Genomic DNA, 144,179 nt, shown 5'->3' with positions numbered 1-144,179 from the left:
GAGGAACCACTGGGCAGCGGGGCAAATGGCTCAGTGCAAGAGCTCTCATTGTCTTTGATGCTTGGAACTTCAGGGGAGCTCAGCTGGTTACCACCTCTCCAAAAAAGTGACAACTTGGCCTGCAGAACCTCAGCAGGAGCTTGGATGTGGCTGTCTTGACATCTCACCCAGTGGACAATGCCTTTTTGATCCTCAGAAAATACATGGCTGTTACGTGGTGCCTGCAAGATTTCTGTCTGTGCTTTACCAGTATGATGAGCAATGGTTACCAGTGGTTCCTGCATCTTTGTCTGAAATATTGTATGTTAGCATTATACTCCAAATAAAATGTAGCAGTATGAAAAATCATATTATTCCACTTTAGTTACTGACGGGCCCTGTTGATACAGATAGGGTTTGTTTTTGGTTTCTTTTTTGTTAAGCTTAATGCGCTTTCTATCAACCGTAGTCAACAGTCAGTTTGTACAGGAAATCAACTGAGATCTAAAAGAGGTAGGAAAAGCTAGTAAATAAAGCACGTTTTGCTCACGTGCCCAGGAAGCAAAGGTTTCGTCAGCTTCCTGGTTTTGACAAAGGTAAGGCCAATGCATATGACTCATTGTTGCGTTAATCTAATTTATAACTGTATCATCCTAATGAAACTGATGAGTTTACAACAGTGCAGAACTGGAGCATTGCTGTAATGAATCATCCTCTTTATTATAGTAACTCATCAAGAAGCAGCTCCCTGTTATACCAGCCACTGGACAAATGCAGACTAAAAAGGAAGTTTCTGCATTAAAGGCAGTAAAACGAAGTCTCTGCATTAATAATTTTTTTTTTTTTTTTTAGACTCTAATTAATACGTCATCTGAAAAGACAACAAGTTCAAAACGAAAACTAGTGCACAACAGACTGAGGTAGGTCTCTGTCTTAATATTTAAGAAAAATATTTTTTTCTCTTTTAGCTTTATATTTAGTATGTAATTCATAATGGAATAAAACAAGATAAAATGCTAGAGATGATCACTTGGCCCGTATCGTAATGAACACAAAGCTCTGTTCCCTCTCAAGCTGGACTTTCTTTCTCTGCACTTCACCTGACTGCAGCAGAAACATCTGAACTCTTAAGTCGCCGAGATGGGAAGCCATGAAATCTGGTCAGTCTAGGTAGCTTCAGAAGAAAGATTCTTCTAAGCCACTTAAAAGACTGAAGCTGAATTTACAAGTGAAAGTTAAATTTTCCTTGGAACATTTGTGTTGTAAATATCCAAAGAAATGCAATGACATTCAGAAAGCTATTAAATTAAATTTAGCAGAGCAGGTACTGGTTTATTTCCACTATGTTGGTTTGTTATCATATAGTCTTTTATCTGGCCACCATCAGCAGTTAACTTATAAATATTTTAGGCTATTTGAACATAGATATGTAATCATCATTAGTACTGACTTTTTCGATACAGACAGTTGTTGAAACAATGGCTAAAATACGTTTTCAAAGGCACTTATGTAATGTATGCATTGAGATGTCTTCCTGGTTTTTTTCTGCACATATTTAATGAATAAAAAGCAAAGGCATGTCATGTACACAATAGCTTTTACTTGCCCATAGAGAGTCACATGTATTATCAAGAAAAAAAATCAATAATATGTGCTTGAAACCAGCATGAAAGGTCACTTTGAAAGAGATGAACATAATCTACAGAGGTCAAGAAGTATTCTCTACATTAAAAGACGGAAAAATGAGCTTTCTGTGTAAAATTTTAAGAATGCATAAGACAACAATAGCTGCATAGTTAAGAATAGCTCCTAAGAAGAAGTTAAAAGGTGAATAACAGAGATCTTCAGAATCTGCAAGCAGTGTCAGATTGGTGATTTTTTATTTTGGACACACATGATGTGAGCCTTTCCTTTTACAGCAGAAAAGACTGAAAAGCAATGAAGGGTTCTCAGTTTCTCTCCTTCAAGCACAGAATTGCATTGAAATTACTAGCAGATGTATTACTTTTCAGTTTATTCAAGGCAGTCTAAGAACACACCTACAGAAGAAAATGAGAAATGTGTAACTAAATTCCTGCTATTTAAATCTGAGAAATCCAGAGCATGCATATGTAGGTAACTTGACTTATGCTTGTTCACATTGGTTGTATTTAATTATCATTCCTATCATTCTAAATCTTGTTTTCTGTGAAATCATGAAGGGAATTAAAACTGTTATCCCTTTTTAAGGGGATATTTTTAATAATAGCATTATTTTTATATTTTGATGATTAAACAAATTATTGTTCCAATTCCTTATATTGTCCTTTTTCGTATCAGGTAGGCTTTTGGAAAAATTAACTATGGCATAAGATCTTATAATCAAATGGTCAGCAAAATTGAAAATTTACTTTGTGTCACCTAAGACATCATATAACCAAATTCAGGACATATAAAATATTGGATTTGATGATCTTAGAGGTCTTTTCCAGCCTGTGATTCTATGATTCTATGATTTTCTTCCAGACAGCATGAACTATAACATAAATACTGACATTAATAGCAACGTACGTAAATTAAAGCCTCAATAATTTTTAAAAAATACTGCAGTGCAAAAAGCCTCACATTATCAAATAGTCGTTGTCTATCATTTAGATGTATTTAATGGAATAAATTCTAATTAGAAACTTGAATTAAGTCAGCATTGTGAACTGCTACTTCAGTGCATAGGGCTGTGCAAATGAAATCAAGAAAAGTTATTTGTACATCATTCATAGTACCAGGGTGTGTGTATATATACATATATATAACTGAAAGTGGCATAAAGTTTGATTGTAGATTGGGTAGAATGAACAGTAGTTCTGGGCATCACTTTCAGTGACTGGTGTTTAACTGAAGAGTTGCAAAAATTGATTCTAAGAAGCAACTTGTTGAACAGAGATCCTCAGTTTGGTTCACTTAGGTTTGATGTCTCATAATATTTCTGAGTACTCAAATGGCCTGTTAAAATGAATTTTGTTGAGAACAGAGTTCTATTTAAAACATTTCATGAAAAAAACCTGACAACAACATAAAATTTCAACTTGTAATAAAAAAGAATTAGAAAATAATTTTCCATGTTGCAGGGAGTAAAATTTTAAAACCCTTGCTGAAAAAATATCTGACCAGTCCCCCCCAAAATAACAAAGTTAATGTGTATAGCTTAAATTTGTTTCAGGAAAAAAAATATTCTGCTAGTGATCAGATTAAGAATATTCTTATATATAAACTAACAAACCCTATAATTTTCAAAAACGTTACCAGAAACAATCTTTTTTTAGGGAAAAAGAAGTTAAAAATACCCACAAAAAATAACCTATTGTCAACTTCCATTGGTCTTTTCTTCATAGCAAAAATAAGGACCAAAGATAAATTAGTTGATAAAGGAGCATGGAGCTGAAAATTTTCTAAGGGATACATGATTTCAGAACATAAAAAACAGTCAGGAAAAGTAATGAACACTTCAGAAAAAGTATCTCCTGCTTGTGACGTCATACTACTTGTGACGTCATACTTAAGCAAAGAGTCTGTTATTCATTTTCTCACAGAACTGAGTTCTGTTGACAATGTGCATAAAACATTTTCTGTCTCCTCTTTAAATATATTTTTGATTTATCATAATCTGCTATGCAAGTCCTGTATACAAGTCCTGTATAATTCTGTCTTTTTTTATGGAGTATTTCTTGTTAATTATCCTAGCTTATTTTTAGTCTTTTTGTATTGTTCCTTCTTGTTTTGCTTTAATGAATTTTTAATCTCCATTTTTAATACTGATCTTTGGCATATCTCAGGCTATCAGTATTTAATTCTGATGCCACAATGTAGCAAGGATCAGTGTTCAGGTCACATGGTATGATGTTCTTATTCAAATAGGCAGATTAAAGGTCAGCTTCTATTTGCCTTTTGGTCATGTGAAAATGTCATCCAGATAAACAAATTTTTGGCTAAAGGATAGTGCCTCCATCTCAATTTAAAATATTATTGCTTTGATTTTAATTTCTAGTTTTTTTCTTGATTCAATTTTCTATTATTTAAAAGGGAAGAAGTATTTGAATGTTATAAATAGAGTGTTTCTAAGCATTTTCTAGTAACATAGCGGGGTTTGTAATATAAATGTGTGTATTATAGATGTGATTATTAGAAAGTGCTTAGAAGCATCGTTGTATGTATTATCAGAGTCTGTCATATGTAGTATTATATGTACATGTGTGTTCTATATATACACACACGTGCATATAATATTACATATGATGTATATATATAACTGCTCTGCCAACATTTGTTATATATAACCACTCCTAATGAATGGCTCTGTGCCTACGTTTTTAAGTTAGATTAAGGGGTAAAGGGTGCTTTTTGACAAAAATGTGTCAACAGAACTTCTTTTAAATCAAGTATAAATTCTGCTTTCTCATCCTAGTGCTGCCATGTCTATGCTTAATTTTCATCATTGTGAATAGTTAACAAATTTGGGCAAGATTTTCCTCTTTCTTTCCTATATTTGTCTGAAAAAAAAAAAAAAGCCTTTCTGATGAGAAAGATAAGAAAGACTCTTGGTTCTTTCTGACTTGAGGTACATCATGAGCCGCCTAGCAGGGTCAGGGAAAGACAAAGCATTGAAAAGGGATTTTAGTCACAGCAGTGTGGACAGGCATTTAGCGCTCTGCTGCTTGTTGACTGTTTCAAAAGTTTGTCTCAGTTCAGTAAAGGGTTGCAAGGTACCTGTCACACTACTGAAAACCAGAGGTAAAACTATAACCATTTTTCCCAAGTCTCAGACCATTTCTTACTGCTAGAAGCTGTTGCATCCAACAGCACAACAGCCATGGGTTTGTGGCTGGTCTGCCTTGTTCCCAGGTCCAGCCAGGAGCAAGGGAAGGTTGAGAGTGCATTCCCAGCAGCCTCCCACATCCACACCGTGTGCAACGTACACACTGCCAGTACACAGATCAGTGTGGGAAGCAGAGCACTTACAGACACAAAATATGTACACAAGGTGGATCGCTCCAGTAACTAGGCAGGGTAGACGCTCAGTCTATCCAGTCACTGGCTGTGGGACCTCCAGCTCTCTCATGTACAGACACACACGTACAAATGCCTCTCTGTGTAGCTGATCTCAAGTTCCAGCCTTACCAGTAGCCAACTCTCAGACCCTGTGGTGTCTCCAGGAACTGGCTGGAACCTCCTGGTCCCTCCAGTAGGCAACTCAGACTCCTCCAGTCTCTCCATGATCCTAATCAGCCTTCTGGCAGCTTCAAAATTTGGCTCCCAAGCCTTTTGTTCTGCTTGAAAGCTAGCCTGGCTTGATGTTGGCTAGATGTTACTCGCTGATATGCACACCCACTTGGCGGGCACACACTCAGTCTCTCCAGGTGCTGACATCCCAGACCCATGGACATCTGTTCTACTCAAGTTCTGGTGCTTAGACCTCTATACACACACATGCACACAGAATAGCAAGTCCCTCACCCAAGTAAATAGAAAAAGAGTTTAAACGGGACAGACTGCAGTAATTAGGAGCAGGGAACAGTGTTAAAAGTACACTGTCTAGCAATCGGTTTACACACTACCTACTACTTTTACCCCTCTCTTTTCTCTATTCACCATGCTTTTTCCTCCTACTTTTGGTCCTTCTCTCCATAATAAATCATGTATAATCCCAAAATGTTCTTCCCATAAAAGTCCCAATCCCTCCCCACCCCACCCCCCCCCCCCCCCCCGCCTGACTGGAAGGTGATTGAGGGAGTGTTTCTCATTAGTACAGGTTGGTGAGTGTCCCTTCAGAGCCATGGGCTGATGCTCCCCTGGGATCACCTGGGGAGGAGCCTGCTCAGGGGCTTCATTTGCTCTGACGAGGTTGTTGATGTTCCTCTGTCTCTCATTGCTCCTCTGGGCTCCCTTGGGTTCGTGAAGATGGGCACTAAGGCATGTATCCTGACACTCAGACCTCAGACTTTCTGTTTGCAGAGGAACTGTAGAGACACACATATATACACACTTTAAATGGACTTGTATACACAAGTCTGATGTGACATATGACTTTAACTGTTCCTGAGCAATGTTGTGAGGAAGGTTCAGAAAATGATATTGACACTTCTTCATGCTGTGGAATGCATGATTAGTGAAATCCACAGTATTTTGCAAATGTGACTCACCATCTACAACTGTAGGATGGGAGACTAAGGCAGCTGAAGTGGAAAGATTCTGATGCATCTTAGAACAAAGCCATGGGATTAGGTCTGGAGCATGACAACAATGTGATAACCATTCTGCGGCGGTTGACTGATGGACAACAGTGAAAGCCATTTAAATTGAAGTGGCTTTCCGTTTACTTCTTTTCTCTCGTTTTTCTTCTGAGTGGTGAAAATACCAAACAGCATTACAGGAGAGAGATATATTTTGGGCACTGGCACACTTTCTTAAGTTATAAATAAAAAAAATCAGAATGTCTTTTTAAAATTCACTCTCTAGTTGATTCAAATTACAGATATGAACTCCTCCATCATCTCCTCCTTTTATTTCTAGGGAGCCACAAAAGAATCAGCTATACCACCAACTTCCAACCAAGTGAATTACCTGATAACCTGAAGAACATTTTAGTTTAAAAGTCATAGTCTGGTTTATTCTCCTTTGCTGACCCAAGTCTCTTTGCATAAAGCACTTGAGAGCAATGCGGGAACTGTAATGAAATGGAGAAGAGTGAAAGAAGGTAGAATTTGGATGTCCTTCATCCTAAGTGAATGACCTAACTCATGGGATGTGCAATCATCCTTAAGCTTGGTCACCTGATCAGACACACAAAGAATAAAGTCTGATTAGCGCTTGCAGTGTTTCCTGTGTATGCCCTCTGTTGGTGTTTCCAGTCAATTGCATTCCTCTTCTCTTTGCTCACATGTTGCTTGTCATAGAGTGGGCTATCTGATTTACTTTCCTCACTTGACCTTTTTAATTCGGTACATATCTAGACTGACAGTAGTTTTTCTTAAAATATTTCAGATTTTTTTCCCGTGACATCCTCCATTCTTTATGAGTTTTATTCTGGGGTTTGTCAAGTTCCACTTCACCTACATTTAATTTTGTATCACTAAGTAAGGATATCTCATGTCACTCATGTCATGCCTCATCAGACATTTTAATTACTCCTCTTCTTCACTCAGACTAAGTACTTTATTTTACATTCTTCCTGATATTTTAAGGGATCTAAGAATTGCTGTGACTGCAAACTGCTTGAAATAAATCCTCTTCACTGATCACATAACGGAAAAACAGGACATAGATTTCTGATTCTTCTTTGCAGATGTTCTGTCTCCAAGGCAAGTCACCAGAAATGGAGTCTGCAATTCGTATCAGATACACTTTAGTGAAAAACTGGCTGGTAAATATTAAAGGTAGAAGTCATCTGTCCTTACTTAGACATCTAGCATCTGCATACCCCAAACATCTAATTCATTTAAAATGTTCAGATTCCTAAAGTTAAATGAGACTAATATTAACCTAAAGAACCTGAAACCAGAGATCTTTATGAAAATTTGGTCTTAATTACAGAGAATAAACTATCTTCCTATGTTCAAAATTTTGCATTTCTCTTCTGTATCTGTTCTTACTACATAGCTATTCATAAAATTATAATGGCATCCTCCATATTTTCTGAAGTTGTGTCTGCCCTTTCTGACCTGCCTGAACTCAATTCCGGTGCTCTAGTAAAAATGATACTGTTAAAAATGTGTTCGCTTTGAATACATCTCCTTTTAGCCTTCTGTAAAGGGAAAATAACTGATCCTGCAAAGAAAACATTTAGCTAATCAAACATTTTGACCCAAGAAAAAATTTTCGTCAGAAATGTTTACGAAAGGTAAAATTAGTTAAAACACTTTTGTAGTTTAATCAGAGACATTTTCAGGGATATGCAACTCTTCAGGGGAGGAGTGGTAGAAAGAGAGCAATACTCTTCATCACATACCATTTCACAATAAAATACTCTAAAACTAATATAGGCGCAGTAGAAACATATCTTTTTGGAATTACAAAATTATTACTAAATTTACCACAAGAATGACAAATAGTGTCTTGATTTTTTCTTTTTATACATGTTTGTTTACATATTTTTCTATAGTATTCCTATATTACTTTGTGCTATCTCTCAGTATGTCACGAAAAGCATTTTATTCTGGAACAGCTGGAAGCATCTATATAATATCCATTCTTGCTAGGTTGTGTAAATTAATTATTACCCACTGTTGAATAAAGCCTGAGTCAAGTAGTAAGAATGTGTAGGATCAGATCCATAGTCCATGACTGGGGAATTATCACTGAACTAAGAGATACTGGATTTACTCCTAATCAAAAGGCCAGAGAAGACTCAAGTGAATAAAAAGCAGATGTATATATAAATTGACATAAATATTCTCCAAAGTTTTTTCTTTCTCTTTCCCTGTGGACTTAACAGGCAAATAAAATCAAGAAGTCTACACATGTTCCCCAATGATTTGCAAAAGGAAGACGTTTTACCAGAAGAACATTTGAATGCCTACCAAACTAGCCAGCAACTGTTTGTTTTGACATCTGTCACAAAATGTGGTAAGCAGTGCCTTTCAAGGATTTTATCAACAAGTGTCTGCGTCAAATGCATTAGCAACAGCAATAAAATCAACACACTGAGACACACAACACAAGGCATAAGCCAAGCATTTCTAGTTTTTTTAAATGCTCATAGATAAAACTGGTTTTACATAAATAGCTAATTAACTGAAAAAATATATAAAGGTAATGTAAAATTTGAATCTGAGCATTAATTAGACCTGAATGTAATCACTTAACATGAAAGATATTACTGTGATCATCATGCTCTATTCACGTGTTCTAACGGCCACAGAGTAAAACACTAATTTCAATGCAATAGCAGCTATGCCTGTAAAAGATATGACAAATCACAGTGGTCCACATTCAGAAGCCGTAGTTTAATGCATCTTGTTGTACATGTTAAGAATTTGGAGGCAGTTTATTTTTATAATTATCATGAAGGAAAGCTGTATTGTCAAGCAGTCGTCATGTTTGGTGCATGATTTATGAAAAGGCTTGTGAATGTTATTAGTCATCTGAACTTGCTCTGAGACCAGACTTCTTAATTTTCTGCAAAGTGCTGGTCAATCAATATGCCTTGTTTGTCAAGTAAAGACTGACAGGGTCTTCATAGTGACAGTTTTTGTAACAAACTGTTCTATTCCAATTATATTGTGTATTTCCCTGGTGGTAATATCATCAGCAGTAAAAAAAACTCCAGTAGAGATATTTTCCAAAGGAAGGAAAGTCTACCTAAAAGAAGTTCTATGCTAAATCATACTAATCACACAATTCTCAAAAGACCATATAATATCTGTAAATAAACACATATATCCCAGAAAACAGACTTTGTAGGAGTTCATGTCTACCAGGTAAGATCTATCCACTTTCTTCATTCCTGAAATGTTATGAGACTTGAAAAAAAAAAAAATTAGGAGCTAACACTACAGCTAAGAACAAAAATCTTTAAAGACTGAAGCTTCCTTTGTAAAAGAAAACCTTTTCTCATTTACAATCACTTCTCCCTAGTTACACATAAAAGACAGGGCCACATAGTGAAAAACAGTTAAATCCATTTTATAGGCTACTCTTCCAGTGTACTGCTTTACCATTTGGTTAATGAGATCATCAAAATACACTTTGTACACTTCAAAATACACCAACGACTGAATCAAACAGATCATTTAGAGGAACATTCATTCAAATAAGTTTGTAGTGCACCAAAAGTAGATGATTAGAGCACTGCTCTTCATAGAAGACATAAAGGAATGTGACTATCCATATCAGGGAGAAGAAACATCTTTATTTTTTAAATTAAAAAGTTTTATTTTAAAGAGTAAAAAAAAGGTAAACTGTGATTAATCATGACTGTTTTAAACCTCTGCATATGTCAGAGCACTTCTCAGTTACAGCATTAATGTGTTTCCTATAAAATATTCCAATACAATTTTGGAGGGAATGGAGAAATTAGTAACTTATTTTTAGGTCTATAATGTACTTGCACTAGGGGAGGTCTTTTTGAAGCAAACGATATTGTCATTGCCTATAACATTGCAGTGAAAACACTTCCCAAAATATGAGCTGCACCCAAGCAATGTTGAGGAGAGCAGTAAACTCAAACAGGCCAAGAGGAAAAGAACAAGCAGTGCTGTGTTTTTCTAAAGAGCTTTAATTGGCTTCCTATGGTCTTACAAAGATATGCTAACAGGAACTTATACCCCAAGAGCTTTCTTTTACCTCTGTGTATAATAACTGTTTGTCATTAAGGTGTTCACCTTAAAAGGTGGAGCTACTGGGTAACATGAGACTCTTTACTGTCTTGTTTGAACCACGGGATTAGCAAGCAGGGATGGAATTGAACAGGTGCCTCAAATTTCTGATTTTCAGGTCAGCTTTCTTGCAGTTCATCAAATTCTCATTTTGGACTTGAGCTCAGATTCCAAATATTAATGTTTCTTCCTAGTCAAAAAAGGACAGATGAATGGTGGGGTTTTTTTCTCTTTTTTTTCTTCTTTCCTTTAAAAATAGCTGAGCTGTTCATTGTTGTAAGCGAATTATACGAAGCCATTAAAAATCCCATGGCTGAAGATCAAATTCTGTGCCCATATATTGCTGTATTTAATGTATATAAATTTCATTCTTAATTCTGATTTCTCTGGACAAGTAGAGCCTCATTTATTTTTCTTATTCTCATTTTCCTAGGTATAGTAAAAGAACTAGATGAAGATCAGGATCTAGATTCATTTCAGCTTCTCTAACAGCTCTCTGAAAAGAAGTAGAAGAGATATTGTGACTTGTGGTTTAAAAACTTAGCTTGTTTTCCAATTATTATGCTAATTATCCAAGCCACACTACAGAGTTGATGTGTGAAAAATTGACAGCGTTGATGTCAGAAGTCTGGCATGTATGTGTGTGGAGGAGGAAGCAAAAAAAGGAGGCAGACACGCATTTGTTTGGGATGGGGGACCATAGTTTCTTTTTGAGCTCCCTTAGCTGGGGAACCACAATATCATGACATGGATGTACTAGCAGCTGACTAAAGTGTGTTTCCTCTTCTTTCCTCTGTCACTGAAACCTGTCACAAATGAATTATTTCCTCTTCTTGTGAGGGAGGGGATTGGGATTTGAATCAAGATTTTTGTTTGCTTGCATATATATGATTCTTCAGTGAAATGATCTGTTATGGTTTTATTACTAGAAAGCTCATGTAAGTTATACGACATTTATTTATTCTTCCATAAATGTTTTCCCAGAGTGGTTCAGGGAATCCATCCAGGTTGCACTAAGCATTACATAAAAAAGACGGGAGCTTGATGCCTAAGTCTCTCTAGGTTGAAGATATCTATTATTGTGGCAAAGGCTTTCTAGATCAAGATATGTCAAGTGGTGTAGAAACCATTCAGAATGATTTACTGTCATCTGAAAAGCCAGTTTTTGGATCTCATCCACTATGTTATGAGTTCCTTTGAGGGATGAAGGGAAAACGTGTTTCTAAACCTATTTTGCCTACTGAAAGAAAACAAAATCTGCAGCATCATAATCAGCACTGCTCTGTGTTCAGCAATGGTGAGGCCTGCAGTCTATCAGCTCTGCTCACATAGATAAGTATCACTTCAGTCAGTGGGAATTCTTATAAAGGCAGTCTGCAGGTTTGGAGATAAATCAAGCAGCTAGAGGGATTAAAAATGTGCAAGGATGTCAGAAGGACATGAGCAGTTTAGAATATATTTAGCTACCATATAAAAGAACAGAGCTTGAAGATGGCACGGTTTTAATGTAACGAATGCTTATAAGCACCCCTCCTATACCATCATCTCAGTGATATGGACAGGGAGATTTAAAAAATGGTGTTGAAAATAAAAACCTGTAGATTTTTTTAATTTTTTTTTTTGTCTGCTCTTGTCACTTATGAGATAGCAGGTAAAGCACATTACAAATATAAGCAAGCCTCTTGTCCTTTTGAGATGGAGACGGATTTTGACAGCAGTGTCACTGTTGTAAATTAACAAGAACCATAATTTTGTTACAGGCATAAGCAGCAAAAATAAAAACCCCAAAATAAATTCACTGAGTTCCTGTGTATTACAGTGAAAAAGTTTAAAAGGATATTTAATTATAATGTACCACATGAGGATCAAACCTGCACCATTTTTTCTTGCACAGAAATTGATAGATCTCCTCTTACTGTATTTAATATTATAATTTCATTTTTGTTTAGGAAAACAAAGAGCTAATCAAAGGAGTTATTGCTCCTATATTCCCAGTATGTTCTTACAGTTTAACTAGAAAGGAAATACAAATTTTTAAAGAGGAGGGGGATTTTATTTTCCACATTAAATTTCATCTAGTTGGGAACTGTGACCAGAGCCAAAGTGATGGTCGGAGCAGACCCCAGAGAATTTCAGGGATGAGTCTTTATCCAAACCTTGATGGTGGAAATGTCCTAGCTGACTAAAGGCATCAGAGAATGCTAGTGTGAAAAGTAGTTAACAAGTTAACACAAGTTATTGTTTAGTCTTGATTCTTCTGTAGTTGATAGCTTCATATACTGCTCCAGGTAGAACCATTAAAAAAAATTAAAAAAAGATTTCTTGCTATAATGCACACCTTACAGCATTGTTAAATGTCATAGAGCAATAAAAATAGGTTAGTGAGCCAAATAAATTCCCAGTACAGCTGTACAGCCTTTGATAGTTGAACCAGGATTATATTCTCCCAGTTGACATCTAGAAAAAGATTTATTTTATGAAGTAAGCACAAATGAGGCTTAACTTAAGCCAAATATCTAGAGGGATGCTTCTGGAGAGTTAGCTGTGAACTACACTGATAGGCCACGCCTAAAGAAATCCTAGAAGTAAAGTAATAACAAAACAGAGATGCAGAAAAAACACAGCAGTGTAGCTAGGTGAGCAGCTCACTGTGCAAGTACTGAATGTCATTTATTTTGACCTTAGTGAGGCTTTCAATACTGTCTCCCATGACAAACTCATGGACAAACTGATGTAAAAGCTAGGTAAGTGAAAAATGAGTTTGACTGAAAAGTGGTTGAATGGCCAGGCTTAGAGGGCTGTGATCTGTGGTACAAAGTCCAATTATCCATCAGTCACTAGTTGCATAACCGGGGGTTCATACTAGGACCAGTACTGTTTAACATCTTCTTAATGACTTGGATGATGGGACAGGGCGCACCTTCAGCAATTTTGCAGATGATACAAAACTGCAATGAGTGATTAATACATCAGGAGGGTTCAAATGAACCTCAACAGACTGGAGAAATGGTATGACAGGAAACTTATGAAATTTTAACAAGTGTAAAAGCCAAGTCCTGTACCTGAAAAGGAATAATTCCCATGCACCAGTAGAGGCTAGGACTGGAAAACAGTTCTGCAGTGAAGGACCTGCAGGTTCTGGTAGACAACAGGTTGAACATGAGCTAGAATTTTGCTGTTAGGCAAGGGAGGCCAACAATATTCTCAGGTGCACTGGGAAGTGTTGCCAGCAGTTCAAAGGAGGTGATCCTTCTCATCTACTCAGCACTGATGAGGCCACACCTGGACTACTCTTCCCAGTCCTAGGCTCCTCAGTACAAGCAAGAAACACACATACTGGAGAGAGTCATGAATAAAAGACTGGAGCATCCAAGCTACGTGGAGGGGCTGAGAGCTGAGGTTGTTCAATTTGGTGAACAAAAGACTAAGAGTGAGCTTATCCACGAGTATTAACAACTGATGGCAGATATTAAAGAAGACAGAGCCAGACTCTGCTCAGTGGCACCCAGTAACAGGAGAGTAGGCAAAGGGGAGAAATTGAAACGTAGGAAATTCCTTTTAAACATACTGAAAAAATAAATCTGAGGACGGTTGAACACTGCCCAGAGAGTTTGCCCAGAGAAGCTCAGGAGTCTGCATCTTTGGAGCTATTCAAAACTCTACTGGACATGGTCTTGAACAACCTGCTCTAGCTGGCCTTGCTTTTAACAGAGGGTTGAAGCCAAGAATCTCCAGAGGTCCCTGCTGACCTCAACTTTTGTGTGATTCTGTGTCCATTGTCAGAGGAACCCTTTCCTCTAGCGCATTTTTTCTTGTGACCAGCATGCATTTGAATACACTTTACAATGTCCACAGGCCAGTGGTTTTTCTTCAGTTAGCATGGATTTTTTTTAATCTACAATGTCTCAGTCTTTACCAAGACTTTTGAAGAATAATAAACACCATAAAACCAGTCTTATAAGATATGGATGAGTATTTCCTTCTAGTAATACTGATAAGTCTTGTCGAAGAGTTGGAAAGATCACTACTCTACCGCTGTGTGGGAGAACTAGGTGTAACAGATGTATCTGCTGTCTTAGAAGCCCAGGGGCTATTGTTTCACCTGACAAGGGGCAAAACCACATTGAGTAGGATGATAAGGAGGTAAGATTTCTCACTATAGCTGTTTTACAGGCAAATTTCGGAAACAGTAGTTTCTGCCTTTGATGTCCTCTAAGAAATCAGTTCAGATAAGGTTTGCTGAGAGCAAATTCCTGATAAGTGGCAGAAATCAGTGAACACTGAGAAGTCAAGAATCAATGAGCGGATCAAGACATGCTGAGAGGTACATAGGATATACTCCTCTAAGGCAAATGGACTTACTTGAGAAGACGCAAAGTTTTCTGTTTCTACAATCATTACATAAAATCAAGCCTGAAGAATCTATGTGATCCATTTCAACATGTTATGCTACTTTAAATTACTTTTCTCTTTGGTACTTGTGCTGCTTGGGAAAGCAAAATAAATTCGCTCATAAAAAGTAAATTATGAAAAAAGAAATTTAAACACCTTTACAGTTTTAGCTCATTTAGTTTCTCCATGCATGGACAACAGTCAAATAATGTCTACTGATGTGAATATTATCTTGCCATAAAGCCAGTCACAAAGGAAATCAAGATATAAATTATAAATTAATTAAAACCCTACTCTAAACACTTGTTCTTGGACATGTTATTTTTTTGTGTGTGGGCAAATGGGGTGGTTATCAGGTGTTTCTGGCTCATATATGCATTATTTCAGGTTTACAATGCCTACCTGATAGAAAGAGAAATGTATGCTAACACAGACTAAAGCTCCTGAATAAATTGTTGTTGCATTCAAAGATCAATAAAACCCGTTAGAGTGCTATGGTAATTTTATTTTCAAAACATTTCTTCTTTCTTCTCTTTAGAAAACAAAACTATTACAGAATTCTAAAAAAGTACTGCAGAAAATGATCAGTCTCCAGCGAGGTGGAATTCCACACAGTAAACTACAGCATCTTACTAACTTTTGTGTACTCCTAAGTGAATCTATATTTATCCCACTTTTGACCTTTTTCATATTCCTCTGTTATTAAACTTCCTTTTTACAAGTTGCTTACTATAGCAGAAAGATTATTATCATGATGTTTGAAAAACACTGTAAAAAATAATTGGGAAAATTTAAAAACTACTCAAAACGGGAAAACAATGAAAGTTTTTCTTTATGTTAGAAAATGTTTAATTATTAACTTTAAAAATATTATTGGATTTTTTCATACACCATTGTTAATTCTGGGACCTTAGTTTACCTGAAGTGAGAATACATAGATATTCAGATCTTCTGCCAGGATAAAATGAAATAAAAATTCAGTCAGCAATGTGCCTAACCGGAGGGCCTGCTTCAGGAATTTTATGAACAATTAAGATGAACATTAGTTCCCATAGCGTATAAGTTATGTTAAAAATACAAATGAAAGGGCTTATGATACCTTCTTGAAGGGCTGACAGAGAAAGGAAAGCTAAATCTGCTGGTGGAGTTCCTAGAACGTCACAGAGTTTGGATTCAATGGGATTACTAGGCAAGTGGTTGATAAAAGATGAAGCAAGCAGTCAGACCCAAGTGGCAACAAAGCATGTAAATAAGCGCTAGGCTTCTTCTACTTGCATTACATTTTGTTCCTTCTTCCCTGTAAACTGAACTTAGATATGTACTGGGGATATTCTGATATTTAAGGGGGCTGCTAGTCTTGTGTCATGTAGGATGTGGGAAAACAAAATATTTCTCTTTTTTTTCTGCCCCTTATCACTTTAAATTCACCCAGGGACTGTTCAAACAACATGTTTCTACTATCAAGAGAACTGGAACTGATCAGTCCAAAAAGGCACTTTCTGAAGTGCAGCTATTCTTTATCATCTTGCAGCTTCTATCTTGCTTCTTTCTGTTCCAAAAGTTCCTACTCTTCTTCCTTTGTGTTCACAGTTTCACCCTAGTAACTGCAGCCTCTGCCTACTCCCTCAATCATCTTAAACTTCAGCAACAGCATGCACGAGGTATGTGACATCATACGATTAAAAGTAGTGGGATTAAACAGTTGTCTGTGTATACACATTCTGTTCTACTTTGACTCTGCTTCCCTATCCCTTTATATGCTTACTAGCCATTTTTGGTCACTATTTGTATTTCCTTCTCTCAAAGAAGAGATATTAGTGATGACAGTTATTATTTTAAGCCGTCACAATAGCAAGAGGGAGAATCATATTCACAGCCTCTGCAATACTATTAAACTTTTGGTCAGGATGGCTCTGGAGGTCTGAGTAACAGAAACCCTTCCTGTTCCTCAGTGTGTTGTTTTCCCTGGGAAACAGAGATCTTCCCGGGAGATTTTGTTTCATATTGGCGACAATGTCCTAAGCTGATGCCAAAGCTTTCTCTTCCTCCACTGTCATCTTTGGACGCTGCTGTCTTCAAGCTGTGCAAAGTCCCTGTTTACTTCCCTGTCTCTTGGGACACAGTTCAAGATGGGGACTATTGCATGGAGGAATGTTGGGAACTGACAGAGCATACGTACCCTATATTCACATAATCACCAACATTCAGAAATGCCTATACTCCTCTGAGTAAGACGAAGTGCGAGGAATGTCCTCCCCTTTCCTCCTTCCCACAGCTGCTTCTGGCCTTCAGGGAATGGCATGTCAACCTCACCCAGGCTCTTTTCCAGCAACCACTCAGCTGCCGCTTCCCCTGCTCCCTAATGAACGCCTTTCTCAGTTTCTACAGCAGCCAATTCCAACCTCAGCCATGAACAGCTGAGTGAAAGTCACAGCAGGGAAAAGCTGAAGCCAGCTGCTGCTGGCACCAAGGCCATCCAGGCAATGGGACATGGAGAAAGATGGAAAATACTATATCGATTTAGGGCAGCTGCTACTTGCTGGCAGGCAGGGTAGTAAGACCAGGGCATGTTGTACGCTCCATGATGACTCTGGGAAACTGAGTATGTCCTAGCCAAGCTAGCCCTTTTACAGCTGTTAACACTGTTGAAGCTTTTTTTAGTCTGTGAATAAAGCTAGAGGACATTTGTTTTATTCCACCATCCTACACTGTGTTTCACTGTCATCTGGAAGCAAAAAGCCTTGTCCTTTTACACTGAAAACAGAGGTAAGCATTTTTCAACAAACTCCCAACCCTACCACCCCCACTCCCTAATCCCATATTCTAATTTCTTTGTTACATTTATTCCAAGTATTGCGCTAAACATTATAAAAACTCCCTCTTGAACAACTCTTATTTTTTATGTTAGAGCCAGGTTTTCTAACCTGAAAATTTTCTGTGGATGTTGTTATACTCTCGAAGTTTCTGAGTTACTCCTTATCCTGTTTTCATACACTTTTTTAAATCTCTGTGAGAATAAAAAACATTTCCACACAATCACTAGGTCAAAATAGAGAACAATTTGAAAAGGAAAGTAAAATCTTCTTTATATATACAGCTATTCATTATCCAAGCACAGTGTTAAATAAAGTAAAAGAAATACGTAAGAACAGAAAAATAATAAATCTATTTTTTTGATCAAGTCATGAGTGATTTAGAACTTTCTATTTGAGCTAATAATTGCAGAAGGGGGAATTAACATACAGAGCCTAAACTTGAAGTATGTAATATGTTACACTAATTTTTGCTGTTCAATTCCTGTAACGGTAAAAAGTTACAGTACATGTTCCAAATAGCCATTCTTTGATTTTGTGAGTCTAAAGGAGAATAGTACTGAACACAAACAAAATACACTGAAATATTCTTATGATTAAGTTTTGTCTCTTACACTTTGGGATCTTCTTTTAAGTGACATTTAACTCGATGACTTAGCACTAAGCTTCAAAAAATTGAATACCTCCACATCTAAACTGCGAATTTCTGGAGTTTCCACAAATGATAAATATTGGCCATAATTATTCCTACTTCACTTAAAAGCTACTTTGGATGAGCACTGCTGTAGTGATGCATTTTTCATCTGTGTTCTCAAGAATAGGGGAAACAAACAAGTAAGAAAACCTGACTGATTATGAGAGGAAATTATAGTACTTACCAACATAAATATGTAAAACAATTCTAAACATGTGGGTGCTCTACTGTAGCGCATTAGGTAGGTTTCTCTGAAAACAAAATATGTCTTGCAATATTTCAACATTCAAAAAATTGTTTTTAGAAAATGCTAAGTTTTGCATGAGCTTCAGCATGACACATTGTCACATAAAGTCTTAGTTGAAAAGATTTGTTCCTCAGAGGCTGCTGTCCTGTGATCAACCTTGAGAAAGGCTGTAGGGCAACAGCCAACCTGTGGTGGGAGGTTTGTGTGAATTGGAGCAGCTCTGGGGATCAGTCCCAAGCCTTGTTTGACATCTCCATCAATGACTGATGAGAGGGAGTAAATGGAATGTTAAGGAATTAACAGACAGCATTGAATTAGGAGGAGTTTTGAATACCGATGAAAGGAGAAAGGCGTACAACAAAAATATAGAGTTGTTGGTACTGTTGGTACAGTTGTGGATTCTGCTGACTCTGAGACAAAACGTGGCTCACCGGGTCTTGGCATTCACTGCAAGTTGTCCACAGAAGGGCAAAGCGAGGACAAAAAAGCTATGAGAAGAACTAGAAAAAGGGACAGATACAGAGAAAAAAAGTGTAGTACAGATGGGAGGGAAATGGTTTGTGGATACAATCACAATAGGTAAGAAATGCCCTGAAAAACTCTTGTGGAAGAGATCCAGATTGGACATGGCAGGAGGGGGAAAGGGGAAATAACCTCTAGTTCTACACTAATGCGTTTGTGCCCTTTCCCTCTCCCTCTTGACTACTATCCATCAGGTGGAACTGAAAGCAGTGATTATTAAAGTGTCTGCAAAGAAAAGTGAATAGAGAACAACCAGATTTTCCGTATTATTGATTATGGATAAAAGAGAAAGAAGGAGAGTTACAAAGGAATGGCCATGTTGTAACATAAGAGACCTTAGATGGCTACGTCACATGGGAGTGGGAGATGCACTGACAGGAACTTAAATCAATTGTTAAGTACAAAAGCATATAGACTGTGAATCACCAATGTATTCATTGCAATTTAGCACAGCTCCTGCTTCTTTTTGCCCTACTCCAGAGAAACACAATCGGACAACAGCCATCTTACTTGTTCAGGACTTGAACAGTGCCTGTGAAGTCAGAGGGAGCCATCAACTTCCACGATCTTTGGAAGAAGTAATTTAATGAAGTTACAGGTGGAGAAAACTGAGGCTCCAGAAAAAAATTTGTCATCTTTCGAGTGCTGTGCAATCTCTTCTCAGCCAATTTCACTCAGGTTTGTGCTGAGAACTCTGCAGTTTTCGCATGTGTCAGCCAGCACACTGTGCCTTGCCATGGCAATATCATAATCTCTACTCCTCTATCAGTCCATTAGATGATGAAGTTATCTACTTCCAAAGAGATTACACTGAGGCATCTGAGAAATGTGTCAGTTTGTAGTCATATCCGTAGTAATCACTCCTCATTTCTTTTCACATAATAAGTTTTGGAGTTAATTGTAACTTTATTTTGTAATTAAAGATATTACCTCTACAAAAATAAAATCCTAGAATCATATTCATTTCTCAATGCCTAATTTAGTTACTTCTGTTTCTCATTCCCAACTTAAATTTTCTTTTCAAAACTGTTGTGTTAAAGGACTAGTAACTCCTGCAAACTGAATACTAATTGTGAGTAAAATAAAAACTATATCAGGAGCACTTGCTGCTTATGATTTTTGAATATAGAGAGTAGGATACTAGTGAGATCGCAAATGGTTTGAGGATCTCAAGGGATCATGTTTGAGCAAAGTTTGAAAGCTGACTTTTACAAAGATGACCAATCTGATGCTAGTAAAAGCAGTTAATGTTGCATCTCCCAAAGGAGCAAAAATAACTTTCTTCTGAACATCCCCCAAAAAGCTTCATGGCCAACTCAACTACTCATGCAGCCAAGCTTTTCACATCCTCCATTAAGGTGACTTAGACTTTCAGACTTTTGCCTCAGATCAACCCCTGGCTGTAGAACAGGGAATTCTGATCAGCTACGTATGGTTTCACGGCTTATGGTTTCACACATCCGTGGCTGATTCACGGTAACCTGGTTTGTCAGGAAAGGAAAGGAAAATACGTTTCCCGGTATTCCCAGTACAAGATGTTTTAATATGAAGGAAATACAGTGACACCCAGCAGACAAGCTAAAAAAAAAGAAAGAGGAATTTTGTACAGTGCAGAGAAGAGCTGAGATGAGACAAACCTCACTGGATTTTTCACTGGACATCCTCTATCCTACCAAAAAAGTGTCCTTTTTCAAAACTCCAGTTTTCGTGGGGTGGGGAAAGAGAGTGACTTTTCAAGACAGGAAAAAAAATACAAAAATTGATTTTGCAGAGGCAAGGATCAACACAACTGGTCTGACATGACTGTCCTTGCAGGCTGTTAGCTAAAGAAAATCCTACATCCCTAGCAGTTTTTCCCCATTCTAGTAGCTGAAGAATAATCCTGCCTCTGTTTTGAGTCAAGCAGAAGTAGTTGAAGTCTGCAGGATTATTAACAGACCAGAACAGTCTTGCTAAAATCATTATACTTAAAGACAGATATAATTATTATATTTTACATGAAAATCCCTTCCAAGGAAAAAATGTCAAATTGGATATTTTATTTTCCTGATTAATGATGAAAATAATTTTTAAGTGGTTTAGGAAAAGAGATAAAATTTCTCAGTCCCTCAGTTAGTCCTCCATTTAAAAAATTTAAATATTTTTGAATTAAGCTGTGAATTTATTAGGAATTTTTTTCGGTTTAAAGAAGACATAACAAATGCAATGAAAGAGCAAATAACAAAATCAGTATATAGTCTTTCTTTTATTTTGACATGGCTCCAAGATTTTCAGCTGGGCTTTTATGATGTGATGGATTTCTAGCTGAATTTTGCGAAATACTTTTTAGCCTTTTATTGAACAGAAAATCTGTTTCAATAAATTACATTGTTCAGGGCAAGACTAATGTTTCAGACTATGTGAGCCAAATCATAATTAAGTAGGTCCAACTTAAAGTTGTCTTTGATAAAAAAAAGTCACCTGCAAACTTATCGTTGCTGAAATCTAAGTATATTCATATAGCTAAAAATATCCTTCTTCTCTAAGACTATAGGCGGTGAATATAGAAAGGAATACATTCATAGTATCAAATCATTCTATTTATTAAAAATCAAACATGCAGTGCAATCATATGCCAGCTGTCTGCATTTCAAAGTACTAACACAAGCTAGGTAACCATTCTCCACTGAGAGCCTTACACCACAAATGAGTGTGCTTGTCTGTTTGAGCTAATTAAATCAGAAAATGATAAGCTTGTAAATTTACCCTACTAAAAAGACAAGTCTTAAATACCCTAGTGTGAGAGACTGAAAGGGTCATTGTGTGTTAATGCCTCAAACATTGTGGTAAAATAGCCACTTCAGCCCCCGCGGGCAAGATGGTGCCCACCTGCAGTGAGAGGTCAGAAAGGTGACACAGGATGGGGAGGGCAGGTCAGAGGATGCACAGTTCCATGTTCTGATGTGCCTTACCCAAATATGGTAAGCTTTTTTTCATTTGAGGAAGGGGCTTGAGATGACCTGAGAGACCCCTTGTGACACCTGCCCCCTACTGGCGCCTGAGAGGAAGATCATGAACTTTCTAGAAGAACTACCATATAGGCTGCCAGGAGGTATGACTAAGGACGGAGGCTAAGCTATAAAAGACAGACCTACAAACAGCCTGGTGCGTGGCCACCACCAGAGGATGCCATGCCTGTTGTCATCATGGTGGGATCCTAGGGTGATGATACCTTTTTTATTCTCCCTTTTTCTTTCCTTCTTTTTCCTTTGCTCTCCCTCTCACAGACACCTTTTCTTTGAACATATAGAACATAATTTTTTTTTTGGCCACCAGCCAAAATTCTAGAACAAAATTCATCATGTTCAAGTCGTAAAGCAATGAAACTTTATTATTATAGAAAAAAATGTGGGTAGAACAATAATAATAGAACTAGAAAAAAAAGAAACAGTGGACTTCAATTTTATTCTGTCTTAAACTTGCTGTATTGAAGAAAGAAAATAGGGTAGATTCTTACTGCAATAATAATACTCTACTTTTGAACAAGTCTGATTTTAGATGGTTTGGCCAGCTGACGTATAAATTCAATTTATAAACAAATTTTCTTTGAGTTGTGAATAATACAAAATTCAAGAGTAAAAGGAAAGAATTTTTCTCAGACCACATTGGATTAAAGTTCAGCATTTGTCAAAAAGTGAATCATCAACAAACAGCAGACAGCCAGAGCATACATTAAAAGAAAAAAAAACAGAAAAAAGAAGGAATAATAAATCTTGTGCTCTGTGGTTTAAACTAATCTCTAGTTATCAGAGCCAGAGGCTTATGCCTTTTCGCGTGATCTGATAAAGGCTGTTGTCACTGGTAAAATTAGTATTCTGAGCTAGATGGATTTGGGATTTTGTCCTTATAATAATTCCTGTGTTTTACTTTTTCGGTTTCACATGTACGTATTTTTTTTCCCATCTGTAGCCAAGACCTATACAGATAGACGTTAAATAAGACAATTCTTTTCAGAATAGTATTTTAAACCCACAAACAGAGGTTCAAAGTTCTATGGGCAAAATATGAATCCATAATATATATCACTCCACCTTCATTTTTCGTAAAAACTGTACTCTTATTCAGAGCTACAGAACCTTCCTGCCTGTCTTCCATGATGACAGGTGAATGGAGAGAGGATGACATAAGGAAAATGATCAATAAGGACTAATGCTGCTGCTTCTCCATTCTTCACACATATTTGTTCACACAACTGAAGTAACCAACCTAGGAGATTCTTACTCCACACACCTTGCTGCTAACAGCTTTACTATCAACATCTTTACTATAACCCCTTCGTTCCCACTTGACTTCTATATTTCATTGCTGAGATTTGGTGCAAGGGAAGAGCTGAATATTATCAGGTATGGCTGCGTGCTCTGTTATGTACAGAAATGTGGCTTTTGTTTGCATTTGGAAACCTGATACATCTGAGCAGGAATTTGTCTCTGAAAAGGTAAAATTTTTTTAGGGTTTTTATAAGTTTACCTGTGGCCAATTCATGTACTTGCAATGCACCTTTAGCACTGTTTCACAAGACAGTCTATTTCTGACTTGAAGTAGTGTTAGACTAGAAGGTTTGGACATGAACAATATCCATTCAGGCCCTAAGTGACTAACTGAAAAGGTTCACAGAAGCATTTCCTCCATTAGAGAGGAGAACAAGGGGTGTTCTTTGTACTACACAGGAAATAAACCACACTGCTGTGGCACTCTCCATTCTCTTTCCCCATCTCAGAATAGATACAAGAGCACCTGGAGACTGTACCCATGGAAACACTGTCACAACATAAGAGAAGAAAATTTATTTTATTTATTTGATTTTTCTGATCTTGCTTGGTTTTTTGACTTTTAGTTGGATACAGTGATATTTTAGCTGATGTGACAGGTTTTCTTTCTCTCAGAAATACTCAGAGGCCTATAAATGTATTACATTACTGTAAAGGAGTAAGGATTTTTGACATGTTACATGTAAAGTTGAATTTAAGATTACATTTCAGATGATTTATTAAAATACATAAAATTACTCTTTTAATTCAGCTTCTTACTAGAATATATTTTGTTTCATGTTTGGAAGAAAATCATTCAAATAGTTAGAGGTTTACAAATGTTCAAAGTCCACAGAAGCACAATGTTTTTTGCAGCCTTGAAGTTCAGCAGAAATACTTTCTAAATGAAGTCTCAGATTCTCTTCTTTACAAAGTATTTTTCACTTCAATTCCTAAAATTGTTCCAGAAAAAAAAAAAAAGCTAACCTTGGTAGGCCTTAGGCACTTCTCAAGCCAAATAAATTGGATGGAGGAGATTAAAAATGTTTGGCTATTAGAAAGTTCACACGAAACAAGAATTGCTGAAATTAATGTTGCCCAAAGCACTGTTAAACTTTAATGCTTTATGTGTGAATACAGCCTAAGACAAGATTAAAACTCCTGAGACTAACTTTTAGGTAAGCAGCCTTGACAGCTTAGCACAGCAGACCTTGGGTTCAAAGCCAGCTTTACAAGCTGGGAAAATAGCTCCCTGCTGAGATCTGCTGTGTAATGGGAACACAGCTATTAATATTTCACACAACTGGGTTAAACTAGTCTTAGACACACCTAAACAAGATATAATCAAATCTTTAGTATATCATAGATAAACCATTTATCAGAAATAATGTCTCACAGGAGAGGAATAATATTACCTATCTTTAAATGCCTATACTGTAAATACCTGCATTTGAACTAGCTACCTGATTCTGTCTTCTCGTCAAATGTAGAGAAATAGGGTACAATTATTCCAGCTTATTTTTGAAGTCTGCTTTAGAATGAAATGAATCACAATCCTGAGGCACCCATTACTTTGTGTTTGCCAGGGAGACCTGCAGGGTGAACACGAAAGCTGGTTAACATGTTCCCATTGAATAAGTCTGCATGTGGTTACAATATCTAGCAGCTGAGAACAGCCATCCAGTGAGAGACAGAGAATACAGAAAAGTAATAAAATACAGATCTTGACATATTTTTTATTCCTGGAGATGAACAGGTATTTCACGAATACTTTTTAACAGACATATTTTGCTTTCCTTCCTGAAGAAGTATAAAATACAGGGAATTGGCACCGAAATTTATTTATGGTGCTATCTAACATAATTATCTTTTTGGGTAGTATTTGTATATTCATTTGCAAGTTCAATGCCCAATCTGACCTAACCATCTCGATATTTTCATTAATCAAAGAAAAGAAATAAGTGCATTTGGAAGACAGTTATGCTCACAAATATTAGATATGCTTCCAAAGGTCTCTGTTGTCTGTAGAGAGTCTAGTCAAATAACTCACATCCAAGTATCACATTTTAGATACCTAGATTTGGGGAAGATAAATTCCTCCCCTCTATCTTTTAACAATATATATAATTTTATCTTCTGTCTTTCTTTTGGACCAGACAATTTCCTTAAGCACATAGAGTGACAGAGAATAGTGTTTACTTATTCATAGCCTTCCTTCAAGAGCTTCACAAGTTCACTAAAACCATTTTTTTAAATATGTAGACACTGTGATGAACCTGAAAACCTTTTGTTTCTGTTGTTGATAATTCAACGATTACAGCATTCACTCTCCCTTAGAACAGTGTATTAGCAATTGAGCACTGAAAAAAGATGATCTGATCATTCACACTCCAATTTTCAAGGACCTAGAAAACCTGTGGAGAGCTCTGATTATGCTTTTATCATTTTTTTAAAACTGATCAAGACCGATGGTTAAAGATAGAAAGAGGACAAAAGGGCTTCAAGGCATTAAACAAAGAGGATGAAATTATTTATTACTCTGCTTATTTATACCAAATCAATTTCCCACCCAAGAACCAGATAGTGTTTCAACATCAAGAGATTTGATAAGCATATAAATGCATAAGCTTTAGTGAGTCTGAAGAGCAAAGGAAATTAAATAAAAAAAAATTCAGTATCGAAGCTATCATCTTAAACATCCTGTTAAGAATATCGGTGAATAAGAGCCCAGAAGTAACAAAACTAATAGTCAAAACGTATGAGGCGATCTGATTTGGACACTCTACAAGGTCTTTACAAATTGTTATTCATGCCATAAGACACAACAACTAATAAATCAACACTGATTACATTAATTTACAGTATAAGTACATTATTTAGAAGAAAGCGGTTAGAAACAGCATGACTCTGTTTCTAACATTTCTTAAAACATTATGCATATGAAGAATAACCAGACAGGATTGGAAAGATTTTATCAAAATTATTTTCCCCAAAGTTTAGCCAACTAAATCACAGAATCACAGAATCACAGAATAGTAGGGGTTGGAAGGGACCTCTGTGGGTCATCTAGTCCAACCCTCATGCCGAAGCAGGGTCACCTACAGCAGGCTGCACAGGATCTTGTCCAGGCGGGTTTTGAATATCTCCAGAGAAAGACACTCCACAACCTCCCTGAGCAGCCTGTTCCAGTGCTCCGTAACCCTCAGAGGGAAGAAGTTCTTCCTCATGTTCAGATGGAACTTCCTGTGCTTCAGTTTGTGCCCATTGCCCCTTGTCCTGTCACTGGGCACCATTGAAAAGAGCTTGGCCCCATCCTCCTGACACCCACCCTGAAGATATTTGTAGGCATTTATAAGGTCCCCTCGCAGCCTTCTCTTCTTCAGGCTGAACAAGCCCAGCTCCCTCAACCTCTCCTCGTAGGGGAGATGCTCCAGTCCCCTCACCATCCTTGTAGCCCTCCGCTGGACTCTCTCCAGTAGCTCCTCATCTTTCTTGAAGTGGGGAGCCCAGTAGTGGACACAGTACTCCAGATGAGGCCTCACCAGGGCAGGGTAGAGGGGAAAGAGAACCTGCCTCGTCCTGCTGGCCACACTCTTCTTGATGCACCCCAGGATCCCATTGGCTTTCTTGGCAGCCAGGGCACACTGCTGGCTCATGGTTAACCTGTCGTCCACCAGGACACCGAGGTCCCTCTCAGCAGAGCTGCTCTCCAGCAGGTCCACCCCAAGCCTGTACTGGTGCATGAGGTTGTTCCTCCCCAGGTGCAGGACCCTGCACTTGCCCTTGTTCAACCTCATCAGGTTCCTCTCTGCCCAGCTTTCCAGCCTATCCAGGTCACGCTGAATGGCAGCACAGCCTTCTGGTGTATCTACCACACCTCCCAGTTTGGTGTCGTCAGCAAACTTGCTGAGGGTACATTCTAACTCTTCATCCAGGTCGTTGATGAAGAAGTTAAACAAGACTGGGCCCAGTACTGACCCCTTGGGGACACCACTTGTCACCAGCCTCCAACTAGACTCAGCGCCGCTGATGACAACCCTCTGAGTTCTGCCATTCAGCCAGTTCTCTATCCACTTCACCGACCACTCATCCAGCCCACACTTCCTCAGCTTCCCCAGGAGGATATCATGGGAGACTGTGTCGAAAGCCTTGCTGAAGTCAAGGTAGATAACAACCACGGCTCTCCCTTCGTCTACCCAGCCAGTCATGTCATCGTAGAAAGCTATCGGATTGGTCAGGCATGATTTGCCCTTGGTGAATCCATGCTGACTACTCCTGATAACCTTCTTTTCTTCCACTTGCTTCATGATGGCCTCCAGGATAAGCTGCTCCATCACCTTTCCCGGGATGGAGGTGAGGCTGACCGGCCTGTAGTTCTCTGGGTCCTCCTTCTTGCCCTTTTTGAAGATTGGAGTGACATTGGCCTTTCTCCAGTCCTCGGGCACCTCTCCTGTCCTCCAGGACCTCTCAAAGATGATGGAGACTGGCTCAGCAATGACATCTGCCAGCTCCCTCAGCACTCGTGGGTGCATTCCATCGGGGCCCATGGATTTGTGGACATCCAGATCCCTTAAGCAATCCCTCACACAGTCCCCCTCGACCAAGGGAAAGTCGTCCTCTTTGTAGGCTTCTTCTCTTACCTCCGAGGCCTGGGATTCCTGAGGGCCAGTCTTAGCACTGAAGACTGAAGCAAAGAAGGCATTCAGTAGCTCTGCCTTCTCCGCATCCTCCGTCACCAGGATATTTAGATAAATACATTTATTCTGATAAAAACTTCATATGACTAAAAGAACCTGAATGAAATACTATAAAAATGCCCAAATATCCTGCTTTGATAGTTATGGAATGAAATTATTCTATGTGAAGAAGAGAGAACAAGGAACTTTAGGAATCCAGAATTCTTCCGGCTTACATGAAACACCTACTTCAGAAAAAGATGAGTGAAGCCTGAGAGGCCTACCTTTTACCATTGGTTACATAAGCAACGTGGATGAAGAAGTCAAATGTACATGTTTATAGTTAGCTAAATGAATCACTCTCTTATTTTGGGTGTTCTAGGACACGAATTTTTTTTTTTATGTTACCTGGAGTAGTATCCAGGTCTTTGTCTTCAAAAAATCAGAATCTTGAAGAAATTCAATGACAGAAGTTAAAAGTGGAAAGATGGAAAATACAGATTTGGTCGTTTTCGCATTGCTCTTATTCTTAATTTCTGCTTGTGCAGAAAGAAGCCAGATATATTAGGGGAATATTTTTAGTACATTGTCAAACCTGTAGCTAATGTCTCATTCTTTGTACTTTGGAGAAGCAACCTCTTATCCTTTAGTTACAGCTGGAATTTTCTCTAGATTGTCCATGTGTTTCTGACAAATGCTTCTAATGCATGTCCATTGCTCACTGAAATCAGTGTAAAATAGAGTCAGATATTATCTGCAGGTGCGTTAAAAATTCTTGAGATTATTACGCTACAAATTAATGCCCATTTTTAGAAAAAGTAAACGGGAAATTTTGAAAAGCAACAGTAGAATCCTTGAAGAGACTAGTCAATGAAGATTCATAGAAGCATCTGTATAAAGAAAAAGCTGAAAGCGAAAGTACAAAGGTAAGAAATTTCTAAGAGAGTAGGTGATTGCAGCAGAAAGCCACAGCAGGAATGTATTCAAACAAGCAGTTTGAAAAGGTTAAGCTGTATATCAACATAATTTAATCTCATGATTCCCACTTATCCAGGGACATTTGGCACACATCTTGATCTTGAACAGTTATCTCAGATCTTTTCATTTAATATCATCCGCGTGCTTTATTAACATTCTTATCTCTTCCAGTTTATCAATGAACATATTAAATGGAGGTCAGAACTCTGGCCTCTAGAGTCAGTACAAGATACCTCCCATCTACTTATTTCATTGATAATTTTCATTACTCTTTGTTATAGCTTTTTAGTCAGATTTCAGTCCCTTAACTGTGTTCTCTGCAGGATAATTTATACGAATTTTTCAAGTAAAATGTGATAGAGTCAGTGTCTCTTTTATTGCATGAGTTAGTATCTGCGAAAGCTCTTCTAAGCTCAACACGTACTAGGAAATGAAATCTAACTCAGTGTGTCAAACAGTTCATTGGGATGTTAAAGAAAATAATATATATGCATGAGGTGTAAAAAACCATGATGTAATTAAGATAATTCACAAAATAGGATGCCTAATTCTTATGAGTTCATTATTTTCCAGGTATTGGTCCTGCATATACTAAGATTCTTCAGCCTGAATTGACCTCCCTAGAGCTGAAAGTACCAAGTACCATACATTATTGAACTTTCCAAATTTGTCGTGGTTTGGCCATGGCCAGCAACAAAGGGCCACGGGGTCGCTCTGTCACCCCTCTCCCCGCTGGGGTGAGGAGGAGAATGGAAAGAAAAAGGCAAAAACTCGTGGGTCGGGATAAGAACAGTTTAACAGAGCAGCAAACAAAGGGAACAGGAACAACAATACTGATAAGAAGAATATAAAAAACAAACTGTGTAATGCACAGAGCAACTCTCACTGCCCAGTGCCCAGCACACTCCCGAACTGTGACTAGCTTCCTCCTGGCCCACTCCCCCACTCAGAATTGAGCATGATGCCACATGGTATCGAATACCTTGTTTTGTTTGGCCAGTTTGGGTCAGCCCACCTGGCTGTATCCTGTCCCGGCTTCTTGTGAAAATTAACCCTGTCCTGAAAGAACTCAGGACAACATTTAATGGTTTTTCTTTTGTATTTTAATGTAGGAAATCACTTAATGATGTGTGAAATGAAAGAAACATCCAGGAAACGAAAGGACCACCCAAGCAGTCTCACTAAAGCTGAGATTCCCTCTTACAAGTATCAAGTTACACATATGGGTTAAATTCTTGATCTTCACTGAAGGTAAATCAGTGTGGCTTCATTTAATTCACTAGAACTAGGCCAGTTCACCTCATCTAATAATCTGCCAGCTCACACTTTTTTACTAAGGATATGAGCTAGACTTAATAGCTTCTACCTTAAGAATCATTCTATTCTTCTTTTCCAAAAATGGTTCACACATTTGAAAGTTTTTGTCAGTTTTTTTTGATTCTTCCAATTGTGTTTTTTGATCTTTTTTCCTCTTGCAAATACAGTGTCACAAAATAAATATTTACTTACAAAAGAAACCCAAGTAGCCTTATTAGTCATTTTCACAGCATTCTCACTGAGTGTTATGCTTAGTTTGGTACATACACCAGGTAGATTGGATCTGATCATAACACGCAGCAGAAGTCATTTAGGCCATAATGTAGGACTTTGACCTGGATGGACTCCTAACAAACTAGGACACATAGATGTAAGAGTATCATCATCTTGGAAGTAACTCACCATTTAGCTGTCCATTGTGCTTCCAAGACCACACCATCATTTCTCCTCCATGGTCTTTCCCAAAGTGAAGTGAGAGACATTGTTATACCCATGTGAAAATTTAGCTAATAAAAGGTGTTAAACTAAACCATTTAGTTTTGGATGGGAATAGGTTAAGTTTCACAAGCAGTACTGCTTTTGGCATACTAACTAAGATAATGTTTCCCAGAGACTATTTTACCATCTTTTATTGAATCTTTAAGTCAAACAGGTTAGCTTAATACCTGTGGTTTCAGCTAATTTATGGAATCTTTGCATGGAGAGGAGGAGAAACATTCACTGGTTATCACCACGCTCAGCTAGCAGGAAAGGACTGAGAGCATTATCTTTCACACTGTCTTGCTCTGACTTGCCAGTTTTTTCTGATACCTGGTGGCTGTGGTACCTGAGGACCCAAATGAAAATCTGGGGCAAGAATCTTAAATATGTGAATGAACAGTTAACTAAAGTACAAATTCAGGCTGAAATATATGAATGTTGTGGGTTAATGACAACAGCTTGGGAAACCATACTTTATTTGCCTCACTAGCTCTATCAAAACAATAGGAGAAAACACTTCTGTACAATGACATGGAAGAACATTTAAAATATACTGACAAAATTATATAAATCTGCTCTGGATTTACACTGAGGTCTAATAAGATGCAGCTGTCTTCTGCCTGGTAAGCAAAGCTATGTTTGAACAATACACACAAGCTTCAAGGAATTCATAGTCTAGGTCACAAAGCAATACTGACATATGCTGTGATTTACTTATTTATTTATTAGTTTTACTAAATACGCTTCTCATCTTTACAAAGATGTCTGGCCTAGACACTTGGCTAGAGCATATTTACATCAGAAACAAGGAAGAAACACTGTTTAAACAATGAGCTTCAAGGCCACCAAGCCTAAATCATCAAATAGCTGAATTAAATCAAGAAGTGAATTATAATTGGGATGTTTGTCAAATAGTAACAGATTTAAGGACTCAGAGATGCTATAAGTATTTCACAAAATCTCTTCTAGGGCCTGTTCTGTTCATCACATTTATCAATGATTTGGCTACAGGAGTTCAGTGCACCATTAGCTACTTTGTTGATGATGCCAAACTGGGAGGTGCTGTTAACTCTTTTGAAGCATAAGGTGCCTTGCAGAGGGATATAGATAGATTGGAGCTTTGGGCTATGATCAGTGAGCTGGAATGTAACAAGTCCAAATGCTGGATTCTACACCTAGGGTGGAGTAATGCTGGGCACAAGTATAAATCGTGAATATGCCACTGTATTCAGCATTGATGCTGCCTCACCTTGAATATTATGTGCATTTCTAGGTCCTGCAATTTGAGAAGGATGTGAAGGTACTTGAATGTCTCCAGATGTGGGTAACAAAGCTGGTGAAAGGGCTAGAAGGCATGTCCTATGAGGAGCAGTTATGGACTTTAAGTTTGTCTAGATTAGAGAAAAGAAGGCTGAGGGTCAACCCCATTGTTCCCTACAGCTTCCTGAAGAGGGGAAGTGAAGAGGAAGGTGCTGATCTCTTCCCACTGGTATCCAGTGATAGGACACATGGGAACAGTTCAAAGATGTGCCAGGGCAGGTTTAGATTGGACATTAGGAAGCATTTCTTTACAGAATGTTGTCAAAAACTGAACAGGCTTTCTAGAGAGGAGGTCGATGACCCAAGCCTGTCAGTGTTTAAGAGGCGTTTTGACAATGACCTTAATAACATATCTCAACATGGGCAGCCCTGAACTGATCAGGCAGTTGGGCTACATGATCAGTGTAGGTCCCTTCCAACTAGAATAATCTATTCTATTCTATTCTATTCTATTCTATTCTATTCTATTCTATTCTATTCTATTCTATTCTATTCTATTCTATTCTATTAAAGATTAGAAGGGACCTTTAAAGATCATCTAGTTCTAATCCCCGTGCTATGGGCAGAAACATCTTCCACTAGATCAGGTTGCTCGAAGCCCCATCCAACCTGGCCTTGAACACTTTCAGGGAGGGGGCACCCACAACTTCTCTGAGCAACCTGTTCCAGAGTCTCACCACCTTAATTGTAAAGAATTTCTTCCTTATATCCAATCTAAACCTACCATCTTTCTGTTTAAATCCATTACCCCTGTTTGGCTGAATCCGATTTCTGATGAAGGTGTATGGAAAGAGATGGTGCTACTGAAAGACAAAAGGCCTGTTGGAACTTCCTACAGTGTAAGTATCATGAGTCTAACTGTTTTTCAGAGAAAGCAACACATTACTCTTGCATCCTTCCTCATATGTGTGCAAGAGTAGGAACTGAATTGTGAGTCCTTTCTCATTGCAAGTGATGTTCATTTTATTGATTGCAGAGCTTCCTTTGTTCCTGATAAACTTCTGAGGAGGTTATTGGTTGTGAGGACATTGATTTTGGCTGCAAGGAAACTTAAAAAGTAGAATAAGTCCACACATTTTATGTGCATAATAAATAAGAGAAAGTAAATTGTGGTATGTATTTCCTGTCACTTAACCTAAATATATTTAAACAGGTTCTAGGTGGTGAGCTGGCATCTCCGTAAGTGAATACAATGGGCTATCCTGCCTAGGCATGTGAGGACTACACAGGTGTAATGTCTTTTTCAAATCTGGTGACAAAGATAGAGAGTAAGAGAAAAGACCAGAGCCATGTGGTTTTGTATTTTCTGTTGAAGACCTAGTATACATTGATCTAGAAACCAAATTAAGAAATAACACAAATGTCAAAGCTCTACTCGAGAGCAGTGTTATGAGAAGAGTTAAATAAGATATAGTCCTATGGATGGTAATGTGTTTCAGTATTACAGAATCATCTGGGGGGGCTGGACTAGATGACCCACAGAGGTCCCTTCCAACCCTTACCATTTTGTGATTCTGTGATTCTGTGATCTGCTAGGAGACTCACAAAACTGTGTGCCTTTTGGACTTCTTGTGTACTCCCAATGGCATATCAGTCTCACTCCCAGTCATAAAAGGAGGAATATAATTATATAAAACCACACCTTTTCCATTTGGGAAGCTTTTTGTTTGAGTAAACAGTTTAGATTGCAAGTGTTAGTGATTAGTTTCTGCTTGATTTAGACTGCAGAGGGATAGATGGCTTGACCAACTGCCAGACAATGGAGAAGCAAACACCTTTCATTGCAATGTGTAAAGCGCTTTCCTGCTTTTTCCCCTCTGATTCTCCCTTACCTAGTGATCTTTAGACTATTGGTCTCAGACCAATACGGCAAGTTTTTGTAGAAAATGTTTGAAAATTATTTAGAAAAACATTTCCAATTTTTTCCATATATTACTGCAGCCTAGAGAAATGTATAGGTACATTTGCACAAGTACTGAGGACATTCAGCCAAAAACTAGAATGTCAGGAGAAAGAAAGTAAATCTTATGGAATTGTTTTGATTTATTCTATGTCGAGAAGCAAACAAGAAACTTCACAGAACTTGAACTAATTCAAACAAAAGAGTTTCATTTATAGACGAAACTGATGGATGTTGCTCGCTCTGTATGTTGTGATTTATGGATAGCTAGCATACATATATTTTGGATGTTGAATCTATGTTGTTGAAAAATAAGTTTAAACTGTCGTAGCTGGGAAAGGAAAAAAAGTAAGGTTACGATTTAACAAAATGACTGTGAAATAATAATGTCTGTGTTATGTAGCACCCAGAAAATAAAATCTGCAGTGTTACTCTACATATTGTCAGATTTTAAGAGCACCTAGACAAGCAACAATCTCGTGCTTGAGAGGGAGGAGGAAAGGAAGTACTTTCAGTGCTCAGTTTTGACATCAAATACTTATCCTGCCTTCTACACATTGCCATCTTTCATATTTGATTTTTTCTCAGTTTGCATAACAACGAGCGTTTGTGCATATGCAATTCCATGGCACTTTTAGCCATCAACAAGGCTTATTTTGATCCATTTACAGAGAAGTGATACTGCTCTAAGAGCACTAAAGGCACCGTGCAAGAGATTAAATGAAAATTGTACTTCAGAAGCCACAAAAACTGCTCCCAAGTGTCCAGTAGCTTTTATGAGCCCTTGCAAATAGGCAGCAAGACTGTTAACAGACCATGATGACACGAGAAACACGTTGTATAATACTATTACTTTATGTTAAAACAGTGATACTATTCATTTTAGTAATGAAACATAATACACTGCTAATTGATAGTGAATTAGCTTTTATGGGACATGGAATCAGGAAGCAATGAGAACAAATCATCTGTATGCTATTCTGCTGTATGTTAACTTCTGCTTAGTATGTAGGGAAGTATATAAATAAAAGCTCTCCATTACTGTAAAAGTGCCAATACTGCTTTTGCAGAGGCTGTGAAATATAAAATCTCCCTTCAGATCTTCTGGTTTTATTACCTTTAAAAAAAATGTTTTTCAAAATATTTATCATAATTTAAAAAAAACATCTATTCATTCTGATGTTCTTGAAGTATTTCTATAGATGCTACAAATAGCTAGTTCCTCATTTTTGTACTGGGAAAATATATACAATAAACAAGGTCATATTATCAAAAGGAGGACTTCACAGTAAATCAGACTGGTATTACACGCAGCCAAAACCTTTTAAAGTTGAAGTTTATGGCATCAGGTCTCTTGAAGTAGTCTTAAAGCCTAGTAACATGACTCACTGCTTTGAAATAACCCCCTCTGAAATAGCAACTTGTCTGTCATGTTTAAGTTTTAATAACCATATACAACCTTTACATAACAAGTGGGTTAAACAAATACGTAGAAAAACATATCAAATATCACGGAATTAAAATTATAGCTACCATTACGTCTAAATGAACCAGTCTTGCAACTCTTTAAAGGTAATCTTTTTAAAATAAAGTTTTTGATCTCATGTCTTTCCTTTATTCAGGACTGGAAAGAGTGGGAACACTGGGAAATGAATGGTCCCTGGCTCTGCAACAAGTTGTCCTTTTCTTAGGTTATCAGAATTTACATGTTACAGACTCTTTTCAACTTAACGTACCTGTTGAGTTTAGGCACTGTCACTCCTCTCATTTAACCACATAGCCCTTACAACAGTAGAATGTGAACACACTCTGCATTTGAGTACATTTAGGCTGCTGTCTTGTGCAAAGTAGGTGAAGTCCATGAAAGCCCTTTAAAACACAGGGAAATTCAGCTGAGAGAACGGTTAAATTCAGACTTCTAGCATAGCTTTGCCGTGCAGAGGTGACTTGTATAATTCAATCAGTGTCTTTGCACTGCACTCCTCCTAGCTCCTTATTGAGGGACTGTTACGGACAAGACCCACTGGATTGCCTCTGCACCCTTCATTGGAGACATACATGAAAAATGTAAAACGGGAGGGAGCTGGATAAAGTTGTAGGTATGCAACTACATCATGTAATGCAGTAAAGATATTATTCCTCAAGACCATTTAAACTCGAAAGAGTATGGGTTAGGTAGCCTCTCCTTTTGCCTGCTGAGGGATATGGGTTCCTCCTTGCTGTCACTCCACCATACCATCTTCTTTTTTCATGAACTTAGCTTCGTTTGTCCTCTGTCCTTTTCCTATACCCACCGTTAGAAAATATTCCTTGAATTACTGAGTGCAGTGCCAAAGTTTTAGATGTCCAGCCCTGTTGCAGAACCCAGAATCCAGTCTGCGGTGACTGTATTGTACAGGGATTTTTATCTAACCTTAAGGTGCTCTGGTTCATGGGTACTTAGGTCTGTAAAAAGCCAATGGCACATTTCAGCACAGAACAGACTACTATGCAAATCTAAGTATATTAGCTGCATTATCCTGGCAGTAGCATGATATTGCTTTTCAATTCAAAAGCTCTGCATTTCACTTTTATTATCTTGAATGCAGTAAAGCATTAATATGGCTAAACTCCAAGGGTAGCTGAGGTGTTAAAATTTGCACACCACAGTCATGAAGATTACTTGGGAGGTGCTTTCTCCACTTGCATGTCTGCCTTCTGAAAATACAGAAGGAGTTTTATGGGGTGAGAAGGTAAAAATAAAATCCCTATGATAGGGCAACATAGCAGGTAGACTGAGATTTTTGACGTTACGGCTTCTGATTTAAGCTCTTAATATCTGTCTAAGTGCCGGTTCATCAGCTTGAAAAGTTTCCTTTTTTTTTTTTTTTTAATTCTGGTCCTGGGACAGATTATAATGTACAGCTTGCAAAAAGTTAGTGCAATTATTGATGGGAATAAGCTGATAATTTTCCCTGACATAAGCCTGCTGCACAACATCAAAGGCAGCAAATAAATGAAAAAGTTGAAAAAAAGTAAAAAATTAATAAGGATGTCACTGCATCAATCTTGTTTGCAGCCAGCTGAGCTTCACACAGACAGGAAAATTTATTTGAAAATTTGGTTTATGCTACCCATGCATTCATCTGGATCCCAAAGAAGAACGTGCAACTTGCTGCTTCATCTGATCTTGACTTTTTGGGAAATGATTAGATTTTACTGACCCTGCCTGCTAGATCTTAGTTGTATGGTTATTAGATGCAAAAATGTTAATTATGAATGCTGTCTGCAGTCCTCACTTCCCTCTACACCTCCTCCTGTTCTGCTTAATCAAATTTTAACTCTGGTTTAATTATGTTGTCACCCATTTCGGTACTACTTCACTGAAAAAAAAAGACACACTTTTCTTGAATAAGCCATATACTTAAGTCTGCCTTAATAAAGTAATACTATCAATTAAAAATGTAGTCACTTTGAAAATTACATAGATTTTCAGCTTCTGTGTCCATATTGGCTAGTTTTTGAAGTGGTACAGTCACAGTTTCCTATTTTATTTTTCTTTCATCTGTGGCAGAACCTTGAAGCTTACCTTCCCACACTCAATACGCACAGATATCTATGTGTCAGCAAGTGTAGTCAGTCATAAGACTGCTTCACATGAACGGCCTGCAGTACAAAACATTTGTGCCATTGCTGCAACTGAGTCCTTGCAAGTCAAGATGTTAGTATGCAGTAGTTGCAGGGAGTGAATAGAGAACAATAGCATGGATATTGAAAGAGATATACACTCATAATAATAATTATTCTTGTTATTTGTTTAATCAGATATTGTTGCCAAACCCTGTTACAAAATGAAGATACAAATGTCCAACAAAACGTATGTAACACAGTTTGAAGTCTGGCTCAGTCACTACAGATTCAGAAATTACTTATTAATATTTTGAGATTACCGGTCTTCTGACAGTCTTGTAAATCCATTTGCTGCATGTTTTAATGAAGTTAAAAACCAGTGGTGTGATTGTGCAGTTATAGTGGTCATAAGATCTGGTGTCAAGATTAAGGCCATACCATTTGCTGAGTAGAGGAAAAGACTGAGCCAAAGCTCCATCTAGGATGGGAAGACTACAAGTTTTCACATGACCAGCCAAGTAAGAGCTGACAGGCAGCAAGGCACAACTTTCTAAACCACAGCTCAGCAGTAACTGATAACATGAGCATTCCCAAGCAAATGTAGTGGGAAAGTTAAAATCAAATTTATTTATTTGAAGTCTGAATTCACGTGCTTTGCTGGGTTCTAAAATGAAGTCTCTCGTGCTGTCTCCTGTTTAGCAAATCCTTTTTTTCTGCTTCACCTCTGCAATCAGTCAAATGCCAGCTAAGACCCAGTGCCTTCCAGTATCACTGTTGTGTCTCCTCCAGAAAATCATCTGATTTATCTGAGGCAGAGAGCACTACCTGAACTACTATTTGTTGGTGTTACTTCACTTTTTCATACCTGAAACCCGTGAAAAAGAAGACATTTTCCTTCACTGCATTGCGATGTAGACTGTTGGCAGGGTTAAGACAAGCACTTCTCTATGTATGTAATTAATCTTGGCAGGGGTGGCAACACACAGCAGCGGCGACACTTGTCTGACCCTACTGCCTTGTATCTGGGCTTTATGTCTGACTTCATGGTTTATGCTGGAAAAGAACATACATAAATCACTAAGATTTCTGAACTGGTGCCTAAGGCACCAAAACTTTTTTAGAACGTGCTCTCTACCACTCCTCTGCTGTTAGTGACTGCATCACAGCATAGTTATAGGAGAGGCTTGCTGTGTGCTAGCTTGCTGAATGTAGGGGAAAATCTGATGTCTCGGGAACTGCAGAACATCAGCCCAGCATCTCAAGCCCTGAAAAGTCTGTGTTCCCATCCTGGAGAAGGTGTCTTGAATTCTCTTATGTTTTAACAGTGATGTGATTTCTTCTGTCTTGCATATAATAGTTAATAAATAACTTGCAACATTAATCCTCTAAAGGACATTGGTCAGTATAACTTGGTGTATATGGTAAGCATAATTTTACAGGGTAAGGTTTTATATGAGAAAGAAATGGGAAATAAAAATCTGATGCATAGATGTCCTTGAAATAATAGTCAAACAAATTGATCAGATCCATCCTGATATGCAATATATCTTTCAGTCAGCATTTTAAGCACTAGCAAAAATTTACTCACAGGACAATCCCAGCAACCACGTCTAATAGACTTCTCCTTAGATGTTAAAATTTGTTTAAACTCCACAGAGTTTAGTGATTTTGCACTGAAGTTAACATTATACGTAATCTCATGCATCTGCTTGCCGGCATCTCAGTGGCACAAGCTAGATTTCTGTATCCTGTCAAAGACCCCCTAATTAATCTCTCTTCGTTGTAGACTGACATGATGCATGACACTTGGTAACTATTGAGAAGATATGATGAGGTGCTTGACTGTTCCACAGTTCATGATAATAATACTGACTGATGTCAATTTGGCCTGCCTAGAGGTTGTTGTTTCAGTTTACACTGGTGCCAAGGGACTTGTGACCATGAATAAACAACTGTTCTGATGAGATTATGCTACTGGCATAGTTTGGACTGTTTTTGACCAAGCACTCTACACAAGAAAAGAGAGAGTATCGATACGTTCAAATTCTGCAAGTATTTGTGCTTTGGTCTTTCCATGTGGTTCCACAGGTGAAATAGTGAGTGATAATGAGGAACTAATTTTTGAAGAAAGAAGCAAACTACAGATTGTTCAGTCAGAAGAAGTATTTTAAAAGAAATATATATGCATTGAGCAGGATTAATAAATATTTAGTGATCCATTTATGGAATTTTTACCTAGAAAACTGAGAGTTTGTTCTTCCTTGATAGCAGGTAGTATCTAGATTTGAATTTAGATGATCTATTTTATTTCAAATCTTGTCACTGTTCTAATCCTGTAACAGGTTTGAACAATTTTAGTGCATTTCCATGATGTAAACTCAAATTTAAACACCAATGTTGTATGTATGCTATCTTACACTTTTCTACAGTTTTTCTACTTCCTTCTACTTTGACATATTTTATTCAGCTTCCCAATTCAGTGGTTTTTTTTCCTCCTTTATTGATAAATCCTGACTTTTCTGTCCTTGTCAAATGAAACCAGTTCTCTTCCTCCCTTTCTCCAGTATAATTTTCCTTTGTTGTTCCTCTTCTTCCACAGCAAATGGACAGTTGTATAGTACTTCATTACAGGCTAGCAGTACCAAAGTAGGTAAAACATGTTTAGCACAGCAGAATGTCACCTAAATTCTTATATGGTTCTGAAATACTTAAGAGACAAAGTAGTGTTGATGAAATGAAAGCAAACTACTTTTATCTTAAAGTCAACAAAACTTCAGCAGAAACTTCTTCCTTAACTTTTGTCGCACTCTGAAATCTCAGAAATAACAGTTCCATAAGCTGGTACAATTTGATAGGTGTTTTAGCAAACATTAATGAAGATGAAACTTCAAATCTCAATGTGAAATGATAAATGAAAAACAGTGATTACAATTTATAGTTGTAAGACTGAAATCAGATGGACAACCATGTGGTGTATTTCACATTGTTCAGTGTAGCACATTTTCTACCAGCATTTGTTTTGGCAATAGCACAGATGACACACTAATAATATTTGGAATATTTCACAAGATGTGCAGAGGTGTAACTTGACTGTGAGGACAGAACTGTCCTTCACAGATTGTCACAGAGACCTCAACCTTCCTTTCCTAAGTATCTTAAGACATCTAAGAATAGACACCCTTGTTTTCCTTTCACTTATCCTGATGTCTACTCTGCACATAATTAATTTATGAAGTTCTTCAGGCATAGTGTCTAAACCGTGGCTTTGAAGCTTGAAAGAAAAATATTAAGAGAAGCTAGATCTACGCAGCTTGCAGGAGTATTTCTTGCCTTGACCAACTGAATCAGCTGTCTTAGTTATATAAAATACACCTTTTGTTTTGCTCTAAATTCTCTAAATATTTCAAAATTGGTCTAGATATGACAGAATAAATGGGTTCTGTATGCTGCTTACCTAGGAGGGGAAAGCAGAAGTAGGAAATCAAAAGTCAGTGAACTGACAAACTGAGTTGAATTGGGATCTAAGGGTAAGAATTTGTCACTTGTAGTTGTCATGTTCCCTGCTAAAGTGAGATAAAGGGAGAGAAAAAGGTGCTTCTGGGATAGAGATAGAATGCACCACACACTACAATTTGTGTTATCTATAGGTTGATGTATCTAAAGTCTTCAATTTGAAATGTTTTATACATTAAAAAGTCAATAGCCTTGTCACAGGGTGAAAACTACCCATAAGTACAGCTGAGATAAAACAAGGTCTATATCTTCTCAGCTCCAATCCATTTGGTGATTCTAATATGTGCTGGAAAGACAAAGCAGCACAGATAATTATCATGAGAGGCTTACCTGAAAACACTGCTAGATGAGGTCTGAACTACATCTGCCCTCCTGTAACGGTTTAGATGTGCACTGAAAAGAATCAGAGAAAAATTTTTAACCTTATTATGTCCTGGTAACACATTTTGGGCAGGAGATCAGAAGGAAATGCTACCCCAGGCAGCCACAGCTAATAGACTTTACACAGGGCATGAGTCAAAGAGACTGGGGATATGTGACCAACAAAGCTATTGGTGGGTGCTGCTGACTCTTTCAGTTAAAAAATAGTAGTACAAACAGCAGTAGTCCCTCAGTGGGGACACATCCACCACCCTGCAACAGTCTGAGCCCAGGGTGCGGTGGCCACACACAGCAGTGAGACCCCGCGCCATGACTCAGGCACACAGATGGTTGGATTTTGCCCCATTCCCATGCCTCAAGGGTGAAGGGCACACCAGAACCTCATGGCAGGGACCTTGACTGGTGTGTGTCCTGTGTGTGTAGTAGGACAGACCTCTGGACAGAAATCAATACCCACCTGCTACACATATCTTCCTCAGAAAAATAACTTGAGGCTTTATGTCACTATGTGGAGTGGTTCTGCTCTTGCAGCTACCCCCACCCCACTCCCACTGCACCAATGACAAGCCTAAATAATAACAATGTCTCTGCTGATAAACATGATTGGGTGGGAGGGGGGTGTTGTTTTTTTTTACCTTCCCTAATCTTTTACCTGGAGAGGAAAGAGGGTAAAGAAAAGAGAATCCAGGAGGGGTTTTTAATACACTGCTATTCTGACTAAGAGCTCCATACTGGAAGCAGGGCCACCAGTCTCTCTTAACTTAGCATTCAGCATCATATCCTACATATTTCCACCCAGTAGAGAGGATGCAGGGATTAGTGGAGATTCTACAATATCTATATAGTAAAACTTGGAAAAATCTTTCTAACTTCTTCAGAAACGAAAGTTGAAGGGTGGCCAAGCTTTGAGACTTTGACTTGTTTTAGGTCGACGGGGTTCCTGAAGCTTCAGAGATGAGCTATGCCATTTGGGAGTTCACAGAAATGCATGGATAGATACATCCTTCTTATGATGAGTCTGTGGATGTTGGCTCTGTTGCTAACCACAGCTCGGGGAGTAGGTGTGATTTCAAAAATGCAAGCAGAGTACAATAAATTAAGGAGGAGCAAGAATTTGGTTTTAATAAAAATACACACAGGAGAGCAACTAAATCATAAAAAGCTTCAAAAAATAGGAATTAAACAAATAATTAGACATCAATCAAAATATAAAGAGATTCTCACCTGGCACTGTCCAGAAAAAGCTATGCATGACTATCACAATGTTATGTCACCTGAATAGACACAGAAGTAAGCCCAAATCTCCCACTTCAGCTGTGACTAAACAAACACCTAAAACATTACTTTGCAGTCATAAAAAAGAGAAACTTAGATAATGCTGACAGTAGATAATAAAATAACAGTTCTTTTTTAAAGACACTGACTTGGTCCTGTAATAGTCAAAACCCAAGGAGCTTAAATTATTTATGTATTATTTAGTGACCGACAAGAAAAATAAATGGGTATATTCTTGCCTGAAACCCTATAAACAAACAGATATCTGATCCTGTGAGAGCAGTTTTGAATAAGAGTAATGACCCTTAGGTGACTGTGAAAAGAATCTCTTAGCTCCCTGTTGCTTAGTTTTCCCATTCTACAAGCAGCCTCTGATGATAAGAAGGTTGTGAGGGGAGGGGGGGGAAAAAAAGATATGACATTTATAAAGAGCCTTTATTCTTTTATGCCAATACCATGGTGTTGGGCATATTCACCTGGAACTGTGGGATAAACAAGTACCAAGCTATTTTCTGCCATGGTGGATCCCTGATGTTAGAAACCTGGACAATTGGGGTGGTTCTCCTTTCAAACTGTGGACATATCCTCTTCCAGCTTGTCTTGGTTTTGACTAGAATAGATTTAATTTTTCTCTCAGTAGCTGCTGTGTTTTGGATTTAGTATGAGAAGAATGCTGATACACTGATGTTTTTAGTTGTTGCTGAGAAATCAAGGACTTTCTCAGTTTCTCATATTCAGATAATGAGCAGGAGCGCAGGAGCTGGGAGGGAGCACAGCCAGACAGCTAGCCCAAGCTGACCAATGGAAATATTCCACACCATAGACGTCATACTCAGTTTATAAATGGGGGTTGGCCGGGGGAGCAGGAATCCTTTTTTTTTTCTTTTCCTTGAGTTCAAATCCTCTCTTGTCCGGGACTATGAACTTTTTTAGGAGTTTGTTATTTTTGGGGAGTTTTGAGAAACTTACAAAATCCATGAGTTCCACGTTTTGTGATCACCACTCAGGGAATGACTGAAAACTGGTCATCAGGTGGTGAGAAAATTGAACTGTGTTTAGTTTGTTTTGCATGCTAATTATTATTAATAGTAGTAGTATTAGTATTATGAGTATTTGTACTACTATTTCATTTGCTGTCATTAAATGTTCTTTATCTCAGTCCATGAGTTTTATCTTTTGTCTATTTCTCCTCCCTATCCTACTGGAGAGGGAAGGGGAGCACTGAGTGAGTGAGTGGCTGCCTAGTGCTTAGTTGCCAGCTGCCAGGTTAAACCACAGAACAACTGTGAGCGTGCAAAGGAAGAGATTACTGTCCTCAGTCTCCCTTTTGCTTACCTCTGCCTCATTGCCAGCAGCTACTGACTCCTTACATCAGCCCACTGACCCGCTCCTCTGACAAGTTTCCAGCCCATTCCAGTGAAAGTGAACCAGTTAGCTGTCACCCAGCTTAAATACAGCATCATTCCTGACCGCCACCAGCTGAGTGAAATAGGTACAGAGCAAATGGAAACTACTTACCCAGTGGAGGGTCAATCCAGAGAGCTGCTTCACCTACCCCTTTACAAGTGAATATTTCTGAATTCTTATACAGTGGAAGGGATTCACCACCAGAGACTGAAGGACACCATCTTCATAAAATAATAGAGTTCAGTGATTTGGAGACCTGAGTTTGCAGCTAATAGTGTGGGGTGTTACATTCCTTGATGATTTCCACACAGACTATTATTATTGTGCTTCATGCTTCTTAACTCACATTCCTTTCCTGTATTCATGACACAAGCATTTCTTCACCATTATCTGAGCCTCAGAGATCCAAACAAATATAAACTTTCCAGATATGAGAAGAAGACATTGGTGAAGCCGAGATATGGGAAGATATTGATACTCACAGAAGAAGAAAGAAAATCTGAGAATATTTCTATGCTACACAGGAAGAATAACACTGACTTATCTGAAAGCAAATGGTTTGATGCTGTATTTGAGCTAATATTTGTGTACCGTATCATGCTAATACAGACCTATTGCTTGCAGGAGCAAAGGTCTCAATACAGCACTAGCCCATCTCAAACAGAGCTTGAACAGTTCTTTATGTCTTGGTATAGACATATCCTTAGGAGCATTATTGGAACAGGAAACAGAATATTTCACAGAAGAAATATACTATGTAAAAGGCACAGCCCTGCATAACTGTTATCTACAATCTTTTTCACTATATTATAAAAATGTATGAAGGCAAGACATAAAGCTGCATTTAGAGGATGCAATGTGGCACTTATGACAATACTTCACACATTTCCATCTCTAACAACAATCTGTAATCCACCACCAGTTTGGTTCCAGAACACTCAAAAGACGTAATTATATATTACCTCCAACCATAGAAACTCTGGCAAGTGAGTAATTAAAGGATAAACTTTCCTTCCCACCTGCAAATAGACTGCTCTTTGGTTAGAGCAACAGCAGATTCTTTCACTTTCTGCACCACTTACCTGACACACCAGAAAAGTTAGATTTATTCATTTTTCTTCCACCTTGAGAGAAACTCTGATCCCATGGATCCTACTGTCCACTCTCTTCCTTGATACTATAGTCTGACTAAATTAATCTTAATATATGATGTCATAAAGGCAGTCGCAGTCCTGACTGCAGGTCCAGGTTCATCCCCCTCATTTAAGCAGGAAATATGTATGTTACTGGCTCCCATTATAATGAAAGGAGAGAGGCAGGCACTTCAGTAGGCAAGTCATCCTGCCTAAAATCAGAATGACACTCAATAAGTACCAGAACAGGACCTTGGGTGTGTGTGTACATTTCCAGCTTAGGCACTGCAATTGATTGTCTGAAATTAGATTTGATTAGTATCAGTCTTAAAGTCTATATTATGTTTTATGTCATTTGTTGCATTATCAAATTGAGATAACAAATTTCCTGTTATAGAAGGTTTTTCATTTTGTGTTTCAGGAAGCAGATGGTGGACCTGTTAGATTGTCGTTTCTTCTGAATCATTGATGATGTCTCTTTACAGTGGCTACCATTTAAAGAGAGAATTTGCTCCTTACAAGAGGTGTCTTTACTGTGTGGCATTTTCTATTTCTATATTGTGAAAAAGATCAAACAGACAATGGCATAGCAAAAAGTGATTTCTATTTTTTTTTTTCTGGTATCCACTGCAGGAGCAATAATATATGATCCAAATTAAAAGTGTCCAGATATGAGTTTTCAGTTTATCTGAAGTCTGTTTTCTTGCTATTGATCACACTGACACACAGCATGCTGTCTACATACCATTATTCCATGTCTAGTCTCAACCTTGTTGATTATTTGATTTGTTAATTGTTTCAGAAGAAATCTCCCAGTGTCATCTACAAGTCATGGGACCTAGTCAAAAGAATACAATAAGATGATGAAAGTTTCAAAGTAATTATCATCAACACTTCGATCTTACTCCATTACACTGTAAGATATTAGCATATTAAATCTAAATCTAAATTATATGTCAATATAACTCTAAATTTAATAATTGTGAGAGCTTTATTGGATTTCATTAATAGCTTCTTGTTGTACAAGTAGTAATAGCATTCTACTGCTGTTTCTGATTAACCTAAATAAATTAAATTCAGCTTTCAAGAAATATTCTTACCATGCAGATTACAGTGAAAGGGCACAAAAATTGTAATCTAATCATATTGACTTCCAAAATAAAAGAAACAGTTGTTTGAAATTTTAATATTAAAAAATATATTTACATCACCATGCATAGGTATAATATGAGGTAATCATATTTTTAATATAATGTTGCTTTACTTGATTATTGTCTGAGAAAATTTGCCACATTAACATGTGACTTCTGCAAATATATTTGTTTGCTTATGTAAATATTAGTTGGGTTTTTTTTTACTTATAACACAATTTGGTTTTATGATCATGTTTCAAATCAACTACCAATAGGAAGCAATCAATAATATATCACAAGATGTAGCCCATTTAAATGTTTAATGAATGTGTAAAGAGGGAAGGTTTCAAAACATGTATAAAATTCTCAATATTCTCTCCCATTCTCCATTCTCTATGTCTTACAGGATCTTACATGCTGTTTGCTACTTGTTATGTTACAGTTCATCAAATATTAGGAAAAGTTACTTTTCATTCTTCATTAAGAAATATTAAAGGTGCTAGAGCAGATCATCCCAATGTGCCAAAAAAAGCTCCAGCAGGGAAAAAGACTGGCCTGGCAGAACAGAGAGTTTTGCTGGAACTGAGGAAGACAAGGAAAGTTTCTGACCTTTGGAAACAGGGGCAGGAAAATCAACAGGAATACAAAGATGCTATGTGGTTATGTAGGGAGAAAATTAGAAGGGCCAAAGCCCTACTAGAACTGAACCTTTCTACTACCAGCAAAGACAATAAAAATATAAATACATTAACAACAAAAGGAGAGCTAAGGAGTATCTCTGTCCTTATTGAATGCAGGGGGAAACATAGTGACAAAGGATGTGGAAAAGGCTGAGTTAATGCCCTCTTTATCTCAGCCTTTAACAAAAGACCAATTGTTCTATGGGTACCCAGCCCCCTGAGCTGGAGGACAGGGATGAGGCGCAGAGGAAGCCCCCATAATCCAAGGGGAAATGGTAAGTGACCTGCTATACCACTTAGACACACACAAGTCAATGGAGTCAGATGGGATCCACCCAAGTGTACTGAGGGGGCTGTCAGAGGTGCTCACCAAGCCACTTTCAATCATTAATCAGCAGCCCTGGCTAAACGGTGAGGTCCCAGTTGACTGGGAGTTATCAAATGTGATCCCCATCTACAAGAAGTGCTGGAAGGAGAATCCAGGAAGCTACAGGCCTGACAGCCTTACCTCTGTACCAGGGAAGGCTATGGAGCAGTTCATTCTGAGTGCGCTCACTGGACTTGTGAAGGACAACTGGGAGATCAGGCCCAGACAGCACAGCACCAGCTGTATTGTGGCCAGTTCTGTTTAAACTTGTTATTAATGATCTGGATGAGGGGACTGAGTGCTCCCTCAGTAAGTTTGCAGATGATACCAAGCTGGGTGGGAGTGGTGATCCACTGGAGGGTAGAAAGCTTCTACAGAGGCATCTGGAGCAGCTGGATCAATGGGTCAAAGCCATTTGCATGAGGCTCAACAAGGCCAAGTGCCAGGTCCTGCACTTGGGCCATGACAACCCCATGCAATGCTACAGGCTTGGGGAAGAGTGACTGGAAAGCTGTCTGACAGAAAAAGACCTTGGGGTGCTCGTTGACAGCCAGCTGAACATGAGCCAGCAGTGTGCCCAGGTGGCCAAGAAGGCCAACAGCATCCTGGCTTCTATCCAGGAATAGTGTGGCCAGCAGCAGTAGGGAGGCAATCGTGCCCCTGTACTCAGCACTGGTAAGAACACACCTGGAGTGCTGTGTTCAGTTTTGGGCACCTCACTACAAGAAGTACATGGAGTTGCTGGAGTGTGTCCAGAGAAGTACAACGAGGCTGGTGAAGGGTCTAGAACACAAGTCTTATGAGGAGTGACTGAGGGAACTGGGGTTGTTTAGTGTGGAGAAGAGGAGGCTGAGGGAAGACCTTATCGCTCTCTGCCACTACCTGCAAGGCAGTTGAAGTGAGCCGGATATTGGTCTCTTCTCCCAAGTAACTAGTGACAGGATGAGAGGAAACAGCCTCAAGTTGTGTCAGGGGAGGTTTAGATTGGACATTAGGAAAAACCTCTTCACAGAAATGTTTGTGAAGCATTGGAACAGGCTGCCCAGAGAAGTGGTTGAGTCACGATCCCTGGAGGTATTTAAAAGACACATAGACATGATGCTTAGGGACATGGTTTAGTGGTAGACTTGGCAGTGTTAAGTTTATGGTGGGACTCGATGGTCTTAGAGGCCATTTCCAACCCAAATGATGCTATGAATCTCTGGTTTTTTGTAACTGTTCAAAATATGAGAAAATGGCACTTATTCTGCCTGTTCTTTAAGAACTTTCACAAGTTTCAAAATGAAGTTTGCATGAACAAGGTTTGACCATAAGGTCTCAGTTTTTCCTTTTATTAAATAAAAACAAATAACCCCCAGGCTGTAGGAGCAGGATAATTAAAGGAAGGAACAATGCTTCTCTCTAGATTTCAATCTTGAAAATGTAATAGGATACATTATCTTTAAAAAGACAAGTAGTAAGGTAGTGGTGCTGATGGGGAAACTTCAAAGAAACATATATTTATCTGAATTTAAATTCAGTTCCTCACTAGTCAGTTCTATAAATAAGGAGACCTTGAGTAATTTTCTTTGCTAAGATTCAAATTTAGCACACTGATCTGCTTTAATATGCAAGGCACCAAAGCCCAGTGAGGCATTTCTGTAGTAATGAAAGAAATCTCCTGCTTGTGAAAGTTTCTGTTTAGGGCTGGACCAGCTGGAGGAAACAGGTAGGACAGAAGTAATGCAAGATAAAACACAAAACCCTCGAGGTCGCTTTAAGCTTGACATCTTATTAATTATATTAAAGTCACTCAGCTGTGGATAAGACCTATCCTTCTATCAGAACTCACTAAGTCATTTTGTAGTAGAGGGTGACTCTTGTGAGTCAGCGGAACACATCTGCCTGGAGAACTGTAGTGGACTCAAAGCCTCTAATTTAACAACCAAAAAGCAACAGACCCTCGTAAATGAATCTGGATTGCACAGATAAGAAAGTTGCACAGTGAGAAGAACAGGTATTGGACAGGTAGAGCAGATTTTGCAAAATACAACAACAGATTGTTGCTGTTTTCTGAGGTTTCTTTAAAGAAGAAACTTTCAAGCTTTGATCCTAATTTTGAAACCTTTGTTCTTAATAAATAAAAATAACAATCTTCCACAACACCATCAACCCAATCTGCCACAGTAGCTGTGTTTCTACATCTGTCTAGCATAAAATTGTGTATGTCTCCATGTCAGCTATCTGCCTTCTAAAAAGTACCAAAGCAGTAATTCTGTGATGCAATATATTAAAAAAAAATTTTGTCTTCGGTCCTCAGTTAACCTAGACATATGACAACCATGTATGGTCAGATTTCTTACTCAGTTTGCCCAGATATCACTAGTAGGGCATATAATATACAAAAAAAATATCAGCTACATAGATACATTCACCTGAGAAAGCCACTAAGGAGTCTGCTTGCTATGAATATATTCAATATCTTTTCTGAATTTTGGGCCTTCTAAACATGTTGTGGTCCTAAATGCCCTTTGGTAATGAATATGTATTGCGGAGATATGCATCTGAACTAGCTATCCAGACTGCTGCTATAGCCATATAATTTAGGATGAAATTTGCCTGAGTCTGAACCAGATTTCTAAAACACAAATTCTTGTTTCTCTCCACTGGTAATGGAGGATGGTAAAGGAAGACTAGGAGATATCCATAAATCCACGGTCATTTTGTGAGATCCTGAGGCATCTCAGCTGGTACAAAATGCTCTTGAGGCTCCTGTCATCATGTGATAGAGAGGATTGCAGCGCTGAGCAGTTTGTCTTCAAGATGGGCATAAAAGAACCCATTGTGCATGAATGTACGTCATCGCTTTCTGATCTTTTTGTTTCCACAGCAGTCTGCAACACTGTAGTCCACAAATTACATAGGAAAAAAATCCAGACAATAAAATGAACAGAACCAAAAGTTCCCCACTTGAAATGTATTTCCCTTTTTGTAAGAGCTTATGACCTAATTATTTTCCTTGGTGCCCTCACTGCCTGTATAGGGAGTTAGAACATACATATGTATTCTAATTATTTTTAGACAGAATGACCAGAACTGCACACCATTTTGTTAGCTGTAGGTGCATCAGAGATTTATGCAGTAAAATAAAACTAGATGCTCCCTCTCCATTTCTTTTCTAGTAATATGAAATATCTCTGCCATTTTCAACTGCTAATGTTCAGAGAACAGATGTTTTCAGAGAAGCATTCACAGTGGCTCAAAGACCTTGTTCCCAAGAGGTAATATTTGATTTAGAGCCTGCCGATGTGTAAACATAGTTAAGGTTGGTTTTCCCCCTGCACATTACTTTGCATTGTTGACAGTGTTACATCCATCATTTTATTGCTAGTCATTCTGTATTGCTAGTTTTAAATCGTAGTGTCTTGAATATTTTGTATCATCTGCAGACTCTTTAGAGTTCACTGCTGTTTTCAAGCTGATTAAGGAGAAAAGGAAGATAATGAATAAAAGCACTGTCTCTTCCTACAACTTTTAAATAGCAGCTGGCTCACTGGCAATAATCATTTCAAAAAAAGCAATTATTCAACCTCTTCATTATTTTCTTAAGAAGTTTCTGCAAACCTTGCCACACAGACACTTTTTATGGACTGTTTTTCCCTCATCTCCCAAAGAGGAGGTATTTCTCTGGCAGTCAAAGAGTGTCCACACAAGAATTACTTCACCATGTAGCATAGATGTAGCCTTATTTCAATTACTTATTTCCGTATCTCTAGAATTCTGAGAGTAATTTAACTGTTCTTGGACTCCTGTAAGCAGTTATTTACAGCTCAGTGAGGTAATATATAACATTACTCCTTGTATACACTTTTTTATCTGCTTCTTTTTCTTAGCATGCATGGTTCCATTAAAAATATTCTAGGGATTCCAAATCAATGCTGCTTTAGTATTGACTTGACTTGGTTTTGTGTAAATTTATACATATACAGGTGGAGAGGATACACCACAGCTAAATTTCAAGAGCATATTAGAGGTGTCTCATTCTTATGTACAATTTATAATATTAATAATTAATATTAAAGGAAAGTGACATATTGATGCCTATGAACATACACTTCTTCCTATTGGTACTACTGAGGTAGCTAAATCCAAAACAAAGCACATGCTTTTTCCCCAAAAGGAATAAAACACATAAAGCTCCGTATAATATATGTTATAAAGTACCAGTTGCATTATGTTTTGAGTTATTGTTAGAAAAAGATGAAGCACATAAGTACTCACTAAACATAAAAGGTTAAAGCACAACAGAAAAAAAATATTTTTAGAGATAAATGTGTGGCCCCTGAGGTTAGATACAGAGGATCTGCAAAATTAAAATTACTTACATCAACCTTGGAATAAATACTGTTGCTACCTAGACTCAACTATAAAAATTGTTGTGTGCTCAGAGAATGGTTTTAAGAAAAAGCCAATCACATTCCATGTTGTCAGAAGCACAGTTTGAGCAATCAAGAGAGAAAAAAAATTTGTTTGTTCACAGTTTTTGTGAAAATTCAATAGTAAAATGTCCTCTCCTGCTAGTGAGCTTGTAATACAATTTTTCCTGGGAGTCAATAAAATGCTACCACGAAAAGGAGATTTTCCATTATCGGATATCTTTAGCTTTCCAGAGGATCAAGGATTTTAGATGATTTTCATTCAGAAACTTAAGAGATTCTGAAATGTCTTTGAAATCAAAATTAAGAGATGATATGAGTCATCACAGGATGTTATGCTTGATTTTATTCATGGGAATCATCAAATTGCTAATAATGAGGCATGCAGAAGGAAAAAATCTTTTTAAAAGAAGTACACTCTGTATTTCAAAAAAGGCTTTATGTACTTACACCGTGTAAAAATCATGAAACACCTTCTATAACTAAGAAGGATATTATACAGCATTTACTAAGGGAAAATATTTTAAAATCAGTAGGCCCAGATAACTTATACCTACTTCTGCAAAATATGTATTTTTAAAAGCTGGGGTGTTTTTAGAAGTTTTAGATGTTTAAAAATCAATCCCATTTGTCTTCTTTCTGGCCAAAGAATCATTTTAGACCATTCTGGAACACTTCAGGGCTTAAGGCCTTCCCTCAGACACTTTGCTTTATCGTCTCAAAATATCCTGAAATGTTCCTTCAGGCAGCCAGTGATGCAAAGCATATGTCTCTGAGAGTGGTTCTTGAAATCCAAAATATTATTCATCTTCCTAGACATATCATATGTATTACTTGACTTCTGTTTCATCCCAGACATGAGTCAATCACTGTTCAGTCTCTGTTTCTTTAGGGATTAAAGAAAAACATAAGAAACAATTCTGCTGCTGCAGTTTAATGTTACATTTTTCCTTCCTAGTATCTTAAAACAGTCTTCCCATAAGATACTGACTCATGGGATTTTCTCACATTCACCCACAGAAGCTAATCCTCCTTTAAGCTGCTTCCACGTATTCTTACACCTACTACCTGTCAGACCTGTCCCTTCCTAAGCCTCCCATCCTCTGCTTCTTTCTCCTCCCCAGCTTTCCTGCTTCCTTCAGCTACTTGCTTTGATGTGGTATCTTTGGTGATCCTATTGTCTTCATGACCTCCCGTAGCATACTTTTTCAATTATCTTTTGAAACCTGATAATTTCCCCACTCCAGTGTCTCTCCAGAGTCTGCCTTTTGTTTGGGAGGTGTATGCCTTTAAAGAATCATGGAGGGAATATTCCTTCACTCCAAAATTGAATTTAACACCCTTCTCCCCATGAAGAAACTAGTTTATGTGCCTGTACTTTCAGAGATTTTGAAACTAGAGAAGAACATATATGAAAAGAGAGATATGAAGTAAAACAAAATTTATTTTCTGTGTTTGAGCTGCAACCACAAAGACCATTTAGCCCATTTAGACCCCTGCTCATGATCAGAATACAGCATTTTGAAGGTGTTACCTGAAAAGATAACCATCCCTATTGAATATTTATTTTAACCTTCTCTATTACCTGCAAATGCACCTTCTGACGTGTTAATAACAATAGATACTGATGCTGAAGCCACTCCCTATTCACTGCCTCCAAAATCAATGCTCATGGAGAGATGTAAATTTTTTCTAAACAGTACCGATTAATACTGTACTGTTATCTATATGGTGTCTATTATCAAGAGCCAGATTATGCCTGAACTGGAAAACAGATTGCTTTCAGTTCCTTTCCCTTCACTGAATGCTTTTAATGGATTGAAAATTCTCTTCAAATAAAGGAAAAAAAGCTTCAGGGATGCATTAATCTGTTTCCACAGAAAATAGCTGACATGAAATTGCTGTGCCAGATGGTATTACAGTTGTAAATTTACAGGCAGTCAAAAAATATCCCAAGGAATTCAAGACAGCACATTATCAGAATATAAACAGCACAAATGAGGTAAACATACTATTTCCGGGTCTCCAAAAACCTGCTCTTCTTAGTACTGTCATATTTAAAATTTTGTAGTGAAACAAGAAGATCATCTTTACTTCTAGATTATTATTGTTGTTGCTACCGCAATGCAAAATATATGGGAACTTTAACCACTGAAAAATGAAGTATTTTCAAGTGCTTTCATGTAGAAATGGACTGGGCTTTCTGGGTGCATGCAATATGCAATGTTCCTAAATTTATTGCATATGTCAAACTGTAGCAATAAGCTATTAAGTTAGGAAAAAACTCAGACTTCATTTCAAAAGGTGGATGAAACTTTTAGCAGTGGGTTCAGTTCAGAAGTCCAGCAAGTAAAAGACACCACTTCAGTACAGCATTCACAGGAAGGTCATTGGAACATCCATTCCTTGGCAAATTTTTCTTCAGAGATGATAAAGAGAATGTTTTATGAAGCCAGAAAGAATAAACACCAAAGGTTCCTGGGAAGGCCAAGCCTACCGCCTTTTCACTCCTAAAGGAGAAATCTAAAGCTAATTGAATCTTAAATTAGAAGAAAAATAGCTGGTACTTGATTTGAGTTACTTGGTTTGAGGTCAATAGATTCAACTGTCACTGAGTACAACTGCATGTGTGATATATTATAGAGAGGTTAGGGAATGGATTAGGTATTATACATTGTTCTTTTCTTCTGTCTATACTCCACACATACTCTCATGTGTCTAGATCTGACTCTTCCCCTTGGCAGATCTGACAGAAATGAATCTGCTTTTACAAACGACATTAGTAAGATAAACTCTACTCAGCTGCCTCCAGAGTTTTCTCAGCGTTGCATAACAGCATATTTCCCCGTGTCACAAAATGCTTTCTGCATTCTAAGCCCTGGAGTGAGCACATGAAATCAATAATTGCTTAAGCATATGCTTAATTAGGCTCAAAAGCATATGCATTTTGAAACTGCTACATGTTTTTTTAGAGCATTACCTCCCTCCTGTCTCTCCCCTACACTGTGTTCTGAAGCACAAAAAATGTTCATCTTACAATTAACCCATGCAGTTAAAATGGGTCTAAACACATTCATTGTTTGGATCTCAGCATATTTTTCTCTGTTGGAAGGATAGGGGGTTTTTTTGTTCTATTATTATATAGCTCCTGATATAAGGAATGGATTAAAAGTTCTGTGTTCTGGCCTTCAAATCCATCACAGTAAGTTGTAAAAGAGATGAAGAGAGTGTATAGGGATTATCTACTTGGCACCTTTTCCAGTACAATAAAAGGCTGTCAAATGAAGTCACCAGATTCTGAACAGCAAAAGAAAGTAGATCCTCACACAAAGGTTTCCATGGAATGGTTCTGATCTGACTTCTGATTTTTTCAGGCATTTCTAAATGTTAAGGGAAAAAAAAAAAAATCAGTTATTCATATCTACAAACTTATACCAGAATTTACTTAAAAGAAGTTACCACAGAATCATTATTCCTAAAACATGACCTGAATTACACAGGTTGAATGTTTTTTCTTCTTTTGTCCCAGGGTTTGAAAACCATAGAAACTAAGCTGTTTCTCTCTACCTCTGTATTATATTGTTATGTAAGGGAGACTTCAGATTCCTATGACCTTCTTCGTCTTGTCACTTCAGATTTTCTCTAGGCTGTACATCTTATATTTGAGGGTTCCAAAAGTAACAATCAGGTATTTTTTCTTCTGGCTCCTATTGTTTTAAGGTTGTTACTGTAACTTACTTGCTCTTGGTCTGTGGTCTAAAGCTTATGGTTATCACAACTTTATTGACCAGGCTTTCACTGTTAGCAAACAGGAAAGGTCTAGGGATTATTGAGTGGAATAGTCTGTGTGCTACTTATCAGCTTGAATCAATCTTCATGATTTTTAAAAAAATTGATGGTTTCTAACTTGTGACCATTGTGTCATGTTGACTCAAACATCTACGTGAAATGACTAAAGCAATTCATAATTTTACTTTTGCTCTCTCACTCTGGCTTGTGGGCTGCCCGCAATGCTGGATTTGCTGCACCTTCTCAGTGTCTTTGCAGTAACTATTTTTTTCCTCAGATCATTCCTCAAGTAATTATATTGCATCTAGTAACAAAATAGATTTATATTGATAAAGCAAACTGTTGATTCTTTCAGTTGCTCTGAAATCCATTATTAATTAACTTTTCATTAGAGACAATTTAACAAAAGACAATCATCTTATATCTGGAAATTGTACTCTGAGAGGAAAGAGGAATATTCTGATTATATGTATTCCATATTTAGGTCTTCCTGTTTATGCTTATACTTGAACTTTGAAATATGCGTGTTGAGAAGTATGAGGTTGTATACTAAGCCAGTCTCAGGTGGAGATTCTAGAAGTAAGGATTCCTGGTTTTGACCTTCATATCATTCTTCTGGATCTACTTTGAAGCTCGTACTGGTTTGAACAGGGAATTGGGCCAGATGTCCTCTAGAGCTCTTTTCCATCTTAAATTATTCTTTGATTCTGTGTTGTCTTTATAGAGGTTCTGGACAAAAGTATCGTGAATCACCTTTCTAAATAAAATGTCACATAAAACATAGGCTATCTTCCACTGTTCATGGTAGAGAGGTGAAAGTGGAAAAAAATACCTCCAGTAAAAAACTCATGATAATAAATGTCAACACCATCAACAGCCTGAATCTTGGCATTTTTCAGGGTATTACACAGGCTTTTTTATTTCCTTTTTAAAGCTTTCTCATCAGATGCAAAATGGTCCTGGTTGTGTCTTGTGAATGTGCTTGCTGACTTGTTTCTTCATGTTAAAACATATTCTAACACCTGAGGAAAAAGTCTAGCCCAGTATTTTGTGCCTCACAGGAATCAAATAGTAACAGCCCTTAAGAAAGGATAGAGTGCCTTTGAAGAAGATATAACAATAATTTATAATCATAATTGACATTCCACTCTCCGCTGACTAGAAGAAGTGGAACACAAGGAATTTCACAGGATGTGCTGCATCTCAAACCAGGAAATTTGATTAATGCAACAGCACACTAGTTAGAACTGGACAAAATGTTTTTCATCTGAAAATGCCAATTCATCAAGTATGAAGTACTTCTAGAAACTTATTAGTTTTTTGAAGAAACTTTATTTGAGAAAGGCAAATCCCTTTTTCTGAAATCCTAACAGTATGATAAAATAATATAGATCTCTCCTTCTTCCTTCTTATATAAACTCAGAATTTCTGAAAATTTTCTAGTATGCACTAGGTATCAGTTTGAACATGACTTCAATTATGAATACAGGATGAATTAAAATGAAAACTTTTTCCATTAACTAAGGAAAACAAATTCAGTGCAGCAATTCATTTTACCTAATCCCCACTCATAAAGACTACATATAAAACTGTCAGATGTGACTGTCACACAATCTATTTAACCATTCATTCAGATATATTAAGTCCAAAAGTTACTTCCTTTTTTCCCCTTGATAAGAAGCAAAGCCTAAATTTTATCTTCTCCAAACCCAGCTGTCTCTAGTCCTGAGAGATATCAGGCTTGGCTTGCATATGCAGAGAAACACCACACATGCTGCAGAAGCAATCGCAGTGTGCTGACACTACAATTAGGATTTTTTTTGTAATATCATTATAGCATATGAACAAAACATTGGAACTTCTACTGGTCAGATATTTTGTTTTAACTAAAATGAGGGAAAGATGTAAACCACATAAAAACATTTTAAAGTGTCTAGCAATATGTTTTTCCTCTATTTCAGACGTCGGGGGGGGGAGCGACTTCTGTTATCTGAGGCATTAATTACCTTACTGCTGATTAGTCATGACATCTTCTTTGCTGTCAGACTTTCTATATACAATAAACTAGAAACATATTGACAACAAACCTGAAAGGAATCTCCTTCTATTTCCTGATTGATGAAAAGACCTGTTCGTTGCCTTAAAAAATATTTATATATTATATATACCTTAAACTTTAAAATTAAAAAAAACAATTATAGAAAAGACAACATTAATGAAACATATTCCTGGACAGTTTCAATTCTTCTTTTCTTCTTCACTATGACAAGAAAAATTCACTTTCATACAGGGAGCTAAGCCAAGTGCTGTTCTTCTCTTCACAAGAAAGGTAAATCAATACAGAGCCCTTCTACTTCACTAAAATTATATTAACTTCTACCATTTGTGGTTCTAGATCAGCGAAATTATGTGTGGATTGCTAGCAGTCCTCAGAGCTCTCCGTATCATGACCTCTTTTTCGAATTTGGGTATAGCTGATCTTTTCTGTAATTCAGTAACACAATAAGTACAGCTTAATCCGTGTATGTTGACTTTCATTTACAGCCCAAAAGTTAAATTTAGGTGTCATAAATATTTGTAGTCATGAGAAGAGTCAGGCCTTAGATTACTTCAAAGATCTTTTGGTCTTAGTAGAAAGATCACAAGCTAACTTTAACAAAACTAGACATTCACCTGACATGTAAATCTTAAGTTGATGAAAATTTCTACCTCGTTATTCTTTTTAATTGTGCTTTTAAACATAGTAAGTGATTAAAAAAAAAAAACATTTTTACATTTATAAATATTGCCATGTGTGTCTAACTCTGTACTCAAGAAAAAAGATCTCCATTTTCTATAATAAAGTACTTAATATTAAAGAAAAATAGATTGAAATTGACTCATTTTGGAAATGTTTTTTTCCTTTGACTTGGAAAATCTATTATCCCTGACAAATGTTATTTATATCTTTTAACTGATCTACTAGAAACATCAATTCTCAAGCTTACGGTCTACTACAACAATTCATACATTTCTGTAAATTGGGAAAAAATGCTGAACTGTTCATGCAGCAGGAAACTGCATGGGAAATACAATGCCTCCCAGGTGAAAGACGATACATTTTTTACTCTTTCTACACTTTGATACAACTGAAATTGGTATAGCAGACGGCAACTTCCCTTACAAAATTCAAGTACTTATCTCACTGTTTTAGTATCAAACATTATATTTCATTGTTTTAGTGATAAAGCAGTGATCACCACTGAAACTAGAACAGTCCAAGAAGTCATGACTTCTTCAGAAAACAATTTCCAACTTGTTTGGGTTCCTGATTTTAATGTAAAAATAAAGCCTTTGTGTCTTTGGAATAATGTGCCATGTAAGTGTGCTGGATTGACCTTGGCTGGCTGCCAGGTGCCCACCCAGCCACTCTATCACTCTCTCTCATCGGCAGGAGAAGGGGAGAAAGTACAATGGAAAAGCTCATGGGTCAAGACAAGTACGGCCACTGGCAAACCAGACTTGATTTGGGGAAATTAATTGAATTTATTGCCAATTAATAACAGACTGCTAGAGTCACAGATAAAAAGGACAAGAGTTTCTCCATCTCCATCAAAAAGTTTGTCCTCAAACTTACTAAAACCTTTTTGGATGTATCTTTATTTCTCTATTCCTTTCTCTATGAATAACCATGTAGCTGTATTCTCTTTCTGTCACCAAATCCCATGCCTTAGACCCTACTAGTAGAAATCTTGTTTTATGAATTGGAGGTGATTAAAAAAAGACATGGTTTGTGATTTTATTTCTTCTTTTTGTTGTAACCCTCAGACATTCAGCATATCAGAACACATTATTCTCCCTTACCATGCAAAAAAATTCTTTGTTTATTTTCCTGCTTCATTCTGCTTGAAAAAAACAACTACTATATCAGTGTTCTGGTTACATGAATACATCAACCACAAGTAATTTAAGAAATATAGTAAATTGTTGTAATCATATACTAAAACTTATTCCTATTCATTTAATGCCTTTTTGCTTTAGAATTCATACATCTGAAATCTTCTATCAGTTTGATTCACCATTTCTCTATGGAGCTTGGTTTATGAGCTGAGTATAAGTACCCACTGACACCCTCCAGGCTATCTAAAACTGCCATGATTTATACATCTCTGTGGGCTACATGATGGCCCCTGCCTATCCTAGTGTAAGGCTCTCCTGAAGATTATCAGTGAGAGTTTCAGTGACCAGGACCACTCCTTTTTTGCTTCTATTCTGGGGCTCCAAACCTGCACGAGAATCTTTCTTCATTTTTCCCCAAAATCATTCTGGAGACATGCATTCATTTTTTCTGTATGTGTTTCTACTTCCATCTTTAAAATAGTATTTTATATGGTTTATATGGAGGAAGTGTTTTCTCTCCTAAAAAACTTATACTCTTTCTCTGAAATTTGAATAAGAACATTAACATCTACACATCAGGGTTTTAAATACAATAGGTTTAAGATCAAATGTTCTATAATCTAGTTTGAGAAAAACAGATTCTTGACTCGTGTTTCAACATAGAATTTAGTTAAAATGTATGAAGTCTAAAAAGCTCAACTTTTGACATTTCCATATACTTTAAACATACAAAGGAATTTTTGTTTCCCGCAGAGCACTTGACTATCTTTCAGTGTATCATTCAAGTACAATCATGACTTTATGTAGAAGTTTTATCATGTCAATACAGCAATTATTCTATACCAGTGAAAAAAAGAGCAAGTAAGTAAGAGCTATTAAGAAATACATAAAATAAATGTAAGTGTATGCAAATACCAGAAAATTGTAGGTTTTAAACTTAAAGGAATTCTGAGTGCAGAAATAAATTAAATACTACCATCAAGTATATTGGAAAAACTTTACATATATCAGCTAATATACTCACATGTCTGTCAACTCCTAACTTGTTTTAAGAAATTAATGGGAGGACGCAGTATCCTGGACAGCAGACTGTGATCAACAAATTGTGATAGTTCGGATGGTATTAGGACAAGGCTGCCTGAAATCACTCATTAGGAATATGAATTTCCAAAGTAAGCTTTTCCAAAGTGTCAGCAAATAAATGGAAAGCCTTGATAATTTATGAAATATTAGACATTGACATAAATTTGATTAGAGGATTCAAGACAGTTAATAACTCCTTTGATATTAAAAACTTTTCAAGTATGAACAGACTTTTTTACAGCACATGTTGATTAAATTATAATGTTTTTCATTACACATTTTTTCATTCTCTTCAGCTCTCCAAGAAATTTAAACAGATTAGGAAATTAATACATGATGCAAACCTCTTTAAAGATCATATAATGAATCTGAGGTTAAGTTGAGAAGACAAGCTGCGTCTATGTTATCATGTCGTGATAGAATAGCTCTAAAAACCTCAGAGAAAAACCTGAATTAGAGAACTGAGGAAATACTTGTGAGTTAAAATTGTTTTTTGTACTTTCTTCTAAAGGAAACCACCTATATATCTAAAAGCGTTGTTCGTTTTGTCTGGAGTCTGGTGAATGAAAGGAAGTTGTTTAAAAAATTTGGCTTAACCATGAATATATAGTAATAATTTAAAATTAGTCCTTTGATGTTTTAATATGAATCCATTAGAAAGAAAAATAGTATTGCAGTTGAAAAGGCTGATGACAGGAAATATTTGACCACATGTTCTGAAAGCTGACACAATTACTCACAGGTATTGAATAGTAGCAAGCTCTTCAAAAACAGAGAGACAATATTTCTGAAATAATAGTTTTTATTATTTCTTAGAGAACTAAAATATCTCATTTCACGCTTTCAACTGAGTTTCTGAAGATACCTTCTATAAAGCTCTGTAAGGCATCCATAGGAAATCATTAACTTTAAAAAATCTAAATGTGTTAGGGTAATTCCTACAGAATTATAATTTATTGCACTTCTGTTGCATTTTATATTTTTTAAAGAAAGTATTTGCTTTATTGCAGTCATTGTGATTATAGAAATGAAACATTTAGTGAAGTAGATATTGTGGAATACATTTTCTGAATCTCTTGATATCTGATTTTTTCCTTCCTTCTGGATTTTTTAATCCATAATTCTGTTGCTTCCCTGAAAAGATGTAAAAAACAGGGAAGATTTTTTTCTCTTCCTAATTTATTTCTTTCTTAATTTTATCTTTCTTTTGCGTCTGTTTGCAGGAGAGTTCTGAAAAAATACTATCAAATCAATAAAGACTTGCCACAAGCAGAGAATATTTGGCTACTGAGTAAAGGACAAAGAAGAAAATGGACCCTGTTTGTAGGTAAGGATTTTCACAGATCAGAGATGTCTTATAAGGGAATGAATCTTAAACATCTGGATACCTTGACTTTTCTACAATGCTTAGAAAAATCCTAACTGGCTTGTTTAGACTAAATCTAATTTTTAACAGTCTGAAGTTAAATGACATAACCCACACTAAATGCAGTGTTTAAAGTGATACACAGAAAAGACAAAAAAACTTGAGGAGACACCCAAGGACCTTTTCTGGAACGTTCAAATCATTTTAATGATGAATCCCTAAAAAGGGAGACTGCTTTTTTACTTGCAGGACACAGAAAACTATGGAAACCTGCAAGTCTAACAGGGAAAAAGGTTTTAATTAAAATAATAGTGTAAACCAGATAAATGTCTGGGGAACAACTGTTCAGTTCGGTAAGAGCAAATGCAGATTTCTCCTAACTGTGCAGGAAAAATCAACAAATATGAGATACACAATGGTGAGCAAGCTATGTGATGCAGAATAATGCCTAAGGGGCATAGGTTGTGAACCACACAACAGTCAATAACATCACGCAGCTTTGAGAAAGACAGACACTGTTCTGGGACATATAAATGGTGTGCTTTCTGGAAAATATGTGCAATAATTCTTTTTTGCTGCTTGACCTGATAAGGTCTCCAACATCCAGTTTTTGAGCAGGGTAGCACACAGCATTTGGAGTAAATCTTCTGAAGAAAGTCCGTGGAAATTAGGACTAATAATAGCATGAGTTATGGGGAAATGTTGAGATAATTCAGCTCGCTTAAACTGGAGAAGAAATATCTCAGGGATGATATTGTAATAAACTACAAATTTGCAAAAGGTAATTTTGTAGTATAAACAGAAAAAAAAGAGATTCCTCTCTGTATCAATGGTAGGAATTAAAAAGAGTAACTGACAGAAAGACTATTAAAGCAGTAGAGCTTTACACTAAACTCCTCAAAGCAAAACCTATGTAGCACTAGGACACATTACTTTGGGAAAAAAAGATATTTTCATCATCACAGATTTTCAAGAACAGATTGGGCAAATGAGATTGGTCCTATTATTCCTGGTTTTGCATACTAGGAGTGGATCACAGGGCTTCCTGATGCCCCTTCCAGGTCTGCACACTTGGACTGAATCCCTATGCTTTTTAGGTGGCATCAAAAGTTATGGCTGGAAATTTTTTCATTCTGGCATGACTACATCACATCAAGCCTTGGTTGAAAACCATGGGACAGATTCGTAGCTGGAATAAATTAAAGCACTACCCCAGGAGTAACCAAAAACTGAAGTATTCTCTGATGAATACAGTGTAGCTGAAGAGATTTCGACGTTCAATATTTAGCTGTGTAAAATAAGGTGAGATAAATCTCTGTGTTGTGTCTGCATCACAAAAACAGTACTATCCTGGAAAATAATTTGATCTACAGTGTTGGCTTTAATTAAGAAACAATTTTAAAAAATCTGAACCTGGAAAAAATAACTATTTTAGGGTAGGACAGTCTCTCCGTATAAGGCTGAAGCAAACTATTACCCAAGAATGCTGTGTTATTTCAGCTGTAATTGTGACACATGCATAGAAGAACAGTCATTCTCTCCATCCATCAATTCATACATACTTTCTCGATAATTTTGGCTCTACCACTTGCAGCCATTTGGATAAAGGTTTTCATTTCATATAAGCTGATGAACTTTTTGAATTAATACTTATTCTGCCCACTGATACAATAGAGATGCAGTTTCTGTACTGACTCAAATTTATTGGAGTTTGAAAGCTGGAATCCTTAAAGTCATTCAGTTTAGATCATGGCTGGGGAAGATAAAAAAAGTCTAAATATGTAGTTCTTTCTAAGGAATGTAAATAACAGAGGTATGGAAAGATAGAGAACAAGGATGAAAATGTGTTTCAGAGAGGGCCTAATCTGTTCTTCTGCCTGAGGTCACCAACTCTTTTATCACCACCTCTTTTAGCATGATGCTGTCTACATAGTTCCTTCCATTGCTCCTATGTCAGACTTCTTTAGAAGACTTCACTGTTTACTGAAGTGATTAAATGGGAGCTTAAGTAGTTTTGAAATACAGATCTGGAGTTTTACATAATTATCAGAACTTTCTTATTAGTAAAGAGGAGAAAGAAAAATGAAACAAAACAAAACAAAACAAAAAGAGGAAACATTCATTACTTAAGCAAGTAGCTGGATTTTAATTACTAATAATTATAATATATAGCGATAGTAATAATATTGTTAGGTCCCATTAACAAAGGCATATGACATCAGTCCAAAATTTTCTGAGCTTTCATTCGTGCTCTGTCCAAGAATCTACTCTGTGCAAAACTTATTTACTGCATGCATGATATATAACAAAAATCCTCATCATGCTTGGAAAGAAAAGTGTGCTGTAATTTTTCCTACACCTATCACATATGTATCACATCAACAAATGTGGTAACAATATGGGATTTTAAGCTAACTTTAAGGCAAAAAGTAAATCAAGTGCCACACTGAAGTTAGTAGAATGAGTCTGGATTAATGTAGGTGAAATCAGAATCTGTTCTGTCATGTAGTGTCTTTCCCAAATATGAAAATATGATTTTGACCATAAACTGAAACTGGAGACAAAGGATGAGCAGAGTGGAATAACTGTTTATTTTAAATCCTCACAGTGCCAAGAAGTCACATCACTAAAGCATGTTCAAATATCTTGCTGCTTTTATACCAAAACAAAATTGTTGATATTTTTCTGTCTGAAAATCTAGAATGCAAATGAGCACAAGAAGTATCACAGAATGACAGATTCTCATTCCTAAGCAGAACAGTTGGCTTCTGTGAGAAGCTGCTAGAAGCTTACCCTATGTCCGACAGAGCCAATGCCAGTCAGCTCCGAGATGGACCTGCCACTGGCCAAGGCCGAGCCCATCAGCGATGGTGGTAGCACCTCTGTGATAACATATTTAAGAAGGGGAAAAACTTCTGTGCAACACCAGCCAGAGGAGAGGAGTGAGAATATGTGACAGAAACAACTCTGCAGACAGCAAGGTCAGTGAAGAAGAAGGAGGAGGTCCTCCAGGCGCTGGAGCAGAGATTCCCCTGCAGCCCATGTTGAGGACCATGGTGAGGCAGGCTGTCCTCCTGTAGCCCATGAAGGTCTATGGTGGCGCAGATATCCACCTGCAGCCTGTGGAGGATCCCACACTGGAGCAGTCTGTTCCTGAAGGACTGCACCCTGTCAAAAGGACCCATGCTGGAGCTGTTCATGAAGTCCAGCCAGTAGGAAGGACTCACTTCGAAGAAGTTCATGGAGAACTGGCTCCCATGAGTGGGACCCCATGCTGGAGCAGGAGAGCGTTAGGTGGAAGGAGCAGCAGAGACAAAGGGTAGTGAACTGACCACTTCCCCCACTCCCCATTGCCCTCTGCCACTCGGGGGAAGCAGGTGGAGAAAAATGGGAGTAAAGTTAAGCCTGTGAAAAAGGGAAGATAGGTGAAGGTGTTTTAAGATTTGATTTTATTTCTCTTTACCCTACTCTAATTTGATTTGTAATACACTAAATTAATTTCCCCAAGTCAAGTCTGTTTTGCCCACGACAACAATTGGTGAGTGATTTATCTGTCTTTATCTCAGCCCACAAGGCTTTCATTGTATTTTTCTCCCCCTTGTCCAGCTGCGGAGGAGGAGTGATAGACTGGCTTGATGGGCACCTGGTGTCCAGCTAGGGTCAAAGCACCAAATGTTCATTTTTTGTGTGTTGAACCGTATTAAGAAGAGCCTAGCCTCCTGCTGTCTTTTTTAATTTCTCAGAGTGTCTTCATACTTAGGGGCGATAAAGAAGGGAGAAAGTTTTTAAATTCAGAAAATCAGAAAGTATTTTATCTTCTGGAATAGAATAAGGGAAAAAGATAAGCTAGCTACAGTATGGGAATTACATTCCATTGCAGGTTTGCAATGAAAATTGAGAACAAATGCTGTATTTCTTACAAGTGGTGGGTGGGAGCATCTTTGTACATTTAGCTACGATTTTTTTTACCATAAAAATCTCCTGAACATCATTTTAATCCTTTCCATTTAAAGAAATGCAGTAGGGGTATATTTTAGGTGTTTTTTGTTCTCCTTTACTATATGTTATTTCAATAATGAATATCAGACTATTAAACTAGAAAGATATAAAATATCTGCTATTTTCTGTTCAAAGTTACTACCAGCTGAAAGGAGACTTTTGTGTCAAACAAATAATGTAGTCCTTTACTGCTCATTTTCCCAGAGTTTTTTTCCTTTGTGAATATAGTAGCCTTTTGTGTCAAGTAGGATGTCCTGAGACTTTTTTGAACACTACTATCTTTATCATGCTATTATGCTTTCATACTCTTGTTTTTCACTTTTGACAGTATCACCTGCTCTGCCTTTTCACCGTCTTTGTGACTATCCTTGAGAGATGATTAGTAAGATCAGATTATTTCTTGATTCTCCTTCATAAAGTTAGTTTCATTGTTCTTTGGGTTATCAGCTGCTCTCTGCTTGATATTTTAGCATCTGTATGGGAAATTTCACAACAATGGATAGCAATAAGCAAAATTAATATTTGCACCTGCCTTCACTGGTAACTAAACCATTTTCTTTCTCTCCAAATGATATTCAATTTTATAATATAGAATAGAGCAAATAGAGCCTAGGCTCTATTTTTTTTTCTAATTAATCTGTCTTCATCATGTTTTTGACCGTCTCCAAGCCAGTCAATGATGACATATTTATTTACAAACATCCATTACTTCACTGGTCTGGGTTTTCTAAATAATGGTCAAATTCTGTGGAACTAATCTACTTTCAGTCACTTGTTTCAGTAGCTCTGAAACTGATGTCTCAAGGTCTCTATTAAAATTTTATTATCACTCTAACAAGTTTTGGGATCTCTTTCATTTAATATGATTTGTACGATTTAAAATACCCCTCAGTATTGATCCCTTTGTCTTTTTGACTGCAACATATAGTATTTTCGGTTGGATAAGTTTTCATTATCTTGTCCTACTGATAATATTCCTTTTGACCATGTTCCTGAGTGATAAGCCTATTTCTGCAATTCTCATTCATGGAATACATCCAAAGACTTCCTAGGGAATTGCATCTGGAGAAAACAAAGTACGCAAACAATGTTAGTAATGCAACTAGTTCTGAAAGTTCAACAAACAAAAAAGGCAGGATCATTCAGAAAATATAGACTCCTACTCGAATGATTGCAGCAAATGAATGATTTGGACCTATTTTTATCATTCTGTTAGAAGTAAGTCCTTTGTGAAACCTGTGGGATGAGTAATCAACAAGGCCAATGACTTTCAGAGTGAAGACTGGAATCGTAAGTTTCTTTGTAGTTCGTACTTTTTGCTATAGACATATTTTGAAAGTAGCAAGGCATCTGATATTTTTACCCATTCACAAATTACATGAAAACAAATCAGAGAAAAATATCAGTGAGAAACAAAAACTGCCTCATGCTAGACCAATAATTCCTGTGTGATTTCTAAGACTAGAAAAGAAGTGTTATTCTCTGGAGATAGGGTCTTGGAACGTAGATTATTTGATATTCTTATTACTGATCTAGGTGGCATAAAAAGTCAATGTTGATTACATTTGTTAATGACACCTGAATAATAACATGAGAAACACATCAGCACACACATAAATCCACCAATGTAAAATAAGACAGATCCACACTGCAAGTGATCTTGAGATATCAAAGTAACAATTAATTGAATTTAAGAAAATGTAGTGTACTACCATCGCTTGTTAAATCCTAGTCCTGAAGATGGGAGAAAAGATATAATAAAATTAACAAAAAGGAGTGGGAGACTTTGGAAAATAGTAGGTTACAATAAGGAGTCCATCAATGACAACAAACTAAAGATGTAGTTTGTAACATGACATCATGATAGAGGGGGCAATGGTATTGAAAACACAGTTATAGTCTAAATATGGATCTAATATTAATCCATGATATATTATTTCATTTTATACAACCGTGCTTGAAGGTTATCTGAAAAATTATATGGAATTGTTATTCCTTTATCTTAAAGTCTAAGACTAAACCAAACCCAGAAAAACAAAAGCTACATCAAAGAACAGACAAAGTTATGTAAGGAAGGTGCTATCAGATATAACAGTAAAGGCTAAGGAAAACTAAATTATAATCCAGAAAAAAAAACTCACAGAGGTTTAATTATCCTTCTGTCTCTTCCTTCTGTCTTCTGATGATCCAATTGTTATAGTATCCAAGGAACCGCCTTTATCATAATGCGTCAGTGCTTTTGAAGAAATTATAAATGAAATTAAAAGATGCTGGGAAGACTTTCCAGTTTTGTAAATCTAGGAAAGCCTATTTTGAATAGTGTCAGCAGAGCTGATATCTCTCCCATTACAAACCCTGTCAGAGCTGCTTCGGAGTCACACCACAAACTCAGCTACATTTCCTGTCCTTCCTTGGTTACTTAAATTATGTATTTGGAATTCTTACCCTTAGAAACTGACTGTTGTTTAGGGCCCAACCACATTTTAATACAGTCCATGGTTTACCACATGCTTTACAGGATGCTCTATCAAATACTTAGCAAGCAAACTATCAGCAAACCGTTTCTGGATTTATTGCACTGTATTAATAATTCAGTAACTAATTTTCTCCCCATCGAATCTGGTAGCTAGTTGTTGTTGTTGTTCACCATATGTGATTCATCACGGGATTTCATATTACTCTTTAATTGTAGCATTGCAGAATTCACAGATTCCCATCAGGTCAGAATCAATTTGCACTGTATAATGTAAAACACAGAAGAAAGACTACCTCTGCCCTGATCATCCTATTAACTGTGAAAAAGTCAAACACAGAAAGATGATTGAAAAGTTAAAGTTTTGGAAATTAAACATCAGCAACAACTAAGAAAATCACGAGTTCCATTAGCATTATTTTTTGTCAATATCTTCTCTTAATTATGAGATTGATTACATCTAGCCTGGGTATAAACTCTCCATATTAACTATTACAGTCCACAGCTACACATTCCTGTATTACTACTGGCTGACACAAAGGTGCCTGTGACTTGTTCATGCTGCCAAAAGCACTTCAGAGGCCTGCCTAAACTTTAGCAATAAAAAGAAAACTTTTTTCATCTTTGTTGTACATTATGGTCTATCAGTCATTATGCACATGTCCAACACTTACTTCTTCCTAATAGTCTGTTTCTTGTATTATCTTCCTTTGTTCTTTTGGGACTTTTTTATGGGCTGTAAAATTTTATCTGAAATCTGATGTTTTTATTTCTGCTCGTGTTTTCCTTGGAATGTAAGTCCTTATAACAGCAGTGATTCACACTCCATCTGTTCCTGCAGCTAATTTGCTAGCTTTTGTTTCTGACATTTGTCTATGTCACCTCTTTCATCTGCTTGCTCATTTTGGCACCTCTTGTGTCTCTTGATAACATACTTAACACTACTGAAATTTCATGTGGTTGGATAATGGGATTCAGTTATATATTTGTACAACAATCAATCTGCTTGAGATCTATTAGCACCTAGTCACGTTCTTAGAATCATAGAATCATAGAATCATAGAAAGTTTTGGGTCGGAAGGGACCCCTAGAGGTCATCTAGCCCAACCCCCCCGCAGCGAGCAGGGACACCGCTAACTAGATCAGGTTGCTCAGAGCCCTGTCCAACCTGGTCTTGAATGTTTCCAGGGATGGGGCCTCCACTATCTCTCTGGGCAAGCACTTTCCAGTGTTTCACCACCCTCATTGTAAAGAATTTCTTCCTTATATCTAGCCTAAACCTTCCCTGTTTTAGTTTAAAACCATTACCCCTCGTCCTGTCACTGCTGTCTCTACTAAAAAGATTGTCTCCATCTTTCCTATAGGCTCCTTGTAAGTACTGAAAGGCTGCAATCAGGTCTCCCCGCAGCCTTCTCTTCTCCAGGCTGAACAAGCCCAACTCTCTCAGCCTGTCCTCATAGGAGAGGTGCTCCAGCCCTCGGATCATTTTTGTAGCCCTCCTTTGGACCCGCTCCAATAGCTCCATGTCCTTCTTGTGCTGAGGGCTCCAGAGCTGAACGCAGTACTCCAGGTGAGGTCTCACCAGAGCAGAGTAGAGGGGCAGAATCACCTCTCTCGACCTGCTGGCCACGCTTCTCTTGATGCAGCCCAGGACATGGTTGGCCCTCTGGGCTGCCAGCGCACATTGCCAGCTCATGTCCAGCCTTTCGTCTATCAGTACCCCCAAGTCCCTCTCAGCAGGGCTGCTCTCGATCCTTTCATCCCCCAGCCTGTATTGGTACTGGGGATTACCCCAAACCAGGTGCAGGACCTTGCACTTGGCCTTGTTGAACCTCATGAGGTTCACACAGGCCCACCTCTCCAGCTTTTCCAGGTCCCTCTGGATGGCATCCCATCCTTCTGGTATCTCAACCATACCACTCAGCTTGGTGTCATCTGCAAACTTGCTAAGGGTACACTCGATGTCGCTGTCCATGTCATTGATAAATATATTGAACAGCACCGGTCCCAGTACGGACCCCTGAGGGACTTCACTCGTCACTGGTCTCCATCTGGACATTGAGCCGTTGACCACTACACTTTGGCTGCAAACATCCAACCAATTCCTTATCCACCGAACGGTCCACCCATCAAATCCATGGCTCTCCAATTTAGAGAGAAGGATGTTGTGGGGGACCGTGTCCAAGGCTTTACAAAAATCCAGATAGATGACATCCATTGGTTTTCCCTTGTCCACCCTTGTTGTTACACCATCATAGAAAGCCAATAGGTTGGTGAGGCAGGACTTGCCCTTGGTGAAGCCCTGCTGGCTGTCTCGAATCACCTCCCTGGCCTCCATGTGCCTTAGCATATCTTCTAGGAGGACCTGTTCCATGATCTTCTCAGGCTCAGAGGTGAGGCTGACAGGTCGGTAGTTCCCAGGGTCTTCCTTTCTACCCTTTTTGAAAAGGGGTACAATGTTTCCCTTTTTCCAGTCACTGAGGACTTCCCCTGACTGCCATGACTTTTCAGATATCATTGAGAGTGGCTTGGCAACTACATCAGCCAGTTCCCTCAGGACTTTGGGATGCATCTTATCAGGTCCCATGGACTTCTGTACATTTAGGTTCTTCAGGAAGTCCTGAACCTGGTCTTCACTTACAGCTGGAGGGATTTTACCCTCCTGGTCTCCTTTATGCCATTCATTGACTTGGGAGCGGTGAGGAGAGAGGTTGCCAGTGAAGACCAAGGCAAAAAAGTTCAGTACCTCAGCTTTCTCCTCATCTGCTGTTGCCAGTTTGCTGGTCTTGATTTGTTAAAACTAGGTTTCCATCCTGTTTCTATACAACAATGTCAGCAATGTGATTCAAGTGAGGCTGATCTAAATGACCCAAATCTACTTTCTCATGCTGTGGTATTAAAACACACTGGTTTCAAGGACAAACTGAACTAAATTGAATGAGTTCATTGATCTTTCTCAAATTATGTCTCTCTATTCTAGTCAGTAACCTATTTTCCCAATTTAGTACTGTAATCTGTAAAATACATGTTTTTAACACAGCTTTACTTGGTTCTTTCTGTTGCAGTCAGCACGTTTCAATGTCATCATTCATGACTGTAGAACATTGACACAACTGGGTGATCCTGAGGTGGATTGAAACAAACAGCAATGGCTGGATTTCTTTTTTGTCAAAAGGAGTTCAGATCACAACTTGCCTGACGAAATGTTTGTCTTTTTTTTGATACAGGATTTTTTTTTTCCTGGAGATCGGGTAGTCAGGCAGTCAGTATGAAAAAAACAGTTCATCTTTTACTCACTCACAACATAACATCCTTCTATTAAATAACAGGTGATAATTTCTTTCCCATGTTAGCACATTTGCTTGTCATTACCCAACATGAGCATAAATCACAAAGTAAGTGTGGTGTGATAATGATACCTCACTAGTTGCACCTAAACTATTTTAACTACTGAAGGAAGAATGATTTGAAATATGTATTTTCAGTGCTGAGACAGACTATAAAAGTTTGTGTAGTTTATTGAAGAACTGATTGGTTATTGATGGAATTGCGCATGTGGAAATAAAGACTCAACCTATTCAATAATCAGTGAGTATAGCATTGAATGATGTGGAGGTAACTATCCATAACAGGTATGTTAGTGAACAGACCCATCTCGTTTATACAGTATTTAAAGAAGAGGAGAGAATGTTATCTGAAACACTTTAATGTCTTTGTCTGACTGAGAGTTATTATAACCAGTTGCTTTTTTAGGATCAGAAGGAAGATATGCATCTTAATTTCAGCATTCTGCATATTGCATCAACCTACAAACTCAGGTTGAGTGGTGCGCTTAATATTCTTTTCTCTCAGACTTATTCTTCAATCCTTCACAAAGCAACTAATCTTTTATTATCCTGGATTTTTAAAAATGTAGTACACTTCTGTGTAGTTTTCCAACATCATGAACCATAAACATGTATATTTGCATGTATACAGAATGTAGAATCATAGAATCATAGAATCATAGAATGGTAAGGGTTGGAAGGGACCTTAAAGATCATCTGGTTCCAAACCCCTGCCTTGAGCAGGGACACCTTCCACTACACCAGGTGGCTCAGAGCCCCATCCGACCTGGCCTTGAACACTTTCAGGGAGGAGGCATCCACAGCTTCTCTGGGCCACCTGTTCCTGTGCCTCACCACCCTCATGGTGAAGAATTACTTCCTCATATCTAATGTAAATCTCTTTTAGTTTACAGCCATTCTCCCTTGTCCTATCACTACATGCCCTTGTAAATAGTCCCTCTCCAGCTTTCTTGTAGGCCCTCTTCAGGTGCTGGAAGGCTGCTATAAGGTCACCCCACAGCCTTCTCTTCTCCAGGCTGAACAGCACCAACCCTCTTAGCCTGTCCTCCTAGAAGAGGTAACCCAGCCCTCTGATTATCTTCTTGGCCCTCCTGTGGATGCACTCCAACACATCCATGTCCTTCTTATGTTGGGGGCTCCCAGCTGGACGCAGTAGTGCAGGTGGTATCTCAAGAGAGCGGAGTAAAGGGGCAGAATCCCCTCCCTCAACCTGCTGGCCAAGCTTCTCTTGATGCAGCCCAGGATACAGTTGGCTTTCTGGACTGCAAGCACACACTGCCGACTCATGCTGAGCTTCTCATCCACCAGTACCACCAAGTCCTTCTCCTCAGGGCTGCTCTCGAGCCACTCCCCGCCTACCCTGTACTTGTGTTTCGGATTGCCCTGACCCAGATGCAGGACCTTGCACTTGGCCTTGTTGAACTTCGTGCGGTTCATGCAGGCCCATCTCTCTAGCCTGTCAATACCTGTACATACCTGTTTATATATCTAATGTTTAATTGACTTATGGGGATTATAAAGTGTAAATATATGTTACTTATACCTATATCCAGATCCATTTGCTGACTGTTCTGATTTCTACTTTTTGTCCTAGTTATGCATGTCTTCAAATAAATATATTAAAAATAATAAGAAAACGCAACAACTATGGCTAAACTGCTCATTTATGTGACAACCTAAATGTATATATACAATAGGAAACAACTGGGAAAATTATGAAATATGTAAAGTACTTTAAAAAGCAGACAATTAGATGCAACTGATCTATTTTCAACAAATAAGAAGTAAGAAAAATTTCCTCATAACAGAATTCACCAAATTGACTGTTATTACCCCAGTCTGACTTTTTAGGAAGACAGGACAAGTAGGTTTCTATTTAATCACAAAATCCAAACACCTACTACACCAGTTAGTTGTAGAAGTCTGTTTATGAATTTATGAAGTTAGGATGGTTGCTAGATCTTAGAAATACACCAGATTTATGTGGCAAATGTTTACCAGTGAAACCTAAAAATCCAGATATTTCTTGGGGGAGACTTTATGTTAAATTTGTACTTCTTACACTACTGTTTTCTTCTTAAACTGTTGCTGACTATTCCAGGCTGGAAAGTGTTTTGAGGCAGGAAGTATCAACAGTAGACAGACTTGCCAGAGTGCACTTGTAGTATCCACACATTTGCTGACAGTGAGTATTTTTCAGATGAGCAGAAACTGCAGAATATGATCAAAACAAATCCAAGGACCCCAGAAGGGTGTCTGAGCTTGGTCATAACAGTGAAATCCAGAATCCCAAGTAAAGCGCTCGCAGTAGCATACAGTCTGAAATCACGTTAGCTTCAGAATTGAATCTGTAAGTCTAGAAGTATGTAAGAAAATGTGTTTCCTGAACCCACTGTACAGAATTACATATCCATTTTATATCAATAACACAGATAAAGGAGTGGAGAATAAAGGTAATGTCTACATCTGCATGCAAGACTGCGAATAGATATGTTTGATCAGGTAGCACTCCAACACAAAATAAATGCCTCTCTTTTATGCTCAGAGACACATTCTTCCTTGTTTAATGTCTCTCTCAGCCTTACACTCTGAGTTGCATAGCAGCCCATATCAAATAAGAGTGACAAAAAGGTCTCTCATATCCCCATCTAGTTTACCTTTTGGGCTTTAGAACATTTTGCTGGGAGGCAAGAATGTGTTCTAGACCATTCTGCTGTTGAAGACATATGCCAGGCTTCCATTTTTTTAAACAGTGAAACCAGTAAACTTAACTGATGATAAAATCAGTGGACATGGCAACCACCGCTTTCCTTCTCTGATTTAATTCAATGTATTTGCACATATGTATGTAAACATTTGGAGGGGATCCGTGCCTGAAGCCATAGGGGTTTTCAAAGTCCGATCAGTTTAAACGTGGTATAATTTTGTTTGTTTCATCTAGTTTATCAAAAGAAAGTGAGTTAAAAAATAGATCACATTCTGATTCATGGATATAGATGAGAAGGAGGATTATGAGTTCTGTTTTCATTAAATACTTTTTCATGTGGTTGATGTCTAACTGGAAAAAATTTTGTCCATTGACAAGAATATTTTGTGCATCTTGGGGCACTATTTAGCCCATTATCTTTAAGTACTCGTGCTGAATTTATGCATGGATCCTGTTTTAAGTAATTTTTGTCTGAGTACAAAGTTTTTCAAAGAACAAAATCTGGCAATGTAATAATAAAAAATCAATCTTTTATTCCCCAGACACTGAAAAAAGGCACGTTAAAGAAATATTAATAGTATTCTTGAGAGTTTAAATTGATTTTTTCTGCTGTGAGTTAATATCTAAAGTGCTGGAGAATGGAATATATGGTGAACGTTTCCACTTACTTTTTAATATTTAACATGCAGTCCATTTTACCAGCTTTCTGCACGCATAATAACAAGGCCGTTTGCTTCTAAAGGCACAATATATTATAGACTTTCTCCTTCTCTTTTTTTTCCTTTAACGTAAATCATTCTTATAAGCAAGCATACAGACTTGCTCATCAAAAGTCCTATGGACCTATCTAGAAGACCAGTTTGAACTTCAGTGATATAGATTTATGTCAATAGTTTGATTTCAAGGCCTAGTCAGTGACATGGCATTACAATAGAAACACTGGACAAGTATCCAGCAGTTCTGGAAAGTGTCACATTGAGCAGGAAGACCCGAAAGGTACTACCTGATTTTCCCTACCCTTATTTATCATAAAGACACAGCTTGTATAGTTGCAATCACTTCTAATATGTTGCAGAATCTTGAGGTAGATAAGAGATGAACTTCCATTGTTCACAAGACTGAAATCGTTTAGCCTGAATGCAAAGACAGCAGCCATGTGCTCCTTGCACAGGTGCAAAGAGACTGAAGAAGATGAAAGTTAGTTATTGTCACCCGGTCAGTACTCTTCCTCCAGGATCTGTCACAAGTTCCTTTATACTGAAATAGTTCAACCTGCATTAGCTACCTTCTCTGCTTTCAATCCATGAAGTTGTTACTCCCGGTTAGAATCACTGGGCATTTCAGGAGGGACCTGAAGATGTCTCTAGGCTAACTGCCTGCTCTAAGCACTATCAGCTGTGAAGTCAGGCCGGTTGCTCAGGGGTATGCAGCTGAGTCTTGAAAACCCTGGAGGATGAAAAGAGACTGCACAAATTCTCTGGGCAACCTGTTCCACTGCTTGACTGTCCTTATGGGGAAAAATTTTCCCCTTGTATCAGACTGAACTTACCTTGTTTCAGGCCATTGTCTCTCACTCTGCTGCTGTGCACAACTGTGAGGAGCCTGCTCCTGTTTCCTTGAAAACCTACACATAGTTAGGGGAGGATGCTGGGCTCTTGTCTGAGCTGAACAAGCCCGGTTCCTTCAACCTGTCTTCATAGGTGAAAGTACTGTGGCCCCTGACTCTCCTGTCCTGGTGACCCTACAGTGAACTTGCTCCAGTTTATCAATGTCTTTCTTGTACTGTGGCGGGGAGGGGAGGGCAAAACTCTAGATGTAGTCTAACAGATGTTGCTTAGAGAGGATAATCAGTTCCCTTGACCTTCTGTCTGTGCTCCTATTAATACAGTCCGTGACTGACCTTCCTTGCTGTCAGATGAAGTGTGTATGCAGGCATGTTGTCTGCTGTCTTACTCCCAGCTTGACATCAACCAGGACCCTTGGGGCCTTTTCTGCAAAGCTGCTCCCCAGCCAGTCAGTTCCCAGCCTGTATTTTTGCAAGGGATTGCCCAAAGTCATGGTACAGACTGAAGAGCTTCTCAAGTTCTGTAGGTATTAAAGCAGTATTTCTGTACTGTGCATATGAATTAGTTGCATAAGAGATGAGATGGCTACTCAGCTGGCTGTTGACAATGGAACAAATAATCCAATAGAAGGCATATGGTAACAAAGTTGAGTAAGAAAGTAAGATTCTATAGTGAAAAAGTATGAGACTTCTGTAAGCAGACAGTAGCTGGATGAGCAAAGTAGATGACGTAGCTGTGTTCTTCAAGACCCACCACAAGCTCACAGTAAAAGGAACATTCTATTGAGTTCTTCAAACACAAAAAAAAGCTAAGATCTGTGAGAATGTCCAGGGACTTACTTGTTTGCTTGGCTTTTGTTTATTGCTTTGTAATATATACCTGCTAATTCTTACAAAGTTTGCAGAAGTTCAATGTCAGTCACTCAAACAGATATCACACAGTTAACTGATACCACTCATGTAGAAACATATTCTCTTTCCAGACTGTTACTGAATAGGCATATTATCCATCAAATGATGATCTGTGAAGCTAGAATCATTATATTTCAAACCTGGAATAAAAAAGGCAATAATTATACCTGGTGAAAAAGAGAGCTGTGCATAAAAACAAAAAACACAAGGTCATTCACATCTACAAACAATACTGTGTGTCCTGAAAGATGAATAAAGATTAGTTAATTGGCTTTGAAGAAAAAGCGTAATAGTTTGACAGAATTATTTCTTCCACCAAGATGGTAGAAAGCAAGTCTTTCAGATTATATCCTTTACATCTCTAAAAAAAGAATAAAACCAGGAACTGACTTGTGTTAGATCTAGATGGAAAGTTATCATAGCAACCCACAGGTTGCATTTTAGCTTTGAAAGTGCAGCACTGTTCCACACACATAGCATAGTTAATTGTTCAAGGTTGTTAAACTAATAATTATGATGATAATAGATACTATATATGTAACTATCTGTGAAAAAAAATCAAACTAAATTTGCTGCCTTCCAGAAGACAAAATGCAACAGGGGTATATTTAAAAAGTCAGAATGATATTTCAGTAAATACAATAGACTGAAATCTGAGAAAGTTAGGAAAACTACTGACTTCATGACAGACAGCCCTTGTGGTTTCATCTTTATTTTGGTTCTAGTGAATCACAGAATCACAGAATCACAGAATAGTAGGGGTTGGAAGGGACCTCTGTGGGTCATCTAGTCCAACCCTCCTGCCGAAGCAGGGTCACCTACAGCAGGCCGCACAGGACCTTGTCCAGGCGGGTCTTGAATATCTCCAGAGAAGAGACTCCACAACCTCCTTGGGCAGCCTGTTCCAGTGTTCCGTCACCCTCAGAGGGAAGAAGTTCTTCCTCATGTTCAGACGGAACTTCCTGTGCTTCAGTTTGTGCCCATTGCCCCTTGTCCTGTCACTGGGCACCACTGAAAAGAGCTTGGCCCCATCCTCCTGACACCCACCCTTCAGATATTTGTAGGCATTTATTAGGTCCCCTCGCAGCCTTCTCTTCTTCAGGCTGAACAAGCCCAGCTCCCTCAACCTCTCCTCGTAGGGGAGATGCTCCAGTCCCCTCACCATTCTCGTAGCCCTCCGCTGGACTCTCTCCAGTAGCTCCTCATCTTTCTTGAAGTGGGGAACCCAGAACTGGACACAGTACTCTAGAGGAGGCCTCACCAGGGCAGTGTAGAGGGGAAGGAGAACCCCCCTCGTCCTGCTGGCCACACTCTTCTTGATGCACCCCAGGATCCCATTGGCTTTCTTGGCAACCAGGGCACACTGCTGGCTCATGGTTAACCTGTTGTCCACCAGGACACCCAGGTCCCTCTCCACAGAGCTGCTCTCCAGCAGGTCCACCCCAAGCCCGTACTGGTGCATGAGGTTGTTCCTCCCCAGGTGCAGGACCCTGCATTTGGCTTTGTTGAACCTCATCAGGTTCCTCTCTGCCCAGCTTTGCAGCCTATCCAGGTCACGCTGAACGGCAGCACAGCCTTCTGGTGTATCTACCACACCTCCCAGTTTGGTGTCGTCAGCAAACTTGCTGAGGGTACATTCTAACTCTTCATCCAGGTCATTGATGAAGAAGTTAAACAAGACTGGGCCCAGTACTGACCCCTGGGGGACACCACTTGTTACCAGCCTCCAACTAGACTCAGCGCCGCTGATGACAACCCTCTGAGTTCTGCCATTCAGCCAGTTCTCTATCCACTTCAACGACCACTCATCCAGCCCACACTTCCTCAGCTTCCCTAGGAGGATATCATGGGAGACTGTGTCGAAAGCCTTGCTGAAGTCGAGGTAGACAACATCCACGGCTCTCCCTTCGTCTACCCAGCCAGTCATGTGTTCGTAGAAAGCTATCAGATTGGTCAGGCATGATTTCCCCTTGGTGAATCCATGCTGACTACTCCTGATAACCTTCTTTTCTTCCACTTGCTTCATGATGGCCTCCAGGATAAGCTGCTCCATCACCTTTCCCGGGATGGAGGTGAGGCTGACCGGCCTGTAGTTCCCTGGGTCCTCCTTCTTGCCCTTTTTGAAGATTGGAGTGACATTGGCCTTTCTCCAGTCCTCGGGCACCTCTCCTGTCCTCCAGGACCTCTCAAAGATGATGGAGAGTGGCTCAGCAATGACATCCGCCAGCTCCCTCAGCACTCGTGGGTGCATTCCATCGGGGCCCATGGATTTGTGGACATCCACATCACTTAAGCGATCCCTCACACAGTCCTCCTCGAGCAAGGGAAAGTCGTCCTCTTTGTAGGCTTCTTCTCTTACCTCCGGGGCCTGGGATTCCTGAGGGCCAGTCTTAGCACTGAAGACTGAAGCAAAGAAGGCATTCAGTAGCTCTGCCTTCTCCGCATCCTCCGTCACCAGGACACCCGCCTCACTCAGCAGCGGCCCCACATTGTCCGTAGTCTTCCTTTTGCTGCTGATGTAGTTGAAGAAGCCCTTCTTGTTGTTTTTGACATCCCTTGCCAGCTTCAATTCCAGGTGAGCCTTGGCCTTCCTTGTCGCATCTCTGCATGCTCTCACTACGTTTCTGTACTCTTCCCAAGTGGCCTGTCCCTCTTTCCACATTCCATGGACCTTTCTCTTCTGCCTGATCTCCACTAGAAGCTCCTTGTTTAACCATGCAGGTCTCCTGCCTCCTTTGCTAAATTTCTTTCTCAGGGGGATCTATATAATCTTATAATATTTAGTTTCCTCTTCAGTAAAAATTAAAATAATAGGTCCATCCTGTTTATTTGGATGTTGATACTCAAAGTGGTAAAGGGTTTGTCTTATACCACACTTGAATAATGTGTCTAACAACATATGGCTAATGATATTGTAACTGTGATGTGCATAATGAGATATTAATTACTAATAATAATCATCATCATCATCTCTTAGAAAGGAAAAAATTTCTGTATAGCCTCAGAGAAGTAAGGAGTTGAGGCATATGGCTTGATAAACTCCTTACAGCTCCCTTTGAGCGGGGGTAAAACAAGTTAAAGGAGCACAGGTTCCAGGGATTCTGATCCAAGATTTCCTTGTCATAAGGTGTGCACAGATATATATCTGGTATTAAAACACTGGTTTAAGTTTGCTGTTCTGGAATTGTCCCTCTGCATAAAATCTGCTTTCAGTTCTTTTGTACCTTATATAATGATGTTAGGTTCGATTTCCTGCCCTGCCTTATACTCATGATTTCAGGTTTCATTAAAGGGATTCAGTTTCTGCTCTATTGAGTAATCTAAGATAAGAAAAACTGAGATAAAATATTTTGTACAAGAGAGAAAAAGACATGAATGTGAAATTAACAAGCATTTAAGTGTTGACATTGGGAAGACTGTTAAAAAAATCCCTAAATTCTTTAAGCCACAATAAAACTTGAGCTATGACATAGGATTTTAAGTCTTTTTCAGATTTAAAATATTAAATCTTTTGTCCTATTACAAACACAGCAAGAAATAAAATGATACTGCCCAGATTAAGAGTGCACCATTACTCCTTTCATTACAAATACCTTTTACAAGTGGTCTAGAATTGATCAGACCAAACTGATGTCATCTGAGAGCTTAACTTCCACAGTCAGTGCTGGGATAGAATGACAATGAAGACAGATTGAGCTAAAACAAAGAAACTACTCTAATTTATGATCTTCCATCAACACAACATTGGAGTTCCTCCACATATTAATGCACATATTAAAACAATACTAGTTGGCTGTTGAGCAAGTTTTATTATATATAAATTGTTAGCTAGAAAACTGAGGCCAGAACATATGAAGTGATTTGCTACAGCCACACAAAAGGTCTATGACGAGGGAGAATTGTAGTTCTTCAAAGAAACTAGTAAGAATTGTAATCATTATACTGTCCTTTCTCTCTGCTGTAAATGCTGGTGAGAAAGACCAGCTACTGTTGTTGAGAGAGGGCAGTAGCTACAAAAATACATAGCTTGCACGTCTCAGAGGACTGTCTTTATGACCCATCTCCTTATTTCATGGGTTACATTCTGGAGATGAATCAGGAACTGAGAGAATATCTGTATTGTACTGTGGTGAGCAGACCTGAGAGCACCTTCAGTAAAAAATGTCATTTGCATTGCACCGCTCCTCTACAGATATTGCAGACTAGGTCCTCTCCATCGTGTATTTGATTCAGAAAATTACTATTGAAATAAACAGCTGCTTCGTGGCAGCCAGATAAATCTGACAGATAAGGCTAAGTAAGCATAATATTTTCTGAGCTTCTGTAAAATTCACAACTCTGGCTACTCTTGGTAGGTGAGTGGTACTAAATTCTTTCATTTCCAAGGAGCATTGTGTTTGTCCAGGCATCATGTTAACATGAATTCAGACTACGAAAAGCTACAAGTAATCAGACTTTACCAGACTGCATTTTATTGAAAAGGTTTGGAAAAGAATATCACCCTAGAGAGGAAAACATTGGAACACAAAAAGGTTAACTGCATTGTTGGAGGGATACCTCCCTTCTGCTGAATGCGTGCTTACACGTAGCTTTGACTTGCTCCATCCTACATTTAGTCAACAATGTCAAGAAGCAGCATTCCTGCTGGCATGCTTTTAACTAGTTGGGCATGAATCCTGGGAAAATGCTAGCAGTCCCATAGTGTTATTGTACAGCCCCCTGTATTGCAGCACATTCATGTGATCCCCCTTGCCACTACATTGGTTCAGGCACCTAAGGACAGAAAGAAAGCATTTCCTTTTGCCTCACCTCATCAAGGACCGGATGTCCCAGCACTGCTAGGGACTGAAGACAAAGTAAAAAGGTAGAAAACTACATATAACGGCAAAGACAGTAGAAACTGATAGGTGTATTTGAGTGCCAACTTACTTGATACTGTTTTCTACAGGATTGATCATGGTAGCTGCAGAATCCTGTAACTGCATGGGTATAATGAAAATCTGTAGGACAAAGAGAAGTTTGAGGAAGAGTTTGCACCATGATACCTTTACTCACCTCCAGAAGGTTCTGCTACTACCAAAACTGAAATGTTAAATTTAACAGGAACACTGAGGTTATGGAGTCTCTCTGAGCAGCTACATCTGCTGAATATATTTTTTACCAAATTGAACAGGTAGTGAGGAGAATTTTCGTCTAATAGTTTACTTCAGTAAATCTTTCCATAGTGGCATTTCTTATACAGAATATTAATCCATTAATTTTCATCTGAAGGAGCAAATGTTAGTAAAGATTACTATTGTAATAGCTACATTTTATTTTTCTGTGTGTTCTACAGTCATAATGATGTGATTTCAAAATGGTAAGATTGGAATAATTTTATAATGAAGAAGAAATCTCATTAGGCGTATTTTCCCATCTGTAATTCTTTTAGAAATGTCTTTTTTGCAACAAAACCACTTATAAAACATGCTTTAAGTTGTTAACGACTGGCTGTATTTCTATAAAGCAGTAAGCCAAGAAAGCAAAGTGATGAAGTAAAATCAAACTGTGCACCAAAAAAAGCTTATACCTTACTCCAGCTGCCTTTAGCATACAAAAGAAATGAGTCTAGATTTCAGGAACTCAGGTTGTCTAATTATTTATCTGTATCGACATCTGGTCTTCTGTCTGCTTATCAAAATCAGAAATGGCTGTGTTTATTTTCTCGTTCAGTTATTGCCTTCAAGTGATGATCTTGTTTCAGTGTTGTTAATTTAAATGTATATAGTTTCTTTGAATTTGTAAACCCAGGAACATTTTTAAACAAATAAACCTTTATGATTTAAATATAATGGGATTTAACTTGCTGTCTTCTGTTTTGTAACAGCTTTATGAACCTAAGAAATTTTTCTTCAGCACTGATGTTAAATAGAGGGTTTTTTTCAAATTAATATAATTAAAATATAATTAAGACTTATAAAAAGAAATAACTAGGAATTGCAGTCTGGAATTCATTAATGAGCCACAGTCAAGCCAGAATGGATTCTCTGCCCCTCAAAATGCAAAATTTCAGTCAAAGTTAGTATAAATCCAAAGTGATTTTTAACTTTTCTTCATTTTAAAGTATTAAAGACAAGCAAAAGGCAAAAGGCTTGAAGTAGTGTTATACATGTTAATAACTACCAAAGGTATTATGAAATAACTCCCTATCTGAAAAATCCCTGTTTCTTTAAATATTCAAAAAGTAAAAACTATCTTAATACTGGCTATTATGACTAACATTAGAAAAAAAAAAAGTAGTATATTTGGTTTAAAATTAAATATGAAAAGGAAGTTATGATTTACAAATTCAGTCAACTTGGTTAAAGTAAAATTACACATACTACTTTCTGGTCTCTTAGTGTCAGGCAGTAATATTTACTTTCCCCTTGAGAAGTGATGCATAGCCATGGCTCTGAAGGAATGCTATACATCACATTATAGTTTTTCTAACCCTCAAAGAGTTCTTTGTTGATAATGTAGAACATTTGTACTCAATGATAAATGTAAGACCCATTCTGTATTCAGGATATCTTACTTTGCCTTTTCGAATATTCATTTCTCAGAGTTCTAAGAACAAAAAGTTATTCTTGTCTCTATGGACCATGAAAATGCATCTACAGACAAGTGAAACTGGTGATTCTACAAGAGCTAAAGGGAGCAGTATAGGAAGGGGTCAAAAGACACACATAGTCTGTGCAGGTTATAAACAGGATCATATGATATGGTTGCCTGTAACAGAATGGATCTAAACCTTAAGGTCTCAGGATCATTTTCCATCCTTTATTGCGAGGACATCTAGGTGGTTTACATTTATATTGATACTATCAGGACTGGGCTCAATGAAAGCCAGTAGACTCAGTTTCAAAAATATTGTTCTACTCCTTGCAGGTGTCTATTGACGACACCTACATCTGGTCACCTGAATACCTCTTTTGACTTCATTGGTTGTGTTGGTGGTGTATTGAATCTAATGGCTCATCTGGCTCCCACACAGACACCTGTCTGTGAACACCTACACATCAGTATTTTAAGATGCAATTAGAATTTCAGCCCTATTGTCATAGAGTGATGTTGTGACTAAGGAGCTACGGGACAGACTGTGCGTATATCAAGTGCATCTTGTTTAACAAGTTGGCTAGTCTGTTTAGGATTAGAGTAGATGCAGTGCAAAGTGTGAATGCAGCTCATACTGAAGAATTTTGAACTAGCTGAATCTGATTGCAGGAGCTATGTTACTAAAGAGTGAAAAACCTGGCTACTCTCCTGGCTTGGCCTGAGTAGCCTCTCTGAAGTTCACTGTTTCACAGCTACCTTACTTTACATGAGAGAAGGGAAAAAAAGGTGAGGAGACACAGAAAGGGTATTTCCCATATTACTCTGTTACCAGCTGACTCAGATGTTTCCAGTATTTAACTAGAAATACTAGAAATATAGTAGGTGCACCTTTGTCAATTTTGACAAGACACTTCTCTTAATTTCTTCTCAAAATTGGTTTACTTTTAGCTACATTTGACTAGAAGTTATTTAGGATGATTTCATACAGTATATTGGAGAAGTTTGGAGACATTTTTATTGTTCATCAGAAAATGTTCCTAGTTTTTTACATCCTTCTGACCTCTCTTTTTGATTTTGTAACGTTAATTCTCTCTCTTCTGTTGTCAGCTAAATTAGAATACTTTTTTCCCCCTACTTTTCTTCCCACACACATAAATACGCTTGACCACAAACAAAAGTATGCCTGCGCAAACTTACTAAGGCTCTTAAAAAATTGATTTCTTTAAATTAACCTTAGAACTTCTATTAAATCTTACCCTCACATAATATGACCCAGTTCTGTATTTCAGTGATTTTAATGATGATAACAAGAGCCTTTGTTTAATTTTGACTATTCTCACAGCAATGACAAAATAACCCATCTATACAATCCTTAAATCCATCTCTAGGGATGTCAGCACCGAACGTGTTCTCCTAAAGCTCCTGTTTCTTTGTGGATATTTTTATTCCTGAAACCTTCATATATTCTTTAATCTTTTTTTTTTTTTTGGTTCTGTTGTTGTTTATACTCATTTTTATCTACCTGATTTTATCTGATGTTCAGGAAAACATTCTGTTTTCAGATTTAAACTGACTGGAAACTCTTTTCCTACTATTACTTTCTTCAGTAGATGCAACTAGATTATTATACAGTCAAAAATTCTCAGTATGATAACTCTGTAACAATGTTCATATTAATATTTTGAGATAAAATACCTCAAGGCTGAAATAATAAATATTTTACAGAGCAGCTTAAGCAAAGATATACAGTTCAGCATATACTGTATTTGTATCTGTTTCTGTGAAGAAGTTAGCAGCAGCAGCTTCACATTGATCTATTGGATTTTGCAGATTCAGAGAATCAACTTCTAAAAAAACCCAAACACAACAACAGCAGAACTTGTTCTTTTCTAACCTACTCTGTTTGTATTCTGTGTGTTTGAAGAAATTCACCACTATGTTGTTTTTTTTTCTAAACTAAGTTACCTAGATTCTTTAGACCATAAAATCTTCTTCTTGGTCTAATAATAATGGAATTGATCACATATTTATTCAATCTGAATGCGTATCCCTGAGACATTCTTGTCATTAATTATAAATGCTGAGTACACAGCAACGTACACATCCAAAAGTGGTTGATTCAGTCCAGTTAGGAATTTCCTTTATTTGATGTCAGTAAACTTTTACTAAAAGCAATCACTGTTAATAGTCACCTCTGTTAGTATCTTCTTAATTTTCCAGCTAGACTGCACTGATGAAATATGTTTGGGCATGAAGTATTTAGAATGGGAAAAATTCAGTTAGGAGGGACCACTGAGGCATATATTCTTGCTAATACGTATAATTACTGAAATATTTAATTAGTCTTCCATTGTTTGTAATGGCTTCACAAATGTTCAGTATAGATTAAGATCTTAGTTCTTTTCCTCAGAGCATTTGATAACCTGGAGCTCACTCAAAAAAAGAAACAGAAATCAAGAATTTTACTTATTTAGTAGTATGAAACTGTATGCAGTAAAGGAAAATTAATCTGTTCCGACAACAGGACCTATGAGTCAGTCTGAGACTGTGGAGAAGCAAAGATGGACCATTAGAAATGAGATTTCCTTCTGATCCTGGACAAAATAAATAATTATTCATGGGATCATAGGACAATTCAGGTTGGAAGAGACATCAGAAGATTTCTAGTCCAACCTCCTGTTCAAAGTAGGGTCAGCTATGAGATCAGAACAGGTTTCTCAGTTTGATTCAATCTTGAAAACTTCCAAGAATCGAGAGACTGCACCACTTCTCTGAACAGCTGTCGGAGTGGGAACTCATAAACGGTAGAAACGATACCATCCCAGTGTGAGTAAGATCGTTCTGCTTTATTAGTCACCAAAACAGGGTATATATAGCAAAGTAATTACGGCTTCTAATTGGTTAGTTACTCTTAACCATATCCAGTCAAAACTGTTGCAATTGGTGCAAAGCTTCATCTCTCGATGCGGAAGCAGCACTGTGACAGAAAACATCACTGTGGCAGGAAGCGGCAACGTGGCTGGAATCGGCTAAGGCAGGAAGCAACAACGTGGTAGTCCCCCTGCTCCAGCGTTCTGTGTTCACCACTCTACTCTATAGCAGTGTTCCGTGTTCGCTACTTTCAAGGTCGATCTCCTTTACCAAGCCTGGGTTGCTCAACAGCACCAAACTATGTCCCCTCTCGTCCAGCCAGGACTCCACAAACAGCCTGCTGCATTGCCGGACTGTCCTTATTAGGAAGTTTCTAGTTTTATCAGTCTGAATGTCTCTTGTTTCAATTTATGTCTGTTGTGTCTCTTTCTTCTGCCATGCCTGACTGTGATGATGCTGGCTCCAACTTCTTTACAACCTTCCCATAGGTTCTGGTGGGCTGCTGTTTGGTCCACCAGAAGCTGTCTCTACTCCAGGCTGGACAAAGTCAACTATCTCAGCCACCCCTCACAGGCCAAGTGCTTCATCCCCCAAACACCATTGTAGCCCTGTGCTGAACATGCTCCTGTTTATCACAGAATCACAGAATCATAGAATAGTTTGGGTTGGAAGGGACCTTCAAAGATCATCTTGTTCCAGCCTCCTGCTGTGGGCAGACATCGCTCACTAGATCAGGTTGCTAAAAGTCCCATTTAAGCTGACCTTGGATGATTCCAGAGATGGGACACACACAGTTTTTCTGGGCAACACATTCCAGTGTCTCACCACCCTCACAGCAGAGAATTTCTTCCTTATGTCCAGTCTAAATTTCCCCTCTTTTAGTTTAAAGCCCTTATCCCTTGTCCTGTCACTACAGGCCCTGGTAAAAGGTCTTCCTCTGTCTTTTGTATAAGCCCCCTTTAAGTACTAAATGGCCACAGTGAAGTTTCCCCAGAGCCTTCCCTTCTCCATGCTAAACAACCCCAACTTTCTCTTCATTTCTGCATAGAGGAATGTCTATCTTTTACAAAGAGGCACAAAACTGAATGCAGTCATCAAGCTGTGGTCATCTGGCAGTTGTTTAGAGGAGGCAATTACTTTTGCCTATTCAGCTTAGCTAATATTCTTTGAGCAGGTATTATTTACTCTGTGCACTATATCCCCTAAACTTTCTCGCATAGAAATAAATGTATTTTACGTTCCCTACTTTTTTAACTAATGAAATGGTAACACATGCTGTAGTTAGTTTGGAGACACACTTAAAGTAATTGACCATATTCTAAACAATTGTCGGTTTGATCTATAGTATTTCATTCTCAGCACACTCTAGAACACACTCAGATGTGATATGATCACCTGTAACAAATTTAACGAAATCAGATATGCGTAGCTGCTGAAAGAGCAGAAGCAGAATGTAACAAGATAAGCAGCAGGGAATAAGAAAAAGAAATCTCAGCTGTATAAGCATTGGTTCTAAAAAAGTACGTAATTCACCTTTCCACAACAAAGAAAGAAGCCTATTGTGATCTCCCTGTCCATTGTCAGAGCTGATCATGAGAAACATCTTATTCCTAACTGAGAAAATCGCTGAGACATTTATAAAAGCAGAAGCTACTGTTAAGACATAAGATCTCTTACCTTTTGGTTACTGTATAATGTACGGATAGACCAGTTCTTGTCAAAAGCTGTATTTGTTCATCAGATAAAATAGTAGGATATCTAAACCAGCAAAAACCTTGCTTCTCTTCAGTGTCTCCACCAAGCACATTATAGATAAATAACACACTCAGCTACATGGGGAGGGGCAGAGGCGGGGAGGACGTGTAAACAAACAACTCTTATTTTCTGCTATTTTCATAGCAGCAAAAAATCATTGGTTTAAGTTGTATAAAATTTCTTAAGAAAATATGTTACCCTTTTTTAATACAGAGAATTTATTTTAATAATGAACAATTGTTTATCACCAATAAACAAAACGCTTTGTTTAACCCGAAATTCCATACTTTCTTTAATTTTCAAGCTTTTAAAAAAAGTTAAAATAAAAAGCCCATTTAGAAACTTTAATATTCTCCAAATTCTGTAGAAGGCAATGTGTATTTTGCTCAAGTCCTTGCCACTTCCTTGGGATATGCCAAACCGTTTAGTTAATTCCTAAATCCAGAGTGAAAACAAATGTATAGTATCGACACTTAGAAGCATTCTTCAGTTTCTGATTGATATTAATTTTTTTCCTTTGTCAATTCTGAATCTTCTAATAAAAGAGACAGTCATGTTGTGATAGATGATTAATTCTATGTAATTTACAAGCAAAAAATGCAGTAGTGTTCACCCTGAAAAAAACTGACTTCTAGACATAGGCTGTGGTTGACAGACAGACTGTCTTCATACAAAATGGAAGAGTTAAAGAGTAATGGTGGGACATAACACTTTTTCTGTTCTTGATTGAAGATTGTAAAGATCTAAGGACATGAGTAACAAAAATACATAGAAAAGCAGACGTAAAACATGAATTTGAACTGAAAACGTATATTTTAACATTTATTTATATTATTATGAATTATATTTTAATTAATATTAAATTATTATTTATATTTTTAACATTATATTTTAACACTAACAATTTTCCTTTTGACAGAAGGGTGAGAGAAGATTCAGGCATGATAGTATGCTTAATGTATTTAAGAAAGTACACAGAAAACTTTTTGTACAAAACCTGAACTAGAACAGAATGGTATAGCTGATTTCGAGAAATGTTAGAGAATTTCTCATACTACATGCTGTTAATTCTACACCACACAAACAGATTTTAACAGATTTTTATCCTGGATCAGTTTCTTTTCCTCTCTCCAAATTTCTCTAATTTCTTTCAAGTAGTGTGAATTAACTCCCACTGCTCAAGACTGCAGTAAAAACAGGTCATTCCAAACTACAGTATGTCTCTTCCGAGAGACATATTTTTATGAACCTGTAGCTGATGGGCTGTAACAGGCAATAATTAATACACTTTTATGTAGTTTTACATTTAGAACATAGGACATAGAATTTAATTGACCTTCTGCGTTGCTCTTCATAGATATCTATTACGAGAGAAAACCACATTATAGATGTACCTACATTTACGAAGCTAAGTACTGCAGAGAGTTCTACATTTTCTTCCTGTTTGTTAGACTGATATGGTGAAGCTGTACTGCGATAGTATTAATACTAACCAATACTGCTGTCTAGAATTTCTGTTTTCTTTGTATTTACCCTCATGGTTTTGGAGAGAATATTCATTTGGATAGGCTAGATAGCCAAAGTTTTTTTGGGGCTTTTTTTCCTTTGATAAGTTTTCCAGTGCTGATAATATAGTAATTTCCCTTGCAATTGATGTCATTTTTGTTATGTTCAAAGGCATATGTATTCCAACTGAAGCCTGCACAATCACAATTCAATCACATTCCCTTTTGCCTACTGGAAATAGCTTAAATGATACAGCCTAGGATTGCATCTGCTTTTTCAGACATTTTTCTTTGCCAAATTGCCTTTATAATTTCAATATTTCCATCCCGTCTTTCATGATAAGACAGAAAAATCAACAACTCATTATTCTTCTACTGAAGATGAGAAATGAAAAATGAAGTTACTTTCTAACACTGCTGTCCAGTTACAAAGGTATATATAATTCTGTGCATATACATATAACTACATATAATGTCTGTTAAATTATTCACAGGAGAAAAATAAGTAACGATAGTATTCACTTATACTTTCCTGCTTTAAACAAGTTGCCACATTCTGATTTATGTTACAGAATGTAAAGCTAGTGCTAACGCCAAAGAATAAGAGATTCTAAGTTTATTATGATTCCATAATCCGGTTTTAGGAATGTAGCAGAATGTGTATATATATTTATGTATGTATAGCTTGATTCATAGTATTATCCAAAACAAAATAATTTTAACTATTGCATAGCAGTTATACAAAACACAAAATAAAGGCCCAACTTGGATTTGCACTTTGTTGTTTTTGAAAGCATCAAAGGGACTGTAATATAGCATATATGCAGTCCTGAAGAGCAAAACACTCCAGGAAGGCTGGACATTCTTCAAGAAGGAAATATTAAAGATGCAGGAGTAGGCTGTCCCTATGTGCTGAAAGATGAGCTGGCAGGCAAGAAGACCAGCCTGGCTGAACAGCGAGCTTTGGCTGGAACTCAGCAAAAAAAGGAGATTTTAAGAACTTTGGAAGAAGGGGCAGGTGACTCAATAGGAATCACAGAATTACAGAATGGTAGGGGTTGCAAAGGACCTCTGTGGGTCATCTAGTCCAACCCTCCTGCCGAAGCAGGGTCACCTACAGCAGGCTGCACAGGATCTTGTCCAGGTGGGTCTTGAATATCTCCAGAGAAAGACACTCCACAACCTCCCTGGGCAGCCTGTTCCAGTGCTCCGTCACCCTCAGAGGGAAGAAGTCCTTCCTCGTGTTCAGACAGAACTTCCTGTGCCTCAGTTTGTGCCCATTGCCCCTTGTCCTGTCACTGGGCACCACTGAAAAGAGCTTGGCCCCATCCTCCTGACACCCACCCTTCAGATATTTGTAGGCATTTATTAGGTCCCCTCGCAGCCTTCTCTTCTTCAGGCTGAACAAGCCCAGCTCCCTCAATCTTTCCTCGTAGGGGAGATTTTCCAGTCCCCTCACCATCCTTTTAGCCCTCTGCTGGACTCTCTCCAGTAGCTCCTCATCTTTCTCGAAGTGGGGAGCCAAGAACTGGACACAGTACTCCAGATGAGGCCTCACTAGGGCAGTGTAGAAGGGAAGGAGAACCTCCCTCGACCTACTGGCCACACTCCTCCTAATGCACCTCAGGATCCCATTGGCCTTCTTGGCAGCCAGGGCACACTGCTGGCTCATGGTTAACCTGTCGTCCACCAGAACACCCAAGTCCCTCTCCGCAGAGCTGCCTTCCAGCAGGTCCACCCCAAGCCTGTACTGATGCATGGGGTGGTTCCTCCCCAGGTGCAGGACCCTGCATTTGCCTTTGTTGAACCTCATCATGTTCCTCTCTGCCCAACTTTCCAGCCTATCCAGGTCACGCTGCATGGCAGCACAGTCTTCTGGTGTATCTACCACACCTCCCAGCTCTGTGTCATCAGCAAACTTGCTGAGGGTACATTCTAACTCTTCATCCAGGTCGTTGATGAAGAAGTTAAACAAGACTGGGCCCAGTACTGACCCTTGGGGGACACCTCTAGTTACCGGCCTCCAACTAGACTCAGCCCCGCTGATGACAACTCTCTGAGTTCTGCCATTCAGCCAGTTCTCAATCCACTTCACCGACCAAATACAAAGATGCTGTGAGATTATACAGGGAGAAGACTAGAAGAGCAAAAGCCCAGCTAGAACTGAACCTCGCTACTGCCATAAAAGACAATAAAAAATGTTTCTATAAATACATAAAGAACAAAAGGAGGGCTAAGGATCATCTCCATCATTTATTGGATGTGGGGGAAAATATAGCGATTTAGGATGAGGAAAAGTCTGAGTTACTTAATATCTTCTATGCCTCAGTCTTTAACATAAGACCAGTTGTTCTATGGGTACCCAGCCCTCTGAGCTGGAAGACAGGGAAGAGGCACAGATGAAGCCCCCATAATCTAAGGGGAAATGATAAGTGACCTGCTATACCACTTAGACACACACAAGTCTATGGGGCCAGATGGGATCCAATAAAGGCTACTGAGAGAGCTGGTGGAAGTGCTCACCAAGATACTTTCAATAATTTATCAGCAGCCCTGGCTAACCGGTGAGGTCCCAGCTGACTGGAAGTCATCAGATGTGATCCCCATCTACAAGGGCTGGATGGAGGATCCAGGGAACTACAGGTCTGTCAGCCCAACCTCAGACCTGGGGAAGGTTATGGAGTGATTCATCCTGGGTGTCATCAGACATCACATACAGGACAACGAGGCAATCAGGCCCAGTTAGCATGGTTTTATGAAAGGCAGGTCCTGCTTGACTAACTGGACCTGCTTCCATGACCAGGTGACCGGCCTAGTGGATGAGGGAAAGGCTGTGAGTGTTGTTTACCCAGATTTCAGTAAAGCTTTTGACACTGTTTCCAATAGCATCCTCGTGGAGAAACTGGCTGATCGTGGCTTGGACAGACGCATTCTTTGCTGAGTAAAAAACTGCCTGGATGACTGGGCCCAAAGAATAGGGGTGAATGGAGCTAAATCCACTTAGTGGCTGGTCACAAGAGGTGTTCCCCAGGGCTCAGTTTTGAGGCCAGCTCTGTTTAAGCTCTTTATCAATGATCTGGATGAGGGGATCGAGTGCTTCCTCAGTAAGATTGTAGACGACACCAAGTTATCACAGAATCACAGAATCACAGAATCACAGAATGGTAGGGGTTGGAAGGGACCTCTGTGGGTCATCTAGTCCAATCCCCTGCCAAAGCAGGGTCACCTACAGCAGGCTGCACAGGACCTTGTCCGGGCAGGTCTTGAATATCTCCAGAGAAGAGACTCCACAACATCCCTGGGCAGCCTGTTCCAGTGCTCCGTCACCCTCAGAGGGAAGAAGTTCTTCCTCGTGTTCAGACGGAACTTCCTGTGCCTCAGTTTGTGCCCATTGCCCCTTGTCCTGTCACTGGGCACCACTGAAAAGAGTATGGCCTCATCCTCCTGACACCCACCCTTCAGATATTTGTAAGCATATATTAGGTCCCCTCGCAGCCTTCTCTTCTTCAGGCTGAACAAGCCCAGCTCCCTCAGCCTCTCCTCATAGGAGAGATGCTCCAGTCCCCTCACCATCCTCGTAGCCCTCCGCTGGACTCTCTCCAGTAGCTCCTCATCTTTCTTGAAGTGGGGAGCCAAGAACTAGACACAGTACTCCAGATGAGGCCTCACTAGGGCAGCATATCGCCCTGCTTCCTCCACGCAGGATCCTGAACTCGACCATTTCATGGTCACTGCAGCCGAGTCTACCTCCAACCTTCACATCCTCCAACCAGTCCCTCCTTGTTTGTTAATACAAGGTCCAGCAGAGCGCCTTTCCTTGTTGGTTCCTCCACCACTTGCATCAGAAAGTTATCATCGGTGCTCTGTAGGAACCTCCTGGATTGTGCCTGCCTAGCTGTATGGTCTTCCCAGCTGATGTCAGGGTGGTTGAAGTCCCCCATGAGAACCAGGGCTGTGAGGCTGTTTGTAGCTGCCTGTAGGTCTCATCAATTTCCTCCTCCTGGTCAGGTGGCCTGTAGTACACACCCACCGTAATGTCACCCTTTTGAGCCTGTCCCTTAATTCTAACCCACAAGCTCTCAACTCATTCCTCATTTGCCCCCAGGCCAAGCTCAATGCATTCCAGTTGCTCCCTCACATATAGAGCAACTCCCCCACCTCTCCTTGTTGGTCTGTCTTTCCTAAAGAGTCTGTAACCATCCATGACAGCATGCCAGTCATGCGAGTTGTCCCACCACATTTCTGTGATGGCGACCAAGTCGTAGCCATCCTGCTGTATAATGGCTTCCAGCTCCTCCTGTTTATTGCCCATGCTAAGTGCGTTGGTATAGACACACTTGAGCTGGGCTGTGAATCTCACCACTGACCCTGGCACACCAAGCCTAGGCTCATCCCTAGTGAGCTGGGTGATGTCCCCTTCCCCCTTCGAACCTAGTTTAAAGCCCTCTCAATAAGCCCTGCCAGCTCGTGGCCAAGAATTCTTTTCCCCCCTTTGTGATAGCTGAGCTCCACTTGTTGCCAGCAGGCCCGGTGCTGTGTATACCTCCCCATGATCAAAGAAGCCAAAATTTGACTGATGGCACCAGTCCCTGAGCCACCTGTTAACCAGGTGAGTTTTCCTGCCCCTTTCAGTGCTGTTCCCTGCCACCAATGGGATGGAGGAAAATAACACCTGCGCCCCTGATCCCTCAACCAATCGCCCCAGTGCCCTGAAGTCCCTTTTGATGGACTTGGGACTTCTCTCCGCTATCTCATCCCCACCAACCTGCATTACCAAGAGGGGGTAATAAGCAGAGGGCCGCACCAGACCGGGGAGCTTCTTCGCAACATCCCTAACCCAGGCCCCAGGGAGGCAGCAGACTTCCCTGTGGGATGGGTCCGGTCAGCAGATCGGGCCCTCTGTTCCCTTCAGAAGGGAATCACCTATGACAATGACCCTCCTTTTTTTCTTAGCCAAGGCAGTCCTAATACGTGGGGCTGACTGACTCGTCCTGGGCAACCCCCTGGATGGAGCTTCACCTTCACCCACTTCCTCTGTGGCCAGTCCCTCACATTCCAGAGCCCCGTATCTGTTGCTTAAGGGCAACCTGGCAGGTGAGGGAGGCCAGGAGGGAATTCTCTTGCGCCCCTGAGCAGGTACCCTTTTCCATTCCCCCCCATCTCTTAGGCCCCCTCTTTCTGCTCGGTGGCAAGAGGGTAGGGGGTTCTCTGCTTCTCGTGGAGCTGCCTCCTGCTGCCTCTGCCTCAGGGAGGGCAGGGTGCGGCTCCACCTGTTGATCTCTCACACTCCCGGATGCTCCTCAGCCTCTCCACTTCCTCTTTCAGCTCTGCCACCAGGCTGAGCAGGTCATTCACCTGCTCTCACCGAACACAGCCGTTGTCTCTGCTGTCCTCCGGTAGGAGCGCCAGGCTCAGGCACTCCCTGCAGCCAGAGACCTGGACACCTGCATTCTTGCGTGGGACCTCTGTCTGGGTCCCCACACTCCTTCTAGCAACAGCTTTACCACGGGTGGTAACCATGGCTAGAATATCTCCTGGAAGAGCGATGCCCACTACTTGAGTTGCCAGAAGGGGCGGCTGCACCCTGCCTGTCGCCTTCCCCGCTCCCCCTGCCTGCACGAACTGCCGCGCAAACTGCTGCGCCGCTCCCGGGCTGCTGCGCCGCCTCTGTTTGCCGGCTCTGTTCGCCCGCGCTCCCTGGGAGCTGCTCTTATCCGTGAGGGGGTTTGGCCGCTGTCACACTCAACTCCGCCTCCGCAGAGTCAGAGCTGCCGCTCGTTGTCACCTCTCATTTTCCCGCTCTGGGGGGAGGCTGGGATCTCTCTCGACACTTTTTGCCGTCTCGCCGCTACGGTTTTGCCACCGGAGAAAGGGTCCCTTGGCGCGAGCCTCTGCTCCAGAGCCCTTCACCTTCAGTAGCTTCCAAGTTATGTGGGAGTGTTGATCTGCTTGAAGGTAGAAAACTTCTACAGAGACATGTGGAGAGGCTGTATCCATTGGCCTAGGCCATTTGCAAGAGGCTCAACAAGGCCAAGTGGCCTGTACTTGGGCCACGACAACCCCATGCAATGCTACAGGCTTGGGGAAGAGTGGCTGGAAAGCTGCCCGGTGGAAAAGGACCTTGAGGTGCAGGTTGACAGCCAGCTGAACATGCGCCAGCAGTGTGCCCAGGTGGCCAAGAAGGCCAACGGCATCCTGGCTTGTATCAGGAATAGTGTGGCCAGCAGGAGCAGGGAGGAGATCGTGCACCTGTACTCAGCACTAGTGAGGCCGCACCTTGAATACTGTGTTCAGGTTTGGTCCCCTCACTACAAGAAGGACATAGAGGTGCTGGAGCATGTCCAGAGAAGGGCAAGGAACCTGGTGAAGGGTCTGGAGAACAAGTCTTATGAGAAGCAGCTGAGGGAACTGGGGTTGTTTAGGCTGGAGAAAACGAGGCTCACTCTCCACAATCTCCTGGAAGGGGGTCGCAAGGTGGGTGTTAGTCTCTTTTTCCAAGTAGCAAGTGATAGGGGGAGACAGGAATAGCAAGCTGCACAAGGGGAGGTTTAGATTGGATATTAGGAAAAATTTCTTCACCAAAATGTTTATCAAGCACTGGAATAGGCTGCCCAGGGAAGTGATGGAGTCACCAGTCCTGGAGAGATTTAAGTACACATGGTGCATAAGGACATGGTTTAGCGTGACACATTTGTATAAGGTTAATGGCTGGACTCGAGTTTAAGACTCTTTTCTAACCTAAATTTTTCTATGACGTGACACTGATCTATTGTGGGATTCTTCTGTGAAATTTTCACCTAGCATTTCCACAGAAGTATGTCTGCACCAGGCAGGAGGAATTTAAAAACAAGCCTTGGAAGAAAATTTGCTACCAGGTTAAAAAAATATTTTGTTTTGGAAGATTCCAGAAACCAAGTCATATACTTTGGCTGTACGACTTTAATCCATTTCCTATCCTGAAAAGAAGAAAATGCAGCAGAAGTCTACAAGACACTAATAGTGAATCACAGAAAAAAAAATTCTGGAGGAGCCTATACTAATAGTTGTATGAGCTTTGGGGAAAATACAGAATACTTCTCCAGTTATGCTGATCACAGCAATGTTGTTTTCAGGTTTGCGCTATAGCAAGTCTATTACTTTCATAAGTGTGTTTGTCTGGAATATGATACTTTAAAAAGAATTTGTTGTTTTTATTTGAACAAAAAATAAATGCCAGTATGGGAAAATTAATCAGAACTGATTTCATAGAATCATAGAATAGTTTGGGTTGGAAGCAATCTTATAGATCACATAGTTCAAACCCCCTTACTGTGGGCAGAGACACCATCCACTACACCGGGTTGCTCAAAGCCCCATCCCACCTGGCCTTGAAACACTTCCAGGGAGAGGTCATCCACAGCTTCTCTGGGCAACCTGTTCCAGTGCCTCACCACCCTCATAGTAAAGAATTTCTTTCATATATGTAATCTAAAACTACGCTTTTTTCAATTAAAACCATTACACCTTGTCCTGTTGCAACAGACCTTGTTAAAACATTTATCCCCACCTTTCTTGTAAGTCCCCTTAAGGTACTGGAAGGTTGCTATAAGGTCTTGTCAGAGCCTTCTCTTCTCCAGGCTGAACAACCCCATCTCTCTCAGCCTCTCCTCCTAGGAGAGGTGTTCCAGCCCTCTGATCAATTTTTGTCACCCTCCTCTGGTCCCACTCCAACAGCTCCATGTCTTTCCTGTGCTGAGGACTCCAGAGCTGGACACAATACTCCAGGTGGGCTCTCACCAGAGCAGAGCAGAGGAGCAGAATCCCCTCCCCTGCCCTGCTGGCCAAGCTTCCCTTAATGCAGCCCAGGACACGGCTGGCCTTCTGGGTAGCGAGCGCACATTGCTGGCTCATGTTGAGCTTCTGATCAACCAGCACCCCCAAGTCCTTCTCCTCAGGGCTGCTCTCAATCCATTTTCTGCCCAGCCTATATTTGTGCTTGAGATTGCCCTGACACGTGTGCAGGACCTTTTACTTGGCCTTGTTGAATGTCATGAGGATGGCACGGGCAAACCTCTGAAGCCTGTCAATGTCCCTCTGGGTGGCATCCCTTCCCTCCAACATGTCAACCACACCACACAGCTTGATGTCGTCAGTAAACTTGCTGAGGGTGCATTTGATCCCACTGACCATGTCACCAACAAAGTCCCAATACCTACCCCGAAGGAACACCACTCTTCACTGGTCTCCACTTGGACATCGAGCCGTTGACCACAACTCTTTGAGTGTGACTATCCAGCATCCATCCAATTTTTTATCCGCAGATTGATCCATCCCTCATATCCATGTCTCTCCAATTTAGAGGCAAGGATGTCATGAGGGACAGTGTCAAATGGTTTGCTTGAGTTCAGGTAGATGTTCTTCCCTTATTCACCAATGCAGTAACCCCGTTACTGCAAGCACTGGAACATTCATTTTCCCCAGCAGAGTAGTAGGAATCAAATACTACTTAGGAAATTTCTTTCTCACAGTACCTCTTGCTCTGGTTCTTCAAATCCACAATAGCAACCCATCCCAACATGTCATGCAGAGAAAACAGTGAAGAGAAATGGAGTATCCTAAGAAAAACCAAGCACAAATAAAAGGATTTCTGTGCATTTGCTGACAGGGATGTTAATTACAGCCACAACCGAGATCCTGGCAAGCATTATGTGTCTGTTCTTGCAGTTAGCAGCTATTCCTTACGGTGGAAATGCTTTAATGCTAATAAAATTTCCTCTGAAGAAATTTTGTTTCCATGAACTTCTTGACTCAAATTTAAAAAGGGAAAATTTGAAAAACATGCTTTATTGATATCTTTTAAACAAATATCTATGTGTACTAAAGGACTTTTTGTGGTTGGAATAAACTTTTCCCTGAATGTGAGGTGAGTTCAGGCTTTCTAAATATTCCAGAGAAACAGTATCATTATTTTCATTTGAGCTATATTTATGGAAAGTCATAATTGTAGTCATTATTTCTTATTCTGAGAACAAAACATTCTGAAGTCTTGAAAATTTCCTAAATTTGGAAAAAATCTTCTCCTATTTTACTAAGCAGAAACATGTTCTGTGAGATATAATGAAACATTATCTCTACGTCTATAAAATCCTCTTCTCATTTCCCAGTCATTTTGGCATTTTTTCTTTGAATTCTATGGGAAATTTGTCCATATATTCTCAACAAAGAGACCCTTTATTTTATTGTTATACTGTAAGATATGCTTCATAGCTATAATGACTGTAAAATAATATTTATTATATGCATGACAATTCTTCTCCACTTAAAATTCTGAGAGGTTTCCAACTCAATATAAAGCCCAGTGTTTATATGTGGATGGGGCAAATAATTCTGTAAGAAAAGCATAGTTCCAAAATACCCAATTTTTAGAAAAAGACATATAGTTTTCTGCCCACAGTAAATCTGTGAAATCTTCTGTTAAGATCAGAAATTATGTACTTTTAACCAATTTTTGTTAGACAGTACAATTTTTTCTCTTTAGAACATTTCGTCAATTTATTATTTCTGTAGTTTCTCTCTTCAACATTTTGTTATAAGTAAGCCAGCAGTAGCTACTAATATACGATTGGATTTCCAAATGGATCTCAGTCCGCTTTTTACCAATATTATGGAAAGGCACAGAATACCTGTGTTATAGAAAAAGTTCTTCCCTTGGAAAGCAGGGGTATGGTTTGTGTTTAACAGCATCTCTTTGATCAAGTAGTGCATTACTAGAATTATGTTAATGTTTAACCTAAGCTTAGAGACAGAATCTCTTGGCCATCTACACTATCCTTTTAACCAAAGACAAATTGTCTTTCTTGAAGGAACAAAGGAAAGTTGGCAGAAGAAAGTAGCCTTAAGTTGTCCTTAGGTGACATGTGACCATATACGGATAAAAGGAGTTAGGGTACTTCATCCAGAAGACCATTGAGGACCTCTAGAAACCCTCAAAAAGGAGGAAGACATGTGCAGAGGGGTCTGAACAGGAGCCAAGAAGAATGATACCACGTAGTTGCACAACACATGTAGATTAGAATGAATATGTATTAGATAGGTAGAATATACATGAATTTAATGTGTCAGTGTAAGGAAGAAGCTGGCAATGGGTGTGCTTGATTTGTGGAAAATCCACTGAGCACCGAGACCTGAATAAAACAGTATCTCTCATGAGTGTGTGAGGATTGACTTACTGCACACCGGGTAATGAATCTGTTTTTCAGACAACACCTGGACACGGAGAGATTAGATGACAGAGCAGTCTCTGAACAAAATATAAGTGTCCTAATCCAATGTCGGGGAGGTTTCTATACAATCCCAAGGACGAGACTAAGACGCATACGGAGTCAGATGCTGTGCAACCTTGTAAACTTTATTTTGGTGAACTGGGTACCGGAGGTTGAGTGGGGAGGCAGCAGGGGGAGGACAAGAGGAGAAAAGAAGAAAGGGAGAGAGAAAGGAAGAAAGGAGTAAAGTCAGACAACCCAAGCAGGCAAGGAAGGGAGTGCAGGGGAGATCAGTTACCACCACCATGGATCCAGCGATGTCCAGTCAGCTCAGTCTCTATGCAGGCGCTGAGGTTCTAGCAAGGACAGGTACCAGGAGAAAAGCAGTGAGAAGGAAAAAAAAGCCAAAAAACGTGCCCCCAGGGGAGCACGTGCTATCCCTTTATAGGGGCTTTTGCCCATGCGCAGAGTGCATGTTAGTACGTGCAGTTCGTGCCAGGCGTGCTACCGGCTTAGGCAGCCATTTGCGCGCTAGTCCGTGCACAAGCACAGTATGGTACTTTCCTGCAGGTTGTTGTGGCGGTTTCTTCAGAGGTCTAGAAGAGATCATGGTACAAACAGTAATGTGGAGACAAAACTAGTTCGTAGCGGTCTTCTACTATAAGGTAATTATATTCTTTAAAATGTGATGAAACCTTACTTCACTGACTATTGAAAGCTAGTTAATCCATTTCAGCTGCGGATGAAAAAGATGTGCACACACTGTGGAATATAGAAAGGAAATGACATGCAGAATCCAATACCAGCTTCTTACTTAGCGAAGAAGAAAGAAAGTTGCTCTCATTCAGATTTTGTTCTCATTCCTCCAGCAACTTCATTGTAGCAAATGAAGTTGAACAAAGCTTGAACAGAAAATGAGCACACTCTAAAACCGCAGAGAAAAACAATTGAAAATGAAACCAATGAGACTTATAGTCATGAACTGAGACTGCTCAAGGCTACTCAGATGTGTAGACAAAGATGACTTTCTTTCCACTAAATGAGAAGCTTGAGGTAGACTATAAGGGGAGGGACAAAGAACAAAGATGGAGTGGGAAGACAAGTAAATGGAGGAAGGCAGTAGCGGCAGATAATTGCAATTGATACCACCTTGTCCCGACTCCAGTACTCACTGCTTCATCACTCTCCAGAGTATCAGCTGCTTCTCCAGGATGCAAGCATAGGCAAAGTAGTCTGCAGGGGTGTAGTGTTTTGCCTCTCAGTAATATGATATTCTAGACAAGTGTTTATTTTGCCTGTGCCTAAAGTTGCATTAGTCTTGAAGACAGTGATGTTTAAATAAAGAATTGTTTAGAATGCCTCTCTAGTAGCTGCATGTGAGAAAATGCAAGAATCATCAAACAAAAGGCTTCATCTGTGAATGGTCCACAGAGTGAAAGGTGGTCATCAAAATTACTATATAAAAGGATCGAAAAACTACCTTCCTTCTTTAGCTTTAACTGGTCTAAAAGAATGTTTATAGCTATATTATCCGAAATGTTATATTTTCATATTTTGGGAAGTCGCAAGTCATATCTCTCAAGTTGCAGATAAAATCAGAGTGTGAATTTTTTAACAAAACCCTAAGAAATGCTAAAGCTTACACAAATTTTCGCAGTACTGTACTTCCAAGGACTGTGTAAGGATAGATTGGTAAAAAGGCAATCACATGTTCAGTAAAGCCTTGAATCTGATGGCAGCAGCTATAGGTGAACTAGCTGACCTCAGATGTTAGATCACTGTTTCTTTTTCTTTTCTTTGCATATTCTTCAAGAGAAAAGCAGTCAGCCTAGACAAACGGAATTTTTAATACAATTCCTTAGCTTTTTATTCAATTTTTGACATGAAACCTTTGCAAACTACTGGAAAGACTGAGAAGGATACTCCAATGAAAAAGGGAACAGCCCACACACACTGCACTTTTGCCAAGTGCCCTAGAAGGGAAACCATCAACAATGATATGGGGTTTTTTTCCCCTCTCTGTAGACCAAGACAACAGTAGTGCAATCCCATACTCACTTAGGAGGAGAAAAAGAATGAAGATACTAGAGAGGAGCACATATGGAAATACTGTCTTTGATGGCAGTCGAAAAAACAGCAATGAATTCTCTACTATAACTGCAAGGATTCAGCCTTCTCCAGAAGAAAGCCTTTCAAAAAGATGGTAAGGGTCACAGACGAGACAAAAGTAGTTTCCATGCAGAAATTCAGCCATAGCGTCTTGCTCTGAAAATGCTCTTAAATATTCAGCCAAAAAGTGGTGTCCAAACACATATGGAATATGACCCTACTGAAACTGGCCTAGAGCTTTTATTCCACAAGAGTCTTAACAGTAATCAAATCTGTTCAGAGGTATATTCCAGTGTCAGAGGACTGCGACACGAAACACACATTTGAATTTGGAACTGGTATAACAAAAAAACCAAGATACTATGTGTACCTAACACATGCTTGTTTGGAGTTTAGTTTCAGCTTTTAGTACCAAGTATGTTTGTCACCCGCTAGAAAACGCCATTCATCAAAAACGCTTGGCTTTGAACAAAGCCAGATTGCCCTGGAAATGCCATAAGAAAACATAAGCAAACACCTACACTGTTTTTCCTTTGCTCTGTTTCTCTTTTATTTTTATTCAAGAAACAACCATGAGATAAGAAAAAAAATGATCCTACTGATCACAGCTACAATATAAGTTTGTTCCTTCTGAAGTACCTCTTAAGCCTTCTGTTTCTTTCCCAGTGCAATATTTATTTTTCTCTCACAGCCCAAAAGCTTTCACAGACTTGTGAAACATTTCAATATACTCCAAGTTTTGGTTTTCTGGACTGAAATTATGTTTGTGTACGTTTTAGAACTTTATTTTGGCCTCCTTTGTAACACAGAAATCCATTTGCTAGTCCTTTCTAAAAGATCAATTCCAATGCCTCTTCTTTAAACAACTATGCAAAATTAAAACAGGTAAGTGACAGAAATGCCATCTTGCTTTTTCTGAAGAATCATGTGATTCCTTCTTTGTAACATATAGCATAGGTGACTCTTAATTCCACCTTTAATACCTTTGTCAAACTTTGTAAAGTTCACCAAACCTCGCCAAAGGCTGCTACAGCAAAGATTTCCATATATGAGACACACTATAGGTTCACTTCATAGGTGTAGAAAAGTAGAAAGAGATAATAAAATATTGCGGCACAATGAATCTACTTTAGGTTGAAATTACTTATACTTTAAAAGGGTCTATTTCTCTCTTTCTACAATTATGGCTACCTAAAAAACTATGTAACTTGTACAATAAAGGCACCAATTAAACTGCAAGATCAGTGAGGTCTGTTATGATATCACAAAATAGAATGAAATAATATTAAATATCGATAAAAACTCCTGATGTTTTGCTCCTCTCAGTTATTCTGGATCAGACAGTGATATACATATTTTTTTTCCCTGTGGATCCAGATCCAAACTCTAAATAATCTCTACCATATGTAGGGGAAAGTCAGGCCTTAATGAAACCTACAGTAAAACTTGCCTAATTATCTATATAATTAGGGGATAGGTATATATGACCTCATGTTTCACAGAACCACAGAATCACAGAATCACAGAATAGTAGGGGTTGGAAGGGACCTCTGTGGGTCATCTAGTCCAACCCCCCCGCCGAAGCAGGGTCACCTACAGCAGGCTGCACAGGATCTTGTCCAGGCGGGTCTTGAATATCTCCAGAGAAGGAGACTCCACAACCTCCCTGGGCAGCCTGTTCCAGTGCTCCGTCACCCTCAGAGAGAAGAAGTTCCTCCTCATGTTCAGACGGAACTTCCTGTGCTTCAGTTTGTGCCCATTACCCCTTGTCCTGTCACTGGGCACCACTGAAAAGAGCTTGGCCCCATCCTCCTGACACCCACCCTTCAGATATTTGTAGGCATTTATAAGGTCCCCTCGCAGCCTTCTCTTCTTCAGGCTGAACAAGCCCAGTTCCCTCAACCTCTCCTCGTAGTGGAGATGCTCCAGTCCCCTCACCATCCTTTTAGCCCTCCGCTGGACTCTCTCCAGTAGCTCTTCATCCTTCTTGAACTGGGGAGCCCAGAACTGGACACAGTACTCCAGATGAGGCCTCACCAGGGTAGTGTAGAGGGGAAGGAGAACCTGCCTTGTCCTGCTGGCCACACTCTTCTTGATGCACCCCAGGATCCCATTGGCCTTCTTGGCAGCCAGGGCACACTGCTGGCTCATAGTTAACCTGTCATCCACCAGGACACCGAGGTCCCTCTCCGCAGAGCTGCTCTCCAGCAGGTCCACCCCAAGCCTGTACTGGTGCATGAGGTTGTTCCTCCCCAGGTGCAGGACCCTGCACTTGCCCTTGTTGAACCTCATCAGGTTCCTCTCTGCCCAGCTCTCCAGCCTATCCAGGTCACGCTGAATGGCAGCACAGCCTTCTGGTGTATCTACCACACCTCCCAGTTTGGTGTCGTCAGCAAACTTGCTGAGGGTACATTCTAACTCTTCATCCAGGTCGTTGATGAAGAAGTTAAACAAGACTGGGCCCAGTACTGACCCCTGAGGGACACCACTTGTCACCAGCCTCCAACTAGACTCAGCGCTGCTGATGACAACCCTCTGAGTTCTGCCATTCAGCCAGTTCTCTATCCACTTCACCGACCAGAAAAAGATTTCAAAGAATCTTTTTCAATCATGGAATAGAAACAGACATTTTAAAGTTACAATTAGTCTGCTCTATATAGCAAAGCATGGCTGGGTGATTTTTTCTTTTTCCCTGCCTTTTGAGCCTGGTTCTAGTATAACCTGCTCCTAACTGAAATAAAAAGGATGTCATTAGTTTCAGCTTCAGACTGAGACTTCTTCATGGATAAATTTTGCTCCAAAATGCAGTCTTCTATTTGTCATCTAACAGGTTTTTTTGTATTTTACCATGCATTTTCTGTCTCCTTTTTCTTCTCCTGACCCTTACTTTGTATCTGAATGACATATTTGTAAGTCTGATACACATTTTTAAAAGCCATCTGAGGTTTTATGCTCCAATATTTTTACCTGCCTCATTTAATATAGTCATCTTTTATTCACTGTATCTTGTCCTTGAGGGAAATCAAAACAGAGGTACCATTCAGGTGCTATTGGGCCCTCCTCATTCTCAAATATCTTTGTGAACAGCACAAAGCCATTAATGATTTTTGCAATTCTGTAGAAATATAATGGGTCAGTCAGGCTGCACATAACATCTGCTCACTGGAGTGTTATAAACACTTGTGATCCATCCTGAGACAATTTTAGATGGCTGTGCAAGGGGCTAGATATGACTTAGCTGTTCTCAAGTAGCTTATTCCCACTGGTACCAAAAAAAACCACCTCAAAAACAATTTGCATAAATCTGCATCTGCAGTTTGATCACTCTGATCTAATATGGATTTTTTCAACCTGCTGCATAAAAATTAGCTTTTTAAGAAATTTTCCAAAAGGCACAGTGTTTACTGACTTTATTCTCTTTGGAGATACAGTGTGACAAGGAAAGAAAAAACTTCACCTCTTCTTCTCTCAGGTGTTTTTTGAGATAGGTATATTCTCAATATTGTGAATAACTGACATTGGCTGAATTCTGATAGGAAATCAGATTTATAAAAAAAAAAGATCTTAAGAAAATTTCAAGTGAAACTTGAAGCATACATAGAGTTTTGGAAATAGACAATTTTCAGATACAAAACAGAGAGCTGTTTTGCATCTGCACAATAGCCTGAGTCTCTTCTACTTCATAGTGGTATTCTTATGCTATTATGCTATTAAGTCATACAAAGTGAATGAAGTTAATAAGTCAGATGCTGTGTATGTGGCCACGGAGTCTCAGTGATCAATGCAGTTATTTCCTTGCATGAAGAATAACTTCAAATAGTGATGATTCCGAAGTTGGTCTCTATCTTTCTTTTCCATCAATAGTTCCATGCCTGACCTGAAAAATCCTTCTAGTTTATCACAAATATTTTTGACTTAAGAAGAAGTCATCAGGTCATAGAATCATAGAATCATGGAGTCATAGAATCACAGAATCTTTTAGGTTGGAGGAGACCGTCAAGATCATTGAGTCCACCATTAACCTAATACTGTCAATTCTACCACTAAACCAAGTCCCTAAGCTCCACATCTATAAGTCTCTTAAATACCTCCAGGGATGGTGTCTCAACCACTTCCCTGGGAAGCCTGTTCCAATTCTTGACAACCCTTTCAATGAAGAAATTTTTCCTAATATGCAATGTAAATCTCCCTGGCACAACTTGAAGCCATTTCCTCTTGTCCTATTGCCTGTTACTTTGGAGACCAGCATCCACCTCACCACAACCTCCTTTAGGTAGCTGTAGAGACCAACAAAGTCTCCCCTCAGCCTCCTTTTCTCCAGACTGAACAAGCCCAGTTTCCTCAGCCAGTCTTCACAAGACTCATATTCCAGCCCCTTCACCAGCCTCATAGCCGTTCTTTGGACATGCTCCATCAATTCAACGTCTTTCTTGTAGTGACGGGCAAGAGATGAAGCCGTTGTTGGTTTGTTTCATTTTACCAGCTCCTTCATTAGAAGATTTCTGTTCGGTTCTGCATTTAAATGTTAAGGCAAGTAGGAACAATTTCCCACTGGTTTCTGCTTTTATCAAGATGGTTCATCTGAAAGATATTCATATGAAGAAAGAGATGCTGGGTTGTTGCTAAAATATTTTGACTCAGAAGAGGAAATTGAAAACTATTTAATTTAAAATTCTTTGTGCTATGAAGCTAGTAATGGCTCAATAATGAATTGTTACAGAATCATGGTTTTCCAAGGGCCATAGTTCAGATTTTCTTCCTTCTCAAATCCTTATTCCTACAGCACTTTAAAGGATAATTTCTTATTACTGGTCTAGTTACAATACTGCAATATTCAGAGGCAGTATATTTTCAAATGCCTGATCACTTAGATCAAGTAAAAATAATTTAGACCAAAATTCTGCTTAAGATATAGCCTATCAATACACCTGCACAGGAACTTTCTTGTTATTGACATCTCTCATTTTAGTGAGGTGCACTCACACAAATCATTTACTAGAGCAAAAAGTTGTGTCTTTGCTTGAATCCCTAAGGATTCATTCCTCCACTTAACCTCAGCTTTCTAATAAGGAAAACAAAAATAATGCATTTATCTGCTTTTTCAAAACACCTACACATGTTAATAATATATTCTACATACATAGAAAGTGTGCTTCCTTTTAAAAAACATTTATAGTGCATTTATACTACTTGCTATATCATTGTTATACTATTTTGTTGATACAAAACAAGGAAATAAAACAACAAATCAAATTGCCAGCTCCTGCTTGATGCTACAGCTGTGTCACAAGGTGGCTTGGGACTCTTTTTCAGGTAGGAGTTGTTCTTTTGGAACCCCATCTATTCCAGCAACTGCAGAACAGGAAAAAATACTACTTTTATTATTGAAATCTTTCTGTGGTAAGTTCTTCACTGTGTTCTATCTGCCCTACCATAATGCATTCACCTGTTGTCATAGTTTAACCTGGCAGCTGGCAAATATACACTAAACAGCTGCTCGCTCACCCCTCCGCTTACCCCAAGTGGTAAGGGGAGGATAAACTGACAAAAGGGAAAACTCATGGGCTGAGATAAAGACTGTTTAATAAGGCAACAAAGTAAATACTAATAGTACTAATAATACTAATAATAGTAATGATAACAACAATGATAATAATGAATATGCAAAACAAAGTATACACAATACATTTTTTCTCACCACCCAATGACCAATTAATGGCAGTTCCCGAGCAGCAATTGCAGAACCCTAAAATCCTGAATTTCCTGAAAAAGTTCAAACTCATGGACAAGAGAGGGTTTGATCGCACAAAAATAAGAGCAGAGAGTCTCCTGCCCCCCAGCCAACCCTCATTCCTAAACTGAGCAGGACATCTACGGTATGGAATGCTTCCATTGGCCAGCTTGGGGATCTGTCTGGCTGTGCTCCCTCCCAACTCCTGCACTCCTGCACTCCTGCTCTTTAGCTGAATATGAGAAACTGGAAAAAGTCCTTGATTACATAGCAACAACTGAAAACATCAATGTTATGAACATTCTTCCTGTACTAAATGCAAAACACGGCAGCTGCTGGGAGGAAAATTAACTCTATCCCAGCTGAAACGAGGGCATCTGTACAGTACTAATTGACTCAAGAAATAAGCGATAATTTGTCTTCTTTTTTTTTGCTGACTGTTGTTTATTTTGCCTGTGAACTCAATCTTGCCTTATTTATGTAAGACATTACTGGGAAGTCAAAATAACTTCTCCATAAATAAACCAAACTACATTCTGACCACTCTTTCCTGGCCTATTTCCTTTTTTTCCCTTCATATTGGAAAAACCACAAAATTTCTTCTGAAGTTCACGCTGAAATTAAACAAATAAAGCAGCAAGTGCTACTGCAATGAGACATGGAAGTACAGCAATTACTATTTCTTTTATTTCAGTAGAAATAGGCTATTTTTTGTTGTTTTGCTATAGAAGTAGTTGGGAAGAAATGTGGACAAGTATTGGCTTAAACTGTCTAAGAATCAACCTGGCAAACCTGTTTGTGTGGCCTTCAAACAATTAAAATCAGTAAAATGGAGTAAGGTATCAGAATCAGACACACTGCATGTGAATTCACAAATTATGCTTGTGATAAGAGAAAGACTCAAATCACAAACACGGTGACTTCACTGATGTTTTAGTGTACCTTTTATAGCAGCAGTTCCGGTCTTATACTGAAATCAAACTACCCATCCAAGATAGGAAAGATCAAGCCAAGTTTCCCTGTGCTACTTAAATTCAGCTTATTTATTCTTAATTTTTATGGCTTATTTTTAATTAAATATATAGCATATAGTATATATTTATATTATATTATATTACATTATATGCTATATTATATATACTTTTTTCATAAAATTTCTGCCTTCATACAAAATGGTTGATGCTCACAGAATAAGCAGAGAATGAGCAACTGCATAATACCTTGTTTTATTTTTTTACAATCAACTATTTATAACTTGTTCTTAGAACAGATTTATCCACTTTTTGTAACCTTTTGATATTTATCACTATATTATGTGAATGGTCATCACTGATTTCATCCGTCACCTGTGGTGTAAGGTGATGGTATTATAACCACCGAAGCATACAATCATTACTGTAACTAGCATTAGTTATGCAATTTAAGACACCTATGTCATGATAGTTCAGAGAACTCACAGTTTTGTGCCTACTCCTAAAATACACATAATCTTACACTGCAACAAAAGAATGCACTTTTAATGAACACACAGTAACAAAATACCACACTTGTTGAGATTACAAAAAGATTTCATATAACAGGCAGGGACAGAACTGCTTTTACTAGGGGCATTAGAATCTCCAAGTCATCACATCTTTCTTCTTTATCAGATAAGTTTTCTTGCTTTCCTGATTTTTTTTCACTCTGGCTCCTCCCATCTTAAGTTAAGAAAGAGTCTGGGCCCCTGTCCTGTACAACGTTGTTTCATTCTCGGACTGTGTAATGAATGAGGCACAGATTCCATAGGAAAAAGAACTAATTTAAATCATTAGAGATTTCTACACAGGGTCTATATATGCAGGATTATTGAAGTGCTTGATGAACAAAGCCAAATTGTTAATTTTGAACATAGCTTCCAGGCTATTTTAAAAAGAGAAAAGTGACTTCCTCTCTCTGCAAATATGTCATTGTACACCACCATGTTGATTTCCCTGTTGTTTGTCATTTGAGTTTCTTGAATACGGCACAGAACTAATTGAGTAATTAGTAGATGCAACAGCTGAATAACTTGCTCTCTTTAGAGCTAGACAATAAAGGAAGAAAGGGATGGCTGGAGAATTTCCCATTTGCTTCCTTAAAAAAGATGTTCTAAGCACCCTGAGCTCTGATCCAAGCTTTTATCACAGTATTACACAAGGAAGCACTACAAACATTTGTGTCCCTCTCCCCTTACAAATGATGCCTTTTAGATCTTGAAGCAAACTGACTGAGAATGAATCAAAACTCAGTGAAAGACAGATTTTACATTGGACTAAGTCAGACTCCGAATACAGCCTTTCTCACTTTATAATCAGGTGAAAACTGTGTGTCACCATGAGAAGCATCAGACTGCCTTTAAGTACAGGAGGTCATGACAATGCTGATAATAAAGGTCAATTCTAATAGTTTCTTCCACCTGCTTCATCTGTGTGTTAAAATAATGGGGGAAAACTCGTTTATTGAAAACTACACACAACTAAGACAATAAACCGGTAGTCTATTGCTTGTTAGTAGCCTCCAAATGAGAAATCCAGTTCAGGTAAAATCTGCAGTGCCTTCAGTTTTTGGTTCTCATATAACATGAGACTGCTCATATAATGTTCTACCACTTTACTCTGATGCATAGCTGTTTTTCCTGACGTAAAACAGTTTTGCCTATCTATCTGTTCATTTTTATTTTTCTTATTGTACAGTTCTACTAATTTGTCAGACGGCAAAATCAAAAAGTTCTTCTTACATGAAACTTTGATGTAGGGATTCATCTGTCACAAATGTTTTTCACTATTAATCAAAACTGAAGACCCACTTATTTTTGCTTTGCTTTCAAACTTATAGAAATAGACACTGGAGACTATGTCACAAAATGATTTTTTAAAATGTTCTTTCAAATGTCTTACCATGAGACTAAATGATATCAAGTCAAGAGGATGGGACAGGAATTTAATAAACACAGCAAATTCCCATGTGTGATTTAAAATTAAAATTCAAACACTACCAAAAGTTATACTGATCAAAACTATTAAAATTGTCTGTGGGTCCAAGCATAAAACCTGCTTTTATTTATTTTTATTCTTTAAAATATTGTTGACATACTTTTGTTGCCAACATCTTCAGACTTTTCAGAAGCAAGAATACATTGTATGCCTTAAAAATTAAAATGAATTTTCAGATATATTTTCCACAGAAACTTTTTTAGTAAACCTATATTTCTACTCTGTGCTTTGGATAGCAGTAGCAGAGACTTGCTATCACTTATTTTCTCTCTCTGTTTTTTGAGGTAAGTTAGTTTTCATGTAAGGTCGTTTTAAACAAAATATGTTAGTGAAGGGCTGCTATTCTTTTGCTCCTTATGTTCTGCCCTTGACTTCTCAGTTCCACTTCTGCCTCAGAAGAAGAACATCTTCTCAATCTCCATGAAGAATCAGTGTCCTGTTGCATTGCTCACAGTCTCCAGCTTCTTGAATTAACCCTTAAACAACTCTCACGGCCATAAGGAACTTTGTATGTACTATGAATCTCAGAAGACATGCTAAACACACATCTTTTTGCAACTGCAGAAGACATGACAAAGTTTTAATGAATTATCATTTAAATTTAAACAAGTACCTACATGTTTTTACTGTATTTACCTTTTTTGCTTTCAACTGAATAAATCATTAGAATTTGTTCCATATAACAAATTGACAGATTGCCTTAACATGGAGATTGCAGGATGAAATTTTCATCCTGCAGTAAAATACAGCACATCCATAAAACATGTTTTAAAACCATGTGTCCATTCTGTCTTTAGCCTGCTGTTTAATGCTGTTTAGAGAATAATACCTAAGTCGGTCATCATGTGCACAGATTTGAAGTTTTATTTCTCTAGAACATTATGAGTTATAAGATACGCATGTGGGCTGGAAGCAATCTACTAGTATGTCTGCAAGACCAAGAGTGCTGCATGTTTTTATACAAACTGTGTGTTGGCTTATGTCCTTTGAAGTATGGCTCTACTGGGTTTGAATGGCAAAGTTTTTGTAAAGGGGGACTGGGGAGCTTCAGCGGTGGCTTCTGTGAGAAACAGCTAGAAGCTTACCCTGTGTTCGACAGAGCCAATGCCAGCCGGCTCCAAGATTGACCTGACGCTGGCCAAGGCCAAGCCCATCAGTGACGACGGTAGCACCTCTGTGATAGCGTATTTAAGAAGGGGGAAAACTTCTGTGGAACATCAGCCCAAGGAGTGAGAATACATGAGAGAAACCACTCTGCAGACACCAAGGTCAGTGAATAAGGAGCAGGAGGAGGTGTTCCAGGCACCAGAGCAGAGATTCCCCTGCAACCTGTGCAGAAGACCATGTCCCCCTACAGCCTGTGGAGGTCCACGGTGGAGCAGACATCCACCTGCAGCCCATGGAGGACCCTATACCGGAGCAAGTGGATGTGCCTGAAGGAGGTTGTGAGCCTGTGGGAAACCCGCGCTGGAGCAGGCTCCTGGCAGGATCTGTGGACCCATGGAGAAAAGAACCCATGCTGGAACAGGTTTTCTGGCAGGACTTGTGATGCTATGGTGGACCAATGTTGGAGCAGCTGGTTCCTGAAGGAATGCACCCCGTGGAAAGGACCCATGCTGGAGCAGTTTGTGAAGAAGTGCAGTCCATGGACTTATGCTGGAGAAGTTCATGAAGAATTGTCTCCTGCAAGAGGGAACCCGCTCTGGAGCAAGAGAAGACTGTGAGGAGTCCTTCTCCTGAGGAAGAAGGAGCAGCACATACAACATGTGATGAACCGACTGCAGCCTCCATTCCCCATTCTCCTGTGCTGCTTGCAGGGAGGAGGTAGAGAATTTGGGAGTAAAGTTAAGCTTGGGAAGAATGGAGTGGTGGGGGTAGAATGGAAGATGTTTTAAAGATTTGGTTTTAGTTCTCATTACCCTACTCTGATTTGATTGGTAATAAATTAATTTCCCCAAGTCAAGTCTGTTTTGCCTGTGATGGTAATTGGTGAGTGATCTCTCCCTGTCTTTATCTTGACCTATAAGCCTTTCATTATATTTCTTCTTCCCTTTCCAGCTAAGGAGGAGCAGTGATAAAGCAGCTTTGGTGGGCACCTGATGTCCAGCCAGGGTCAACCCACCAGAATGGCAAATGACAAAGTCATGTTACCATGGTGGACTACTTGTCTTTGTGGTCATCCAATGAGGACCACCACAATCTGCAGCTCTCCAAGTAAAGGACTCTGAAAAATGATGCAACCATGTACAGTAAACACAAATGATGAAGTAGAACAGCATAGAATTAATTTAGTACTTTTAACATTTAGAAAGAAACTACTCTTTACAGTCATGCCTATAAAAGGAAAATTAGCAGAAGTAATCAGCTTGCAATGAGAAGTTCAAAAGCTGTGAACTAATAACGCTTCAGTGTGTGAGGAAAGTAACATATAATTGCTATGTACCTTGCACAAGGTACTGAATGGTAAAAAAATAGAAATAAAAACATCTAGTAGAACATTCTGGAGACTGCTTGACTAATTTTTTATTAGACTTGTGGAAACAATTTTACAATTGATAACACATTTCATTCTAGGTAAAACAGCATCATAATATTGAAATACAGTCTATATTTGACACAGTCTATCAGTTCCTAAATCAAAACAGTTAGACATATTGTATTGTAAATGGAAGGAAATTCTTCCAATTTTTGCACTAGCTAACAAGAGGATACAATGATGTCCTGCTTGTCTTGCTTCTTTTATTAGAAATTTCATTAGTATGTCCAGAATGATTCTGACTGGCTTAGGTAGGCATTTAAGAAGACTCATTCTTTAAAAACTGTAAGCATCAGTAAAGCAGTAGTACACTTGCTTTGCAAATGAGATTCTCCATTCAACAACTGAACAACTGCAACAGCTTGATAGGTTCTTTTCTTTTAAAGAAATTGCTTGTAAGGGCTCCAACTGTGTTCAGCATTTAACCAAAACCACCTTTCACAGGATTTCAAAAACCAAGCAAAAGACAAAAAGAAAACTTTATTTAGGAGCCAAAAGACATGTTTATGGCCTTAAAGTTCTGTCTGAGGTCTTTTGAGATCTTCGTTTCACCTCTTCATTTTTATCTAAGGTTATGTGGAGTTCCCTTTTCAAGATCTATTTATCATTTTTTTTTCTTTTTTTTTCTTTTTAACAAAGAGAGAAGAATTGTGTAATGACAGTGTATGCCTAACTACCTGAAGACTAAACAAGAACAATATGCTCCACATTTAGGGGATTCATTTTACTTCTCTGGAAAAATCCTATCAAAATACATGGGTTTGGAACTTACAGACATACTACAAAGATATTACCTTACTGATCTTATACATATACATAATTATGTATTTTCAATATGTCATTGTTATGCATCTGATAATTGTGTAATCTGAAATAATTTCATCAATTATAACTGCAAAAGATATACAACAATTTGTGAAATCTGTGATAGTATTCTATCTCTTACATAGAAGCTTTTATTACTTCTTTCCTGAGTATGGTATTCTCAATCTATAGTAGTGTAACTGAGAACTGAACCTATTGCATTCTGCTAGCATTCAAAAACAGAGAAAAAACAGAAAAATATGCAATCTCTGAACAACATTAAGAACATCTATATATGCTCCTTACATACTCTTTGTATCTGGGATGTTAGTGTGAAAATAAAAACTTTTTTGTTTTCTCTTCTTCAAGAAATTAGTTCATTAATTCTGACTAGCTTGATGACTAAGGAAAAAAATGCACATATTTTAGAATTCAGAACTTCTAAAATGTTTTATTTTCATTAATCAGTAACATTACAGAAACGGTTTAAAGACTAACTTTGAATGGATCAAAACCATACAATTATTAACATCAAGATGGAAAACACTTTAGCGAACTCCTGAAGAAATCATCTTACTGCAGATATTTTATTTTTTATTTAATCTAATATAATTTCTATTACTCTCTTTACACTTCTGCCTTCATATTTTGTTCATTTTATTTAAATTCTTCTTCACAAATATCTGGTAATGTAGAAATCCCTGCTTTTAAACTTACCAGTTAGTACTGTTAATCCATTGCTACCTTAGATGAAGAGGAGGGAATCTGTATCCCGGCTGAAAACAGGTGGTTGCTACCCTATATACGGCAATATACTTGGGTTTGTGTGATGACGTGTAGGCGGATCCTGTCCAGTTACATCATCTTAGAAAGTAAAAGGGACTGACTTTATCAATTCTAGGAGACTAGCATCATCTGAAGTAATACAATCCTGCATACTCGTAATCATACAGACAAGCTTATAACTTCTGTTTATTTTGCATGTGGATTACATTATTTTACTTAGATATTGTTACTTGTTTATGGAAGTGAGACTTTACTGAAAATCCTTCAGAAGTCATCTTTCAAATCATAGAGGTTGTAAAATGAAGAATATGAAGATGAAGAAATGTGTGAGGAGATAAATTAATCCACGCCGCACTTTATTTCATGGCTACATATTTTGCAGTAGAAAGTACTTCTCACAGCCAGCAGGGACTCTAGCATCTCAGTTTTCATTAAAAACAGAAATAAAACACAACTTTATTTCTAGCCTTCCTTGTTATAACCCTGAAAGCACAAGCAGCACCTGTAAGCAATGGAAGGTAACAGAGTGTAACGAAATGTCTTCCTAAGATGCAGAAAATTCGATGTTATATCTCGGAGAGCTGTGAACTTCCCGATTTATCTCACCCAGGGCTTTGTGGACTCCGTGATCGCATATACACAGATCACGTAATTTTCTCATAATATTATAGAATACAAAATTTTATTGTAGCTGGTCACCTAGCATTTTGTTTTTCTGAGATTTTTCTTCCCATTTGGGAGATTCTGTTCAGTTGTTTCTTACTTTGTAAATTCCCCAGATAGGGGAGTTAATCAGATTTTGTTCATGCTCACTGTTATGTTTTATCGTATATTTCTCTTTTACTTTGTTCTTATGCCATCATGTTTTTTTTTTAAACAAGCTAATTCTGATGATACAGGCTTCTAGCGAATTTCAGTTTTTCCACTCATAAGACATCAAGGATTTTCTCCACTCTTCAATGATCAAGACATAAGACAGTCTCCAAATATCACTCAGAAAGCTTTATTACTACCCAGAAAGCAGTCCTGAACCCTCAGCCCACAAGCATCTGGGACTCATTAGAATAGCCTAGTTAAGAACTTACTGCGTAGTGTAAACTGATTATGAGCTGCATCACTGACCAAGAAGCCAACTTACCCTCAGCTAAATATCAAGTCCTCACAAGCTCTGAGAAGAGTTTTTAAAAGGAATACTATTGTACAGCAATTACTATAGTCCTTCTTTACAAGGAGAATAAGAAATTCAGTCAGGATAATAAAATCTTCCACAATCATTGATTGAAAATAAAAGCTATATAGCTATTTTTTCCTCTCCTCATATTACTGACTAGACAAAATATCTGACTTCTTAGAGTCTTCCAAATCTTCAGTCTATTATAATATACAGGTATTTTTCACTTTTAATTTCCTTGTACATTCCTGTACTTCTGAACAGCTAGAATTGATTCATTAGTAAAGGGCATTTTTGACAACTCACTCTGTGAATACCAATATGACCATGTGTCTAAACTTTATCACTGTATTAGCAGTGTAAGAATGATGTTCCAGTCTGTCCTGTACTCCTGATTCCCTGAGTACACTTGATTAGTATGTGTATGATATGAAGAAATGATTTTTCAATTAGTTGAACTACTTTTACTTTGTTGATAAATTCTTCTGAATTTTTTTAACTTTAAGGTTTATTTTTTCAAACAAATGTTTTTATTGAACATTTAAAGTAATAAATTATATGATAGCATCACTTATAAAGACAGCAGAGTATACAAATTCAGCTGATGACTAAAAATTTGCATCAAAGAAAATACAAACTGCCATGTACCTGCGAACATTGCTACCTAATATACAGTAGACTGAACATTCAGAGGCTTTGGCCCATATAATTTTATTCTACTTCTCTTCACAGGAACATTGGTTAGGTTGATGTTTCAAAGCACTGTAAAGAAAAACAAAGATGTAATTCAAACCACTAGATATCAAACAGCTCAAATTAGCTCTTTTTCCCAACAGTGGGGTGCATGTTTTTCTCTCCAACTATCTCATCATTTATGGAAGAATATTTTGCATGGGAATTCAAACAGATTATACATTACAAATAGGACTGCTAGCCACATAAATTTTGCAAAACTCATTCAGAAAATAAAAAAACAAATAGGCACAACATATAGATCAGATACATAAAGGAAAAATTAAAAAAACTTATCTATACTTCAGCTGAAAAGTTGAAGAGACAAAACTCTGTCAAACCCATGTTCCACCTTGTGAAAAAAGTTGTGGTGAAAGCTCTGTGGGAATCTCCCTCACAGACCACCTTCTGAGGTCTTGCACAGTACACTGCCTTTGCTGTCACCCATCCTTGTGAAGCACTATAGGTGCACAACATAAAGCTTGTCGTAGCCACTAGTAAGGCAAGACCATTTAGCTTTGAAGCTTCACAAGCTCATATCAAATTCCATTGCCTTTCTTATAACCTGATCCATGACAGTGTAAAAACATAACAGCTCTGCTGTTTCAGCATCCCATATCTGCAACAACAGCCAAAAAGGGAGGTTCTGTAGAATAGAAACCTTTTGTGCCGGAATAATGCATAATAATGTCCTGAGATGTTGTCTTCTGTCTCTGAAGTATGATCTGTCCCAGAACCACAAGATTTGCCTTATTCTGGTAGTCATTGTAAAATGACAACAGTTTTCAAGATACTGTCAGCACACCCTTAAATAACAACTGTATCAGCAGTATACCGTTCAGAGAGTTTATGTGAAATTCATCTTCATGTAGGTCTAAGACAGAATGAACAGTACTATGACTAGAAAACTCATTTAAAAAAAAAATAAACCTTCTATTTCTCTCCATTTGACAAAATAATGTACTGTAGATATTTTTTCAAGAAAATATGTATCTTTTCATACTGAAATATTGCAATTTTGTCAGTAGTCATACACTTCTTAGACAGAAGACGAGAGATATTTTAGTAAAAGATGTTAAGAAGTTGTCAAGTTTTTTTCCAAAACTAGCATGATTGTTTTCCTTTTGGGTGGATTTTTCTGAGCTGCTCAGTCTAAGCTAGATCATCAGTACAGCAGCACTTTGAAAAGCAGAAAATGTTGCAGCCACAATGTAAATCTTAAGAATAGTTCTAAAAATTTCACCTTTTTTTATTCTTCTACTATTTAATTGCACAATTTCCTTTTTTTAATCAGGGATTATATTTACTTTGTTTTGTTAATTCGCCTTTACAAAAATCCACTACAAAAAAGTTAGCATAGGTTTATTTTTAAAGTTCACTATAATGAATTTGGTAGAAACTTATTCTTAAATGATAGATATACTTTACAGGCATATAATATTTACCTTATTGATAATGTTAGCTACACAGATAAGTGATAAGAGAAAGGAATATCAAAAAGTATTTATTTGAGAATTAACTTCCTAGAAATGCAGAAAAAAATAAAATTTTTCTTCTTTCTGACCTTTCCAGAACCTTTGAACTTCAAATATCTAACAGATCTTTCACTGAAAAAATTATGGCAGCATAACAAAACAATTTGTGTCCATTGTGCTTGTGATTCTGTTATAAAACCACACAGAACAAAGGTCTTAATCTTATTCTGGAAATTAATTTGGGATTTAAGTTGAATCCATTCTGGTCTGGTTAGGGAACTGAACTATTGTTGATCCTTCTGGCAAAAAAACCCCAAAGTAAAATAAAAATAAAATCCTATTTAATCGTTTCGCTACTTACACCTGAAACTTTTTGGATGAAGAGCAGGTAATTTATTCTCAAGTAAAAAAAACAAACTCAGTATCCCAGTCCACCACAGCTGTCTGATCAAAGCATCAATGATCAGCACGTGGAAACTTAGGAGGTTAGCCTCAGAGCACATACAATGCAGAGGCTTATATTCGGGCATCAAATTGCACCATTAAAAGCTTTCTATTTCTGTTCCATTCCCACAAGGCAAAACCAGTTACTACACCCATAACCATGAGAACAGAACTCCTTTAACTTTCTTAGTCTTACTCCTCTGATTTCAGCCTGATGTGTTTGAATCTTGTTTGATCTAAACCTGATCCTGTTTTCATGAAACAGGCAGAAAAACTTGATGCAAGCAAAAAGCACTTACGTTTCTACCCCCCAGGCCATTCAATTACATTATTCCATTTTTGAAATCATCCAACACATAATCATTTCCTAAATGTGCAGGAGGGGTGAAGCTCAGCTTAAGACGGGGGATATAGAAATAAACTCCTGAATTTTCATCTTCGTCCTGAGGCCTCCTGAATTGCCGTCTGGATTCTGTAAACCCTCCCAGCTCCCACATTTCCTCCCAACCACAGAGCACCTCTCATTCATTTTCATCCTATTTCTCATTTCACTTTGCACTACACCCTCGTATTCAAGCCACACAGTTACTGGGTGAAATTTCCTTAGAGCAGGAATAGAAAAATATACAGCATTTGTAGGGCTAAATCTCTTCCGCCTTGACACTTTACTCCCAAAGTATTGGAGAAGCATAAGGAAAGGGAGACTGACACAAAGAAGGGAGTAAATTATAAAGGAGACATCTGCTTGAGGGCGATAGAAGCAGAATGGAGGCAATCCTTTAAAACAGGGAGGGTTTCTCTGAGCCTGGTGAACCATGCAGTGACGTCTGTGAGGAGTGGGCTTCATCCAACTACGGATGAGATAACTCATGTGGAGATTTTCATCGCATTCCTCTGCAGCTTCCATCTCATGACAGCTGCCTTATGGGACTCATCTTACTGTCTATAGAGTATTTTGCTCTTCAGGCCTTACTTAGAAGAGCATTAGTTAACTTTTTATCAGCGTTCACTGAGAATATGTGTTGGCAGTTGCTTACCTTAGGAATAAAAGCAACTGATGGTTAGTATTCTTGACATTATTAGATGTAAATTGTGCAAGAAAGTATCACTCTTACCTGTGTAGGTAAGCAACTTAAAAGTATAACTGCTAGTGTTACCCTGCCCATGCCATTCAACTTCAAAGAACACTAAATAACACCAGGTTGCCAAAGGAGGTCATAATTTAACATAACAAGCACAGAATGTAAGCAATTGAGGTTGCGATGATTGACCAGCTTTCCTGGGGTCCTTTGTTAGGTTTAACTGTTTGTGCCTTGGTGTCCCTGGTTCCGTTCTTGCAGTTGTTCAGGGTAATCTACAGCTGCCAGTTTATCTTTCTTTACCTGGCGTGTTTTTAACTCAGGTGGGAGGATGTGCTGACTGCTACTTAGATATTTTAACTATTTACTTACTGACCTATCAATGTTGTAATTTTTCTGAATATATTAACATAAAATAAAATCAGAGAATACAAGCAAACAAAAAATATATAGAGCAATATTCCCTTATCAAGCAAAACAGTACCGATACCACTTCCTCCTCTTCCAGGGATCACTTACTTGCAAGTTTTCTCAGCCTCATAATTCATTAATGTGAGATCAGCCACTTATAATAGACAAAGTTTAGGTTTAAGAAGACACTGTCTATCTGTGATAGATTTTCAGTTTTGTACCACCTCTTTCTACTATCAGAATTACTGTATTCAAATGAGGTCTTTAAATGTATTAAGAGATTTTCTGAAAGGATAATAATCCCCTTTCAAATGAATATGGAAATGAATATAAAGTGGCTTAGACTATGCAAATTAGAATGCAATTTATAGCAAATTATATGTTATTTTAAACAGAGTTTGATAACCAAAATAAACTACAGTGAAAGTGATAGCATAGAATTATGTGATTTAAATTAATATATATAAACATACCTGAATCATAACTTCCAAGGTGATAACGATTTTAAAGCTTTTAAAAAAGCAATTATCACAGAACCACTTTTCAAGAAAGTTCATTACTAAGCATTATAATACAGACATACTCCTGACAAGTAGTAAATTGAAAAAAAAAAAGAATATTCTTGTACTAGACTGGTATTTAAGAGATATTAAGAATAGGGCCCTGTGCATTCACAAAATGTCACATTGAATGTATTCTTAAAAGGCATCCATGTTTTCCAGAGATGCACTTTTTTTCTCATTTCATTCCCATGTGAACTTATACGGCAGGTATGAACTATGTATTTCAGCACAGGCTTTTATTATCTGGAAATCAGAAACAGAATTTTACGGAGATTATATATTGATATTCTGTTGACTGCTGTAATTGCTGATGGAAAAATAGATACAAATATATCCACTTTATGGCTAGTGTACAGAGAAATAACATTAGCACAAAGAAATAAATGTGGGCAGCAGTTTCTCATAACTGCACTAGGATTGCTGTGGAGTAACATATCTTGGTAAGCAATGTAATTTGAGGAAAGGCTTATGCAAAATGTAAAAATATGGCTTTTTATTATTCAGTATTGGTAAAATTATGGGCAAACTCATGTTCCCAGACCCATTTTATATTAAATTTTCAAATGTTTCATTATATGTATATATATGTAAGGCTGGGGATATGGGGAAGAATTGTTCTTTTTTTCACTAGTACCTTTTATATGTCACTCAAATTCAGCAAAGACAATACTTTTTCCTGGGTTAGCTTTTATACAAATCCAGGGAAGAGCATGTTGCTATACTCTGCATACTGCAAACTCCACCATGAGTTTTGCTTCCGCTCCTTAACAATACTTAATACTGTATCCATTGACTATCTAACATCAACTACATAAACAGTCCAACAAGGCAAAAATTTAGTTAGCAATCATCTAGAAGGACTAGGATACAACAGGATATAATTTCAAGCACTGAATTCCATTTCACTGAGGTGTGTGACTGTATGTAGCGGAAATGTGAACTCGCCAAGTGACAGAGACTCCTCTCTAGATCTTTTGGCTGGTCTATGTGTTCCTATGCTGAGCATACCAGATGCTACGAAAATCAGCATCTGTACAGACAGACATCAGAATAGCTGAAATATTTCAGTATAGGGTTGTGTCCATCGAGTTTCCTGGTCCTGAAAATAGCCATAAACTGATACTCAGACAAAAACAGGGAAACCATATAGGACTTTTCCCGCCAGCACTCTTCCAGTTACTGATTATGTTCAGCTCAGGGAATTTCCGGACCTTCATGTGATCTCTTCAGCAAAACTCAGTGGATATCCCATCGAAGTACTTGTTCATTCTCCTTTAAATATGATAAAAGATTCTGGCCACCTAAAATATTTTTAGCTGCTACCAGCAAAGGATTTCCATTAGGAGAACAACAAAAAAAAAAAGTAGTTTTTCTTTCTTTCTTCTTTCTATGTTCTTTTTTTTTTACTTGTCATTTACTAGCTTTGATCTATGTATTTCATTCTTGTGCTGGAATACTTGGCGAACAGTCAGTCTTTATCCATCTTCCCTATGTCATTTACCGTTCTGTGGATCTCCATTACAGCTTTTTACTCCCCACAGTCCACTCTGGTCCAGGCTGATGAGTATTATTCTATTCAGTCATTCAGAAAGTTCTGCTGAAAAATTAAGAGTCCATCTTTTATCACAAGTTCCATGTGAATATCACTCATCAGGGTCCGGTTTTACAGTGATTCCTTGAAAAATCCCACCTTGGTATTTCATAGTTCTGAAAATTTTAATTTAAAGCATACTGTTTAAAATTATTCACCCAACTATTCAAGTCAGATTAGCCAGCAAGTACAGCCAGAAGTGTGACAGCCACCTACAGGAGGGACTATAGATCTTGGCCAGCTCCTGGAGAGATCTGCAGGTGTGTTTGCGTGTGAGAGATTAGGCAGCAACCTTTGAGCCTCATTAGCTGGCACCCTCACTAACAGGATGAGGCTGGTTGCATCGTTCATATTTACGAGCGCTCTGTGTGTATTTGTGATGCCCATGTTGGTCTCTTAATTGAGAATATCTGCATAGTGTATGTATGCATGTACACACATTTCTGAATGTCTGTAGCTTGACATACTTAGCTTCACTACTGGCTGGACCTGGGAAGAGAACCATAGCATCATAGAATCATGGAATCATAAAATAGTTTGGGTTGAAAGGGATCTTTAAAGGTCATCTAGTCCAACCCCCCTGCAGGGGGACGTCTTCAACTAGATCAGGTTGCTCAGAGTCCCGTCCAACCCAACCTTGAATGTTTCCAGGCATGGGGCATCTACCACCTCTCTGGGCAATCACTGATGTTACTTATTCTCATAACCAAGAACCACATTTTGGGCATTTGTTTTCAGAAATTTTGCTGTCTGAAAGCAAAGAAACATTTATGGTGAATTCATGTATTTGAAAAAAAGAAAAGTAGTGTATTTGAAAGTTTAGAATAGAATAGAATAGAATAGAATAGAATAGAATAGAATAGAATAGAATAGAATAGAATAGAATAGAATAGAATAGAATAGAATAGAATAGACTATTTCAGTTGGAAGCGACCTACAACAATCATCTACTTCAACTGCCTGAACAATCCAGGGCTGACCAAAAGTTAAAGCATGTTATTAACCATGTTGTGCAAACGTGTTTTAAACACTGACAGGCTTGATGCATCAACCACCTCTCTAGAAAGCCAATTCCAGTATTTGCCACCCTCTCGGTAAAGAAATGCTTCGTAATGTCCAGTCTAAACCTCTTCTGGTGCAGCTTTGAACCATTCCCACGTATCCTATCACTGGATACCAGGGAAAAGAGATCAGCAACGCCTTCTCCACTTCCACTCCTCAGGAAGCTGTAGTGAGCAATAAAGTCACCCTTCAGCCTCCTTTTCTCCAAAGCAGACAAGCCCCAAGGTTCTTCAAAATTGTTCTAACACCAGGCCAATAACATAACCTAAAATCTTTACAAGTGAAAAAATGGCTCTATAGATTGATTCCGCAGCTCTGTCCATCTCCCAGATGATAATGTTTCTCTGCATTTCAATCAATTTTCCGCTTAACTCCAATAACCTTTTTAACTAAACACAAAATTTGAAAAAGAGGTAGAGTATGGACAGTGGGTCTATTTGGAGTCTGTAAAGCAAGTACAAATCAGTTACAATTTTTCTGTTCAAATATCACAAAACATAGTTTGATTAATGGTATATTTAACTAAAGAACCAAAAACATTTGGTTTAGCTCAGAAAAAATGGACAGAGAAAGCCGTCATTTTGGGAAAGACCTCTGTATCCTCCCTGCACGGACAAAGAATGGGAGTATGAACAACTGAAGAAACTGAAACAGATATTCAGCTCAAGCATTGTTCTTTTGCCCAGGTCTGTTTACACAAAAGGATAGCAAAAACTTTTCAGTTGGGTTGCTGAAAATATGTAAAATGTAGAATACATGAAACCATAGTTGCACCACACAAAGATTTCTTTTTAAAAAAGAGCAGGTTAGATGTAGACACTTGGCCAATTAGATTGCTTTCACACCTGAGTCAAGTAAAAACAAGTTACTGGCAGGAAAAGAAGAGCTTAGGCAGAGCAGACCTGACAAGCCTCAACCCCGAGACCTCGCAAACTCAGTACAAAGCTCATGGCCTGTTAGGAGCAATGACATATTATAGGGCCTGGGGTTACAATTTCTGGTGCAAAATGATATTGAAAAGTGAAGTAAAGAGGTGTTAATTCATTTTAAATATCTTCAGGAAATTTATCAAGGCAAAATATAACTACTGCTTTGAATTTGGTCTTACATTCCTGCTTTTATAGAAATTATTTATCATTCTCAAAATTAATACACAAAAGCACAACTGCTTGTTCTTGACCCACAGCCTATGTCTCTACAGTCTCCATAGATGTTTTTTCAATCACACTATCATAATCTATGCAGAAAGAATGTACTCTTCTAGTGTAAAAATATGGCAAAGCAGCAGAACATCTGTTCAGAGAGGCATTTCTTATTTGGGCAGAAAATATATCTTTTTTTAGAAACACTTTTATGTTTTAGAATATTTAGCAATTCACTGAAACTAATCCTAGAAGTACATTAGAAACACTAGACATTATAGAGGGAAAAAGAAAAATATTTCTTATTTCATATCTTAGGTCATTTCCCACTGTGGGGTAGTAGATCAGAACTAACCTCTGTGAAAAGCACACACAAAATATGATATTCTCCACTCTAGAGCTGCATGTGACTCATATAATTAGCGAGTCAAATTCCAATGTAACTGTCAATGGACTCCCCCCCTGTAATCAGATATCCCTATGCTACAGAAACCTGCAATTTATTCTGCTTATGTTATCGCCTTTAAATTCTAATTAATATTTAGCTTCACATTTAATTGAATTCAGTAATGGCTGTCTATATGCTAATTTAGTTGCAGTTGCAGGCCATCTGTTGTGGTGTAGGATCTTTCCATCTGTATTTAATCATTTACAGACAAGTGGACTTTCTTTTACCTTTAATTTCCCTCCTTTCCATTTCTTTGTATTAGCTCATAAAATCTGAACTAAAATGAAATGACTGAGGTACAAGTTTACTTTCTTACAGATTAAATACATAGTGCCGTAATATTCAAATAAGAAGAATTTTCATAAAAAATTCAATCTCCATGTTATTTTTCAAATTATTAAATTATAAATACTCTATTTGCATTGTACAATTTACTGCCAATTTTGTGATCTAGATTACATGAGCTCCATAGGCTTTTATAGCTTTAACAAATGTTTTAACGACAACATTTCAAACAAATTAAAAAGACCTATTCTAATTTCTGGATGAGGAGGTGCATTTCATTATTTTGGTTACCACCAGTAATAGATCTTTGCATCTTTACTTACATAAGTTATACAGAGTTCACTCGTACTTTACACACATTCTCTGCTCCTTTACTTTTCTGTAGTTTTATCTCTTAAATGAAGAAACTTTGGGGTGACAAGGCAACCATGGGAAAAATAAATCCAGCTTCAGCTTCAGGTTCACTGACACAGTACTAGCTACGGTGCAGATATTATGCAAAGTGTTTTATAAAGAATTAGAGGAAAACATAACTCAAAATCTATTTTTATTTGCATAGGACTTAAGTTCTAATTTATTCTACGTTGCTTCTATTCCACTTTGCTCTATTACCCACCACCTCTGGGTGCACACACAGTCTGCCCAGTTAGATATCCATGGACCAGAAGAAATGGGAACAGAAAATTCTCTACCAGATGCCCTGGTTCTTTTACATAAAAGAAATTTAGATGCGTGGTTGGGCAGGAATTACCAAATACTGTGAATAGATGTTGGTCCAGAAGATCAAGAAACCAAGACCTGAGGGTATGCTAAATATCGGGTAGGTGCATCCTAAGGAAAGAACTCTTCTCTCCTTTTCAAAGAACCTGAACTTGAAGAGTTCCTCTTTCTTTCTCTGGAGTATAAAGGTAAAAAAAGGTAAATAAAGACGCTAACCTAATTAAACACCTAAAGTGAGAGGGGAGTAATTTTGGTCTAAAATGGTTCTTTACTTGTTTCCCGTTTTCTCTTGCCTTCATTCATTTAAAATATCCAGTTTGAACTGAACCGCAAGGACTAATTTAAACGCTGAGGATTGCTTTTCCGTGGTTTATATACTGCCCTTTTACAATTGATCCCAGATTTAATTTGAGGCTTCCAGACAATGTTGTCATGCAAATGAAGAATCGTGATAATGACTATGACTCAAGGATTTGTCCAGTTACTAGAACACCACCACAAGAAGCTCAAAATGACCAAATGGTCAGGAGCATCCATCTGGCTACCAGATCTTCTGCCTTCATCCATGGAGCAGTGTGGTCTTTCTTCAGAAGAGAATTTGGCTCTTTATTTTGGATATTTATATGTCTCTACCAGAAAATATATTTTAAGAAAAGTGTTGGAAAAGGTGAGAATACATGTTTTTCCTGAGATGATGTTCTCTTATTTTCTATCATCTGTTTAATGCTGGATCACCCATGGTCCCTTCAAAGTCAATGCAGAAGAACAAAACCATCTACAAAAAAGCCCACAAAACTGCATGTCCATGTTCTCTACCTTGTATTTGCAGGATTAAAATGTTTAATCAACTTCTTATTTTCTCTCCCTACATTTAAGGTAGGATAAAACCTCTTTTTAATTAGATATCTCACCTCTGTCTTTATTTTAATGTATGTCTTCAAGTTAGTTAAAAGGATGAAGTGACTTGATAATTGTACTTTACCTCATTTTAATTTATTGTCACTTCATGATATTTTATTTGTGGGTTTTAATTGTTCTGTCTTTTTTGTGATACACCTTGATCATCAGTAGAGGCTAGGCACCACAGAAATGAAATTTATTCTTATTAATACCTATTCTTGCACACTACAGTGGCACTGCATGGGCTGTAGGAGATGGTGGCAAAGAAAATTAATCTTCAAGAAGATATCACAGCAAGAATGAGAAGGATTAAAACATTGTGTGGGATTCTGCTCACCTAACACATCCACTGACCTTGCACCTATATCTCAGTCACTGCTGCAGACTTGGTTTTGAGTTAATGCACTGGTTTTCTTTCTAGTTAATGGAAATGTGTGGGTGATTTTGACATCTCCGAATACCTGCCCTTCAAATATAAAGCACCCTAGAAACCTTTATAGTTTTCTGCCTCTTCCTGTTGGGTAAAGTCTCACGACATGCTGCATTGTTCTGCACTTCAGCTGCAACAGACCAGAATAGGTATTTGGCCTAAAAGTGAGCTTTCTGTTACCCATCTCCTCCACATCCCCACTGGTCAGAGAAAGTACTCTGTCCATGGACAAGTCCAGCTGGTGAATGGCAGCAGCCCTTAAGCGCTGTAGAACTGGAAAGGCTACTTCAGCATCATCTAAACTACAAATAAATGTTCACTGTCTACAGTGGTAAAATAAACAATGCTAAGATGCACTAAGAGATTACAGCATAATAAGAGACAGAAAAGACTTCATTATTAGCTTAGATGAGGAACTTGACAGAATGAAGAAAACAGTGCATATTGTAGATAAGATATATTCTGGCATCAACCTTTCTCATCGTATTACGTCCAGTGAAGCTGACAGACAAGGTTCTTAAATCTGTTTACAGGAAGTATTATTTTATACTCCATAAGATTAAGTTTTGTAATTTGCTTCCAAAATCTATCATGGAAGGAAAATCCTAATGAAAGGAAAGGTAAATGGATGTTTGTACAAATCAGAAAAACACCTACAATGACATTAGATGGAAGCCCACACAATACTTGGTCATTACTTACTTGTTCTGTGCCGTTACATAGGGTTTGTGTCTGTCTCAGTGGTCTTCCCTATCACAAAAGTTAGTTATATTACTGTTAATATTTCCATTAATTGAATACATTATTTTACCTGTATCTAAATTTCTTCTATATCTGCTTTAAGTTTTTGGTGAAATTATATCTCTTCAGGTTGCTGGGCATCAGGTAATATTAATTGGAAAAGATTAGGAATTACTATTGAAGTTATAAAAATTACTCAAGAAAGGATATTTTTGTTTTACTATGGTGCTCAGTCATTCTCTGGGACAGGTTGAAGACAGAAATACAGCAGCACTATTGTGAACTTACTTTGAATTCCATACGCTCAACCTTTCAGCACTGAAAACAATAAGAAAGTTTTCCAAAGACCTTACAGGAGAATATGATCATGTCGTGTAAATGCTGTATATGTTCACTATTCATAAAGCACAAATTGAAACACTTGAATGAACCTTAAAGCTTAATTAAATTTTAGCTGAGTGGTAAAACTGTCTTTGAAAAAATTAAAGGTAAATTTTTGAAAAGTGGCAATAAAGAGTCAGAAATAAATTTGTTTTCTTTGAGTTTTTCCAGAACAATCATCTTTCAGAGCACTAATTAATTCTTCCATGGGACTGAAATATGAGATTTAAACTTCATCTAGTAACAAATATCAGCTATAAACTTGCCAAATATTTCTATTCTGAAGATCACATGCACTACTGAGAACAGCTTCTCATTTAATTGATGCTTCTGATGGTTTCAAGCTATGCTTATGTTCATGCTAACTTTTACAACCACTTCCCTTACCAAAAAAGGAGAAAGGGGGGAAAATCAGTTACTGATTATTGTTTTATTTTATTTCTTCAGGGAATGCAAACTGCTCATTCTGATTAGCCCAGTATCTTAACCCACTTTCTCTGCTTTAGCGGTAGTCTCTTTCTTGGCTGACTAGCACAGTTAAACCCTTTAGCAAGTGCTTCCTTACTGCTACTCTGAGCCTCAGCAATAGCTTCTGTGTAGCTGACAGGAGCAGGAAATGATGACAGTATTTTAATGCTTTATGTTAATAGGACAAACAACATGCTCATCTTCAAAGTGCTATTAGATTAACCCTAGTGTAGCAGCTTCAATAAGATATATTAATGTCTTTGCATGACCAGCTGTACCTAGTAAATACTAAGTTATCTCCATTTTTTTCCATTTCCACCCAGATGAATTTTGATTGGTATACAGACAGAAATCAGATGTGAAAATAAATGATGCCCAATATTATTTTTCCCCACAAAAATTAGATGATAATTAAAAATAAATAGATCAATTGAAGTAGTAATTAAACCTCAGACCCAGGAAGCCTCACATGTACAGAGATCATTTTGGGTTCTTTGGCAATGCCATGCATAGGAGGTTTTCCAGAATTGTGCTCTAGCTGCAAAATATACATTAAGAAGTCCCATTAGTAATGTCTATGTGAGCTTCAGCTGGTGTAAGTAGTGAGGATGGCAGTAAATTCTTTTCCACTGGTTTACATCAGCAAAGAGTCTGACCTGATGGGCTTCAAAGTCTTTGTGAAAACAACTTCCACTAAAAAGTTCTGCTGTGATACAGTTTTTGTGTACTTCAACGCTAGAATAATTTCACCAAGGTTTAACATTACTTATTAGCCACTAAGTTTCTAGCCTAAATGAATCAGGGTGTCTGATTAGAACCCGGCCTAATACAGTGTTTGGTCATATAGGTATGCAGAATAAACTAGGCTTTAATCTCGGTCAATAGAGAGATAGGCACCATTTGTCTCTGTGTATATTAAAATGGAATATATCGTTTTATAAAAATATCTATTTCCTAACCTCTACTGAATTTGGAGTATTACACCAAAAGTCTAATTTTTGATGCCTCAAATTATATTATGTGAATTCTGTAAACATGGCAAAATACTAATGCCATACAGTGTACATATGTAGTACTTTGTATGACAGATGAATCTACATATACTTAACCACTGATGTGTACATGCTGTTAAGTACATTGCTGAAGGCTGATATTCAGTAGATTGCAAGGCAGTTGCTAGAGTAATTGGAAATATATTCAGGAAGGGACAATATTTATGCACGTTCCAATATCTGAATAACAAATCTGTTATTTTGGTATTATTTTTATTTCTTTTGATCCTTGTATTCAAACTACTGAGAAACCAATCCCTATAGATTAATGTTTTTATCTGTGTGCCTAGATTGGCACCCAAATACTGAGTTGTTGAAAATCATTATTTGCACATTTCAAACTATCTCCAGTCTATTCTTACATCACTGTTACCTCTTCAGAGGTCTCTTCCGGCACAAAATCAGCATTTCCACAGACGGACAATGAAATTTATGTCCTGTAAAAGTTGCTTTTTATTAAAGAGCAACAGTACATTATGTGCCAGGCAGCACCAGGAAGTCCCAGCCTGGCCTCAGCAGTAGACAGGAACTGGACTCAGGAATGCACGGATGGGAATCTGAATAAGGATCGCAGGCAGGACAACAAGCAGGGTCCTCTTCAGAAGCTGGCCATGGATGAAGAGTGCCGAGTTTCAGCATCTGTGAAAGGATGGGAACAACTCTCACACATATTGATACGATGCACAGTTGAATTCTTTATTCTCCCGCTTGTGCGGTTATATGCATTTTCCATATCTGTATACGTAATTACGCTTATTCGGATAGGCTACAGACATAAATCACACGCTGTTCACACGCCCCACATTCCCTTATGATCGGTAACTGTGCACTAACGCCAATAGCAACAGACTGCCTCCACGTCCTTGAACACATCTTGTTTTTGCTAACCCACACCATGTGCACTATCAGAACTTTCTCGATGGCTATTCTTAGCTGTCTTTTCCAGCAGCCTGTTCAGTTACGCTGTTTTGCTTAAGCGGCCTAGTCGTGCTAATTCTCAAGCTACATCGTCCCAAACATCTCCCCCTTTTTCTTTTCAAAAAAGCTAAGTTGTCTTATCATTGCCTTAAAAACATTTGCTCAATTTGTGTTAGTTGCATCACAAAAATTTTCTTCACAGTTACCTCTAGTGCCTTTTGTGTTATGCGTATTATACATGGGACCAACATAGTCACTGCCATAATCATTACAACAATAAGCAATAACATTTTGAGTAGTGACATTAACCAGTCAGAAATTCCCCATCTGTTTCCTGCTGCATCAAATACTTCTGCAGCCCCAATAAATCAGAATGCAGATACAATAATCTAAAGTCAAAAAACGGAAAACTTACCAAACCAGAAGATACAAAGGCAGTTACTTAGTCCAGACAAATCCATTAGATCACAAAAACCAAATCAGTCCATCAGGTCACATAAATACAAACACCATAACATAAAATCACACATTTATGGTCACGACCACACGCACACACACACACACACAGGCACACCAAGTTTTCAACATAAATCCAAATATTACAAAGACTTATGAACAGACAGCAGGCAGGCAACAAAAGTAATACTGGAAGAATGCCTTTGTCTTATTAATAGTCCCTGCTCAGAACTTTTTGGTCCAGTGATCAGAGGTTCTCCCCGAGAATCCCTCGGTGCCGGCTGGAGGTCCTGTGATCCCTGGGACCATTGACGTTCAAGAGCAGGGTCCTACCTGGGTACCCAAACTCTACTACCAGAAAGGAGCACAATAATTCACTCTCCAAAACTTGACCCCAGAGCCCTAGAAAGCAGGCACTCATATTGACACTCATCAGATAGTACAGATAACAGCTATATATCGTTAGGATGTAGCATCTTTGTTAACTGAGCCCACTGTCTTTTTATCACCTCCCCTTCTTCTTTCGTGTTCATTCAAGATGGGTTTGATCCATTTTGCCGGCACCCACTCCATCTGTCCATTAGGGGACCTAATATATACTTACAAATATCTGAAGGGTGGATGTCAGGAGGATGGGACCAAGCTCTTTTCAGTAGTGCCCAGTGACAGGACAAGGGGCAACGGACACAAACTGAGGCACAGGAAGTTCCTTCTGAACATGAGGAAGAATTTCTTCCCTCTGAGGGTGACGGAGCACTGGAACAGGCTGCCCAGGGATGTTGTGGAGTCTCCTTCTCTGGAGATATTCAAGACCCGTCTAGACAAGGTCCTGTGCAGCCTGCTGTAGGTGACCCTGCTTTGGCAGGGGGGGTTGGACTAGATGACCCACAGAGGTCCCTTCCAACCCCTACCATTCTGTGATTCTGTGATTCTGTGATTATCTGTAGAAATACAAGCATATCCCCTCCTCCAAGGGAGTAGTTGTACTGAACCTTCCCAAATCCCTTTATCCGGGTGGAATACCATTACTAACACCACATAATTGTCGTAGACATTTTTGTTTGTTCCCTTGTGCCGAACAGCTAGGGGGTCACTGTGACCTCCTCTAACATTCAACCAATTCAGGACAAAAAGTGTTTTGTGTAGACAGTCTATCGGGGACTGCTCTCCCCCCTTTTTTAAAATATTTGAATGATCTTTTAGTAAGCGATGGGAATGCTCAACAATAGCTTGATCGGTGGAGTTGTATGGGATGCCCCGTACATGCTTAACACCCCACCACTGAAGGAAACAGTCCACCACCTGAGACTTGTAGGCTGGGCCATTATCAGTTTTAATTTGTTCAGGTACTCCCAACACAGCAAAGGCTTGCGCCCAGTGTCATTGGGTTGCTTTGGCATTGGTAGAAGTAGCTGCTGTTGCCCAGATGGCAGCTGAACACGTATCGACAGAGACATGGATGTGCTTCAAACACCCAAACTGGGGGAACTCGGTCACATGGGTTTGCCAAAGTTGTCTGGGCTGTAGACCTCGAGGATTTACACCACCATCCTGTATAGGAGTGAGTCTCGCACAGTCAGGGCAGGCTGCAACAATAGCACACGCATCTGCTTTAGATAATTAAAACTGTCTTTGCAGCGCCGCCGCAGACTGATGGAAAAAATCATGCACTGCTCGTGCAGCATCAAATCTTGTGGACAGTTGTACACTAGTGTCTGTCACTAGTTGGTCCGCACGGTGGTTACCTTCTATTAGGACCCCAGGAATGGAAGTATGACTTCTAATATGAGCTACAAATAGTGGTTCTTGTCGCTGTTGAAGCATGTGCCATAACTGAGTTATGGCGCTGAACAGCAATGGGTTTTGTATCTTACCAATACATGCAAAATGTAACCTTTGTACGATACCAATGACATACAGTGAGTCAATCACAATATTAAGAGGTTGTTGAGGCCGCCGTTTCAATACTTCCACTACTGCTAAAAGTTCTAAAATTTGAGCAGATCCTTCCGCCACAAGGGTGTGCGAGTACCAGTAGCCATGTCGTTGTCACACAAACCCAGCACGCTTCGATTTGCTGCTCGCATCCGTAAACACTGTCAATGCGTCTAGCGGGCAATCAGTCACAATATTCCACGGCAACAACCGTAAACATGTCTTAAACAATGGATGATGTAGGTAGTGATTATCTATTACAAACTGTTGGTTCAATACAGCCACCGCAAATTCATCATTGGTTTGACAAAACTGTGTGACCAATTGGGATGTAAGTGGCATTATTACCAGGTGTGGTACAGCTCCAGCAATAATTTTTGCTTGTTGGCATCCTTTATGGATCATAGCCGCAATAGCCTCAATCCTTGTGGTCACAGTTCATTTGAAATGGCTAGGACCGAAAATCCATTCCAGGATGCATAATGGGTCTGACTGTTGCTCCTGCCATTGAGCCAATATCACAATGATCTCTTCCCAAGAGTCATAGATATATAACTGGATCGGGGAGTCTTCAAGTATCCGGGAGATAGAACCGTGTGAAATCTTCTGCGCAATAATTTGAAGTGCTGCCTCTGCTGGTTGTGTTAATTGGTGTGGTTCGTGAGGATCCTTTCCGTCCTGCAATAGTTCATACAGGGGCTGTAAATCCGTGTTGGTTATTCCACAAACGTTCCAAATCCATTGAAGGTCTCCCACCAACTTTTGGGCATCATTAAGGGTTTTGACGTTGTCAGCACGTATAGTCAACTTTTGCGGCCTAATCACGGTTTCAGTTAAAGTCATGCCCAAATATTTCCATGGAGGTTGTCATTAAATCTTTTCAGGAGCCACCACTAAACCCCAGTCTTCCAACATCCCCTTTAATTCAAGAACAATGTCATCTTGGATTGGACATCGTGAGGCCAATAATAAGTCATCCATGTAATGATACAAAATTAGTTCCTGATGAGATCGTCAGAAAGGTTGCAGCGCCAAATCCACATACCATTGGCACATTGTTGGTGAGTTTTTCATACCTTGTGGCAGCACTACCCATTGGTATCTGTCCTGGGTTTGGCCAGAACAGGGTTAATTTTCACCAGAATCCAGGAAGGGGCACAGCCGGGGGGTGGGGGCTGACCCCACCTGGCCAAACAGAGCCCGGTATTCCATACCATATGACGTCATGCGGGGTTCCGGTGGGGGGGGGCGGCGCGGCGGGAACGCACTCGCGGCTTGGGGGGGCGCAGCGCCGGTCCTGTTTCGGGAGAGCGGCTGTCTGGGTCGTTATGGTTCGTGGTTGTGTTTTCTCCTTATTTGTATCGTTGTTGTTCCTGTTTTCCCTCTGTTTGCTGTTCTGTTAAACTGCCCTTATCCCGACCCACCAGTTTCTGCCTCTTTCGTTCCATTCTCCTCCGCACGCCGGAGGGGGGAGGGGCGGCCACGTGGAGCTTTTGTTGCCGGCGGCAGCCGAAACCGAAACAGTATCGCTTCGTGGGTGATGCTCTGTTAATGGTGGGTACTGTAAATGCAAACTTTTCACAATCATCCGGATGTAACGGGATGATAAAAAAACAATCCTTCAAATCTAGGATCAGGATATCCCATTGTTCAGGTATCATAGCTGGTGACGGTAGTCCGGGTTGTAGTGGCCCCATATCCTGCATTACTGCATTAAGTGCTCTTAGGTCTTGTAAGAATCTCCATTTTCCGGACTTTTTCTGAATGGTAAACACAGGAGTATTCCAAGGACTACCGGACGGGACCAAGTGCCCCAACGTCACTTGTTCATCCACCGATTCTTGGAGATGGGCGAGCTTTTCAGTAGACAGTGGCCATTGGTCCACCCAGATCAGCTTTTTTGTCAACCACGTGAGCTTCAGTGTAGGCCTGGATGCGCTCGCTTCAATGGCCGCTGTCAAAAAGGTGTCTGAATGACACAGCCCTATTGTGATAATACGTCTCTGCCTAATAGCCAAATAGTAGTATTCAAGACATAAGGGCGTGCTTGTGCCAGCAACTTACCATCTTGGTCTACAAAGGTAATGAACTCAGTACTCATTTGTGTTGCTGTTGCACCACCGATTCCTGTCACCATGCCCAACACTACCATCAATGGCCATGACTCTGGCCATTGGGCCCTCGGGATTATAGTAACATCTGCTCCGGAGTCTAACAACATTTTCTGGTCTTTTAGTACAATGCCGTTTGGTCCTTTAATAGTGATCTTTCTTATGGGCTGTTCTGTGGAAAGAGGTTGTACGAATGCCACCAAGGGGGTCCACTTGAGCCAAAGGCGTCACTTCCCCTATAGTTAGGGTCAGTTAGGGGGACCTGAGCAATAAAAGGAATCAGTTGGGCAAGCTTGCTGCCTCGTTTGATGGTTAATGTTGTCGTGAATACCTTTAACATAATCCCTATTGGGCCTGTGAAATCTGCATCAATTACCCCCGGTAGGACAAAAATTCCCTGACTAGATGCAGAGGATCGCCCCACCAACAATGCACTCAGCCCATGACCTAAAGGTCCTGCGGCTACCGAGGGGACGACATGCACCTCATCATCTTCTATAGTGATGTCTTGTCCCACGGCCAGATCGACTCCTGTGGAGCCGCTTGTGGCGGCTCGGAGCTTGTCGAGACAGCCATAGCTGTGGGGAACTTTCTTGTCCTCGTGCCCCCCATCCTGGCGCTGCTCTGCCCGTTTCCCTACAGGGGGGTACCATCCTTTTTAAACTGCAACCTGCATTGAGCTGCTTTATGCCCGAACTTGTCACATCTATGGCATGTCCCTACAAATTCGTCAGCCACCAACTTTTGCTTCTTGATCTGAGGACAGTTTCTTTTGTAATGGTCTTCCTCTCCGCAAATAAGACAACCAGTTTTTGCTTTAACACCTCAATCCCCTTTCCCCGTTTGCATGGCAGGTCGTAAAGCAGTGGCCATAGCAGCCGCATGTATTCTGACCTTCTCTCTTTCCTCCACTAAGCAAGGTAATCGGGAACAAGCCTCCACGTACTGACTAAGGGTAGACCCACTAGGCAGGGACGCAATTATCCATTGATATTAAGTGTTGGCATTTTGAAAAGCTAAATCCTTTCCTACTGCACCTTTTGCTTCACTTGGCAGATTTGGTGCTGCATCTAATGCTTCCTTTAATCGGTGTATAAAGTGCATGTAGGGCTCATCAGGACCCTGACGAATCTGCGTATAAGGTAATACAGGCTTCCCAATCTGTGGTAACTCAGTTAAAGTGGCCAGGGCTAAGCTCTGTGACTGCTGCAATATTCAAGGGTGTAGCGCTGCTTGAGCCACCCCATCGCGGAAAGCACCAGTACCCATGAGCTTGTCTAGTGTAACTACACGTAAAGGATCATTGGCACCTTAGGTGAAGGTTTTGCATCATTGCAACCTCACATTTGTCACGCCACTTATCCTTCCACAACATAAAGGCAGTGGGGGGCAACACCAATTCTAACAAGGCTCGGGCATCAGCTGGCACTAATATCTGATTTTTGAAAAAGGTGGTAACCAGCATCATAACTTGCTTGTTATCCAAACCATAGTTCATTATAGTTTTTTGTAACTGACTGACTGTTTTCCAGTCAAAAGGAGCCCATATCCGTTGATTCCCCTGCATAAACACCGGGAATGCTGTCAAACTGTTTGGTAGCATTTGTCCTTCAATTACAGCATTTTCTATTACCCCCCTCCATCGTTGTCTCATATTAAAATTAGGGTCGCGTATCGGGGGCTTCCCGTCTCCACTCCGACATCCAGTGGCCACACAACCCCACTCTGTACCGCCGGGTTCCTGCAGACCACACCCACCGTGCACGCAATCAGGATTTTGAACACCAGATGCCCCTCCTCCTTGCTCTCTCCACTTCACACCCCTCTTCCACGCCTCACGTTCGTCATCCCCCACCCCCTTACCGTATTTACTGCGTAAATAGTGATCAGCATCAGCTAATATAATTTCCCCATCTTCCAGCATGAGCTTAACCCAGTGCCGTTGCGAATGCTGTGCCGGCGCGCTTTCATTAATGCTTCCATTATTTGAACCCCCTGAAATCACCTCCCCCATCCCGCCCGACTCCCCACATATCTGCTGCTCGACCGCTTGCAAACCGTCCATTATGGCCTGGTGAGCCTTTCGATATGCCTGTTTAATCGTGGTGTTACGGGATCCTTTATCTAGTCGTTGCATCTTGTCCAGCAGCTTTGTCATTTGATCCTGTTGTTTTCTCAATGTGTCCGTAAGTTCACTTTTATGAATCTTTGGGTATAATAGCAATGTTGCTCCTTCGGGTGAGTCAGTATCCATTTCTTGAAAATCAGAGTCCGGGAGTGGCACATTCTCCGGCAGTGGTGGGGCTGTAGGTGGAGCTGGTGCCCAGTCTCCCAATTCAATACTCGGTCCTCCCCAAAACTCGGTTTCACTAGGATGAACGGGATACACGTGCGGCGCCGTACAGGGTTCTTGATACTCTCCCGCGTGTTGACTGATTGCATAAACAGCTCTCGCGGCAGCTGCAGCCACAGTAGCATCGTCCTTCATATCAGCAATCATATTTTTAACAGTTCGGAAAAGAGGGGCTAATTGTCGCGCCTCTTTGTTTCCGACCTGCACAGAGTCCCACAAGTCCATCCCAATTCTGTGCCACGAATCCGGATCGAACAGCTGATCCATTGTTATCAGCTTTCGGCGGCGGCACCATAATAATAGTCCCGATATGTCTCCTTTAGTTAACCTAGCATCGGCTCCATCTGCCAATTCCAACAGGCTATTCAGCGCCGTGTTTTCTGACGCTGATACAATGGAACCCATACTGCCGATGTTCATGCCCCCGCCGGCATGCCGCGGATCCGCTCCTGCCTTTCTTGGGCAGCCCGGCTTACCTCGCCAGCTGGAAGTCCCCTGCCTTCTTTGGCTGCGATAAATCCTCAGGGTCACTACAATGCTGAGTTTCAGCATCCGTGAAAGGACGGGAACGACTCTCACACATATTGATACCATGCACAGTTGAATTCTTTATTCTCCCACTTGAACAGTTATATACATTTTCCATTTCTGTACACGCGATTACGCTTATTCAGATAGGCTACAGACATAAATCACACGCTGTTCACACGCCCCACATTCCTTTATGATTGGTAACTATGCACTAACACCAATAGCAACAGACTGCCTCCACGTCCTTGAACACATCTTGTTTTTGCTAACCCACACCATGTGCACTATCAGAACTTTCTCGATGGCTATTCTTAGCTGTCTTTTCCAGCAGCCTGTTCAGTTATGCTGTTTTGCTTAAGCGGCCTAGTCGTGCTAATTCTCAAGGTACGTGGACCCCAACAGAAGAGAGTGAGAATCTCATGATCCCCCATCTTTAAACAGAGTATGACTTGTATGGCATGAAATACCTCATTGGTCAACATTAGGTCTCCTGTTCAGTCCACCCCATCCTGCAAGTGTGACCTTTTAGAACTCCGCACTTGTGGGACCTAAGAGGTCTGTCGGTGACCTTGGCTGCTACAGTAATAATTATAAACAGGGGCTTTTTTCTGCATTCCATTCCTACCGTTAGGCAGTAAAACTATAAACATTAGGTATTCTCAGGTTTGGAGCAGACACTGTCTGTAGAATATGCAGCCAGCTTCAGAAAAATTCAGTTGCTTAGAAGAACTTAGCTGTAAGGAAGATTCACTAAAAGAGAATTGGTTGTTTTAACCAAAACCAGGACACAGGGTCAAGCAAAAGATGGAAGGAAGTCCCAAGTACAGTACCTATGTAACGATGAAATTGCACAGCTATGTAGCCATATATGACCTTTCCTGTATTGTCTATAGGCAAGATATTAATAATTTCAAGCAATATCTGGATTAAATCATTGTCATGTTAAACATGGCCTGAGAATCAAAAGAAAATTAGTTACCCTCTGTGCTGACCAGAGTATTCTAGAACTCTAGGACCATTGCAGATTCAAGGCACCAAATATTAGTCTGCAGATCTTCCATTACACTTCATGCTGATAATCATTACTTAATGGATGTCTGACAGTGTAGTAGGGATTCACAATTAGAATCAATGCATTCACAGAAGGTATGCAGAAAAATTCAGATGTCTGTCAAGAGGCATAGGTGTTACATTGACATTAATAAAGTAAGCAGCCCTGGTCTTGGTCTCTAGCATTGCACGTAATCATTTGTATTGTCTGTTGGAGTCTGGGTTGTTTCCAACCTGCGTCAATTTAGTGTTCCCAGACATTGTTCAGCCACAGCCCAGAGACTGTTCCCAACAGGCAGCAGAATTGAAACCATGCTTAGCAAATCGTATGGTAATGTGTATTCTTCTCGTAATCAAAGAGTAGACCCAAGCCCGTTTGGTTTACAAGTACAATCATAGCATAGCACAGTATAGCAGCCAACATGATGAGCAGTGATATATCTACATCCATTAGTAAGGAGCACTGAGAGACGGAGAATTTATATCTGCTTGACTGCAGTTCCCACTCAAGTGATTTTTGGGACAGGGTTTGTCAGCCAAAAAACCACAAGAATTTAACTCTGCTCTATAACTTTTTTCTTACTAGAGACTATTTTATTGTCCTAATTCCTGGTAGCACTGCGCACAAAAATATCTAAAAATAAATGCCCTATAATGAAAGAACATTTTGGTGCTTGTTTGATCTAGCAATCGTTCAGGAGAAAAGAGTTAGAAATATCACTTTCAAAGTAAAAGGAGAAAGCTAAATTTATAGACAACTTTATGGAAAGTCATATACAGTTTTCTACTTTTATTACTTTGTACATATTACGTGAGAAACATAATAATTATTTCCTCCTTAAACATGTTAGAATTTGGAAAATTCTCTGATTTCTGACATCTTTCTCATATTATTTTTTGTAGCAGCTGTCAGAGCATAGCCATTGTGAGAAAATATACTGGGGAAAAAAGGAAGTAGAGATTCTGAGACAGTTATTATGCATGTGAATTCCTAATGGAATTCTCCAAAAGGAAGTACATTATCAAGGTCTGAGAAATGAAAATTCTGCCATTAGTTTCAACATAGAGAGAAAACACTGATCTCACTTCCCACATTTTTTCTCCCTGAAACATGCTCCAAACACTTCTTTCCAATAATGTCTTAAGAGTAATTTATCACTAGATTTAAGGTGTCAATATTTCACCATATGTCCTTTGCTGTTTTATCAAAGAAATGCCAAATTCCAAGTATATTTCTCTTTGAGCAGAGCACAAACTTACGTGGCAATGTCCTCTTCACACAGTGAATTTTAGGTAGCTAAAAGATTCCTCTTTTGCGGATAATAAATTGTCTTGCTGTAAATGAATTCCACCCTTTTGTGGAGGGTAAAAACTGAGTTCTGTTTAAGCTCTCAGAAAAAAAAAGCATATATATCAGATCTCAGGTCTGAATTAAATCAGTTTCTTTTGATTACTTTCACAGGAATTCAAATCACACTCTGAATAGCAGTGAATACTCCTTGAAATTTTTTCCCTGTATCATTTCTCTCTAGTGCTACATCATAGCATTACATTTCATCCTTCTCTCTGAAGTACTCAGGAGACGATAGTTTTACAGTAACAAATAACAAGAATTACCTAGCTGATTAATAAAGATTAACATGCTATATTCAAAATACAGTCCTCACAAATGCTGTTGCATTTTAATCAGATGTGCAGCATCTACTTGTTCTGTGGTTCAGTGAGTCACATTGTACACGGTGTGCTTCGTCTGCACAGATGACAACTCAGGCCTCCCCCCCTTTGTTAGGAGTAATATAATTGCATAGGAGAGCTAAAAAATCAAGGTGACTTTTGTACTATGAATACAAAACATGTAAATTTAAACTCCTCAACCATTCTGCATTATGTCACTATGTTCTGCATAACTGTGGAGCACAATGGGTAGTACTCATGAAAGATAATGGACGTGATACTGTTTTGACTAGGCTGATTTTCTTTATGTTCTTGACAAAACAAAAGTCATCCAAAGAATTCTTTTCTTTATGCTCAGAACAACTTAAAACTTTAGAGTTTGATTTAAGGTTTTCAAAGTCCAGGACAACTAAATTAACAGATCTTAGAACCAGCTGAACAACTGTAAGGAACAATCTTTTACAGAAAAATATTATTTACATATAAAGAACTAAATGTAGTATTTTCCAGTATCATGCCAATTTATATCTTTTTTTTTTCTGATGAGGTCAAAACAGTCTTCTAAACTATTCATTTGTACATTCTCGATGGATGGATAGACTGATAGATAGATAGACAGACAGACAGATGTATACACAAACACACAAGCTTCTATGTAATACTTAGTATATTATATGAAGCATACCTGAAAATGAAAGTATGAAGTCATATTCAAATGACACTACATTAATTGTCTTTTAGTTACATTAAATGAATAAAACATGGAATTATAGAATTCAGTTTGGAAGGGACGTCTGGAGGTCACCTGGCCCAACACCCTGTTCAAAGCAAGGCCAGCTGGATAAGGTTACTCAAGGCCGTGTCCAGCCAAGGTTGGATTATGTCCAAAAACACAGATTCCACAAACTCTCCAGGTAATTTGTTGAAAAGTTTGACCACCCTCCCTGTAGAAACATTTTTGTACATGCAACTGCAGAAGGGGAGGTTAAGAATACCACTTCAAGTAGGTAGGAAGGCACTGTTACTCTTACATATAATTAATAAAGAGAACTTTTAATAGTTTGAGACAATTTCAAAATGGAAGATAAATGTATTTAATTTTTATTCTAAAAGTAGCAGAAAAAAAAGACCTTTAAAAATATTCTGTCAAAGAGAACCTTAATCCTCTAGAACTGAAGGAGATATATGACATGGCAAATCCAAAAATATTTTTCTTAACAATAATTTCTTAGCAAGGTACAAACTCACTTTTATTGCTTGTCTTGACCTTAATCTCCCTTTGTAGGTATCCTGCTTTGTGACTGTGAGAAAAAAATTGCCATATTGTGGGGAATTCAAAATATTTTATTTATAACTTTCATCATATCTGAGCATAGCTAATGCCTTCAATGAAAGCGAGGAATATGTTATGTGTCTCTTTGCAATTGTGACCATGATTCCAAAGTCAGTGGGTCTACTGAAGACATTTTTTTCATCAATACCAACTGCACTAGCTCAATATAACTGTAGATAATACTAGACTTCAGAGGAAAATCCATATTTCCTCCTAAGAAATATCCAGCTACTTCATGAATGAGGTTTGACTTTTCTTTCCATTTCTCCAATGTGTACATATTGTCACCTGGGAAGACTAAGGCTTAATTAGTAAGCTACTAAATAGCAGAACTGCTGCAATTGTTTGACATTTCTCTATTTAGACAATGATCCCTCCAAAACTATTGATCAGGTACTGGAGAGCTTCCTGAGAGAGGGGATAGGGGGTGGAGCTTTGTACTGTAGTGACGTTCCATCATCCCTGCCCTCAGACCCAGAGCTGTCATCCTGCTCACCTGCACTATGTTTTCTTAGATAAATGGATTGATCCCAGCGCCACAGACTGTAGGGAGTGGCCACAGCACTTGAGAAATGCACCAGTAAATGAACAGAAATACTAGTAAATGCACTGGTAAATAGCCAAAAAATAGTAGTATACTTGTCCTATTCTCTCTGCTTTTCATCGCTTTTTGGGAGTTAGCCTTCATGTTTTTCCTGTAGTTATAAAATGACAGTTTTTCTTCAAAGGAAGCCTGTCCACCAGGAATGATCTAAGGTTGCCTGCCATTTCACATATTCTGTTGTAATGATATTTTCCCTCAGAGTAAGGAGGTGGCTACTCAGTGAGCAGTGCCACTGTGTTTATGTGAAGTTTAGGCAGAGAATACTGTTAAATGTGAAACTGGCTGACTGACAAGGCATCTGGCACACCCAAAATGACATCAGTTTCTTTTGCAGTAAGTGGGACACAGCAAAAAGTATTGTGCATTGCTAAGGAGGCCATATGGTCTGTCTGCCTTAAAATGCCTTGCCATGTGTTTTGGTGTGTCTGTGCGAGCGCGTGGCTTAATTTAACTGTAACATTTGGGCACTTTTTTCATGCATCTCTTCTGTGTCCGATATAATTGAACCATCTTCCTGTGCATTTATCTCCTTATCTCTGACATTTTAAAAAGGGTCATGGAGCCTGCCAGTCTTCCTGTGTGCAAGTCCAGACTTTCTGATGATTCCTGCTACCTGTTACTCCTTTCTCAATTGAAGTAAGTCTAACATTAAATGTGACTGTTGCGTGTGTGAGGCAATGCTATTCAAATGAAAAGAGACCTTCTCATTATGTATATAATTTAAGTCTCAGGCATGAAGTCTGAAGGCTGTATCTGTCTGTTATCGTTATCCAGACAGAACAAGAGGTGCTGTGACGTGCTCCTGTAACGTACATAGCCTGGAGCAATACATGTCCCCAGAAGAACACCAGGACTCAATCTTCAGAGTTTGAGCCTACACCAGTCACACTTCATGGGCATACATATTGCTTTATAATAGTCCTTCTCTTCAGCAGCATTTAAATCCTCAGCAGAAATGTCTTGGATACAAGCATCCACAGAATTTTTTTTGCTTTGGGAGTTACAAGACAGAAAAAGGAACAGAGGCATGGTCTGAAAGGAAGCTCAGACTCTCACAGGAACATCCTAAAGAGGCATTGCTATGCCAAGAACAACCAATCTGTTCTTCTTACAAATAACACAAAAGACCAGAAGTGCAACACGAACCAGCCACAGCAAGGCCAAAAAAGTTGTCTTTTTCTCTTTGCCTCACATTTCTACAGCCTAGGTCAG

Source organism: Opisthocomus hoazin, chromosome 8, assembly GCF_030867145.1.
Source record: "Opisthocomus hoazin isolate bOpiHoa1 chromosome 8, bOpiHoa1.hap1, whole genome shotgun sequence".
NCBI lineage: Eukaryota > Metazoa > Chordata > Aves > Opisthocomiformes > Opisthocomidae > Opisthocomus > Opisthocomus hoazin.
This window is presented reverse-complemented; position numbering follows the sequence as displayed.